This window comes from Podarcis filfolensis, assembly GCF_964270895.1.
Source record: "Podarcis filfolensis genome assembly, chromosome: 8".
In the NCBI taxonomy this organism is placed as follows: domain Eukaryota; kingdom Metazoa; phylum Chordata; class Lepidosauria; order Squamata; family Lacertidae; genus Podarcis; species Podarcis filfolensis.
In genome coordinates this window covers 71,040,859-71,184,128 of record NC_139611.1, presented here as the reverse complement: position 1 = coordinate 71,184,128, position 143,270 = coordinate 71,040,859, and the positions used below count along the sequence as shown (strand labels likewise).

At 48.3% G+C, this 143,270-nt stretch overlaps 2 protein-coding genes and 1 long non-coding RNA gene across 7 annotated transcripts in view; 2 read left to right on the top strand and 1 right to left on the bottom strand.

The window, feature by feature from the left end:
- Window positions 1-43,901: 43,901 nt before the first annotated feature.
- Window positions 43,902-104,529, top strand: KIRREL2 (kirre like nephrin family adhesion molecule 2). Of its 3 annotated transcripts, none has more exons than XM_083627110.1 (15): window positions 43,903-44,522; window positions 82,695-82,844; window positions 83,001-83,150; window positions 85,683-85,840; window positions 87,725-87,875; window positions 88,906-89,011; window positions 90,223-90,371; window positions 91,720-91,847; window positions 92,315-92,441; window positions 92,860-92,960; window positions 95,693-95,891; window positions 96,640-96,747; window positions 97,778-97,887; window positions 100,817-100,900; window positions 102,791-104,529. In XM_083627110.1, the coding sequence occupies exons 1-15, from the start codon at window positions 44,453-44,455 to the stop codon at window positions 103,232-103,234; spliced, it is 2,235 nt and encodes a 744-aa protein (XP_083483236.1). In that variant the 5' UTR covers window positions 43,903-44,452; the 3' UTR covers window positions 103,235-104,529. The 3 variants fall into 3 exon arrangements, with proteins under 3 accessions (XP_083483237.1, XP_083483236.1, XP_083483235.1); XM_083627109.1 differs by having other exon boundaries at window positions 43,904-44,522; window positions 96,637-96,747; XM_083627111.1 differs by lacking the exon at window positions 100,817-100,900 and having other exon boundaries at window positions 43,902-44,522; window positions 96,637-96,747.
- A 10,947-nt stretch (window positions 104,530-115,476) lies between these two features.
- The window catches only part of APLP1 (amyloid beta precursor like protein 1), a 54,155-nt gene continuing 26,361 nt past the window's right edge, over window positions 115,477-143,270 (top strand). For 2 of the 3 annotated variants that reach the window (XR_014551361.1, XM_083627184.1), the window contains exons 1-11: window positions 115,477-116,181; window positions 123,606-123,773; window positions 126,594-126,723; window positions 128,226-128,338; window positions 131,518-131,696; window positions 132,034-132,290; window positions 133,701-133,831; window positions 134,557-134,631; window positions 135,582-135,740; window positions 141,922-142,050; window positions 142,187-142,286. Coding sequence is in view for 2 of the 3 variants with exons in the window: in XM_083627184.1 (XP_083483310.1) it covers window positions 116,080-116,181; window positions 123,606-123,773; window positions 126,594-126,723; window positions 128,226-128,338; window positions 131,518-131,696; window positions 132,034-132,290; window positions 133,701-133,831; window positions 134,557-134,631; window positions 135,582-135,740; window positions 141,922-142,050; window positions 142,187-142,286 (1,543 nt within the window). In the remaining variant the exon portion in view is untranslated. The remainder of the gene's footprint in view (window positions 116,182-123,605; window positions 123,774-126,593; window positions 126,724-128,225; window positions 128,339-131,517; window positions 131,697-132,033; window positions 132,291-133,700; window positions 133,832-134,556; window positions 134,632-135,581; window positions 135,741-141,921; window positions 142,051-142,186; window positions 142,287-143,270) is intronic. The other variant, XM_083627183.1, reaches the window with a different exon arrangement.
- On the bottom strand, window positions 130,600-133,684 carry LOC310769219. Its single transcript, XR_014551540.1, has 2 exons — window positions 132,621-133,684; window positions 130,600-130,843 (listed from the first exon to the last, which is right to left on the bottom strand). It is a non-coding gene; the product is annotated as an uncharacterized lncRNA (long non-coding RNA).

Here is a 143,270-nt window from a genome sequence, read left to right as displayed (position 1 = left end):
AGGGCTTGTCGATCAGAAGGCTGGCGGTTTGAATCTCTGTGACAGGGTGAGCTTCTGTTGTTTGGTCCCTGCTCCCGTTTCCGTGCGCTGCTCTGGTTTGCCAGAAGCAGCTTAGTTGGTCTCTCCAATCCTCCAATTGAACGTTGGTCTCTCCAATCCTCATTGGACGCTCCGACCACTAGGCCACGCTGCCTCTGTTTCCTCACGGTGGAGCAGCTCTGCCCAACTTCTGGCCCCACCATAGTAAAGGACGGCCCACGAACCACTCAACGTAGCCTTGCCAGGCGCTCGCAGACTCCCGCTGCCATGGTTTTCGCAGCCCTGGGCAGGCATCCAAAACCAGCAGTTTATTGGGCTCCTGGAGGGCTTATTGCGGTGTGAGTTGCACGGTGCTTGAAAGGTCACAAGTTAGCTTGGCAAGGCATTATCCAGGAACTGTGGAAGAACTGCTCTTTCTTGTCGCTAGGAAAGAAAGTTTATATGGAAAAAAATCCAAATCATCTCTCTCTTCTCCCCCCCTCCCCCCCCCAGCAAATAAGTAATGAAACAGAACTAATACCCCAGCAGGTGTTTCTTTATAGGATTAATGGGTGATTATTAATTTCTGCAGCACTTCATGGGATTCAGAGCTCTTTGTATCTCATTTCATCCTCAAAACAACCCAGTGAGAGGATTTTCCCAGCGCCGCAACACTTACGTGCTGAGTGGAACTGGGCTGAGATTTGGTTCAGCCAATCCCGTGTGTAAACCTAGCACAGTCCATCTCGGCACACTCACCAGTGAGGCGCATGGCCAGTCAGACTTGACTGACAGAATCAGGGCTGGCACAAGACATTTCTGCTGCCCGAAGCATCGTCCGGCTGGCACCCGAACCCACCCCTCGTACGACCGATGCCAGTGGCAGGTGAGCCCAGGGGCAAAAGTGGATGTCCGTTTTTACTTTGTAAAATAGGCACAGATCCGTTTTGCCGCTTGGGGTAGTCCGAGAAAGCCCCCATAGATATAAGCTGCAGGAAGGTAGGGGTGGGAAACCTAGATGAGCCCAGGAGCCACTTTCCCTTCTGAGCAACTTTCTCGGGGCCACATGATAGTGGTGGGCGGAGCCCAATGAAAAACTGGGTGGAGCAACACATACAATTTTCACCTTTGGACAAGCGGCTAGTTTCTCCACACATTCTCACCCTCCTTATCTATCCTTTACCTAAACCAAACAAGAGGCCTTATCAGAGGTCAAGGATACATTCCACCAAGCAAAATACTCGGGATACCAAACAAGGTTGGCTGGGGAAGGGGCCTGGAAAGTTTGGAGGGCCAGGAAGTAAGCATTGGAGGGCCGCATCCGTTCTCACTGCCTGAGGTTCTGCAGCCCTGCCCAATGCTTTCAATAGTCGTGTTGCACCCTTTCAATGTAGTAATACAAACGAATATCTGATGCGAATAAATATTGGCTTCTTTTTTGGCGATACCTCTTTCTTTCTTTCTTTCTTTCTTTCATATCCCACTTTTTTTTTAATATCCCACTTTAGAGACTCGGCTTCCCCCAAAGATTCCTGGGAGCTGTAGTTTGTTAAGGGTGCTGGGAGTTGTTAGGAAAACCCCTATTCCCCTCCCAGCGCTACAGTTCCCACAGTCATTTAAACAACCAGTCCTCCTTCACAGGGAACCCTGAGAACTGTAGCTCTGCTAACGAACGTAACAAACTACAGCTCCCAGAATTCTCCCGGAGCAAGCCATAACTGTTTAAAGTGGTATCATAGCACATTATACGTATGGTGTGGAAATGGCCTAGTAGGCTGGGCTGGCTGAAACATCTTGATGTGGCAACCTTCGGGGGAACCCTCCTCCTCCCTTGCGCAAAGACCTCAGCCTGGCTGTTTATCCATGTCCTACTTTTGATGGGCTGTGTGCGCAGATCTGATGAGTTAGTGCATTTTCCATACGGTTGCCAGGGAGGAGGGGGTGCGCACTGGGGATACAGCAGCAGGCCACACTTTGCTCCTCCAGCAACCTCAGCTGCAGGGAGGGACCCTCCCCTCGCACACACGAAACTGGGCGCCCAGACAGATTTGCATGCACATTGCGCTGTGCCAAGCTCTACCCGGCAGAGGGTAGCAACAGGCCCTCCATGCCCCGGCTGCAGCGTGCACGCACGGATGAGCATAATGGAGCAACATATGCCCTTGCAAGCAGCTGAGGGTCTAATCCGCCGGCAGAGAAGGGTTTAAAGCCTTGCCGGTTTAAACCTCCCGACCGTGTGAAAATCCCACCTCGCTCACAGATGGGGAACAGGAGATCATGGGGCGGCATGCGCCGTTCTGCATCTGCAGCGGGAGAAGATGCTCCGCTCAGGTTGGTTGTTGATTCTACCGGCAGAGCGGGGCTGCCTACAAACAACCCCTTCAAAGCACAGTCAGAGCAAATCCCTTCCTTCAAAGAATTCTGGGCGCTGTAGTTCACGCGTAGCAGAGTTACAATTCTAGCAGCCCTTGACAGACTACAGGGCCCAGAATTCTTTGAGGGGTGAAATGGGCTTTGACTGTGCTTCAAAGGGATGGCGTGTTTCTTTCAAGACTTCAAAGCGGGGTTTGTTCCAGGGATGGATCCAAGACCATATCTGCAAAACATCTCCCCGTACTTGAGGAGAAATAGGTGCCCGCTTCAATATCAATAGGCAGCAGGAAATCCTAACTCCTTCTCCCAAAAGTGGGGCGTTCATCTCTTTCAGAGAATTTCAAAGACACTCCCAGTGGTGGACCTATATATGGGGGCCCTGAAGCTTCAATTGTAATGGGGGTCCCTTCACAACCAGCAAGAAGGTCTGGGCAACCACTGTTATCTTCTTCAGTGGGGTTGTTCCACGACAGATCACCGCAATATTATTATTTTTTTAAATGTAACTACTACATCTCAGATTTTGATTACAATTCCTGCACTGGATTATCTCCTATTACATGAAGCACATTTAACAAAATAGTCTTTATTCCGGTTTCTCTAGCAACATATTCATATGCAGTTTCATCCTACGAGAGCTTCCTCGCGATGCTGTTTTCCAGAGACAAAACGCATAAAGAATTGGCGCTCTCTTCAGCGGAGCATCCAACTTACCGTGACACTTTTATCTTTACAACATCTGTGCTACGGATTCTCAGACTTTGGGATTGTTGAAATATATACAGCCCAAAATTAATCAACTTGAGTCGTGCGGCTCAAATTGGGTCTACTAGACCCAATTTGGGGAAGGTCTACCAGACCCAATTTGAGGGCGTCTACTAGACCCATTTTTAAGCAACGTGGACTAAAGCAATGTGAGGCCCTTCCAGGATTAGGGGCCCCCAAAGCTTAAACGTCATTCGTTTCATAGTAGATTCACTCCTGCACACGCCTCACCCCTGTACCCAAACTCTGATGCCTGCTCACCAACTGTTTTGGGTTTTTCCCTTCTTTTTTGCCCTGCATTAGCCTAGCTCCTTTCTCTTCCCCCTGCTCCATATATATACTCTCCCTCTCCACAGTTTTCCTCATACTAACAATACCAGAGTCTGTGTTGACCCAACATTGCCTCTCTTCTCTCTCTACACACACACACACACACACACTGCCCAGTCCCTCCTCCCTTCTCCTTTTCTAATTAACTCAGGAGCTATTTGGCAATTAAAGAGCTCTTGTTAATGAGATAACAGGATTAGCTAGGGGGACACCATCCACCCACTCGCCCACCCCCACCTCCTTGGCAAAGGTTCGGCGAACACCTGCCAAGATTAGATGGAAGAAGCAGAGCGGGGGGGGGGAGGTATTGGTCTGGCCCATTCTTGGTTTCCCCCACCCAAGACTTTGGTTGGGCTCTTGGCCAAGATGAGACTATGGAAAGGAGCTGAGCTCTGGGCAAATACCATGGCATTCCCAAGCAGACACAATCCCGTTGCCCCAAAATAGCGGGGCTGATAATGAACTGCTTGTTCGGAAGCCCTTAGCTGGAATCTGATACAAAGGAGAAGGGGTTTGTTGAAGAATAAGGAACATAGGAAGCTGACAGATATCAAGTCAAGCTATTGGTCCATCTAGCTCCATATTGTCAACACTGGCTGGCAGCATCTCTCCAGGGGTTCAGACAGAGGTCTTTCTAGAGAGGCTGGGGATTGAACCCTTTGCACACGCAGTAGTCCTCTGCCGCCAAGCTGTCTCTTCCCACCCGCCAAAGGCCTTGCTATAGTTGTCATAATCTCCACCTCTCTTGACGTTACATTTCTGAGTGGTTAGAGGGTCAGAATTGGACCTGGGAGGTCAGGGTTCGATTCCCCACTTGGCCATGAAGCTCACTGGGTGACCTCAGGCTAGTCCAGGCATAGGCAAACTCGGCCCTCCAGATGTTTTGGGACTACAACTCCCATCATCCCTAGCTAACAGGACCAGTGGTCAAGGATGATGGGAGTTGTAGTCCCAAAACATCTGGAGGGCCGCGTTTGCCTATGTCTGGACCAGTCACTGCCTCTCAGCCCAAACTGCCTTGCAGGGTTGTTGTGGAAGAAGGAGAACCACGTATGTTTTCTTGAGCTCCTGTCGGGAAATGGTGCGTTATAAATGCAGCAACAAATAATTTTTTTACAGAACTAGGCAACATCGTGTAGAAACGTGCATAGATTTGGTGGCATTCACATGAAAATGCGTACAGAATTCCATGCAGGCTTTGGGAAGAAAATTGCAAATGCGGTCAGGGCATGCAAAGTGGGGTGCATAGGGGCACTGCCACTCCTAAGAATGGGGTAGGACAGGGCAGAGTTTAGGGCAGGGTGGCGCTGTGGTCTGGTGGCGCTGTGGTCTAAACCACAGAGCCTAGGGCTTGTCGATCAGAAGGCTGGCGGTTTGAATCTCTGTGACAGGGTGAGCTTCTGTTGTTTGGTCCCTGCTCCCGTTTCCGTGCGCTGCTCTGGTTTGCCAGAAGCAGCTTAGTTATGCTGGCCACATGACCCGGAAGCTGTACACCGGCTCCCTTGGCCAATAAAGCGAGATGAGTGCCACAACCCCAGAGTTGGCCACGACTGGACCTAATGGTCAGGGGTATCTTTATCTTTATCTTTATGGGACGTTCCCCTGCCCCATCCCAGCCCTGGCAAGCAGCAGCTCCCCACAGCCAGGAGGACAGCACAACAGCAGCATCTCCCTCGTACACCACAACTATCCAAACATATGCAGCAATGGGACAAACTCCTCCGTTACTCAATGGCTTGAACATCTTACTGCCCTTTCTGTGGCTGAACATATATCTTATAACTGTTAATCTCATTTGGAAAGCTATTAGGTCATAAAGACTGCCGATATATATGTTCAAATTAGGATTTATGGGTAAGGTGAACTGCCATTGGCTGCAAACACACTATACATTCAAAGCACATTCCCCATGCCAACAGAATCCTGGGAACTGTAGTTTGTGAAGGGTGCAGGGAATTGTAGATCTTTGGGTAAAACTACCATTCTCAGAATTATTTGGGGAAGCCCATGTGCTGTGTAAATGCAGCTGTTTTCTTTCTGCTGTATTTGCAATAAAGAAATGGGGCAAATTGAGCTTAAGATTGAAAAAACCGAGAAACTGGGTGAAACTGAAATTGACAGATTTCATCCATTCCTAGGAAAAGGGCTTCCACAGCATCCTCCTTAAGCACACCTCCTTATTTTCATCGATAAAACGCTGGAGAGCATGCAACGCTAGCGCTACAAATCTTTGCTGCAGCTCACGGTTGGAGAAGGGAGATCTTAAGCACAAGTCGGGTTTAGATGTCACCATGCGAAGCTCACGTTTTGGCTTAGCTCAGCATGTTGTTGTTGTTGTTTAGTCGTTTAGTCGTGTCCGACTCTTTGTGACCCCATGGATCAGAGCACGCCAGGCACTTCTGTCTTCCACTGCCTTCCGCAGTTTGGTCAAACTCATGCTGGTAGCTTCGAGAACATTATCCAACCATCTCGTCCTCTGTCGTCTCCTTGTCCTTGTGCCCTCCATCTTTCCCAACATCAGGGTCTTTTCCAGGGAGTCTTCTCTTCTCAGGAGGTGGCCAAAGTATTATAGCCTCAGCTTCAGGATCTGTCCACGATCTGTTCCAGTGAGCACTCAGGGCTGATTTCCTTAAGAATGGATAGGTTTGATCTTCTTGCAGTCCATGGGACTCTCAAGAGTCTCCTCCAGCACCATAATTCAAAAGCATCAATTCTTTGGAGATCAGCCTTCTTTATGGTCCAGCTTTCCCTTCCATACATCACTACTGGGAAAACCATAGCTTTTACTATACGGACCTTTGTTGGCAAGGTGACCTGGAGCAGGAACCAGCAAGCCACTCCAGTATCTCTGCCAAGAAAACTCCATGGACAAAGACAACGTTCAAAGATACCGTAACCCAATTTTGGATGACAGCTCTGAGATCGAAGAGCAGCTTTTTATCTATGTTTGAATACTATCAGGTGCCATTTTGTATCAAGATGGTGGACTGAAACGGGCGCTGACTTGCACTAAATATGGAGGGGGCCCAGCGTGTGTTGTGTGTGTATGTGACTATTGCAATGTCTAGAGAAGGCCACTGCCACCATACCTGACCTGAGGAGAGAAGTTGCTGCCCCACATGTGCCTCCATCTCCCTTGCTGCTCCTTGGCTACCTCTGCCGCCTCCTCAGGGACATGCCACCTTCCTTTTCTTCCCCTGGACCTCTGGCAGCCATGAGGGGGAATGCAGGCAGCAGCAATGCCACCTCAGCTCTACTCAGCCTCCCCACATCCCAGAGGCACATTTCAGGAGCAGAAGGCCCCACAGCCCTGACTGCTGCTCTCCAGCGACAGTGGCTTCTTGCCTGACACAGCCCCTGCCTTGCTAGTAGCCCAAGATGCTCCCTTCACAGACCCTTAGCCTGGGAAAACCATAGCTTTTACTATACGGACCTCAGCATAGTGAGGATGTAAAGAAAAGGGGAGGAGCATGAACCCGCAGTCGCAGAAAACGAGAGTTCGGCTCACCATGACATGTGAACCAGGCCAAAGAATACGAGGCAGGATTGTGCGGGCGGAGGCAGGATTGTGAGGAAGCTAACATGACAAATGTGTGCACCAGAAAAACCAGGCCTGAACAGCCCATTTGCAATTAAGGATTTCAGACAATTCCAATGAACACAGAAGCAGGAGCAGCAATCGCAGGTTTCCACTTATTTGCCCCGTGCCCAGAACGGAAATCAATCCAGCAAATACGATCAATATTTGCTGCTGTTGATTTCAGCCTGCAAAATAATATGTAATTGATTACGTACCCTCCCCCCAAACACACACACACATTTGCATGGTGTTTCCTTTGCACTGAAATTAATGGGGGGTAGAGTTTTGACCACATGCGTTACGCACTTTACGTAAATTTGCATTTGCTTTGCTTTGCTGAGCTTCACAATTGCATTTCCTTGATTGCACAAAACATTTAAAAAAATATATGTATTTTAATGCAAATGACAATATGTCAGACCATTTTTCCTTCAGGCTGGGATCAATGTCTGGATAAAAGTGAGGCTTCTCCCTCTAGTCAAACAAAGCCTGCATCCCAGCCTCCCCACACTGAAGCCCTAGATAAGATATGAGCCCGGAGGGGATCTTAAAATTGCAACTGCTCTCCAGCTTCTCCCACACATCCTCCTGGGAAGGATTCCGGGCAGGTGCTGCATGCAGTGATGTTACTTGAGCCTGCAAAACTCTCTCTGGCTCCTCGAGAAGAATTTAAAAGGCATCTCCTATCATCTGCATAGTTCCTCAGATAAAAGAGCCCGGCTTGTGTAATGGACAATAAAGTGAGTTGCCTTTTATCCTCAGTCAATTCCAGGGGATTAGCGTTCCCTGAACATCTGCATTAAACACTTCCTGGATCCAGGGCACAGTCAGTGAATGGCTGCCGCAGCTTTGAGAGCTCCCCCGCTGTCTCCGTCCTCCAGACTGGCCCCACTGTGGAGGAAACAGTGCATTTGCCGCTAATGCTCTCAGCTCCACAGGTGGCGCAGCAGCAACCCAGCGGCTGGTTCCTACTGCCCTTTGACACTGGTTGGGTGGAAGGCAGGGAGCCCAACAGTAGGGGGAGCCAGAGAGTCAATGGCAAGAATCTGAGCCCAGAGCCTGCCTGACGTCTAGCCCCCAAAGGCTTGGGTACCGTACCCAGATGGGCCTCAACACAAGGCTGCCTCTGAAACGCTCAGGTCCTTTTATTACACATGGAAGGACAACTCTTCAGCCAATAACTCTACTATCATTGTGAAATCCTTGACATCTCCAGTTCTTCCTCCAGGAAGCTGTTCCTGGAGGAAGAACTGAGGGAAGAGACTCCATCAGGCAAGGCCTCCTTCCACCTGCCTTGCCCCACTCTCTGCTTCTCAGTGTGTATTGTATTGTTTTATGTACTGTGCCTTGCCATTGTTTTATTGATTATAGTTTAGATATTATTGTAACTGTTGAGTGGATTTCTGTTTAACTTTTATATGTCAATATTATTATTTTATACTATTCTAATGATTGTTGAATGTTACTTTTTTGTTGGAGGTTGCCTGTTTTAAAGTTATGTTTTATTATCGTATTTTTGTATTGCATCAGATTGTTATAAGATGTACATTTTTTGTTTCTTCAGCTTGTAAACCGCCTTGGGTATTGTAAGATAGGAAGGCGGTATACAAATTAAAAATGATAATGATGATGAGGTGGGCTGGGAGAGTCCTCTGCCCAAAACTCTGCAGAACCATTGCCACTCAGTGTAGACAATATTGAGTTAGATGGAGCAATATATATTGGTATAAGGCAGCTTCCTAGGTTCCTAAATACAAGGAAGAAAAGAAAATAATCTCACAAAATGCTCTTCTAATGTATTCTCTCTTTTTGAAGGATGGGGGAGAGGCGGTGAATATGATTTTTGAATGCATCCATGAGCAGGTTTTGAACTTGGTTGAATTTCCTTATCCGCTGACTGTTTCCCCAGTCGCAGCCACCCACAGACACACTGAAATTCAGACTATTCAGGTGCATTTGGAGATAACATTATGTAATGCTGGGCAAGGGGATTGCTCTCGAGAGCAGAAGAGCCTGGGCTCAGAGTAGGCAACAGCTGCTCTCAAAGTAAGCCGGAGCTTAATTTGAACCCGGGATCAACAAAGGCCCGCTCTCTGCAGCTTGAAAATTCAGCTCCGGGAGCTTCTCAGCTCTGGTGTGTAAGGAATGGGAACACAAGGAGCTGCCTTGGAGGAGTAATTAGATTCAGTTTGCATTTAGAGGTGAACCTACTTAATTTGCACTTTCTGAAACATTATACCAATTGAAACACAGCCTTCTTGCAAAATGTCCACTTACCAGTGCTGTTCTCCAGCCAAGTAATGAGTGCAAAAATGCATATGTTGGGGTATAGTGTGCATAGAAATGCATATATTAGTGAAAATCCCTATAACCATTGTCATCTTCAAAATAATGTACAATAATGCATGATATCAGGGGAAAGTGTTTTGCAAAGGATGTTCATATTAGCACTAAAATGCTGGTGAATTTTCATGAGGGATTATATATATATATATCAGGAACTGATGTGGAAATGTAGTGAGCTGCATTTCAGACTGGAAAAAGGAGAAACTGAAAGAATCTGAAACTGAAATTTTGCCCATCCTTACCTTATACCAAGTTAGACCACTTGCCCATTTAACTCAGAACTATCTGCACTGAACGGAAGGTGTTCTCCCAGATTTCAGACAGGAGTCTATTCCAGCCTTGCCTAGAGGAATCAGAAAAGTGTGTGTATTTTACTATCAAGTGTGTATTTTCCTATCAAGCTACGGCCCTTCTATAGTAACAAAGACAAGAGTACCTCTGGGCATGTGTTGAGTTCATTTCCCTCGCCACTGACTCATCTCCACACATCATGGATCAGAAGGGAAAGCTTCTGTCTCAGGAGATTCTAGACCCCCTCACCTATCTCCTGTCACCTGGGTCTAGTAAAGGGGGATTACAGTCGTACCTTGGTTATCAAACGGCTTAGTTGCTGAACAAATCGGCTCCCAAACCCGGAAGTAAGTGTTCCAGTTTGCGAATGTTTTTTGGAAGCCGTATTTCTGACACGGCTTTCCACCTGAGTGCAGGAAGTGCACCTGAGTGCAGGAAGCTCCCGCGGCCAATCAGAAACTGCACCTTGGTTATTGAACGGTTTTGGGAGTCGAACGGATTCCTGGAACGAATTAAGTTTGATAACCAAGGTACGACTGTAACTTCACCATGAACACTGCACTCTGGAAATCAGGGACTCCTGCAGATGCCAACTTATCAGGAGGTCCAGATCGTACAATGTAGGAATCTGGCCTTTAGTGTCACTGCGCCTATCCTTTGGAATCCCCTTCCCTTAAATATCAGACAGGTACCATCTCTGTTGTCTTTTAAGCACCTGTGGAACCTCATCCAGCAAGCACAGCCTCCAACATGCTGCAGAGGAAAACCGGGATGTGCATCTTTGGGGCTGCACTCTCAGGGGAGACAGGTGACTCGCGAGAGAGCACGGCCCCCCAAAAATGCACATCTTTGGGGGCCAAGCTCTCATGGGACCCATGGATAGGATAGAAAAGTGAGCAAGTTGTCCCCTGGCCCCATGTCCTTATAAGCCCACTTAAATATAATGAACAAAGCTTTAAGGGCATTTTCAAGCCTGACAATTCATACATTCTTTAAAGGGGTCAACAAACTTTTTCAGCAGGGGGCCGGTCCACTGTCCCACAGACCTTGTGGGGGGCTGGACTATATTTTGGAGAAATAAAATGAACGCATTCCTATGCCCACAAATAAACCAGAGATGCATTTTAAATAAAAGGACACATTCTACTCATGTAAAAACTTGTTGATTCCCGGACCGTACGTGGTCCGGATTTGGAAGGCGATTGGGTCGGATCCGGCCCCCGGGCCTTAGTTTGCCTACCCATGCTTTAAACTGTATGTATTCACACAGCCACCCCATAATGTAAGTTCTCTGGGTGGCTCAAAATACAATCATAACAATCTCTGTATTATACAAAACCATTAAACCTGTTAAAAATTAAACTACACATTATAAAACTAAGAAGACTGTACCGTAAACTGTAAATAATTTTAAAGGTTTCTGAAGTTCTCTTACACTGCTGCATGCATATTGGGAAAGAGGAAATCATTTGTGAAAATGTCCTAAGAGGGTTTCTAGGGCTTAGTTGGAGCATCTTTGATCCTTACAGGAGTGCACAGACTTCCAAGTCACACAGATTCTTCATCAGACCAGCCCCCTTCCTGACGAAGAGCTTTAAGTTACTCCGAAGCATGCGTGTCCGTCTTTAACGACGGTGCGATGACGAAAAATGATATTATTCTCTGGAGCTCGCGCAGCAGCGTCTGCCTCTATCAGAACAGATGACAGAAATGCACTAAAAATGAGCGTAGGGAGCAGGTAGACAAAATTCCTGTGTACCATCTCAGCTTTCCAACGGACGGGAAAATTCCAATAAATGAAAGTAGCCTTCCGTTGAGAAGCGGGGTGAAGCAGAAGTTCGGGGGGGGGGAGAGAGGCAACGGTTGTAATATCCCTTCCCCTCCTCCCCCCCCCCACCCGCACCGCCAACATGTCAGGAGGGAGTAAACACGGCAGAAACAGATGGTGCTTTTGTGACCTTGGTGGGGGATAATGGTGGGGCTGCTGGGAGCGCGGGGGAGGGGACTGTGTCAGGCAGGATTAATAGACTATGCAGGAATGTCCAAACCACACTTTTAATGAACTCCGATAAAGATTTAATGAAGCAAAACACAGAGAGACAATAAGGGTCTCCGACCCCAGTGGGGGTGCAGGGGTCTCCATGGTGAAAAGAGCACCCTCCCGCCTCAGCAGAGATACACAAAGCCTGGGGGAGGCCTCACACTTGGTTATAGATTAAACCAACTGCCAGGCTTTAGACTGGGAAGAAGGAGAGGGGGAAGGTGGGTGGAAGAGGACAGCCAGGGATTAGATGGATGGATAGATGATAAGATGATAGATAGATAGATAGATAGATAGATAGATAGATAGATAGATGATAGATAATAGATAGATAGATAATAGATAGATAGATAGATAGATAGATAGATAGATAGATAGATAGATAGATAGATGATATAGATAGAGAGGGCTTTTTTCTATAAAAAAATGTTTAGGGGTACTCTCATTTTCCTACTCATATTGAAATACTGCCCCTCAATGAGGCCAAACTTAGATTCAAAAAATATTTAGGGGTATGTGTACCCCTGCGTCCCCCCAGGAAAAAAGCACTAGTTAGATAGACAGACAGAAGATAGATAGATATAGATGATAGATAGAGATAGATGATAGATAGATAGATAGATAGATAGATAGATAGATAGATAGATAGATAGATATAGATAGATATAGATAGATATAGATAGATAGATGATAGATGATAGATAGATAGATGATAGATAGATATAGATAGATAGATAGATAGATAGATAGATAGATAGATAGATATAGATAGATAGATAGATACAGTGGCGTAGCATGGGGGTGCAGGGGGGGCCGGCCGCACCGGGCGCAACATCGGGGGGGGGGCGCGCTCGCACTGGCAGCTCTCTGCCCCTACTAAAATCCACGGGTTAGGGGGCGCAAATTACTTGCCTTGCCCCGGGTGCTGACAACCCACGCTACGCCACTGGATAGATAGATGATAGATAGATAGATCATAGCTGTCAACTTTCAGAATTGAAAATAAGGGATCATCAGCCTCACCTGTCCCAGGGACAGTCTACGGGATATCTAACAATCTGGGATAGCAGCAGGAAGCAGCCGGAAATGGCGTTGGAATAAGGGAATTTCCTGCAAAAAAGGGAAGGTTGACAGCTATGAGATAGATGATGATAGATAGATAGATAGATAGATAGATAGATAGATAGATAGATGATAGATAGATAGATAGATAGATAGATAGAGATTTCACACAGGGTGGCGGTTCCCCCTGCCCTCACGATCCACAATCCCCAAATTTCCTGATTATTATTTTTCTTAAAGTACATTCCTAGCATTTGTAAAACCTGAGCTATCCTTTACTTATTTCTCTCCTATCCAGTCTTTATCCCAAAACAGGACCCATAGCATGAAATCAAAACCAATACAGCTCAAAGCACAGATATGAGACAAAATGTGCAAAAACAATTCTTCTCATTTTTTTGAGTGCAAATTTAGCCTGCTTTCTCTCCCCCCCCCCCCCGCCAACCGCCCCAGTTTCAGTTATTTGCTTTGCACCCACCCCCGGAAAAAATCCCACCCCTGGAAAAATTCCTGCGGTTGCCTGTGGATGGATGGATAGCTGGATTGTACCGTCTTCGCTCTGGATCAATATGGGCTTTATTTCAAATTCCTCATTGCTTTAAACACATGTAGGGAAGGGGCAGGGAGTGCCAGCCAATTCCATTGAGATTAAGCCAGTATTTACTCAAAACAGCTTGAACTTAAAATTCTCCACCTCACCTTTCTCTCCAAGGAAAATAAATATGGACCACCAATGGACGTCCAGACAGTAAGAGGGATTATAGCTATTAGGTTTCCTCTTTCTCTTTTTTTCTAGTTTAAGGAAGCAGGGCCCAGAACAAACTGATATCAACTGAGTCTGTCTTGCATTCTGGTTGATGAAGACTCTAGTGTAGCTTGCAAGCTGGCGCTTTCTAATTTCAGCTGACATTGGGGTGATAAGCAGGTGATTATATAGCTAGCTTATTCTGAATGAAGTAAGTCTAGCTGACTTCAATGGGCATATACAGTAGGACAGGGGTCAGCAAACTTTTTCAGCAGGGGGCCGGTCCACTGTCCCTCAAACCTTGCGGGGGGGCGGACTATATTTTTGGGGGAAAATAAACGAATTCCTATGCCCCACAAATAACCCAAAGATGCATTTTTAATAAAAGCACACATTCTACTCATGTAAAAACACACTGATTCCCAGACCATCCGTGGGCCAGATTTAGAAGGTGATTGGGCCAGATCAGGCCCCTGAGCCTTAGTTTGCCTACCCATGGAGTAGGATTTCAAGAGAGGGATGGGGGTTTTGTGGCCCTGCAGGTGTTGAGATCCAAACTCGTATCCACCCTGGCCAGCATGCCTCATGGTCAGAGGATTGTAAGAATTGTAGTCCAATACAATTTGAGGGATTGTAGCCTCAATCTTGGACCATAAAGAATGCTGATCGTCAAAGAATTGATGCTTTTGAATTACGGTGCTGGAGGAGACTCTTGAGAGTCCCATGGACTGCAAGAAGATCAAACCTCTCCATTCTGAAGTAAATCAGCCCTGAGTGCTCACTGGAAGGACAGATCCTGAAGCTGAAGCTCCAATACTTTGGCCACCTCATAAGAAGAGAAGACTCCCTGGAAAAGACTCTGATGTTGGGAAAGATGGAGGGCACAAGGAGAAGGGGACGACAGAGGACGAGATGGTTGGATAATGTTCTCGAAGCTACCAGCATGAGTTTGATCAAACTGCGGGAGGCAGTGGAGGACAGAAGTGCCTGGTGTGGTCTGGTCCATGGGGTCACAAAGAGTCAGACACGACTAAACGACTAAACAACAACAACAAGCCTCAATCTGTGTTTCAGGTCCAACAATTGCCTTCATATTTGTGTGGCTTCTCCGATGGGAAAGTACGTTCTCGGGTGACAGCTTGGACAGAGTGCCGCACACTTGGCACTGGGATGATCTGCTTGCAAACTATTTTAGTGACCCCCTTTAAAATGGGAGGCTTGGGGGGGAGGGGTACCCCAAAAGATAAGATACAAAATGCATCATATAAAGTAAGTAAACACTGAATTACAGAACATCAGCAGCTCCACTAACGGAAAGAAACATTGGGAATCATCAATCGGCTGGCGTTAATGAGGTACTAAAAACGAAGGCATTTTGCCAACTGGGTAGCAATCTGCTCATTTCACCACTTTTTCGAGGGAAAATGACTTGGAGCCATCAGGGACACATATTCAAACAAACCACTTTGATGTGAATTAATTTCCCAATTCTTAGAGCAGTAAATGAATACTCAGCCAAGGAGTAAAAAAGGTGGGAGGTTTTTGTTCTGCCTTCTTCAAAGTAGGCTCACAGGTAAAGCGGGGACTGTGGAATCCTACCTGTGCCAACTTTGAGAAGTAGGTCCCTCTGGATTCGGTAGGAAGGTATTCTCAGTTAAGAGGGTCTATAGCAGGGATGGGGAACCTGTGGCCTTCCACATGCTGCTGGGCTCCAACTGCCAGCCAGCATGGCCATTGGTCAGGGATGATGGGAGTTGTAGTGCGAGAACATCTGGATGGCTAGTCACAGGTTCCCCAGCCCTGCTTTGATGTGTGAGCTACGTTGTGGGCTACACAAACAGTGGGTCCCCCATGAGAAATAGATCGTTCTGATCATATCCTACAAGCAGTTGAGAGCTACCTTCTGGGAGATACAGTATGTTTGTGCTCTTTAATGTTAAAGGTAAAGGTAAAGGGACCCCTGGCCATTAGGTCCAGTCGTGGCCGACTCTAAGGTTGCGGCGCTCATCTCACTTTATTGGCCGAAGGAGCCGGCGTACAGCTTCCGGGTCATGTGGCCAGCATGACTAAGCCGCTTCTGGCAAACCAGAGCAGCGCACGGAAACGCCGTTTACCTTCCCGCCAGAGTGGTACCTGTTTATCTACTTGCACTTTGACGTGCTTTTGAACTGCTAGGTTGGCAGGAGCAGGGACCGAGCAACGGGAGCTCACCCCGTTGCGGGGATTCAAACTGCCAACCTTCTGATCGGCAAGTCCTAGGCTCTGTGGTTTAACCCACAGCGCCATCCGCGTTAGAAGTTAGAAGAAAGCAAAATGAAACATCTCATATATATTACAAGACTAAGAATCTGAATGACCATCCTCTTTTGCAGAGAAATCAAATGCAGATCCTTGCAAGTCTGCCAGCCCAGAGGAAGGAGATGAACCGAGTGACACATTGAGCAACTCTCGCTGACGGCATTTTGACAAGGCTACAATAGGGACATTGTTAGGCCGGGGGGGCTAATCTGTGGCACTCCAGATGTTGTTGGACTCCAGCTCTCGACAGCCAATGGTCAGGGGATGAAGGGCCGTGTGTAGCCCACACGATCTGGAGGGCCACAGGTTCTCCACCCCAAGGTACAGGATACCTGACATCTAATTTACATTAGTGGCTGTGGCTATGGGAACCAGGGAGTGGCAGCTATTCTGCATTAGTCATGCTACAACCCCAGACCCTCCAAGTGTCCCTATTTTCCGGGGACGTCCGTGATTTGGAGAAGCCATCCCGGTTTCTGATATGATCCCAGAATGTCCCACTTTTCCTTAGGGCATCCCTATTTTCATTGGAGAAATATTGGAGGGTGTAGTAGGATGTCCCTATTTTTATCAGATAATTATTGGAGGGTATGGAGTTATCCAAACGCCAAGCCATCTGAAGGCAATCCTGTATAGGGAAGGTTTTTTTTAATGTTTTATTGTGTTTTTTATATGTTGGAAGTTGCCCAGAGTGGCTGGGGCAATACCGTAAGATGTGTGGGGTATAAATAGTAAAATCAGCATTATGGAATAGGACGTCCCTATTTGCATTGGAGAAATGTTGGAGGGTATGCAACCCTACACACACTTACCCAGGGAAAACCTCTATTGAACATTGCTCGAGTTTCACATGAAGAAATATGCATAGGATTGCACTGGGTGAGTATCAAAAAGCCTGACCTTGAATATTTGGTTATGGACCACAGAACTGTTGAAAAAGGAAGGTTTTCCATTTCAAAAAAATTTCTGCTGTTTTTGTGCCAAACCATGGCGCAGATTCAGCTTCTGGCCTGCTGCAACTTGACTCTCCTATTAATAGATTGCTCTCTCTGGGCCCTCCCTCACCCCTCTCTGGTGTCAAGTTCATAGCAGCGAAGTTAGAAAGAGGAGGTAATTGTGGCGGGTGTGGGGTGGTGAATCATGTTGCTGCTAAAGAGTAACCAAGGTGGCTCACTGCATGGCTACATTGCTGCCTCTCAGCCTCAGTTCCCCATTTGTAAAATGGGAACAATCTTGGTCTAGCTGACCGGCCTATTGTGAGGCTGGAGGAGACAGAAGGATGCCCTTATCCAAACAGATCAATGTATGTTTATTTAAAAATGCACCTCCCTTAATATCCCCCCCCCGGCTCCCTTTTACTTCGTTAAATTTCACCGTGTGCAGAAACGTGTAAAGGTGTATTGTTGTTTGAGGAAATAAATCTATATCTCTGTTAGACGTGGTCCTTCCTGTTGGCTTCAGTCTCTAGGTTTTTGCTGAGGAGGTTGTTCTGAATGTTTATAGCATTGTGGGGTGGCTGTGCTCAGCCTAATGAGTCACAAGCTGTGGAGACTCAGCATAAAATGACGAGCATGATCACACCTTTGAGTATTATCCGTGAGTGGGTGGCTGAGCTGCTGTGATGTCACCGCGTGGGCCTGTGCTAAGGGGAGGTTCACAATTTCTGGCTGACATTGGCCCACCTATTCTGATGTCACAGAGGACTTAGTCAGCCGTGGGACAGGCAATTGGCACGATGAGGAGAATCTAAATGCCTTGCCTTGAAAAACCTCAGTATAAAGAGAGCCCACAACTTCTCTAAGCAGTTTCTTCTCTTGGGGGGGGGGGCGGTGTTGCTACTTAAGATCTCCCTAATATTTAGTCTAAGTGTTATGTTTGTCATGAATTCATCCTTATTTGTGCTCATGATAATGCCAGAAGTGGTTATACACACTTTCAAAACAACCTCAATTTCAAAAATTTCAGAGCAGACGTTCTGGTTCTTTCCCAGTTGGTAGAAGTCCAGTAGCTTCCTCCTGAAATCCTGTAACTTTTCATACCACAAATGTTCCAGGTTAGAATCATAGAGTTAGAAGAGATCCTGAGGATCATCCAGTCCAACCCCCTGCAATGCAGGAAGATGCAGCTGTCCCATACGGGGATCGAACCTGCAACCTTGGTGTTGTCAGCACCATGCTCTGAGCAACTGTTGAGCTGTAGCAGAAACGTGCCCCTCCAGATGGCAATACAGTGGACGCTCGGGTTGCGAACATGATCTGTGCGGGGTGCACATTCACAACCCGCAGCATTTGCAACCCGTGTCTGCGCACGTGCGGGTTGCGATTTCGTGCTTCTGCACGTGCGCAAAGTACAATTTAGCTCTTCTGCACGTGCACGACCGCCGAAACCCAGAAGTAACCCATTCCGGTACTTCCGGGTTTCGGTGGTCCACAACCTGAAAAAAATGCAACCTGAAGCGGCTGTAACCCGAGGTATGACTGTAATGCAATAACCTTGGGTTATATAACAGGATAATCATTAAAGCAGAAAAGTTTTTGGACACCCCAGTAAAAATCCACCACCAATGTGCTATTATTACCTCAATAGCATGTTGCAGAATACACCTGGGGGAAAACCCACCACCAGTCTGGACCCTCAATCAGGGAAGTACATTGCTTGACGAGTAAATGCAGCCCCCAGGTCTGGCCTGAGACACTTGGCTGCCTGAGGTGAAGGGCAAGATGGCTCCCCCCAACTTCCAGGTACGGAAGTCACCTGTCTGGAAGATGGACCTCAGTTCAACACTGGCAACAAGACAGCAGCCTCCACTGCATCTGAAGGTAGCAAACTGGCTTAGGTGACTGTTCCCTACCCGGCAGCATCTGCTGTTGCTTCACTCTGTCTAAAGGGTTGGACCAGACTTAAGGACCAGGGCAGTCTTACCCATAGGCTCTAGGGGTGCGGGGCACCCAGGCGCCAGGCTCTCAAGGGCATCAGGCTGAGAGTCCGGGCCCAAGAGTTGAGTCCAGGGAAGAGTCCGCCATGAGTTCAGGGGCGACCGAGCCAGCGAGACGCTGAGGTGGCTGGCCGGCTCCACCCTCCTGCGTGCCTGGGACTAGGCAACCTGAGGGGGTTGCCGGGTGGATCTTTGCACCCTGGCGCCGCATATGCTTAAGACAGCCCTGTTAAGGACCAGAGGATGTTTCCTTATATCTGTCCAAGTTAGATGACTTGTGCATCTTTTTTGCCCAATATTGCCTACTCTAAGTAATGGTGGGTTATACCCAATGTCAGTCCTACTCTGAGCAGACCCATTGAAATGAATGGGCATGCCTAACCTAGGCTGCATTCACACCTTACATTTTAAAGCCAATTTAAATGGTCATGACTTTCCCCAAAGAAATCAGGGAGTTTGTGAAGAGTGCTGAGAGTAGTCAGGAGGCCCTGCTATCCCCCTCACAGAGCTACAATTCCCAGAGTTCCCTGTGAAATGTGATTGGCTGTTAAACCACTCTGAGCTCACTCTGTAGCTATGTGAGGGGAATAGTGGGGTCTCCTAATTACTCTCAACGGTCTTAACAAACGACAGCTTCCCGAATCCTTTGGGGGAAATCATGACTCTTTAAAGTGGTACCATAGTGCTTTAAATGCATGGCCTTGGGTCTTTTAATTTTCATGTCTGAATATAACTCTGCGTCTGAATATTACAGTAAGAGCTGTTCAGCAGTGGAACAGACTCCCACAAGAGGTGGTGAACTCTCCTTCCTTGGAGGTAGACACACCCCAAAGATGTTGGGTTTATTTTTTTACAATGCCAAAAAACCGGAATTTTTCGATTGACTTGCCCAAGATCCAGGTCAAAGCACACACACACACACACACACACGGACGTCAATTCCACCTTGGAAATCCCAGTAATGTCAGCCCTAGCCATCAGTCATGGATGTTTTAGCTGAGATTCCTGCAGTGCAGGAGATTGGCCTAAGATTCGGTGATTCTATGGTAACTTCATTGGGTACAACTCTGTGCTTCTCCAGAATCTTAGGCAGGGAACGGTCTTTCACCTCGTGTTCTGCCTGGTCTTTCCAACAGGAGATGCAGAGGACTGAACCTGGGACCTTCAGTATGAAAAGCCCCAGCTCTGCCACTTAGCTTGGGCCCCAGACAAGCAGCAAAGCCAGAGGGCTTGTCTTTTACCAGGTCCCCAGCAACCTGCCCTTCATAGCTGCTAGGCTGCCTTCGACTCCTGGGGTCACACGAGTTGCGTCGCCCTGACCTAAATCCACATTCCGAGGACGCAGGGCCCTTTTTGCACCTGAGTGGAAAAATCAATATCTCGCACATACACATAAACAATAAACACGCACACAAAGAGAGATTTGTTTGTGTTTGGGTTTTTTTAAGAAAAGGCAAATAGAGACGCAGGTTGGAGGCATGAAAAACAGTGCACCCTCTGGAATCGGCTGTCGCATGAAGCAACTGTTTCCCAATGCCTCACGATAAGCTTCGCAGCCCTGCCAGGCAGGTAAAAGGCCATCCCTAAGGTATAGGACATTCAAAACAAATAGAGCATAAGAAGCCACAAAAAGAAAAATCCAAGCCAGACACTAGTATCATGTTCAGGAGAAGAGAGGGAGGAAGAGGGCTTTGGTGCCTTTAAAGACTTGTAGAAAACATGGCATTTCACCAGATGTGAGTTTTTTGAGGGGTGCCAGGTTACAAAAATGGAGCATCTACTAGAACCCCTCTTTTACATAATGCTTAAAATAAAAACTATTACGTTTGAGTTAGCTGAGATAAGCAGAGATACAAAGCAAAAAAGAACCGTATTGCAGTGGTTTGCCGAGTTGTCCTACTAGTCTCAGGTTCAAAAGGCCACTCAGCAAGCAAAGCTCAGAAGGTGACATTTGGCCGGTCCCTCTCCTGCTCTCTCCCAACCTAACCTAACCTTCTCCCTCACAAAGTTGTTGTGAGAATAAAACAGAGAGGGGGCAATCTTGCACACTAGGAGCCGGCAGACTTTTGTTGCCCCACCCCCAAGGTTCATACGCAGCCAGGGGTGCCAAACTGAATAAAATATTGGTGGGTCCCAAGTAAGCAGTTTGAAAGCACATCAAGTGCAAGTAGATAAATAGGTACCACTCCGGCGGGAAGGTAAACGGCGTTTCCGTGCACTGCTCTGGTTCGTCAGAAGAGGTTTAGTCATGCTGGCCACATGACCTGGAAGCTGTATGCCGGCTCCCTTGGCCAAGAAAGTGAGATGAGTGCCACAACCCCAGAGTTGGCCACGACTGGACCTAATGGTCAGGGGTACCTTTAAGTAAGCCCTGCCTCACAGAATCGATCACAAGGCACTGTGGCACATGCACACCATTTGAATGGCAATGCCCATCGACTTTGAGAGGTCCCTGGCCCCCTCAATTTGGGGGGGGGAGCTGAAGAGACCTCAGCTCCTAGGATTTGGCTCCTGTGTATGCAGCCATAGATGGGCGGTCAGGAGATGCACGCTATTGGGTATGCCTGGAGCTGTTGGTGACAACAACACAAACAACTTAACAGGCTGTACAGTGGTACCTCGGGTTAAGTAATTAATTCATTCTGGAGGTCTGTTCTTAACCTGAAACTGTTCTTAACCTGAGGTACCACTTTAGCTAATGGGGCCTCCCACTGCCACCACGCTGCCACCATGCAATTTCTGTTCTCATCCTGAAGCAAAGTTCTTAACCCGAGGTACTATTTCTGGGTTAGCGGAGTCTGTAACCTGAAGCGTCTATAACCCGAGGTACCACTGTATGTAACTATATAAATTATTTTTAAATGCAATTCAACATATCAAAATATATGGTTCTATAGACCAACTTATCATATAAACAAAACATATTAATAAGTTGGTCTATAGAACCATATATTTTGATATGATGTGTTGAATCGCATTTAAAAATAATTTACATAGTTACATACAGCCTGTTACATTGTTTGTGTTGTTATCAGTTTTGTATTTACGTGACAAAGGGTTTGGTAGTGTTTGGGAGCTGTTGGTGAGCAGTGCCAGAACAGCCAGTGGGAGTAGCCTGGACTACTGAATAGGTGGGACCCCCACTTTCCCCGCTGCCCCATCAAACCCCTTCCCCCTTTTCAGTTTATTTAGGGTTTTTCAAAACATAACTTGTATGACACCGCACTACAAATTGCTATGATCCATTGCTGATCTTCCTCTCTACTCTTTCTGTTCACTGACTGTAAATAAATTAAAATACCACACACACAAAAACGCCATAGATTGATATACAGAGCACACATATAGACTCACAAATGTGCACACATTTGTACACATGCTGAGAGCGGACTTCCCTATTTGATCTAGTCCTGTCTTCTGAGGCAGTGGATAACAGGTATTTGGAGGTTTGGGGGAATTCAAACTTGGCAGAGAGGCAGTAAAATTCATGAGTGGAGCAAATTTGGCGACAAGGTGGCTCGGTCGCCCACGTGGTCCACCTGGAAGGTCCCTGACAGCTGCAGGCAGCCTACAAATTGCCCGCATGTTTTGCCTGCTTCCTTGAACTCCGTAGAGGAAAACATGGCTCTATATGTAATTAATAATAGCAAACCAGCTTATTTCCTTTCCCAGGACACATCTTTCTTTACTTAATCTTTCCCAGCCTCGATCAAGCCCTCCAATATTCAGCTATGCTGAATATATATGCATCCATCTCTAGACAGACAGACAGGGGCCTGTAATGTGAGCTGAATCGTGGCCCCTCTCTCTCTTATTTTTTTGTTTCCCCAAATTTATTGCATCCATAATCAATACATCCCATAATTTATACCCCCAAGCTGTCTCTTTTTTTGTAGTCGTGTTCGATTTCCATCACTGAGTTATGAGCATCCGTGCTTCTAACAGCATATTTTGTGCAAACTTTTTACTGGAGTAAGTGATGTTCTCTTCATTAATAGATCCCAGCAACAGGGTCAGTGGCTGGAATCCCAACCTTTAAATCTTAAAGGTACAGGAAAGGTTGAAGGACTTGGGTATGCTTAGCCTGGGGAAGAGGAGAGGGAGGGAGGGAGGAATACATTTTGCATTTAGACACTATAAATAGTAGTGACCCTATACATCTGGGGTAAGGAAGCTCAGGCAAAGGTGGACCTCCAGGCTTCGCTATCTAGCCCTCAAACTCTCCCCAGACATCCCAGACATGGCCCCTCTCCCCAGGGTTGGCCCAAGACATTTTGGCACCTGGGGTGAACCACAAAATGTACCCCCCTACACACACACACACACACAACAGGGAAGAAGGGGTGAGTGACGATCTACACTGAGAACAAGGAGGGGAATCAACTCCTGGGATAGCTCAGTTGGTAGAGCATGAGACTCTCAGTCTTGGGGTTGTGTGTTTGAGCCCCACGTTGGGTAAAAGATTCCTACACTGCAGGGGGGCTGGGCAAGATGAGTCTCGCCGTCCCTTCCAACTCTAAGGAAAAAGGTAAAGGTAAAGGACCCCTGGACGGTTAAGTCCAGTCAAAGGCAACTATAGGGTTGCAGCACTCATCTTGCTTTCAGGCCGAGGGGGCCAGCATTTGTCCACAGACAGCCTTCCGGGTCATGTGGCCAGCATGACTAAACCGCCACTGGCTCATGAAGGACCATGACGAGTACCAGAGCGCACGGAAACGCTGTTTACCTTCCTGCCACAGTGGTACCTATTTATCTACTTGCACTGGTGTGGTTTCGAACTGCTAGGTTGGCAGGAGCAGGGACAGAGCAATGGGAGCTCACCCCATTGTGGAGATTCGAACCGCTGGCCTTCTGATCAGCAAGCCCAAGAGGCTCGGTGGTTTAGACCACCGCACCACCCGTGTCCCCTTCCAACTCTATGGTTCGATGAACAGTTGAAGTGTGAATCAGAGGCTGTTGTAGGGTGAGGAGGAGGGCCTACTCTGAATCATACTGAGCCCAGGAGATCCCGGAGGGCAGCCTCCACAATTTCCTCCATAGGGGTAGGATGAGAGCAGCCACACCTATTTGCCAAGAGGCCGCTGTATAGGGGGGCTGCCGAGGTAGTGGCAGCTCCATTCTCAGAGGAGAATGGCCCCCACAGATCCTGCCACCTGGGGTGGTGGCCTCACCTTGCCTCATGGGTGGGCCAGCCTTGCCTCTGCCTAAGCCAGACCCCTCACCAGCACCACGTCGCATCCTCCCTGACTGGAATGTGGACGTTCTTCTTGCTTACCTGGGTTGGGGATAGAGAGGGTCGTGTGAGTGTTTGCAGAAAGCAGCCTACAATAGAAAATGTAAAGTAAATGTAAACGTAAAGTAGAATTTACATTTGTTGCTGCAGCCACTTTTTCCTTTGGGCCCCACCCACTGCTGGAATGTGGCCCCCAGAAGGTTACGCAGAAGCGAAAGTGGCCCTCGGCCCAAAAAGGTTTCCCAGTGCCTACTATGGCTCCTTACATCTTAAGCCAGTGGTTCTCACAGGGTGTGGCAGGAGAGGGTGCCAGGAAGATTCAAGGACAATCCATATTATATTTTGGGATTGACTCAAGGTCTTATGTAGCTGCTTTGTTTTATATTATCTGGATGCCCCGTGATCATATTATAAAGTAGTTGCGTTCTGCGTTCTGTCTTTTTGGTTTTCCAATGGATTTATTATGAGTAAAAAGTTGAGAGTGCCGTGAGCAAATTTTTATTCTGAAAGTGTAGTTTGAGAACCGCTAGCTTAAACTTACGGCTTCTTGAACTTCCCTCAGCAACAGAATAGAGCTGCGTGTTTCCTTTTCTTTCCGGCATCCCTCTAAATATTTCAAATCTGGCAACACACCCTCCCTTTAATTTTCTTGTCTGTGGGCTGAACATGCCCACTTCTTTCGGTCTGCCCTCTTTGGCATGTATCTTCTAGACTTTTGACCATCCTTCTCATCACTCATCTTCTGTGAGATGGTCCCAGCGGCAGCTTCCCCCGCAGCTGATAAAGTGCAGTAGCGCAGAATTGGAAGTGGGGTGTGGGAAGATCATCTCAGCGAAGGAAAGCTACAACCGTAGGAGACGGCAAAGGGAAGGTTCCACTATTCTTGCACCTTTGGAGCTGAGCTCCTGCACTGATCCTGCTACTCCACTGCATGCTTTCTATTTAGATTACAGTGATCAGCATGGGGAGGGAACCGGAGGACTAGTTAACATATTCAGCAAGATTAATTGGCTAAGTTTTTAGTGGACTGTACCCCTATTAAGCACGAATAAATCTGTCAATTTCAGTTCTTTTAGTTTCAACTTTTTTTCCACTCTTAAATGCAGTTCTCCACACTGACACAATGATTTGTTGTTTACATATTTTTTTTAAAAAAAATCTTATCTAAACCCATCAACATTTTAGTGAAAATTTCTCCTTAAAAAGCCTACATTTTTGTACACAATATAATGCCTTTTTGTAAGTTATTTTCACGAACATATGCATTGCTATGCATGCTTTCCCCTAACTTGTGCGTTATGGCATGTCTTTTATTTTTAAACATTTATTTCCTCCTTGATTGTAACAAAACCTCTGTGGGTTGTTGTGTACGCATTGTTTGGGCGGAGAACTGCTTTGCAACATTTGGAGAAGTGTGAATTCTGAAGGAAAGCTGTGCTTCAATTTGCATACTGGTTCCAGAAGTGCAAATTAGTGACTTCCTCACCAAAATGCAAACAAAACTGAATGTCCCCATCTTTAACCCTTATAAGCTGGGATGGCATGTTTAAATACTCCCTGCACATAAAAAGCTAGCATGTCAGGGGGCCAGGCTCGCCACTTCAAGGGCAAACAGCAACTTGGGGTGGGGTGTCGGGGTCGTTTCAGCAAGAAAAAGGTACAGAGAAAGAAAGTTATGCCCCCTCCCCAGCACCACATTCCCAAAAGATGAAAAGCCCTCTTCATTTTTAAACAGAGAGAGAAAATATAATCCCAAGTACAGGATTCAAAGGCATCTAACCTTCTTCCTGACATGCTATTTTTCTATGCTCAAGGATTTTTGTTTGTTGGTTTGCTTGCTTGCTTGCTTGCTTGCTTGCTTGCTTGCTTGCTTGCTTGTATGGGGGGGGGGGGACTTTTCAAACACGGACCCTTCCTCAACTGCAGCCTGATGTGATGCAGAGACAGCCCGCTTAATTGCGCTGTATAGATGAACTGCCTCCGACGCTCCGAATGCCTGATGTCTGGAAGTGCCTTTAGTAGTCCAGAGAGGCAGCCTCTCTCTTCCCCACCCTCTCTCCTCCCCCTTCTTCCCCTTGATCAGACAGAGCCCGGGGAATTTACCAAGCAGCAGGAATAAGCACATTGGCCTGGATCCCTGGAAACGCCACTAGACCGAGGAGTGAGTTAAGTTCCTCACAGTGGGAGCCCACTAGCCCAGGAAGAACAACTGTGAGGCTTCCAGAGGGTTGCAATGAACCAACCCCTCCGTTCCTATCTTAGACATTTCTTTTACACACACACACAAATAGAGAGAGAGAGAGAGAACTTCCTTTTGTTTTGTAATTGGCAGGCTGTGCATTAAAGTTGTCTTAAACTTTTTCACATCATACGATTCCTTCCTTCCCCCAGTCCTGAATTGCACATGCCGGTCTTGTATTTGTAGATGGCACATAGAAAGCAAGGACTTGACATTTTTTTTGCAGGGGTGGGGGGACACATGCTACAGCGCCTAGCACATTTATGTGCAGCAATAACAACTGCAGTAAAGCTGCCCGTAAGCCGCCGTTAGGGCTTGTTTGAGCCGAAAATGTCTGGTTGTAAATTAAGAAGAAAGGAAGAGGGAGAAGCTATCTGGGCCATGCTGAACACTCAGAACAGAGCATTGCTAACACAGCTTGGGAACCATTCATCAAACTGCACAGCAGTATTTCTGCAATGTAAGTTCCTGAGCAAGTTACACCAGTCGCCTGTCTCAGGCCACTTCCAAACCGCCTCCTTGCTCAGCACTGATCCAGATTTGCTTGCGAAAAGTTTGCAGGGAGGTTAGACGGCAACAGGTGTTTGTTAAACATTCGTTCAGATTTGCTTGCGGAGAGTTTAGACGACGTTGCGTAAAATGCAGGTTCAAGTTGCAGTTAAAGGCAAATCGGCCAGATCCACCCTTTCCGAAACAAGATGTGAACTGAAATAACCCTTTGAAATTTGCACCCCTTCGAATTTTGCAGTTCAGCCAAGTGTACAAAAATGCCTAAGCTGGGGTAAACTGCGCATCGAAACACACAAATTAGTTTAAGCAACATACAAAAAGTGTGTTATTTTCGGTCCCATTGCATTGCCAATATGTGTCTGTTAGGCAAAACTGCATACAAAATTGAGCGTTTTGGGAGAAATTTGTACGAAAAGGCTGGTTAGGACTTCTTTTTAAACTGACATGGAAATGTGAAGGAAATGAGAAATGGAGGGAAACCAAAATTGACAGATTTGCCTCCCTCTCACTTCAAAGCAAGTGTTAGCCCACATTCCCCCCTGCCTCCCCCCCCCCCAGCATTTTCCATAAAGTTCCCAACCTGAATTTGCCAGTTATGTGACTGAAATTAACTACAGTCTGGAAGCACTCAGAGAAGAGGTTGCTGGGACCGAGACGATTCCAGGACCTTCACTCCCCTGCCTCTGTTTCCAAATTCAAAACCATCCATCAGCCTCTGGCTCCCACATTGGTACAATAATTTCCCCCCACAGTTCAGGAATGGCATATTGCACAATTCTCATGAATAGAAATAATAAAGCCAAGCCGACGCGCACCGACCCCTCCTTTATCTCAAACCCCCCTCCCCGCCCTGTGGATCCCCGGCAAAGATGGCTGCTTAGACCGTGGAGGAGGAGAAACCCCATCTGGAGCGGCCTGCAACATGCCATCGCCAACAGAGAGGACAACTCTTGCCAGGCTGTTCCCGTATGGGAAGCAGATGGGTGACCGGCCACGTACACCGTCCATCATCCGGCCTGTCACGGCTCTATGGAAGCACTCGACAGGGAGCAGGCCACAGGCAAAGGTAACAAGGAGGGGAGCAGAGTGCACACTGGAACAGGGCAAAGGAGACAGCAGAGAAAAGGGGACGCTGTAAACAAGCTGAGCTATGCAACTCGTGTCCGTTCCTACCCTCTCCCCCTCCTTACAGCTTTCCTGCCTAGTAGGAATCAAAACACGTTAGAGGTAGTCTTAGGGCGGCCACTTGCACACAAGGATGGGGGAAAAATTCGATTCGGTTTGCATTTTAAGGTAAACTCACCTAATTTGCACAGTATGGAACAATGCTAGAACCAAGAAGCAGCCCTCCTTCAAAATTCACACATCTCTGAATTTTGCAATGCAGTTCTCTAGCCGAGTGATGTGCCAAAAAAACACATATACTGGGGTAAAGGAATGCCTATGTTAACAATAAAAGCATGCAAAAATTCATTATATGAGTGGGGAGCAACCTGCTTTGCGGCTTAGGCAAAATTGCATACAACATGTGTGTTAGGAGATATTCACACCAAAATACTGGTCAGGACTTTTTCTTTAAAAAAAAAAAAAAGAAAAAGCAAACTAATGTGGAAGTGTAGAGAAAGGAACTGAAAATCAGAAACATGAGAAACTGACATTGTTAGATTCACCCATCCTGATTTTCATGTCACCAAAAAAGAAGACGCCGGTTTTCATAACATTTGCATATGCTAAGTTATACGGAGAACTAAAAATCTAGAAATCAAGTTAGACTTTAGAGAGAAACCCCAAGCATCTCACTAGCATGGAAAAGGCTACAGTCAGGTGAGTTGTACACTTGCTCAGCCTGTTGTCCAGGTGCTAAATGTGGTTAGGCAACTTCAAGAACCCTCATGTTCTCCTTTCTTATGGTTTGCTATCTTCAAAATTGACATGGACCCAGGGCCGGCCCAAGACATTTGGCACCTGAGGTGAACCATAAAATGGCACCCCGCTCCCCACTGGGGAAGAAGGGGTTAGTGAAGATGTGCATCAGAAACAAAGGGGGGAATAAAGAGCTACTTCGGGATCTGCTGCTCCTGTGGATCCTGCCGCCTGAGGCAATCGCCTCACCTTGCCTCACAAATGGGCCGGCCCTACTTGGTCCCATCAGCCCATCACGATAAAGGGTTCCTTCAAACAGAGGACTGCCCTCTGGAAAGTAGGGCATGTGGCCACCCTAACCAGCCTCACCATTAGGCAGAGTGAGGTGACGGCCTCAGGCACCTGATTTTAGACATTACGAAAAGGTAACAAATTGTTCGTTGGTTATTATTAGGGCATTTTTCCTGACAGGGAGGGCGAGAGACGCTAATGAGATTTTGAGCCTCAGGTGTCAAAGGACTTGGCTGGCCTTGGGTACTGGGCACCTTGACTTTGCATCTTGCTCCCACCCAAAACATGCAGGCAGAGGCTCTTACTTGTAAGTAAGAATTAGATCTTTATTTGGGCAAGTAACAACACAGTCCCAACATGACACTTGGGGTGGGGGGGCGCTGTTAGCTGCTCTGTGTCAAGCAGAAAACTGTCTTGGACTGGCCCTGGGCAAACCAGTTGGCTTTTTTCAACAGGCTGCATTGTGAGAGCATAAGCAAGTCCACATGTTTCACTTTAAGAAGAAAAAGGGAAAGAACAGCGTACTGCTCATTACATTTCAAGCTGGTGTAAACACATCACATCTAACCCCTTTGAAAGATGTAAATTCACAAGGTGTGGACTTCAGAAATGGTGCTGTGCATCAAGGATACAAGAATGGCAAAGCAGCTGGGTAGCTACAGGTGACCATTTGGCTGCATATGTACATCTGATGCGTGGGAAAATCCTCCTTATCACTCTTCTGAATGTTTAAATTTTATTATAATTTTAATGCTTGCAATGCTAGCTCACTTTGTTTAAACTGATACTGTGTATATGGATACCATTTCTGTGTTTGCTTTTTAAATGTAAATCGCCTGCATTGTTTCTGTTGTGTGCGCGCACACACACACACACAAATACATGCAACTCGATGTGTAAAACAACTAACCATGAATTGGTACTTTCCCCCCACCCTTGTTTAATCGCCCAGCCTCTCCTTCCCCTCATTCAACAGCAGTGCTTATCATTTCAAGTCCCCCCACAGAAACTTATCCAGGTTAATTAAATAAAAAAAGGCCTGAGCCTCTTGCGGTTTTTACACAATTATTATCCTGCCAACTTGAGAAGGCAGTACAGATGTCCAAGCAAAACCACTTCCTGGGGTACTTTGTCTACCTCCGTGAGCCCTCAGCCTCCTCCAGAACCAAACCTGCACGAAGCACAGATATCAACTCTTGCAATGGAAAAAATCTCCACTCCCGTGAGACTCTCAGGTTATTATTGTCTGGAAAAATTGAGCTTTAATTAGCCATTCGTTAGCATGCTGTTTATTTTTCTTGTGTTCGTACTCCTGTCTCCCTTCTACAGCTGCTGTCCAGGACAGAACCCCAACCCCATTCATGGCACTGAGGATACCTCCCACTGGAGATAATTATTGCCTTGGCTCTACCTGCTTCCTTCCATGAGCTCACCCAGCAATCCCATTAGGCCCCTCGTGGTGCTGGCACATAAACACAGGCACGTGTATGTGGGCAGGAGCAATTTAGTTAACACACTTCTTACATCTTACAGGGTTCTTTAGGGCCATTTGGGCAGCCTGGTGGCCCAGGTCATTCCATTCCAGCACGTGAGATGTAAAGTTCAACTCACTTCCTCTGGATTTATGGTGGCCAGTTACCAAAAAAGAAAAGGAAAGAGCGGTTGCATTATCATTAGCAGCAGCATCCACCCCCCACCACCCCCCAAAAAAGTGGGGGGGTGTAGCAAAAAAAAAAAAAAGAAGGCAGCAATTTGCTTTAAAAGGTGGTTTGCATCACCAAAAAAGGAAGACAGCAATTTGCATATAAAACAGTAATTGATATGTATAGCTGCCAATTTAGAAACAATGACTATAATTTAAATAGAAATGCAATACCTCTAACCATAGTGGGTAAGACAGCAGGTGACTTGCATGCAGGCTTAATCTGCTGACCAAGTGCTGCAAACTGGGGGTGGGCAACTTCAAAGCTCCTGCTCTTTCTCTGGTTCCTTATCTTTAAAGCAGACTCGGGACTGCTAGGCAGTCCTCGGACTGCTCTCCAAATTAAAGGGCTGCTCTCTGTAAAGTAGGACACTGAACTACCCTAACTGTATGAGAGCCACTGAGCAGAATCCAGTTCCCTTCACTGCATTTGCTGGGTGATGGAAATACAAGCGGCAAGGGGGGTGGCATTTTCAGGGGAGAAGCAGTAGCTGGGAGTGGCTTCACCCTTCCCCTACATGTGATTTCCCTTCCCCCACCACCATCTCAATGTGTTCTCCCCCTCGCCATCCTCCCCACAAGCTTACTTTTTATCTTAGAGCCAGCTAGGGTGGAGCGGGAGTTACAAGCCAGTAGAGGCTGGGTCACTAGGGCACTGCCCCATCAAACTCAGTCTGCTCCCAGCCAGCCCCCACCTGCCTGCCTTCTTACTTGCAACCAGTCCGAGGTGTGGCATTGCCTGTGTGCTTCCGTCTCTTTGCTCTCAGTGTTGCCCTTCTAGAACTCAGCATCAAGGAGGATGAGGGCAAACCTAGAATTACTTGGCTCTGCTCATTCCACCTACTATTGGTTCCCCCTACTGCTGCCCCAGGGATGCGGGTGGCGCTGTGGGTTAAACCACAGAGCCTAGGACTTGCCGATCAGAAGGTTGGCAGTTCGAATCCCCATGACGGGGTGAGCTCCCGTTGCTTGGTCCCTGCTCCTACCAACCTAGCAGTTCGAAAGCACGTCAAAGTGCAAGTAGATAAATAGCTACTGCTCCGGCGGGAAGGTAAACGGCGTTTCCGTGCGCTGCTCTGGTTCGCCAGAAGCGGCTTAGTCATGCTGGCCACATGACCCAGAAGCTGTACGCCGGCTCCCTCAGCCAATAAAGCGAGATGAGCGCCGCAACCCCAGAGTCGACCACAACTGGACCTAATGGTCAGGGGTCCCTTTACCTTTTTTACTGCTGCCCCACCCTGCCTTCTGCCCTACTAGTCCCAAGGGGGGTGTTATTGGGTTGTTGTTTTCATTCTGATTATATATTTTGTGGTTTTATATTTTGATTTTGTTCTGTGAACCACCCTGAGACCTCCAGTATAGGGTGGTATGATGATGATGATGATGATGATGATGATGATGATGATGATGATAGGCACCAGTCACCACTAGGTACATCCCACTCACATTCAGTTTATTCAGTCTATATGAGGTAGAAACCAGTGACTGCTGATTTTAGCATACAGTTCTGCCCCAAGGTAGGGAATTAATGTCAATTTGATTTCTGCACCATTCATATCGGTCATCTAGCACACTTCACCAAGCTGACATTGTCACTATCTTGTGCACAAGACCTCCAACATCACGCAAAAGCTATGCATGTTGATTTGGCAATGTGTGACTCCCCCGTTCAGGCTATCTGTTTGTGCACATTCCCTGCTAAATATATACACAGCATTTACTGACCCTCTTACCCAAATTCCTAGGCTGGCTTTATTGCATCGCTGACACTTGATGGTTGACACCTACTTACTTTTCAACAAGTCTACAGGAACAGAGGAAATTACTGGGAGCAGAGCTGGAGGAGACAGGCTTTTAAGGAATTCACAGTGTGCAATCCGCTGTAAGTTTGCCCAAAGTGTGTTGTATTTTCTTCAGTGGGGCTTATTAAGTGTGTTCCGTGTTGCAGCCACACAGAGGAAAAAAAGGTGAGAAAATGCATTTTGCAGCTGGCTACAGATCACTGAAGCAAATCACGTCAGGCAGGAGAGCAGAAGGGTGGGGATTGGTGGTTCCCCACATTGTAAATGCTTCTGCACATGTTTTAGCACATGTTTTGATCATCATGGGGTTAGCAAGCATCAAACGTCAAATCTATTGGAAGGAGAGGTGAGAGTGGCTAAGGGCAATGGTTGTAGGGCAGGGTCTCCAGCCCTGAAGCAGAAGGAAGAAGCTTGCTCCTATGGGACAATTATCAAGGCTTGGATAACTGCTTTAGTCTTAAAACTTTGATGTGTTGTTGTTTTATTGGTTGTAAGTACGCCATTCTCTTTTTAGCATATTGTAAAATGCCTTGTGGTTTCCGATGAAGGGTGGCCCATAAAGGAAACAAAATTAAATTAATAAACCATTAGCAAAAGACTCAACCTGGTTTAGACTCAGATATTACCTAAATCAGGGATGCGGGTGGCGCTGTGGGTTAAACCACAGAGCCTAGGACTTGCCGGTCAGAAGGTCGGTGGTTCGAATCCCCGCGACAGGGTGAGCTCCAGTTGCTTGGTCCCTGCTCCTGCCAACCTAGCAATTCGAAAGCGCGTCAAAGTGCAAGTAGATAAATAGGTACTGCTCCGACGGGAAGGTAAACGGCGTTTCCGTGCGCTGCTCTGGTTCGCAAGAAGCAGCTTAGTCATGCTGGCCACATGACCCGGAAGCTGTACGCCGGCTCCCTCGGCCAGTAAAGCGAGATGAGCACCGCAACCCCAGAGTCAGTCACGACTGGACCTAATGGTCAGGCGTCCCTTTACCTTTACCTTATTACCTAAATCAGGACTCAGCCCTGCAACACGAGAGCCTGTGTGGGGTAATAGTCAAAGTGTCAGACTAGGACAGGGGCAAAACCTGGGTTCAAATCCCCACTCGGCCATGAAGGGTGTCCTTGGGTCAGTCACTGAATCTCAGCCCAACCAACCACATGCAGGATTGTTACATAGGGGATATAAAAGGCAGACAATGTGCGTTGCCATGAGGGCCTTGGCGACATGGCGGAATGTGAAGCATAATAACAAAAATCATGCACACCATACAATTAAAGAGAAAAGAATCCCAGGAACTGTAGTATGCTAAGGGTGCTTGGAACCTCTTTGAGGGGTAAACTACAGTTCCCAGGATTCTGGGGGAGGCAGAAGATGTACACAAGACAAAAACAGGGACGTGGGTGGCGCTGTGGTTTAAACCACTGAGCCTCTTGGGCTTGCCAATCAGAAGGTCAGCAGTTTGAATCCCCGCAACGGGGTGCGCTGCCATTGCTCTGTCCCAGCTCCTGCCAACCAGCAGTTCGAAAGCTCACAAGTAGTAGATAAATAGGTACCGCTGTGGCGGGAAGGTAAATGGTGTTTCTGTAACAGTATCCCGTTGTGCCAGAAGCGGTTTAGTCATGCTAGCCACATGACCCAGAAAGCTGTCTGTGGGCAAACGCCAGCTCCCTTGGCCTGAAAGCGAGATGAGCGCCACAACCCCATAGTCACCTTTGACTGGACTTAACCATCCAGGGTCCCTTTTACCTTTACCTTACAAGACAAAAGACCTCAAGAGCATAGGGAGAGCATCATTACCTCCCCACGTAGAGCAGCCAGAACAGGCTCTCATTCATCCAGGATTTGGTGGTACTGCTTCTGGGTCAAAGAGTAGAATGAAACTCTGAGAAAGTGCTGCATCTCTCTTGAAAACCTGAGCAGTGGCGTAGCGTGGGGGGTGCAGGGGGGGCGGGCCGCACCGGGCACAACATCTGGGGTTAGGGCAAATCCATGGGTTAGGGGGCGCAAATCCACGGGTTAGGGGGCGCAAATTACTTGCCTTGCCCCGGGTGCTGACAACCCATGCTACGCCACTGAACCTGAGCTGGCTGTGACGGAAGGGATACTCTGACACTCCTTCCCCCAACCCTTCCAGCATCCCAACTGCCCCACCTGAGAAGGCAAACAGCTGCTATGTGATGGCACTCTGAATGTAGGCTGTTTTGCATCCTTCTTGGGAAACTCCTTTGAGCAGCAGAGAGAAAGAGAGAGAATGGGTGGGAATGCATGTTCTCTGAGCGACAACAGCTTCTCTGAACATCACACACCCCTCTTCTCAGGGATGGGGAGAGAGCATTGAATTGTTGTGGGGTTTTTTAAAAAGTGGGGGACGGGACATTCAACCTTCCCAGCTCATTCATCCCCTGGGACTCCCTGCTGCGATTATCTGTGAAAGGGCCTGTGAGTGCCAACTGCCAACCGGCGCTTGGCAGGCCAGTCAATAAGGAGAGCCCCGCGCATGAACAAGTGGCGAGACTCAAGCAGCTTTGGGTATCTCGCAGGCCCAGGAAGGGCCCCTGGTCCCCACCGGTGGCACTTGAGCTCTGTTTCTCACCGGCTTCCTCCGCTCCCACCTGCCTCGAGTTCGCCCACCCGCCCTGCTCAGCTCCTTCTCGCCCTGCCAAAATGGAAAGGGGGACTCCATCAATTGGCAGAGGCATCAGAAAAAGCTGTCGGAATTCCCAGGCCCAGCGAGAGGCGAGAGCCGAGCACAGGCCTCGTCTCCCTTGGTTACGCGGCCTGCTGTGTCCCTATTGAGGGAGCAGCAGAAGGGGCGGTGGTGTGTGGCGGGGCTGTTGTTGTTGTGTGTGTGTGTGTGTGTGTGTTTTCTTCCTGAGGGGGGAAGAGAGAGAGAAAAGACAAAACTTGAGAGGGATGTGTGAAAAAGCCAAAGCTCCTCCCCTCCTCGCCAACTTTGTTTGAAGGCATCTCTTCGAACACACACACCCCCGTCCCCCGTCTGAAGCCATGGCAGTGGCGGCAGAAGAGGAGGCGGAGGCGGCTGGGAGCGCAGCCACACACTGTCGGCCGGCTATGGCAACATGTGGCTGCGCTCCCACCGCATCCTCGGCCGCTCGCTCCGCAGTCCAGCTGCCGTCAAACAGCCGCCACTCAGTGGAGTGCTGAAATTGGGGGGCCAAGAGAGTGGTGATGGGGGGGGACGACAGGCTCCAATAGACAGAAGGTGCTGCTGGGGTGGAGAGTAAAGGGCTTGAGAACCACAACGCCTGGGTGCCATGCCACTTTCAAGCACCCGTCTTTACTAGTCATGCCCTCAATAGATCCTATTTTGCCTTTGGGGGAAATGTTGGGAGGTGCCTTTTTCTATATATATATTTTAAAGGGACGTAGGCATCAATATTGACAATTCTATGGGGTTCAGTCCTATTCTCTGGGTTTCTAGATGTTAAATACCTGACTGGGGAGGAAGAGGGATACAAACACAAGGTCCTGGAGCAGAGGAAACACCACAGAGCACCTGCTGAGGCCCACACCCTTGCATAGGGCATGATGGCAAGGGGGGGACCTTTTTCAGACCCTGAGGGTCATCTAGTCCAACCCCCATGTGTTTGTGTTGCTGCTAGAAGTGCTATTGGCTCCATTGTGAAATCCAGATGTTTTGCTTAAGGGTTCCTAAGGGGTTTTATTGCTGTTGCTGAAAATGAAACCACTATGATCGACAAAGAGTCTTGTAGTGTCTTAAAGACAAACAGATTTCTTCTGGTACAATGGTACCTTGGGTTAAGAACTTAATTCGTTCCGGAGGTTTGTTCTTAACCTGAAACTGTTCTTAACCTGAAGCACCACTTTAGCTAATGGGGCCTCCCGCTGCCACTGCACTGCCGGAGCACAATTTCTGTTCTCATCCTGAAGCAAAGTTCTTAACCCGAGGTAATATTTCTGGGTTAGCAGAGTCTGTAACCTGAAGCATCTGTAACCCGAGGTACCACTGTACATGTTTTTGCTGGTTCGGACTCCACTTGGGTCAAATTAACGGGGTGCAGAATGTTGATGGGAAACCTGTGGGCTCCAAATGTTTTCAGACTCCAGCACCCATCACCCCCAATCTGCATGGCCAGCGGTCAGGGATTTTGTGAGATGTAATTGAACGATGGAGGAGGCGTGTGGCACAAGTCCTCCATTCCTGGAAAAGAAAGAAACAAAGAAAATATTAGCTGTGAGGTCAGTGGGAAATTAAATTCAAGAAATAAAGTGCTAATTGTACTAAAGCTAATTTTTTCTCTCTCTCCCTACACCCATTTCTCTCTGCATATCTTCAAGTATGGATAATATTTCAGGCATCTGATGTCGACCATGAAAGCTTATGCTATAGTAATGCTCAGGGTTGGATCCTGCATTGTTAGTTGAAGACAATGGGACAAGTTGACTTAAGTCTCATTGGTTTCTGTAGGAACGAAGCAACCAACTTATAGTGCAGGGTTTGCCAACCTTTTGGGGTCTGTGGGCAGGTTTGCAAATTGGGGGAACTGTTGTGAGCATCACACACACACACAACCAAGCACAGACTACAGCTGATTCTACAGGCTACAGTAAAACTATTCTTTCAAGCCTAATTTCAGAGGGCAGTGGGGACCAGGGAGAGACTTGGTGGGTGCAAATGCTCCTCCAGACACCCCATTGTGGACCCTTGGATATTGCCATCCTATACATGTATATTCAAAAATATGGGTAGGCAACCTATGGCCCAGGGGCCGGATGTGGTGCAATCGCCTTCTAAATCCGGCCCATGGACGGTCCGGGAATCAGCATGTTTTTACATGAGTAGAATGTGTCCTTTTATTTAAAATGCATCTCTGGGTTATTTGTAGGGCATAGGAATTCGTTCATTTTTTATTTTATTTTTCAAAATATAGCCCAGGCCCCCACAAGGTCTGAGGGACAGTGGACCAGCCCCCTGCTGAAAAAGTTTGTTGACCCCTGCTCAGAAACAATCCCCACTAAGTTCAGCATCACATAGCACAAATTAACCAAGTAACCAGGTCTGAACCGTCCTTAATCCTGGTCTGAATCCATTCCTTTAAGGTGCCACATGACTCTCTGCAAACCCTGTTGCAACAGAGGAGCAGAGCTAATGTGTCTCAAAAAAACCGTAACCATGAAGGCAGAACAGGACAGGCTTTTGTAGAGTAAAGGACTGTCTGATTTGATGCTTGATGTTAGAATATGCGTTACAAATACACAAGCGTCTTTATTTTTCACCTGTGAAATATTGAGGAGCTTGTGAAAGTAGTGTCAAGAGCAAGGACTTCTGGTTTCTAATATTCCCATCTCTGGAAGAGGGTTATTGGGGTGAAATCAGCAAATGCATTAAAAATTGGATTTATATCACCACCATAAAGTTGGGCACTTGAGCTAGAAGCCTGAGGTCACTATAGGGACCTCTCCATGTGCTTCCTGTATATGCATCATTATCCCGAAAATTCTGATATATAGCATGCCACCGCCTTTTCACTTGTATCCTTGAAGGGAGATTAAAATGCATTGTACTACCACAAAAGCGTACAGCCCCAAGGCTTGCTACAGCAAAACAACATGAGGGCGGGAAGGCGCATGCGCTCTGATTGGCTGAGTTTGAACCACGCAGAAGTGTGGGGTAGTGGTTAGAGTGAAACCAGGGTTCAGATCCCAACTCAGTTATAAAGCTCACTGGGTGACCTTACCTCGTAGGGTTGTTGTGAAGGTAAACATGCAGAGGAGGAGAACCATGCATACCACGTTGAGGCCCTTGTGGGAAAATTGAAATAGAATCATGGAGTTGGAAGGGACCACAAGGGCCATCTAGTCCAACCCCCTGCAATGCAGGAATCTTTTGGCCAATGTGGGGCTCGAACCCATGTCCCTGAGATGAAGAGCCTCCTGCTCTACTGACCGAGCCAGAAGTAGTGCAGTTACTCTGAACAAACCCCTGGAGTTGTATGTGCCACAGTCTGCTTTTGCTGATGTAAACACGGGCAAGAATCCAAAGATTCCATTCATGGAGTCTGATGCTTCTCCCAGGCCCTGCCTCTGCCGAGAGCACAATCATTCCCCCTCCCATACAGATGCCAATTTCCACCCCCCTCTTTAATCCCCAAATCTTCAGAATATTCTTTTCAAATCCTCTTGGAGGGGATTTTCAGCGGGTGCTTTGCTTCGTGTCTTGAAGCTCCCCTCCCCCAGGCCAGCTGCAACGCTCGCCCAGAATCCTGCTTACACGTGTACAAAAACACACACATGTACTACTGGTGCACGCGCGCACACACACACCAATTGCAAACACAGCATCGCATTTCTGCCACCACACCTCGGCCGGTTTCTGCTGGTGATGGTCTGTGTGTCAGCAGGGCTTGGCCTCAGCGTGGCAGACCGACACATGTGGAGATTTAGAGAGAAAGACGCTGGAGCATATTTTCCAGGGCTGAGCCTTCAGCCAATCTTCCTGGCCCGCTTAAATCTCCACCTCAGAAATATATATATGTATAAAGCAGCAGAAATCGCTTTAAATCTCCCCCTCCCGCTCTTTGATCAGCAATCTGCTTCCCATTCGCTGAGCTTCACTCAGGGGACTAACCTGTGACATGGAATTATTCCCACTAGTGGCTTGGAAAGAGGAACCTGAAAGCGGAGAGGGATATGTGGGTTGTTCCCAGCACTTTAAAGCTCTCGGGCTTTGGACAAAGAGGAGCAGGGCCTCAGGCAGCAGAATGGCTCTCTCCTTTTGAGAGGCTAGTGGGCTCAGTGGATCGAGGCGTGGATAGCAGAACCAGAAATCCTGGGTTCTAATGTGTGGGGCTGGAGCCAATTGCACGGAGTTACATCTTCGGATCTGAAAGGCTCCCATAATTCCATGTTGTAAACTGTCATATCTCCCCCCCTAAAGAGTAAATAAAATGAGACCTGCTTCAGGATAGGACAGATGAAACGAAAAGCCCTGGCCAGTGCAGCAGTGAATGCCATTATTGTGACATGGGGGGGGGGGGGAGAGAGAAGCAAGCTCTGCGAGTCCCTTCGCCCTACCCCAGCCCCCAGCTGCCTGTTGCACACACTTCCAAGAGATAATTGGGAACAGATGCTAGCGGGAAAGGCGTGTGCTAAAGAAGGGAGGGGGTGTCCGCAGTCTAACGGCATCTTAGTTCTCTGCTGCAGAAGGGCATCCCACCCGAGAACCAGCAAAAAAAAAAGGGTCAGCGGAGGGGCAGCCTCAATAATTTTGTCCTCCTAAACAGGGAGTATTGGAAACAGACATAGAGGGAAAGGAGGCCTAGGCCTGGACTGATGGATTCAAAACTCTATGGTGATGCAGCCAGAGTAGTTAGAATCACCAAAGAGTTGTAGAGTTGGAAAGGATCACGAGGATCGATCATCTAATCCAACCCTCTGCAAAGCACAAATCTTTTTTGCCCAATGTGGGGCTCAAACTCAGGACCCTGAGATTAAGAGTCTTGTGCTCTTCCAACTGAGCTATCCAGCTGCTGCAGATGATAGGGCAGCGGAGGCTGGAACTATTAAAGCAAACTGGGCACTGCCCAACCAACCTCTGCCTCCGCTCAGCCAGATCTCACCTGCCTACTTACTCACATATATCTAGACTAGGAAGTGGCGCTGCCAGCTTCCTCTTCCTTAGTGCCAGTGCTGCCCTTGTAGGAAACAGGGAAGCCATGAAGTTCACCTTGGGCCAGGCATTTTCTCTCAGCCTGTCGCCGGGGGGGGGGGGGACGAGGAAGGGGAGGCTCAGGTGAGATCCTTGAAGGAAAGTTGGGATAGAATTGTAGTGATTTTTAAATTATTATTATTATTATTATTATTTATTATTATTATTTGTACCCCGCCCATCCAGCTGGGTTTCCTCAGCCACTCTGGGCGGCTTCCAACAAAGATTACAACTACATTAAAATGCCACACATTAAAAACTTCCCTAAACAGAGCTGCCTTCAGATGTTTTCTGAATGTCAGGTAGTTGTTGATCGCTTTGACATCTGATGGGAGGGCGTTCCACAGGGTGGGCGCCACTACCGAGAAGGCCCTCTGCCTGGTTCCCTGTAGCTTTGCTTCTCTCAGTGAGGGAACCGCCAGAAGGCCCTCAGCACTGGACCTCAGCCTCCGGGCAGAACGATGGGGGTGGAGACGCTCCTTCAGGTATACTGGACCGAGGCCATTTAGGGCTTTAAAGGTCAGCACCAACACTTTGAATAGAGCTCGGGAACATACTGGGAGCCAATGTAAGTCTTTCAGGACAGGTGTTATATGGTCTCAGCGGCCGCTCCTAGTCACCAGTCTAGCTGCCGCATTCTGGATTAGTTGCAGTTTCCGGGTCACCTTCAAAGGTAGCCCCACATAGAACTGTATTATGCAGCCTACCTGCCTCTCACTTCTTCCTGGTCAGTCACAGGCCTTACCTGTGAACCTTTTTTTTCCACTTTCCCACTGAACCACAGAGCCAGCCCCTTACAGGATGTGGAAGATGCATTTAGCAGGTCCATCCAAATGATTCAATCTCACTTATAGGTCAGAACAGAGCAGACCCGTCAGATGTGCTGATCAAACCTCCTACATCTCGTTACAGAAAGGTAGCCTTCGTCGGTATCTGACGAAGTGTGCATGCACACGAAAGCTCATACCAAGAACTAACTTAGTTGGTCTTTAAGGTGCTACTGGAAAGAAAAAAATTTTTTTGTTTCTCCTACATCTCGTAGGTCAACAACCCCTGCTGCTTACACCAAGAAACATGGCTGTGCTCGCAAGGAATGCAGGGACGCTGCAGTGCCAATTCACATCATCCCATGAGATCACCACATCAAAAAGAACAGAGTTGCTTATTTTGGCAGTGTGGCATAACCTGTCTTGCAAATGCAGAAATGCAGCCCATCCTAACTCTACATGCTTTTCACTCACAGCAGGTGACAGAACAGTCACAAAGCCATGCCAGTTGACACCTTTTTTTCTACCTCAAACCATTAGCATAAATCAGCCTGTCTTTTCTCATATTGTGCAGAATTCCAAGCGCACGGGGAGCTACCTTTGAAAATGCCCCGCATGTGCACATATATTAATGGTAGCATTGCAGGATCAAAAGCAGAAGAAAGCTATTTTTGAGACTGAATATATTTTCTAATCAGTGTAGGGTTTGTAGTCAAACTACGGGCACAGGAAACGAAGAGATAGTAATCATGGTAAACATGATGCAAAAATGCCTCTGACTCCCCCCCCCCCTTCTCTCCCAGGTCATCCCCCACCCACTCATAATCATACACTGCCCATCAACCAAAAACCAAGAAAGCCAACCACTGGTGCATCCAAGCTCAGAACTGTTCACACTGACTGGCAGGGTTTCAGGCAGAGCTCCTTCCCAACTTTATCTGGAGGTGCAGAGATTGAACCTTGGATTTCCCGCTGTAGCCTTTCTGTAATCTCTTTCATTACAGAAAGTATTTTGCAGGATTACCATAGGTCCAGGTTGCATGAAGTCATGGCGGTGTGCATTTTCCTCACCAAAGAGTAACCGCAACTCCGAACATCTGGGATCAATGAAAAAGCCCAAGCCGCTCTGCCTCAACCTCACCCCTCTCCCATCTTCAGTATGGGGATAATGACGACCGATTTTGCAGATGGTTGAGATCAGGCATACGAAGTTCTCTGAGCCGTCTCAAAGCACATTCCTATCCACTGCTTTCAGGATTGCAGCCTAGTAGTGCAATCATATACTTGTCTACTTCAATGGGATTTAAGGTAAAGGTAAAGGTACCCCTGACCTTTATGTCCAGTTGCGGACAACTCTGGGGTTGTGCGCTCATCTCACTCTATAGGCCGAGGGAGCTGGCGTACAGCTTCCAGGTCACGTGGCCAGCATGACTAAGCCGCTTCTGGTGAACCAGAATGCCGTTTACCTTCCCGCAAGAGCGGTACCTATTTATCTACTTGCACTGGTGTGCTTTCGAGCTGCTAGGTTGGCAGGAGCTGTGACCGAGCAACGGGAGCTCACCCCGTCATGGGGATTCGAACCACCGACCTTCTGGTCGGCAAGCCCTAGGCTCAGTGGTTTAGACCACAGCGCCACCCGCGTCCCTATCAATGGGATTTACTCCCAGGTAAATGCATTTAGGAGTGCAGCCTAAAAGTACTGAATGAATGCCAACCTAACATTATTCATTTCCAAAAGCAGGGTGGGAGGGAGAGTAGACTGGGTGTCATGTGACCTTTTGCCCTGAGGAATTGTGTACACATTCCCTCCTTTGCTCTGCATACAGTGCACTACCACTGCCAGTTTGGCAAGCAGAGTTACCACAACCCATATCTCTCCTGCCATCTCTTAGGCAATACTGCATTTATATGCATCCCCCCCCAAAAAAAACCCAGCCAATGCAAATTGAAGAAAAGAACAATTGCATTTTTAGATAGTAATGTGTACATAGCCCGATACTAGGGGATCAGGAACTTGTGCTGGGAGGAATGCACTCTGCACGTGCTCAATGCACTCATGTTCCAAGGGTCTGCAGGTTAAAACAAAAAATAGAGCTAAAATTTGGCTCCTATTAATCCCTGCCTATGAATTAGACAAGCAGAAATTTGAATTAGACAAGCCCCTCCAGCCTACGATTTAAACTATGGTTTTGCTTAGGCCTGCCTGGGACAGTTTAAGGAGGGAGCTAGGTTATGTGCAAAAGGGGACAGGCAGAGTCTCTTGGGGGCAAGCAAGGCCCGGTCAGAAAGCTGCCTTGATGCATGTAGTTGTTGCATCAGATTGTTGTGCAGCATGCTTTCCCACCCCAGGGCCTTGCTGTTCAGCCCCTGCTATTTCTCGCCTTTCTCTTTCCCTGCAAAGCGGGTCAGCAGATCATCCCACCAGCACCCCCAACACAAATAAATAATGCAACTTCCACACTTTTCAACATAGAAGCCCAGAACAGGCAAAATATCAGAGGGGAGATTGGATTTCAACAAAATAAAAAAATACCTTTTTCCAGGGTAGGGGAGAGAAACCAGGAAAACAAATACTTTCCCCACCACCACCCCAGAGAAAAATGCAATTTAACGAGGTTTTATATGGAAGGTGTTTGGAATATGAGAAGGCACCACTATATCCTTTCTGGGACTATCAGATGCTGGCATTCTCAAGATCCTTTTAAATATTAAAGGACAATTAGCAACACACACACACACACACACACACAGCCTTTAATTTAACACTCAGTATATGATGTGCCCCATTGTGATACACGATGCGTTGGACGAGGTGCGTTTGCTAGCGTGCTGCACACCCTTCCGCAGGCAGCAGCTGCCTCCTCCCCCTCACACTCCCCACCGCACCCACTAAGCTCGGACCTTTTCACCCACGGGGGTGGGTGGGGAGGCGGGGAGAGGGGGGGCGATGCGCGAGCTGGTTCACCCATGCCCGCCCGCGAGCGAGCGAACCAGCAAGCCAGCCACCGCTAGCCAGCGAGCGGTTTCTGAATGCGAGCGTGTGATATATATATTTTTTTCTTAATGAGTGCAGCTTCCCAGGCAGCCAATCCGGAGCCGCGGTGGGCGTGGCCATGCTCTACCCTTGCTGAATGAGCAGGAGCTCCCTGGAGGTGGACGGCTACAGTGTGGAAGTAGCTGGGGAGCTGGCGAGTCCTGCAGGAGGGGCAGGAGAGCGCGAGGAAGGCAGGAAGGAAGAAGGGAGAAAGTGGTCCGGTCCCTCCCCGCTTTCCTTTCCTTTTTTATTTTAAGGAGATGAGCTTCGGGATTTTCCTTGCAACTTCAAAAATCCCTCCTCCTCCCCCAACATCCTCCACTTTTGCTTTAAACCATCCCAGTCCCAGGCACCAAGGTCACGGTAGACGCCCCCTCTCTTAAAAGCAGGAAAGAACCCGCAACTGTTGGAATCCTCCAGACCCGGGTCAGCCTCGCTGAGGAATTCGAAGGCGGACGCGGGAGAAGGGCGGTCGTGTGAAAGGGAGGCTCCTGCAGTGAGACCCATCCCCGCTGAAGCGCCCATTCCCACCAGCACCCACCCTCGATGCCCCCCACCATGAGGACGGCGCTCCTGCTGACCTGGACCGTATCCCTGAGTTACTTTGCAGACCCAGGTATGAACTGCAACTGCTTTATATTTGTCAAACTTCCTTCTGATGGAGACGCGAGGGGTGTGTGAGAGGGGGGAGGAATCTCCCAGTCTGCCAGCCTTAAGGGGACCCCCCCTAAAAAAGCCACCCCACCCACTGACGCTAAACTTAAGACTTTAAAAAAAATTGAACGGGTCCAACTCTTTCACGAAAGATACCAGGCTATATATTATTAGGATTGGGACCGGGCTGAGAGTGCGGGGAGGTTGCTCTGTTTCTGGCTACAAGCGGGAGGGGGGGATAAGGAGCAGTGCCTCAGGACACCTGGGTTCTATTCCTGACTCTGGGGGAGATCATGGGGCTTAATGGTTTGAGCAGAGGAACGGAGGCGGCCGGCTGGGACCTTCCTTGAGGAATGGGTTGGGACTCGGAACTGCTGGGGCGGGTGTTTTTTCTTTCCTGGGGTGGGTGGGGGGCTCATCCGGACTGTGCCAATGATTCTTGAGTACGCATGTATGTATGACCTTGAGGAGAAGTCGCCTTTGTACCACTGCCTTTGCCGCTCCCTGTTATCTGCGGGGGTGAACTTAAGCAAATAACCTCTGGTGCAGCCAGCAACGAAGTGAGTGGGTCCTTCCCCCCTTCTATGGGGAGGGGTATTAACCCCACACACGCCCTCGTTAAAACCACGCGTTGCAGTTTCATCTCAGGGAGGGATTATTATTTTTTGCGCGCGGGGTATGTGTGTGAGAATAATTATTCTAATTTTTCCCTGTGGGAGTAGGAGGGCTACCATCGCCCTGCCTGATCCCCTGAAGTGTTCTTCTCCGCGGGGGCGTGCTTGGGGTTAGGGTTGATCTTTGAGTTCCCTTCCACCCGCAGACTTCCTCTCGTGGTTAACCTTGAACGGCTAAATCTCAAGCGAGCTCGGTTCGCACGCCGACCAGCGCCCCCCTCCCACCCACTCCCCCTTCCCTCCCCCACAGCGCTGCAACCCCAGCACCCACACCTCGTTGTCATTCAGGTGCGGCTTTATTATTTAGCAAGCATACGCGATCAGTCTTGAAGGGGGCGGGGGGGGGGGGAGGAAGAGGAGCGCGGAACCTCTGAACTCCCCCCTCCCCTTCTGAATCTGGGTAAGCCTGGCCTGGCACTAGTGTGCTTCTCCCCATCCCACCCCCATCCCGCAGCACCTTTACTTTTAATATGATTTAATTTCTCCCCCTCCCCTTCCTGTCTTGTAATTTCTACCAGAGGTTCAGGTTTTTTGGGGGGGGGGTGTTTCAGGAGGCCTGGCAAGTTCAATGCTAACCCTTCTCTATTCAGAAGTAAGTCCTATTGAGTTCATTGGACACTTGCGCCCAGGTAAGCGGAATTTAGGATAAATTCCAGAAATACCAAATTCTGGTTGTTGTGGATGCGTAAGTGGAAACTTGGGGGGGGGGGCGCTCTGCAGATGCTCAGAGTTGTGCCTCTCGCCTCTCACCTCCCACAACTGGCATTGGTGTCTAGGGAAAGAGTTCTGTGATTGAGTCATGTAGGGAAGGTGGGAAGGTGGTTGGCTAGTTAACCTGCCAATCAGCTTCAGTCTCTGGTTATGAGATTTCTTTGCCTAGATTTGGGGTCAGCCCCTCCATAGGCTGCACCCCCTACATGCACAGGAGCAGGCCTAGCTGGAGACTCCATATGCATCATATACATTTAAAGCAATCCCACCCCCAAAAAAGAATTTTGGGAATTGTAGTTTAAGAATGCTGTGAATTGTAGCTCTGGATGAGTAAACTACAGCTGCCAGTGTGGTCTTTGGGTGGTGGAAATGTGCTTTAAATGTATGGTGTTTCGGCAGCCTATGGCATGTTGGGGCCTGAGGCGGGAGGGGGGCAGAATCCAAAGAGCACTCTTCTCTCCACACCCTGTCCCCATTGGCATGTAGCGCCATGCGCTGGGAAAGTTTGCCTGTGCAACCCAACCCCCCCCCCCTGGAAAGAAGCAGGATCTGCATGTTAAGAGATAACATGGTTCCATCTCAGTGGGGTTTGTGCGGTGCAGCGGACAGGCCTGGTGGACTGTGGGTCAGGCATCTGCCTGTGTTCTGCTGTGCCTCCCTTAAGGGCATCACACACACACACACACACACACACACACCTCCCCTTGGCCTGCTGCAACATGGGAAGCCTGCCTCCAAGCAGGGCACCCCAGGGTCATCCTGGCAGTGGGTCACTGGGAGGAGCCACCTGGGCCAGTGGGCAGCTGTGGTTGTGCCTCCTCCAATGTAGAAATGAAATCCTGTTAAATGGCTCTGCTGTTCGGCCAGGAGGAGCTCTCCTCCAGTCGCAGTGCAGTGATGGGGGAAGGTGCACCTGCTGAACTTCTCCCTGACAGCTCTTAAAGGCACAGGAGCCATTTCATTTGGAGAGGACCAGAAGCTGCCTTATGCAGAATTGCACCAATGGTCTGCCTATAAGCTCAGAATGGTCCATACCAACCCTGGCAGCGCCTCTCCAGGGTTTCGGACATCGGCCTCTCCCAGTCCTAGCTAGAGATGCTGAGGACTGAACCCAGGGCCTCATGAGTACAAAGCAAAAACGGGACTCTACCACCGATGCAAGGAGTTGAATGTGTCTTCCTTTGGGCCTGGCAACCGTCCGGAGTTGGCCGGGTTCTCTTGGCTCATCTGCTGTCAGATGCCTTCAGTGGCAGCGATGGGAGTGCAGAGTGGCGCCCCCAGGGCAGGGTTTGGGGGTGTTGGGGATGCGTGGGTTGCGGAGGTGTCGAGGGGATAAGTGAGTTCACACTTGCATGCCTGGCTTAGCCTCTGCCCCCTGGCTACAAGTTCCCTTTGCAGTAACGCTAATGATTCCTGAGTGGTTGTGGCGCTCTTTTCCCCCCATGGCGCCTGCTCTTCGCTGGCGTTGAATCAACCTCTGCACAAGGGTGGGGAGGGAGCCGGGGGGGGGGGGCAGTGTCTAATGATGATGTGTCTTGAGCCAGCAGCCAAAGGCAGCAGCCGGAACATGGGAGACTAAGATTCAGGGCGGGGGAGTTTAAGGACAGAAACAGGATTTCAAACGGTCGCGTTAGGGCAGCTGAACACTTCTCCCTAGAAAATGAATTTCCCTGTGGCACTAATGCATGGGGTCGAAAGTTAACAGCCACCGCCGTCCTTGCACTGTGATTTATGACGGGGAACCTGTGAGCATCCCCTGATGCCGTACTACAACTCCCAACACCCCCTGACCATTGGCCATACTGGCCATGGGCCAATGCATATAAGCACCTGGGGGATACTGACTCCATGCACAAGATGGTCTCACCGGTGATGCTAGAGAACACCAGCCTATTGTAACTGGGGCCTTCAACATCCAAGCCAAGGCTCTCTTATCTGGGCTGCCTCAGGAGGACTCCGCGGCTGCCATGGGACTGTCTTGGAGACCCTGTAGGCATCCAGATGTTGGCAGATGATCATTGGTTATGCTGACTGGAGCTGATGGGAGTTGGAGTTCAACAACAGCTGGAAGGCCACAGCTTCCTCCTCATCTCTTTACCAACAGAATTTGGTTCAGTTAACTTTAAAAACAAAAAAACCACACCCCTAAAGTAGGTTGTTGTCTGCGACGGTGTGTGCAGTGAAGCACTTAATTTCCAAGGAGCTGTTTTTCATTTCCCCCCACTCATTCTCTGACATTGCAACGTCCTTATAATCTCCGAGTTTTTTTCCAGCGCTGGGACCTCTCTTTAACATGGATCTCCAACACGGAACCCCTTTCTAGGTCTGATGTCCTCCTTTGCCGCATTTTTTTCTCCCCCCTTAATCTCTTTCACCTTCTCTAAAGGCAAAAGTCCCTCAGTCGCTTCCCCGCAAGCCCCAGATAAAACAAAGGCTCCATCACTGACACAACGCAGTACACCAGGGATGGCCATGTTGGACTACAACTCCCATCATCCCTGACCGTCAGCCATGCTGGCTGGGGTTGATGGGCGTCGGAGTGCTAACCCGCATCACACCATTTGAAGGCTATTGGTCTTTGTCAATGTTTGTTGGTTTGTCCCATACTTCCTGCCTTCATCAAGGACCTACCACATATCTGGACCAACACTAAGTACTACATTTGGCAAAAGATCCTAAGAAATGTTTGGAGGAAATCTTGTTTTCAGCCCAGGGACCGCTTTCCTCAGAGGCAACCTTTCAGGGGCCACTCAAAGGAAGACACAGAGCAAGGCTGGTCAGGGGTGTGGCCTTGAGTGGGTGGGTGTGGCTGTGAAGGGCAAAGGGGCGTGGCCTGAGGAATAGTCCTGTATGTGGACAGAGGCCTTGAGAATGATGTTTGAGTTTCTCCTCTATTTTATGGTGTACTTTTTTGTCAAGGGTAACAATGGGTTGGTGAGATCAGGTTCAAGGGGGGTACAAAAATCGCAACTCTCCACTCTGCTTGGGAGTGGCTGGGAGCCCACCCACCTGTTTGCACATTCTCCTTGCCAAGGGTTCAAGGGACAAGCAGGGGACGCCCATACAGCTCCTTGCCAAGGGCACAAGGGAGCCAAGGTATGCCTCTGCTCTAGGTTCCCATAAGGACCTGGCTATGGCTTTGCAGTTGTGACCTCCACGCTCCCCTTCATTGTAGGGGAAGGTCTGTAGTTGCGGAGACTGTGCCTTTTGCAGGAGCTGCTTTTCTCTCCATCAAGGAACCCCTGGCAAGCTGCTGTGGAACCCCAGAGTTCTTTGGAATATATTTTGAAAAGCACTGTTCTATTTTAGTAACATAGAATAAGGCAGACTCTTCCCCCCCCGACACACGCACACACACTTTCCCTCTTTTTCTTTAGTTTAAACAAAGCTTTCAAAGAGCACACAATTCTCCACCAAGCCAAAGGTGTTCCAAGCTGGCAAAAAAAAAAAAAAAAAATGGTATTGTGCGTCCCTGTTCTGTCCTTGCTTTAAAAAAAAAGCATCTGATCTGAAATAGTCGTAATGAACCTGCTATTGTCAAACATTCACAGCTTCTGCCCATCTAAGGCTGCTTTTCTCTCTTCCCGCCCCCCCTCCCCTCCTTCCTCTGTGCTTCAGGGTTCTGTTTGGTGTTCCAGCAGCACAAATAAATAAATAAATGCATTTCCAGCTGGCTCCCAGAATTCTAGAAAAAGGGATAATTTTCCCTCTTAAACCTTAAAAAAAAAATTATTTTTATTTTTTTTTTAAAAAAATGCAGCCATCTCATTGAGAAGCTGTGTGACTGAAATTTGGCAGGAGCAAAAGCTGGCCTGGGGGATGTGCCTTCTGTTGTCTCTGTGGAAATCCACTCAAATTTGCAGTGATCTCAAGTTGGCAAAGTTGCAACGAGTGCATTTATCTGAATACTAATGCTGAGCCTTGCCTGTATTAAGTTATGCAAATGACTACCCCCTCCGCCTATCACTGACACAGAGCTGGGAGGTGGGGTGGGTGGGAGGAATGGCTGGTCGGCAGCCCCCAGCAGTGGTGGGGGTGGGGTGGGAGAGGAGGAGGAGGAGGAGGAGGAGGAAGAAGAGAAGGCTGCCTTGGTAAGGCTGACAAAACAATTATAACTGATGCATTGATCAACTAAAAATAAGCCTTGCCGTAATTCAAGGTGATCTTTAGAGTATCTCGGAGGAAACTTAACATGGTGCGGCTTCTTTCCCCCTCTCTGGGTGAAATGACAAATCGTTGAAGTGCTGGGAAACCTGCTTAGCCAGAGAGCTGCAGAGAGCGGGCAGGAGGGGTGGAGTGGGGGCCACGTGGTCGTCCACATGCCGTCAGACGCCAACTTCCGAACCATTGGGCATGCTGGCTTGAGCCAGCAGGAATGGAAGGGCTTCAGGTTGGCCATATCTGGTATGCACAATGCATGCATTTACAGTGGTACCTCGGGTTACATACGCTTCAGGTTATATACGCTTCAGGTTACACACAGTCTTTCTCAACCTGTGGGTCCCCAGATGTTGTTGGACTACAACTCCCATCACCCCAAACTAGAAAGCCCAGAGCTCAGGGATGATGGGAGTTGTAGTCCAACAACATCTGGGGACCCACAGGTTGAGAACCACTGGTACAGACTCCGCTAACCCAGAAATAATACCTCGGGTTAAGAACTTTGCTTCAGGATGAGAACAGAAATTGTGTGGTGGCAGCAGGAGGCCCCATTAGCTAAAGTGGTGCTTCAGGTTAAGAACAGTTTCAGGTTAAGAACGGACCTCCGGAATGAATTAAGTTCTTAACCCGAGGTACCTCTGTATATATATTTGCATACATTAACCTTCTGCAGGTCAAAGGGGCAAAAATGCATAGTTAAATCTAGTCCTATGATCCACTGGAAAACACCAAGTCCTTCAAGCCTTCGCCATTTCACCAGGCCCTGTCTGCAAACATTTAAGCTGGTCTTTTAAACCCTATGGGGTTAAGCATGCTTTTATACTTTAAAAAGAAGAAGTGATTTTTCCCATGAGGCTGAATCCGTCACTCGTTACCTGTTTCCACACTTGCACAAGACGGGTTACGGGAATTGGAAAATGGACACCATCCTGTCCGTAGTTTGGGCCATAAGAACTGAACAAATGCACTGAATGATGGGTTGCATCTAGAGCCCATGGGCTTAACAAGAAGAGAGAGAGACTTCTATGCTGATGTGTTCTTTGTTGTGGAATGCTATTTGCTTCAATCACTTTGCATCTGTCCTGGGTTCATGTTGCAAAATAAAGTATTCCATGCATGTACAGACCACCACATATAGAAAAGTGTTAATAAGTTAAGTTTGGCATGGCACCAGGCAATTTGACCCTGGCTGTTGGTGACCCAGCCGCTTAGGGGAAATCAGTGGCAGTTCTCGTCTTGCCCCTCAGCACACAAAGAAACTTGAGTATTGGAAAACCATGCTTTGCAGGAGCTTTTTGCTGGTGGGCACAGCTTGAGTTCTCCCATTTTGCTTCTCTGTTGGTTCAAGCAGGTAAAAAAAAAGCTACAGGTATGTGAGGGTTAGCGCAGGGCTGGGTGTTTGTGACACCTGGCCCTCCAAATGCTCTTAGACTCCATATCCCATCAGCCCTAGGCCAAAGGTCAGGGATGATGGGAGTCGGAGTCCAACAATAGGTTTTCCGGCCCTGAGCTAGCATCAAATTCCATCCAGAACCCTGGACTGTGGTTTGTTTTGCTAGCCAGCCTTGAACCAAGATTTGCTGGTTTTACTGGTCATGGTTCATCAGGGCAAAATGCGAAGGTTTGCCCTTTTGCAGTGCCTTTATAAAGTAAGGAATAAAAGTGGGAGCCTTGAGCCTCATGCACTAGCCCATAGATCAGCAGTTCTCAACCTGTGGGTCCCCAGATGTTGTTGGACTACAACTCCCACCATCCCTGAGCTCTGGCCTTGCTAGCTAGGGGTGATGGGAGTTGTAGTTCAACAACATCTGGGGACCCACAGGTTAAGAAAGGCTGCCATAGATCATGCGCATTGTGTAAACCAGGGTTTCCCAAACGTGGATCTCCAGCTGTTTTTTGACTACAACGCCCATCATCTCTAGCTAGCAGGACCATTGGTCAGGGATGTTGGGAATTGTAGTCCCCAAACATCTGGAGACCCAAGTTTGGGAAACTCTGGTGTGAGCCAAGCTAGTTAGCTGGACAGTGTGTCCAAACACAGCCAGTGCTTGGCTGAGGATCCCCATTGCGCCTTTCCCCAAACCTTGGTGTTTTCTATGGATTATTCTGTTTACAGTTTTTGGTTTGTGTCCACCAGCCTGTTGCATTGGCACAAACCGGGGCGGGGGGGTGACGGGGAGGAGGAGAAGAGTCTATAGATTTGAAAAAAGGATGCATGAAAACAAATGAACAGCTCAGTCCCATAATGAATGGGGCATAAAAGTGCCTATCTCTCCATCTCCTGTAAATACTGGCATGCTTTGTGGATGTGAGGCTGCTTACACTGTATGAAGTGGCAGTTGCTATTAAACAAAATAAAGCTCTTATTTTCTCGCGTCTCATCTTCTGTCACGAAGTAATTGTCTGCTCCCTTAATTTCCTGCGGCAGTAAACATTTTGGATTGATTTTTCCTCTCTTTTTTTAACACGTCTGGAGAGATGCTTTAAGATAGCCATTGATTATTACCAGTGAAAATTGTTGGAGGAAATAGGGAAAATTGAATTTTCTCGGGGAGAAAAGACACAGAAGCCTTCAAAAACTGCAGTTATTACATGCTTGATGGCCACTAGATAGATTGGCAGGCTCCCAAAGATTTTGTCACTGCTGAACATATTTCATGGGGAAGAGAGGATTCAAAGAGCCGTGTGACTCTTCTCCTGCAGTTATTGCTCCTTCCAGAGCCAGGACTTAACTTGATGTATTGGTTTCGCCCTAGAACCTGGGGGTTTTTGTGCTTTTTTACTGCCAGAGCCCAGCCCCAGAACACGTGGAGCTGTAGAATAATGGATGTATCTGCTGTAAAATGAGGACGCTGTTCTCAAGACATTGTTTTCTCCTCTTGCCATGGTGGGGCAGGGCTGTGGTTCAGTAGTAGAGCATGCACAACCTATGCAGATGGTCCAGATTCAATCCCCAGCATCTCCAGGTAGAACTGGGAGAAACACTGGTCTGAAATCCTGGAGAGCCACCAACAGGGTAGACAGTGCTGAGCTTGATGAACCAATTCTGTAACAAGCCAGTTCATCTGTTGTTGAATTCAGGCTCCCATCAGCCCCATTCAGCATGAGCAATGGGTCAAGGTTGAAGGAGGCTGTAGTCTGGAAGACCATGTCATATCTGCAAGAGAAGTGGAACACAATGATCTGCCCCATAAGCTGGCTTCCATGGTGGTAGACAGCCTGCTGCCATCCAGATGTTGTGGACTTCAACACTCGTTCTCCAGGGTTATTGGCCAGGCTGGCTATGCCTCATGGGAGTGGCAGTCCACAACTGGAGGCCACCGTGTCTGGCCGCCCCAATGTCCAATACAGTGGTACCTCGGGTTACATACGCTTCAGGTTACAGACTCCGCTAACCCAGAAATAGTGCTTCAGGTTAAAAACTTTGCTTCAGGATGAGAACAGAAATCATGCAGCTATGGCGCGGTGGCAGCAGGAGGCCCCATTAGCTAAAGTGGTGCTTCAGGTTAAGAACAGTTTCAGGTTAAGAACGGACCTCTGGAACGAATTAAGTACTTAACCCGAGGTACCACTGTACATTGTTCAGCTGTGGTTTGTTACATGTTACGCACCTCAATGACCTTTAGACAGCTTGGACAAGAGCAGAATCAGCTTTTGTCCTTTTGTGTTACACCCTCCGCTTGTAGTTGTACAATCCTCTCTCTTTTTTGGTGTGTCATAATGGGCATGAGTCCAGAACAACCTGGTACTTGGCTGCCACTGCAAAAATCAGTGTTTTGATTCTGTGTGTTCTGTAGCACTTGGCCCACATGCAGCTTTGGTACTATATAAAGTTTCTAGACCTCATGGTTGTGGTATGAAGTTGGGAAATGTGCAGCTGGTGTTTGCTGAAGGCCTTGAAAACCTGAAGACTGAACTGGGTGGGGAACCCCAGAAACCCATCTCCCTATGGGCGTTGTTGTTGTTTAGTCGTTTAGTCGTGTCCGACTCTTCGTGACCCCATGGACCAGAGCACACCAGGCACTTCTGTCTTCCACTGCCTCCCACAGTTCAGTCAAACTCATGCTGATAGCTTCGAGAACACTATCCGACCATCTCGTCCTCTGTCGTCCCCTTCTCCTTGTGCCCTCCATCTTTCCCAACATCAGGGTCTTTTCCAGGGAGTCTTGTCTTCTCATGTTGGTCAAAGTATTAGAGCCTCAGCTTCAGGATCTGTCCTTCCAGTGAGCACTCAGGGCTGATTTCCTTCACCATGGGCGTAGCCAAGATTTATTTTGGGGGGCAGGTATTGTTAGAGGCGGCCAGAACCGAGTTATCTGTGATACAAGTGGTCAATTAAGTATTTTTATTAACTTGCTTGATTTATGGTGGGCAGCTGCCCCCCTGGCTATGCCCATGCAGCTTCCCACCCCCCAAAAAGGTGGGGTTTTTTGTTTTTCTTTAAAGGTAAGTGTAGCTTCAATGCATCCATAAATTAGGACAATCTTTACAGGATGTTATCATGGCTTAATAAGCCAATAATCTATTAATGCCTGTACATTCAGCTCCTTCTTTCCCCCCATTGCAGCACAAGGAACTTAACCAGGACCTTTTCCGGTTTGTCCTGAACTGGAAACCTGTGGTTACCAAATTCAGAACAAAGCAGAATATGAATCCATGGGGCTAGTTCCTTTACATCCTGTCTTTTTTTGAACAAACTTCGCAAACCCTTTTCAGTTAAGAGTCTTCCTGATTTAATCACAGTTGGTGCAAAGGTAGGAGAGCACAGGGGCTCTGTTGGGGAATAGGCTAGGTAATATTTCAGCTGACAAACCTGAGATATTGTCCATACCGCACAAAGTCTCCAGCTGTAACTGTATCGCTTCACGAACACGATCTCAAGTGCAAAAACGCGTACAAAAAAATGATGGCCGGGACTGATGGGAGCTGGGCTTCGACAACATCTGGAAGGCAGCAGGTTTGGGAAGCCTGCTTTTCTGTTACGGTAACCCTGGAGAAACAATATAAACTTTCAGAAGTGCCCATCTGTGATCTTCAAGTTGTGGTTGGACGACCATTGGCCATGCTGCCTGAGGCTGATGAGAAGTGGAGTCTGGCAACATCTGGTGGGTCACAGGATTCCCACCCCTGGTCTTCCTTTCTTCCCCTTCTGCCTGGAATTGCTTCCCCAAACACCTTTGTGGTGCTGTTTCTCTCTTCCGCCTACCCTTCAAATCCTTCATCAAAGGCCAGCTTCTCTGGGACACATTTAGCCCAGCCCCTTCCCTTAGTCCTCACCCTCTACTGCAGATATAGCCTATGCAGTGGCCTCCAGATGCTAGTGGCTTACAACTCCCATTCTCCTTCAGCATTGGCCAGGCTGATGGGAGATGGAGTTCCGCAACTGTATTATATCATTTCCCACCCCACCTTTGCCTACTCTCCACCTGTTATGTACTGAGGTTCTCACCCTGGGCCAGCAGGGGGATACTGTAGATAGTTTTCACTCAGGTCCACATATGCAAATAAGGAATTGAAAGTGACGTTCAGTGATTGGATAGTTACAGAAAGTTGTTACTGTTGCCTTGTAGTTGAGCTCTATATAAGCAGGTTGGCTGAACCCTTCAGTTCAGTTCTGTTCTGGCCTGTGAATAAACAAGAGCTGTCTGAAGAATCGCTGTGTCGTCTGATATGTTCACCCACAACTTAACACCACCTTTCAGCAGTATCTGGAGGGTCACCACATTTGCTGCCCCCCTGCATTATGACAACGAGGCTCCCCTTTTTCAGTCACAAAAATAAAATAATAATAATAATAATAATAATAATAATAATAATAATAATAATAAATTTATTATTTATACCCCGCCCATCTGGCTGGGGTTCCCCAGCCGCTCTGGGCGGCTCCCAGCAGAATTAAAAGCACAATAAAACACCAGACATTAAAAACTTCCCTAAACAGGGCTGCCTTCAGATGTCTTCTACAAGTCAGGTAGTTGTTTATTACCTTTACATCTGATGGGAGGCCATTCCACAGGCCAGGTGCCACTACTGAGAAGGCCCTCTGCCTGGTTCCCTGTAACCTCACTTCTTACAGTGAGGGAACTGCCAGAAGGCCCTCGGAGCTGGACCTCAGTTAAAACCCTTCTCAACAGAATAAAAACAAACAGACAAGTGGAGCGTTGGGTGCCACAATTTAGGGAGGGGGTTGGCAAGCTGGAACTTGTGCAGAGCAGGGCAACCAAGATGATCAAGGATCTGGAAACCAAGCCTTATGAGGAATGGTTGAAGGAGGTGGGTTAGTTTGGCCTGGAAAAGAAGAGACTGAGAGGATACCCATTTTCAAATATCTCAAGGGCTGTCACATGGAAGAGGAAACAAGCTTGTTTTCTCTGCTCTGCAGGGGAGGACTCAGACCAATGGATTTAAGTTACAAGAAAGTAGATTCAAACTAAATACCAGAGCTCTTTGACAGTGAAACAGACTCCATCCGAAGGTGGTGGACTCTCCTCCTTTAGAGGTTTCTAAGCAGAGGTTGGATGGCCATCTGTCATGGATGCTTTAGCTGAGATTTCTGCATTTCAGGGGGTTGGACTAGGTGAATTCTATGATTCTCTATTCTGTTTCTGGGTCTGTCATTTGTTCTGCTTCTAATGTTCAGGTGGGAGTAGCGGTGCTTGCATTGCCAAAACAGTGCCATGCAAGAGGGAGGTATGGGCAGGCTTGTGGGAACCCCAGAATTTGTAGAAATACCCCCCAAATCAGAAAAAAAATGATGGCTGGGGGAAAACACAAGGGGGAGGCGAACCCCAAAACAGACCAGTTGTAGACTACATGTGTGCAGCGGCCACAGAATTCTGGCAGGGTCAGAGGGGGAATGGGATGGAATATCCTGGAGGGGGAATGTGGCTGGCTGGCTGGAACAGGATCACTCCGCACTGCAACACTTTGTTGCTGGTCCTACTTGTAGGTATTCAATTTGCCTCCCCAACACACCCAGCAAGCCCACGTTTGGATTTGATTTGGATTTGGATTTGATATCAAATGGCATTGGTGGTGCTGTCATGATTCGTGAAGCTACGTAACTCATTAAGACACTGTTGTCTGCCATATTTTTGAAGTGTATATCCTTTAAAGACCGGGTACATGAATCACGAGAGCCGCATTTAAAGTGCAGTGCTGGTTGCGCATGATCTGCGGAGGGAGCGCATCAGAATGTGCCAGATAATTCCCCAGGTGGTTAGTGACATCTATATGCAAATATAGATGGATGTACATCCTGCAATCTGTTACATGCCACTGCCTCTTGGCAAAAAGAAAAAAAGGAAAATCCTTCATATACAAGGTAAAATGAAATGTGTCTGTATCATCCCAATGCCTGAGACTTGTGGGGCAGACCATAGTGTTATCATAGGGTGAGGCTATGTAGGACACCATGGGGCTGCCAACATAAGAGATCTGGATCTAACTCATAGATCTCTTGAGTAATTTGCAGCAGATGAGCAAGATAATTGACTTCCTACTGTAATAACAAAAAATAGCCCCCCCCCCTTCTAAACAAGGCAGCTGAGATGAAGAAAGCTTGGATTGTGGGGGAAACCAGGAGAAAACATGACTGACCTCTATTCTGGTACCCGAAACAAATTCCTGAGAATGTTCTCCAGGGGAATTCTGTTCCATAAACCTGAAGGTACATGTCTCACCACCACCCACTGCCAGCTGCTGTTTTCCACCTGGTTCCAGCTGGTGAATCTCTGGACTCCGGTGACAAATGAAGTAGATCACACAAGCCTGGTGTCTGCTTGCTCAAGTTACAGAAGACTCGCAGCCAAAATCTAGGCAGGGCCCGGGGAAGTGGTCCAGCAGGAAAAGGGCAAAAGTGACAATGTAAAGATGCAGGAATATGATAAACAACGAGGCTTTCCAGGTTTTCTCTCCCACGTTTTGGGCAAATTTTCCACTTTGGAAAAATGAGGATCTGGGGGAAGCACTGGGAAAGAGGAGTATATTCTCTCTTTCATATCACTGATCAAAAGCAACAGCTAGTATTTTGAAATAATATTGCCGCAAAACACCCAGGCCCAAGATTCAAATAGTTTGCAATATGAGACTGGTTCATGGTCTTGATATTTGTTAAGTTGTGAGTGAACATATCAGACGACATAGGGATTCTTCAAACAGCTCTTGTTTATTCAGAGGCCAGAACAGAACCGAGCTGAAGAGCTCAGTCAGCCTGCTTATATAGAGCTGCAGTACAACGTTACTGTAGCAACTTTCTAAAACTATCCAATCACTGAACGTCACTTTTGATCCTTCATTTGCATAACTATCTACAGTATCCCCCTGCTGGCCCAGGGTGAGAACTTCAGTACATAACAATATTGATGCTCACTGGCCTCAGGCCCCGAGAATGGGCTTCCCAAACTGGATACTGGGCAACCTTAACTGCACGTGTTCAGAAGTCTCTGGGGCAGCAAAGGAGCAGTGGAGGGATTGTGAAAAGACATGACAGGAGGCTTGGCAGTGTTCCTGATCCACGCTAGCTTTTGCCTTGAATGCAGCTCTCTTCCCACTTTCCAACTCGTGTGTCAAATGAGGGTGGCTGCTTGCACATTGCTGATAAAGACTCAATGCATCACCAGAAAGACTGTTTTTGCATGCCATGTGAATTTGTTTGCTAATGTTAACTGCATCGATCTGCTAATTCATATGGATGGAGGCAAATTTAGAAATAACTACTATAATTTAAATCAGGGGTGGGGAACGTTTTTCGGTCTGAGTCATAGGCAGCCTTCTGGGGACCAGCCACTTGGTAGTTGTGGGCAGCAAAAGTGGGCGGGGCAATGGATGCAAATGTTCTCCTTGTATGGTAAGCTAGTTTCTGCACATACTCATGTTCCCCTCTCTCTTCGTCTACCCAGGCAAGCAAGAGGCATTAGCAGAATTTGAGGAAACATTCCAGGCAGGCAAAAAAAATTTAAGGGAGGTGTAAAGCAGGGCTAGCAAAAGGGTGTGGCCTGAGGAGAGTGGGGTGGTGGTCCAGGAAGACTCCTGGGGCCATGTTTGGCCCCTAGGCCTAAGGTTCACAACCCCTGATTTAAATAGAAATATGGCACATCTCCAAGTGGGGAGGAAGAACTGACCTGTGCAGTCTGCTGTCCTACACATTTTGCTGTCCTGGTGTTTCAAGGTCTCTGCTTTCTCACAGCTCAGTTGGTTAGAGCATGGTGCTGATAATGCCAAGGTTGCAAGTTCAATCCCCGTATGGGACAGCTGCATATTCCTGCATTGCAAGGGGTTGGACTAGATGATCCTCAGGGTCCCTTCCAACTCTAATATTATTCTTGCCATTATTCATCTTTCAACCAGGCTTCAGCCAGACAGCCCTTCAGATAGGCATGGGAAACCTTTAGGCTACCAAACATTGCCAAACTACAACTCCCTTCATCCCAGGCTGTTGGCTACATTTGCAAGGACAGATGGGAGTTGTAGTTCAGCAACCTCTGGAGGGCCAAAGGTTCCCCACTCCTGAAATAGAGGGTTGTCCCTCTGTAAAGCAGGGCTGATGGCCAACCGACTTCAAACAGCTTTGGGAAAAGCCCTAGCAATGTTGAAGAAGTGTTAGGGTGAGGCTGCTGCCCCTCTCTTTCCCTCTCTCCACCCCGCCAGCTCAGGCTCACCTTTCTCCAGAACATTAACCAGACAGAAAAGCCCTTAAATTTGGCATGTGGCTCTGTGCTAATCTACTCAGGAGTCCCTTATCGGGCCTCACAGCCACTTAGGCATTTCCAAAAAGGAGACGGCGCAGCCGACTTGCACTTTGTCACATCTTGAACACTTGTTGTAGCAGAAAGGGGAGAAGGTGAAAGAATTGGCAGGAGCTGCACCAAATGAATTGTCTGCCTCTCGCTCTTTCCTTTTGGGTTTTTTTTTGGGGGGGATGGGAATGTCTGCTGGGCAGAACTGGTGGGGGATTCCTGGGCAGCAGTTTCACGGTTCCCCAACCCAACCAGCCACCATCAATTAGTGAGAAATGAAATTGCATTTTAAAGTTATGCACAGAAAGGAGAAGGGTTGGTGGAAAACTCGTGGCAGAGTGCATTGTTCTGGTTGTGCTTTCATTGAGTCCACCAAGGCATTGGGTGGCTGTCCATCCTTTTATTCTACAAATGATATCTCTGGTAGGCTGCATCCTGCTCCTTTTCAGGGTGTGCGTGTCTCCTGGGGGGAAAACTACAGCATCCTCTGCGGGGCTTCTCTGTAAGGGCAGGAAGCTGGGAAACCAACCTATTGTACACCTGACTGCTGCTGGTTGTGGTTTTTTTTTTTTTTTTTTTAATTGAATGTAAAAGAAATCATTCTGGAAAGGTCTCTTTAAAAACAAAAGAAAGATAAAAGGGAAGACTCCCCTTAAAGACAAGATCAGCATATGCACCTGTTTCAGGCACAATGGCTGCCAGCCTCCATTCTTGAATTCAAGCCCAGAGGAAGATATCAGAACACAATGGGGTGAAATTTGATTCAGTGCGAACCTCCCCGATTTGTACTTTCTGAAACAATAGATGAGCTGAAATGCAGCTATGCTTTGAAATCCACACCTCTCCAAAATTTGCAGCGCAGTTCTTCAGCCAAGTAATGAGTACAAAAATGCATATACGTGAGACCAAATATGCATAAAAATGCATATATTAGTGGGAAATGCCTAAAAAAACGTGGTGGGGGGAATATGGATAAATTTGGCATTAAAATGCCAGTGAATTTTCTGGAGGGCTTTTAAATAAAAATCAGAAACGGATGTGGAAATGACAAGAACTGAACCTGAGACTGGGAAAATGAGAAACCGAGAGACGTTGAAAATGGCAGATTCTCCCATCCATCCTCCTATGAGGTTTTTCCATATCGGGAAGCAGCTGCAGCTTAGGAAGCTGCAGAGCACAAGGCAAATGTTTAATGGAAAGAAAAGTACACCACACCAACCAGAGCGATAAAGGGCGTTCAAAACTTTCTTGGCTGTGAATGAGGAAGCAGCAGCAGAAGCCTCTTTCACAGGAGCAGAAAACTTTCAAGTAGTTGGAAGAACGGTTTTGACACAGCTCATGCAAAGGAACGGACGTATCCAGTATGCAGCACTAATTCATAGGGAAGAAAGTGGTCTGCTGCAGAGGACATCCAAACAGTGTTCTGGAGCTCTTTACACCATTCTTGGGGCCAGCCTCAACAAATGTATCATAAGTCACAGGGCCCATCTACACTCGCTTGCCCTGACACTTCCCTCTGGGAAAACCCAATTTTTACTGCAAATGTCAAATGGGTTTTCTCCTGGTTGATGTTTGCTCTAATTTAGCTCTAAAAGAGCAGGTTTTCCTGGGGAAAGTGGAGCAGCAAAGGCAAAACTTAACCCTCCAGGTGTCCTTATTTTCCAGGGACAGTCCCAGATTTACAGAAGCCGTCCCGGTTTCTGATTGATCCTAGAATGTCCCACTTTTCCTTGTTGTTGTTGTTTAGTCATTTAGTCGTGTCCGACTCTTCATGACCCCATGGACCAGAGCATGCCAAGCACTTCTGTCTTCCACTGCCTCCCTCAGTTTGGTCAGACTCATGCTGGTAGCTTCGAGAACACTGTCCAGCCATCTCATCCTCTGTCATCCCCTTCTCCTTGTGCCGTCCATCTTTCCCAACATCAGGGTCTTTTCCAGGGAGTCTTCTCTTCTCATGAGGTGGCCAAAGTATTGGAGCCTCATCTTCAGGATCTGTCCTTCCAGTGAGCACTCTGGGCTGATTTCCTTCAGAATGGATAGGTTTGATCTTCTTGCAGCCCATGGGACTCTCAAGAGTCTTCTCCAGCACCATAATTCAAAAGCATCAATTCTTCGGTGATCAGATTTTCCTTAGGACATCCCTATTTCCACCAGAGAAATGTTGGAGGGTTGTGAGTCAAGCTGAGAAACCACTCAGACCCATGTTTCCTTGGAATGAGACAAGCCCTTATGCAATCTTAAACACACAGTTATTATTAATATAGGATGTGAGGGATGAAGAACCTGTTTTTCTCCAAATGTTGCTGGGCTCCTACTCCCATCCGCTGCATTCTGCATGGGCCACGACCACTGAAGAGGATAGGAGTTTTATTCCACCATCCTCTGGAGGGCCACAGGTTCCCCATCCCTGACACAAACAAATGGGTGGCATTTGCTGTGAACCCTACTCAGAGTAGGCCCCTTCAAGTTAACAAACTTGACTAATTTAGGTAGGTTTGTTCATCTCAGCAGGTCTATTCTGAGTAGAACTTAGTTCTACTGCAACCCAGAATTCCTATTCCAGTTTTCAGATGAATATTATTTCCCAAAGGAGTTCGTATCAATAAAACAAAGTTCCAGCCGAGAGCCATCTCCCTGCCTTCAGGCTTACGGACTAAAAAAAGACAGCCAGGGCAGGAGAGCGGAGGGAACAGGGACATCCGTTTTGACAATGCCAGGACAAAGTCGTGAGTTGTAAACAGACATGCACATCCAGCTGTGGCCAAGCTGGTTTTGTCTTGCTTGGGCAGGGCTTGTGCAGCTAACCCAGGAGCCCTTAGTCCCTGGGATGATGGCAGAGGCCAGAGTGTGCTTTCTTCCAGCTCTACAATCCAAGGGCTATCCATACAGATATATCTTAAAAGGAGATGCCCTCTTGTCTTACTAACACACTTGCTTCAGAAGTACAGGGCAGTTGATTGCACGGTCAAGGGATGTAGCAGGTGGAGAAGAGAACCGTAGAATTGTAGAGTTTGAAGGAATCCTGAGCATCGTCTAGTCCAGTGTTTCCCAAACTTGGGTCTCCAGCTGTTTTTGGACTACAATTCCCATCATCCCTGACCACTGGTCTTGCTAGGGATGATGGGAGTTGTTGTCCCAGAACAACTGGAGACCCAGGTTTGGGAAACACTGATCTAGTGCAACCCCTTGCAATGTGGGAATATTCAGCTATCCCATACTGGGATTGAACCTGCAACCTTGGTGTTATCAGCACCTGACTCTAACCAACTGCGCTATCCATCTGCAATAGCAGTGGAGACTGGTCCATAAGGATAGATGAGGCCTTCTCCACCAAAGATCATCTGCCCTCAGCCAGATATCACCTCCCTGCCTTCTTACTTCTTACTTCACGTCACTTTCTCCAGCCTGAGGGCCTCCAGCTCCCATCAGTCTATGGTCAGGGATGAAGGGAGCTGTAGTCCAATGACATCTGGAAGGCAACAGGCCAGGGGAGGCTGTAAACAAGTTGGAGAGTATGTCCTATGGCAAGAATAGACAGCCTATGTACCTCCAGAGGTTGCTGGATTTCACCTCCATCAGCCCCAGCTAGTATGATCAATGACCAGGGATGATATGAGTTGTCATGGAACAACATCTAAAGAGCCACATGTTCCCCACCTCTAGGAACATAGGAAGCAGCCTTATCCTGAGTCAGGCCATTGGTCCATCTAGCTCAGTACTGTCTACACCAGGGGGGCCCAAACATGCGTGAGGGCCGACCATTTTGCCTGACATTATTTGATTGTTCCCCCAAAGTTATTGACTTTTTTTTAGGATTGAAGTCAATGCAGGGTCTCACAATCCTTACAAAACGGAATAGCGGAAACTAGGTTCATAGCAGAAACTAGGTTCACAGGCAGAACAGAGAGCCAAACAATGGGCTGCTGCAGAATTCCCCTCTCGCTTCGCCTTGCCTGCTTCGTCTGCATCACGCCTGCACACTGAGATCCTGAGCAGCACCACCCAAGCGACCAAACACGCAGTACCACCGCCGGAGACGCACCAATCTTAGCCCACCCTGCTCACCTCTAACCTTCCTTGGTGGAGCGTTGGCTCCAGGGGAGAGCAAGCAGACCAGCAGGCAGGTGCTCGGGGGCCGCAACAGATTGATTTTTCCAAATTGCCTGTGGGGCCGGTTTAAACCAGGCCCCAGGCCGCAAATGGCCCCTGGGCCAGACTTTGGACATGCCTGGTCTACACTGACTGGCAGTGGCATTCCAGGGTTTCAGACTGGAGATATTTCCAACCCTACCTGGAGATCCCAGGGACTGAAGCTAGGACCTTCTGCATACAAAGCAGATGCTCTACCACTGAGCTATGGACCTTCCATGTTTTGCCCCATGTTGGGCACAAGGTTCCTGCATTTCATGGGGTTGGACTAGATCAGTGTTGGCCAAACTTGGTCCTCCAGCAATTTTTGGACTACAACTCCCATCATCCCTAGCTAACAGGACCAGTGGTCAAGGGATGATGGGAATTGTAGTCCCAAAAGAGCTGGAGGGCCAAGTTTGGCCATCACTGGACTAGATGATTCTCATGGCATAGCTGTCAATGTTTCCCTTTTTTAAGGGAAATTCCCTTATTCTGAATAGGATTCCTCGCAAGAAAAGGGAAAAGTTGACAGCTATGCCTCATGGTCCCTTCCAACTCTATGATTCCCCTACAATCTGCCCGAAAGGGTTCCTGGATTTGATTTTGGTTTAGCCTGAAGCTACTGGGGACAGAGTGAGGGCACCAGGGCCTGGGAAGACTCACAGAGCAGATAGTGGCGGCTTATATTAATGTGGCGCCATCCCCAAACTTTGTGTGCGTTTGTGGCAACAGAGGGGGTAAGCAGATGTGCCTGGTGGATTTCCACAGGCCCTGTAATTCAGGGCAGAGGGGGAGGAGACCAAAGGAGTGGCCAGCTTTACAGAGACAAATGCACAAAATTAACATCTGTTGGCTTCTGGGAATGACCTAATTTCTGGCGGTTGAGCTGGTGCCAGGCAGCTATGGCAACATACTGCAGGGGTGTGCAAAGCTCAATGCCAGGCCTGTCAGCGTGAAGGGCTGGTAAAATGAGAGAGGTGTGTCCTTGTCACCACGATCTGTTCACGTTGGTAGCACAGACGAAGGTGCCTACGCTCACTCCCTTCACCAAAGTTGGTTCTGAGGAGCTTGAACAAGAGCCAATGGGTTTCCATTGCTGTAAAAGCATCCTCCATACCAGGCATAGGCAAACTCGGCCCTCCAGATGTTTTTGAGACTACAATTCCCATCATTCCTGACTACTGGTCCTGTTAGCTAGGGATGATGGGAGTTGTAGTCCCAAAATATATGGAGGGTTGAGTTTGCCTATGCCTGCTCCATACTCTCCGCCAATAACTAGGGGGAGATAGGAAAGCCCTATCACAACTTCACGACACATCAGCCTCTTCCCCCTCCCTGAGGAGTGGTTCATGTACCTTATTTAATTTATTTTAACTTGTTAAATTTGTTAGCCACCCCCCCCCCGCAGTGCAACCCAAAGAGACTTACAGCAACCAATAAATGGCATGCTTTAAAACCACCAGAAAACAAAACACAACGCTGTACAGTCGTACCTTAGATCCCAAACGCCTTGCAAGTCAAACATTTCGGCTCCCAAATGCCGCAACCCTGGAAATGAGTGTTCCGGTTTATGAACGTTCTTTGGAACCCGGAAGTCCGACGCAGCTTCCGATTGGCTGCAGGAGCTTTCTGCAGCCAATCAGAAGCCGCGCTTTGGTTTCTGAATGTTTTGGAAGTCAAACGGACTTCCGGAATGGATTCCGTTCGACTTCCAAGGTACCACTTTAAATGCAAGAAAAACCTAAAATGCAGAAAACGTCATAAGGAATGGGCCGATCATAAAAACGTAGAACTGGAAAGGACCCCAGGGGTCATCTAGTCCAACCCGCTGCAATGCAGGAATCTCAGCTAAAGCATCCATGGCAGATGGGCATCCAACCTCTGCTTGAAATGTGGCCTGCAAGGCTGTAATTCAGTGGTAGAGCATCTCCTTTGCATGGAAAAAATCCATCCACAGGTAAGGCTGAGAACACCCTCTGCCAGAAACCCTGGAGAGCTGCTGCCGGTCAGTGTAGACAGTACTGAGCTAGATGGACCAGTGATCTGACTCCATTTAAGGCAGCTTCTTATTCGTGCTACTTGTGCTATTAACATGTTTTAATCTACATAGAGGGAAAGGCTGTGATGGGCGTCAGTCAGGCCCTGCATCCTGCAGTGGCCAGATTCCCTTCTCCCAAAGTAACACAGGCAGCTGCTTTCTACTGGTTCAGACCCCTGGCTTATCTAGCTCAGTTCTGTCTACACTGACTGGCAGCAGCTGTCTGGGATTTCAGGGATGGGAGATGCTGGGGACTGAAGCTGAGGCCTTCTGCATGCAGAGCAGATGCTCCCTCCCCCAGCCCCCAGGCTCCAGCCCTCCCCTAAGCACAGGTGTGTGGAAAGTTACCAAGTTCCTGGCGGGCAGAAGCCGAGGTCTTTTGAGAGGGTGCCCTTGCAAGGGGCACACATGGGTCAGAAGTCCTGGCAGAGCTGCTGAGCATGAGGGGCACCCAGACCAGACAGCCTGGAGGTGGCTGGATGGCGGAACTGATGGGAATTGAATGAGGCTGTGATACAAAGCGCCTATTGTCCGCCTGCCGACTTGCGCACTCACAAGCTGCCAGCTCTGGCTGAATTCCCCCAAGCCCACCCCCCACTCGCAGGACGGCAAGATGGGATTTGTGACACACACACATACACACACATGGCTTTCCCCTCTTTTTGCCCTGTGTTCTCCGTCCAGGCTCACTTCTGAAAAGCATTCTTATTGAGCAAGAACCGATCGCGGCTTTCGATCACTGTTGAGCCAATATCCCACCTCGGGGAGACCAAGCTGCCACCACAACCTCCTTTCTGCTTCCCATCATAGAGGAGAGCCAAGGCTCTCTGGAGCTGTAGGGGGTTGAGCACCTGTTTTGCACCCAAAAAGCCCCAGCTTCAATCTTTCCATTGCCCGGTAGGGCTGGGGGAAACCCTGGAGAGCTGCTACCAGCCAGTCAGGTGGACCACTGGTCAGAATAAGGTCACTTCCTGTCTATCAACCCCAGTTAGCACATTTGGACGACCATTTGGCTGGATGACTTTCAGAAGTGGTCCTGGGAGGACGGCTCCGCCTGTTACCCCATTTGCTAGCAAATTCCCTCCAACAACAACCCCAATTCCTACTGGATCCTTGTAGAATGGCTCTGGAAAAGTTATATACAGTGGTACCTCGGGTCACAGACACTTCAGGTTACAGACTCTGCTAACCCAGAAATAGTACCTCAGGTTAAGAACTTTGCTTCAGGATGAGAACAGAAATCGTGCTCCGGCAGCAGCAGGCCTCATTAGCTAAAGTGGTACCTCAGGTTAAGAACAGTTTCAGGTTAAGAACAGACCTCCAGAACAAATTAAGTTCTTAACCCGAGGTACCACTGTATACCCTCCAACCTTTCTCTGATGAAAATAGAGACATCCTATTCCATGATGATAGTAAGAATAATTTTATTATTTATAGCCCGCCCATCTGACTGGGTTGCCCCAGCCACGCTGGGTGGCTTCCAACATATATAAAACCATAATAAAACATGAAGCATTAAAAAACTTCCCTATACAGGGCTGCCTTCAGATGTGTTCTAAAGGTTGTGTAGTTACTTATCTCCTTGGCTTGGCATGGGGGTCGCGTAACTCCGTACCCTCCAACATTTCTCCACTGAAAATGGGGACACCCTAAGGGAAAGCGGGACATTCTGGGATAAATCAGAAACTGGGAAGGCTTCTGTAAATTTAGAACTGTCCCTGGAAAATAGGGACACTTGTAGGGTCTGGTCATTGACACCTATTGTCTGCTCCCCACCGCTTCTCTCATCCTTGAGTTTTTATGCCGCCCAATTAAAAGCACTGGGGTTCTTTTAACCAACAGATGAAACAACTTTCCATTTTATTTTTCATTGCTGCTCAGTCTCAAACACCTTTTCCAAATCTCTGCCACAGCAATGCCTCTTAATGTATAGTCTGCTCTGCCAGTTGCTATCGGCTAGCCGAGCATCACAAAAACATCCCAAACCCAAAGCCCAATGCCAGCCAATTTTTTTGCCTGTTTGTGGGGGGAACGGGACGCCCTCTGTTCTGTGTTCTGCACTCTGCGGTTGGGGGGAGAAGGTGGATTCACTGCTAGCTTTAGAGCCGAGGGGCCAGGAAGTCTGTTGTGGGGCACAGCTGGGCCTTCCACACGAGGTTCATGCTACCCAGGTTTGTATCCAGCTTGGCGCTGCCACGGTCTCCTGCCTACTCTAATTGGCTCCCGGAGGTGAATTTGTTCCTGGACCCGGTGGTTTTCCGGCTTCTGTTCTTCTGGGCAAACTTTTTTGCTGGGGAGGAGGAGCCGCACACCTCCCTGGTGATCCTGCCCTATTTCCGTGGGGGTGGACAAGGAGCCTGGCAAGAGCTATTTGTGCTATCTGGGCGGCTTTCATCTCCCTTCCCCCTGCAGCTCTGGCACAATGGACCGCCGATTTCACGCCTATTAGCAGGCAGGAATGCAGCGGTTCGCCTCTGCCTCTGTGTAGCTTCAAAAAGGATTTGCCGTGAAGCGTGGAAATACAACGCAGAGGCGGCCCTGGGCCCGAGGCGGGGAGGGTGCGGTGGGAGGAGGGCGAACGGAGCCAACAAGTGGGGAGAGGGGAGGTGGAATATGCAGGGCAGTGTTTTCTAAGTGGAACACGGGAGTCGCACCTCCCGGCAGGCCCTGGCAATTGCAACCATACGAAGAGCTGTGGATCCGGGGCAGGACCCATGCCTTGCTTGCAGAAGGTCCCAGATTCAATCCCCTGCATCTTTAGGCAGGGTTTGAAAAAAACAAAAAACTATGGAGAACTTCTGCCAGTCCCTGTAGGCCAAAGGCAGGGCAACTTTTTCAGAGCCTAAGACTCATATTCCCTTCTACAGTGGTACCTCAGGTTACATACGCTTCAGGTTACAGACTCCACTAACCCAGAAATAGTACCTCAGGTTAAGAACTTTGCTTCAGGATGAGAACAGAAATTGTGCTCCAGCAGCAGCAGGAGGCCCCATTAGCTAAAGTGGTGCTGCAGCTTAAGAACAGTTTCAGGTTAAGAACAGACCTCCGGAACAAATTAAGTTCTTAACCAGAGGTACCACTGTATTATGCCACCACCTCATGGGACCATGGGTAGTCTCCACTCAACAGTGCTGCATTCACACCCTACATTTAAAGTAGTACCGTAGCACTTTAAATAGTCACAGCTTCCCCCCCAAAAAAAGAAGTCTGGGAAGTGTAGTTTGTTAACAGGTGCTAAGTGTGGTTAGGAGACCACCTATTGCCCTCCCAGAGCTACAGTTCCTCCTGCCCTTGAGTAGGCTTGTCAGCTTTTGACCCACCTCTGTATCTTTTAACAGCCATTTGACTGGCAGCAATTAAGCCAGTGATTGAGCTTTATCTCCAGTCTATGAAATTCCTTTAGAGCTGATGACTCTATGGCACATCCAGTACAAGAAGTTGGCAACCCTCTATTCTCATTCTCTCTCTCTCTCTCTCTCTCTCTCTCTCTCTCACACACACACACACACACACACACACACACACACATTTCAAGTACAACAGTTCTGACAAAGGGTTGTATTGAATGCTAGTTCTGCTCAGATTTGAATTAATGAACAAGACTTAAGACAGAGTCATGATTTTCAATGGGTCTACTCTGAGTAAGACTTGGTTGGCTACAACCCCGTATCTGGTTTAGGGGATCCTGAAAAAGCATCCCTAGGTGTATTTGCCAGATGGAATGTCCTTGTTTGTGGGTGCTATGCTGCCCTCTCTGACCCAGGGGCAGCAGAATTGTGATATCGGGTGAAGAACCTGCCACTCTTAAATGTTGTTGAACTACAACTCCCATCATCCCTGATCATTACCTATCCTGGCTGCAGCTCATGGGAGTTGGCCCAACAACATCAGGAGAGCCAGAGGTCCCCCATCCATGATGTAAGCTGTTTCAGGACTGGCAAAAAGCGTGGTGGGGGACGCATAAGAAGAAATGTTAGCTAGAGATGCTGATGAAGTTCTCAAGTTAAAGAAGCAACTCTAAGGACTTGTGAAAACCTACCTTAAATGAGAGCTGAACTTGTAAAGTCCCCCTCTCTGTTCTTCTTGTGCTCAGATTAAAATCTAAACCAAAGAAGAATTCATGGCTTCCCCTGGCCCATCCCTGCTAAGCTTTCCTTCCCCCAAAGCTATCCATAAAGGTACCCATTAGGTCCAGTCGTGACCGTCTCTGGGTTTGCGGCGCTCATCTCGCTTTATTGGCCAAGGGTAACCAGCGTACAGCTTCCGGGTCTTGTGGCCAGCATGACTAAGCCGCTTCTGGCGAACCAGAGCAGCGCATGGAAACGCTGTTTAGCTTCCCACCGGAGCGGTGTCTATTTATCTACTTGCACTTTGATGTGTTTTCGAACTGCTAGGTTGGCAGGAGCTGGGACCTAGCAACGGGAGCTCACCCCGTAGCGGGGATTTGAACCGCCAACCTTCTGATCGGCAAGTCCTAGGCTCTGTGGTTTAACCCACAGCGCCACCCGCATCCACCCACTCTAAAATACATTCCCTTCCCATTCCCTGAAGCTGTGGCAGCAGCAGTGAAGGTGTGAAAGGAAGGTAAAAGAAGGGAGGTGTGTTTTGGGTGTTGGTGGGGGGCTGGCCAGCTGGCTTTTGAGGGAGGGTATTTTTTCTGAACTCTCAGATTTGCTTGGGGAAATTACCTGAGTGTTTCTGATTGTCACCTCCCCCAGGAAAAAATTTTTTTTGGATAGTTTCCAGGTGAATGTAAGGCAGGTTTTTGGAGAGTTCACCCATTTCTAATCTTGGCTGCAGCGGTATCTTTTTGTGTATGGAGACGGCTCTCATAACAAAGGGACGTCTCCTAGCCAGATGACAGCCGTTTCTGTCTCTCCTCGCAGTCTATTCCTGCGGTGTTGACAACTTCTAATGGTAAAGCATTCCTTGCCTTGGTCTCTCCCTTCCAGGGCTGATAACAGAACCCAGGCACCCTCAACCTCAGGGACGCAGGAAAAACAATTCTACTTACAAAGTGCAGTTACAAAGTACAATCCGGAAACTGCAGCTAGTGCAGAATGCTGCAGCACAATTGCTGACAGGAGTGAGGCCTTGTCAGCATATAAGACGTGGGCTCAGAGAGCTGCACTGGTTGCTGATGTTGCAAGGTGTTAATGTTAGCATATACAGACCTTAAAAACATGGGACCAGTTTACCTACGAAATCACCTTACCCCACATGTGCCCACTCGACTGCTTCGATCGGTTGAATTGGCACTATTACAGGTGACACTCAATACCCATTTATGAGAACTCAATCATTTAGTGTGGCAGCAGCTGAACTTTGGAACTCCCTGCCACTTGAAATCAAGCAAGTGCCGTCATTGTACACCTTCCATCACCTGCTGAAAACATTCTTGTTTTGGCAAGCCTACCCAGGTGCTTAGAAAGTTGAAGCGATTTGAATCTGTTTTAGTATTTTAACTTTCATACGTGGTTGTGCATTTCCCTCGAATTTACTGTTTTATCTTTTTGTAAACTGCCTTGAGGTTTCTCACAGTCAAGTGGGGTGTACCTTTTTGTGAAATAAATAAATAAGCACGTGTCTCACATAGTCACACGGTGCACTCCTGGTTTAAAACGGAGCACAGATCAGACAAATCATAGTGTTTACATCTTAAAAGTTTCTAGATATCATGGTTCCTGGAATAAACAATCCCTGTTTAAAATGTGTAATGAATGTAAAACATGTCCCTGTAACCCTGTTCCATGCAGGGAACCTAGGAGTGGGCGGTTGCTATGGGCTGTTTTTGGATGTGAAGTTATGGGATGTTTTCAATTTACATATTGGTGAACTTTGCAATCCCTTTGGTTCTGATGTACGCCGGTTAATTGTGGATTTGTTTATTTTTAGCGTTAGGTTGTAGCGGTGGTATTAGACTCTTTATTAGGTGTCATCGCGCTTCTGTGTTTAGACTGTTTGTTTTGGTCCTGAACATCTTTGCGCACAGATGTTTTTTGTGGGAATTGTGATATATATATATAAATAAATTGGCTATGAGCAGGCTATGAGTAGACCAGGCGCCCCCTCTCAGTGGGTGACAGTGAAGGCCTATGAGTAGATGAGGGCCAGGGATGAACTATGAGTAGCCCAGGCTCCCACTCCTTGTGGGTGGCAGGGACATTGGCAAAGGGGGCAGGGCTGGCACACTCATCCCCGCCTCCACTTCAACGTGATGGGAATTGTGTGACTAACGGGATGCCCAAAGAGAACTATAGCTTTGTAGCTCTTTACCACCACCCCCCTCCATCCCAAACCTACGCAAAGTTTTGAACTCTGTCTTAGCAACATGGGGAGCTGCCTAAATGAGACCAACAGCCCATCTAGCTCAATATTGTCTGCACTGACCAGCAACGGCTTTCAGGCTGTCCCCCAACCCTACCTGGAGATGCTGGGGATTGAACCTGGAACCTCCTGCATACCTAGAATCAAAAAATCATGGAACTGTAGAGTTGGAAGGGACCGTGAGAGTCATCTAGTCCAACCCCCGCAATGCAGAAAAATGCAGCTGTCCCTTACGGGGATCGAACCTGCAACCTTGGCATTATCAGCAGCACCCTCTAACCAACTGAGCTATCCAGGCTGGTAATGCTACAGCATGGCAGACTAAGGTAATAGACTATATGGGACTGGCTGAGATGACCGGCAGAATCCGCGACCAAGGGAAAGAGACGGTGGAAGAAGATTGGAAGAAGTTTAAAATCTATCTTAAGAACTGTTGTAAAATTAATGAATGCTAAAATGTTTTGGGTAATGCAAAACAGAATTGCAGCGACTAGCAATTGGATATGAGAAATAAGATCTAAAGAAAGTCTTATATGGAAATTAGGGGATGCTGAAAAGATTGATAACAGGGATGCAGAAAGGGGAGGTATGGGGAAGTCGCCGAAAGAAGGTTAAGGAAAAAATGTTAAGAAAGTATACGTGTTTATATGTTTGTTTGTTTATGTATTGTCTTGTATTGTCTTTTATTATGTGTTTAAAACCTAATAAAAATTTTATAAAAAAAAAAAAAAAAAAAAAGGTAATGCTACAGCAAAGCAGATGCTCTATCCCTGAGCTATGGCCCTGCCGGCTAGCCCCATGCTCTCACAACTATCCTAAAAGAATGAAATGGTGTCACGTCCTTTAAAGGTGATCGGGTTGCTTGGAAGTCTCCAGTCTTGGGCACTGGAGAGTTAGTGGCTCATTCTGGCTCAAGGAAGGGAATCTCCCTATTCACCAACCATGAATGTTCTTCCCTGCCTGACACTGCACTCCGGTTTCTGCCGCTTCCCCTCTCGCCAGCCCCTTTGCCTGCTATTTACAAACGGCATCTGCCGGCACCCCAACAGCCATGGGGAGCATGGCAAAAAGGAAAGGCGTTTGCCAGAACTGGAGTCTAGCAGTGGTGCCGCCGCCCCCCCCCCCAACCAGCAAAAGGGCACGAAGCGAAGTGATGGTTTCGGGAGGGTGGTAAGGTCAGGAGGAGAGCTCATCCACCCTGCCGTTCAGATGGAGTCACACTGCCCTACATGAGGCTCCCTTGCAATGGTGCAATGCTTTCGAATGTCACCAGATGGGAGCCCATATGGAGTCCCCCTTGTGGGATTGTGGCAGGAGTGTCCCCTGCAGCTGTGTGTGTATGTTCAGGAAGCGTGTGTGTGTGTGTGTGTGTGTGTGAGAGAGAGAGAGAGAGAGAGAGAGAGAGAGAGAGAGAGAGAGAGAGAGAGAAGGAGGGAGGTGAATGAATGAATTTGCCAGGCTATTAAACAGTGTCGGCTCCAGATATTTGGGCAGTCCCATTGGGCAAGATGACCTCATCAGGGTCCCTGAATGTGCCCATCACCTCGCTGCTCTCCCCACTGCCCGCTCACTCACTAATAATAATAATAATAATAATAATAATAATAATAATAATAATTTATACCTTGCCCATCTGGCTGGGCTTCCCCAGCCACTCTGGGCGGCTTCCAACAAAATATCAAAATACAGTAATGCATCAAACATTTAAAGCTTCCCTAAACAGGGCTGCCTTCAGATGTCTCCCTCTGGATCTGAACTGCACCCAAAGGAGAAGGCAAGGCAAGCTGCTTGCACCCTTGGGGTTTGTATCCAGTTCCGCTCAGAGTACACCCATTGAAATGAACAGACTTTTGTTAGTCAAGTCCATTGATTTCAAGGGATCTGCTCAGAGTAGGATTGGCTTTGGATACAACCCTCGCATACCCTACAACATTTCTCCGATGAAAATAGGGACATCCTCTTTCATTATTCTTATTCTTATTATTTTATTAATACCCCACCCATTTGACTGGGCTGCCCCAGCCGCTCTGGGTGGCTTCCAACATATATAAAAACATAATAAAACATTAAACATTAAAAAACTTCCCTCTGCAGGGCTTCCTTCAGATGTCTTCTAATAGTTATCTCCTTGCTCGGGGGTCGCATAATTCCATACCACTGAAAATAGAGATGTCCTAGGGAAAAGTGGGACATTCCAGGAGTTTTTCCAGACCAAGGGCCATATTCTTCTCTTGGCAACCTTCCAAGGGCCACATGCCAGTGGTGGGCAGGGCCAGAGGCAAAAGGGAGAGCAGCAACAGATGCCAATTTTACCTTTCAGCATGTGGCTAATTCCCCCACATACATGTACCTCTCTTCCTCTGGGACACCTTTCAGCCAGGAAAAAACACTCAAGGAACATGCAAAGCACAGCCAATGAAGGGTGCAGCCTGGGGAGAGTTATGAGGGCCAGGCAGAGAGACCTGGAGGGCCACATTCAGCCCCCCCCCCCCGAGCCTGAGGTTCTCCATCTCTCTCAGGAGTATGTTCTCACTTTCTATTATTATTATTATTTAACCTCACTTTTTATCATTTCCCTGGTGGCCCCATCCAATCCAGAGGAGCAGGTGTGAGAAGTGAGTTGTGATGGAAGAAGAAAATGTGCCCCATTTGTGCCTGGGGGGGGGCTCAGGAGGGAACACGCACAAACACACCCCGTAAAAATAGGTTTGGTCCTTTCACTGTTTCATCACTTTAAGAACTGTTTTGTAAGTGAGGTGTTGGAGATCAAAAAGTATTCTCCCTTGGGTGGTGAGTGAGATGAAACAGAGCTGTACAGAGGGCCCTTCTCTTCCTTGCTGTAAACACACACCCACACACCAACACACACACAGTTTTAGAAAATGGTTGGGCAGTCGGCGCTCAGGCGGGGAGTTCAGGTTGGTACCAGGCTTGGTGGCCCTGTTCCAGCCGGCATCAGATCCCCTATTCCCCTGGGGTGGTTGGACCAGCCTGCCTTTCTGACTCTCTCCCAGCCCTTTGTCTCTGGCTCCATCTCCATGTCTCAGCCCTCTTGACCCTCTTGAGAGGATTATCGTGCTATTCAGACCCTCGTTTAGTGGGTAAACTTTTAAACAATAGGACAAAGGCCTGGCGTTATTGGATTGCAGTTAAGCAGGCTTTAGAGAGGAGATAAGAGTCTCAAGATGGAGGGATCTGTGTGCCAATAAAGGCTCTTTCAGCCTCGGAGATCTTAACAGTCTCCCAGTGGCCGAAAGGGTGGAAGGCGCGGGGGGGGGGGGCAAAAGCTGGGTGCTGGATCAACTAGATATGCTTCAGCAGGGAGTGTGTGTATGCAAACCATCAACATTAATATTATTTCTTTATTTAAAAGCATTCAGAAACACATTAAACAGGGTCCAATCTTATGGGTTCGGGGGAGCCCAGGCAGAAAGGCGCATCTTTACCATATGTTTGAAGCAGCGGGCAGATGCTGCTTCATGTATAGAAGGGGAAATACTATTGCAGGTCACCCCAATCTCCAAGCATTGCAAGATTCCAGGGGTTCCAGGCAGACTGACCCAAGGTCCATGTTTCCTTTTGGAAAATGAGGTACAGCAGAGACTGCAGTGTCTTCATGATATATGGTTTATTGACACATATTACAACCTGAGCCGACGGTGGAGGAGTTCCCAGCATTACACTCCCAAGAGGATTGTTTCCTCCGTAGGCACAACTTAGGATCCAGATGGACATCAGCCATCATGCCCTGGCTCCATTCTGCTTCCCTGTTGCATAACAAGCTCCTAACTCACATCTTTGGAGCTTTGTGTTGTCCTAATGGCCCATCCCCAGGCTATCACCTCACCCAGGAGGCCAGCCTGGCATAATTAGCCCTTGACACATGCTGATTCCAAAGGACTAGCATCGTCTAGCACACCGCTTTATCCATATGGGTCTGGTCTAGTGCGCATGAGTCTAATACTCAGGGTCTAGCTATTTCCTGGTTTTAACACTCCAAGCATTGATTAAATTCTAACGGCTATTAGGGAAGTTTTTAATGTTTGATGTTGTTGCTTTTGTATTATTGTTATTGGTGTTCTGTTGGGAGCTGCCCAGAGTGGCTGGGGAAACCCAGCCAGATGGGCAGGGTATAAATTTATTATTATTATTATTATTATTATTATTAGTCCCAGGAATTTAGGGTGTCTAGCAGGCACCAACTCACAACAATACATTTCCATTCAATCTATTTATTTACTTTTATATCTCACCTTTCCACCCCTCCCCATCATATGGGTTCCCCCACAACACACCCATTTTATTCCCATAGCAGCCCTGTCAGGTAGACCAGGTGGAACAAGAATGATTTCGTCCAAGATGATCTAAGTGCCTATGGGTTTGAACCTGGGTCTCTCCACAGTCCTAATCTGACACTCACGCCACAGTAGGAAGGAAGCAGAATGAAAAGGCTGTTTCTGCAGTCTCAAAACCCAAATTTTAAGGCTGATTCACACATCCCTATGTGTCACTCATTTATTACCCTGAACAGCTTTAGGGCCTTTCAGATTCCTCATATCCCAGCCTGATCACTGAGACCATCCATAGAAGCAAGGCTGGTTTTCCCCTGAGTTAGTGAGGCTCATTTGACATTGGCACAAAACTGAGCCTTTCAAGTCACAGTCTCCAGTCCTGTGGAAGCTTCTTCCAATAGAGATTCAGGAGACGTCTTCCAGATTAACCTTTAAACGTTTGCTGAAAACGTCTCTGTGCTACCAGGCTTATGCAGATAATAAAGACAAAATATTATCTGCAATAGTTAGCTGGTGGTCTGCTAACTACATAATTTTACGTTTTTCTGAAGTTTATCACCATATGTGTGTGCGCGCGTATCTGCTTTGTGTGGTTTTTAAGTGAAACTGCAGTATACGTGTAATTCTTACAAATGGGTGAATGTGTTGAATGTTACCTCTAGCAATACAGTGGTATCTCGGGTTACAGACGCTTCACGTTACAGACACTTCAGGTTACAGACCCCGATAACCCAGAAGTAGTACCTCGGGTTAAGCACTTTGCTTCAGGATGAGAACAGAAATCATGCGGCTATGGCGCGGTGGCAGCAGGAGGCTCCATTAACTAAAGTGGTACCTCAGGTTAAGAACAGTTTCAGGTTAAGAACGGACCTCTGGAACGAATTAAGTTCTTAACCAGAGGTACCACTGTAGTAAGGATCTGTTTTATAGTGTCTGAACCACACCAGGATGTTGCAACCATTGGAAGATAAGAAGCTGCCCTATGCAGAGTCAGGCCATGGGCTCACCTTGCTCAGTAACTGCCTACACTTGATGCAGGAAGTCCACTGCCACAGCATCCCTGACATTTGGCCGTTCAGCCTCTGCTTAAAAACCTCTCGTCCACTACCTCCTGAAGCAGGCTGTTCCAAGGTCCCACAATTTGTCCCCTGAGCAAGCTCTTCTCCCTCCCTCTCTCTCTCTCTCTCTCTCTCTCTCTCTCTCTCTCTCTCCCTCTCCCTCTCCCTCTCTCTCTTGATCTGAGGACAGCAATGTCCCTCGAAAGAACACCGGCTTGAAATGCATTTTCTACAGACAAGCAAGTGTTAGGTTTTTCTCATTAGTCCCCCGACTAATGAATGATCAGTCCTCCCGACTCCTGGATAGGCCTGATCTCAGGGTTGCACAAGTTCACTCTGCAGTAAGCAAGCGGGCTTTATATGGATCAGCAGTCTCTGGGGAAACTTCTCTAAAATATCTATTTAAGCATCTCTTGTTTCTTTAATGGTCAATTGAGCAGGAAACCACGAGCTATTCAACGGAGCATGACATCCTCAGCAAGCAAACCTAGCAAATCCCCTTTGGGGATCTTTACACACAGAGAGTTGTGAAAAAGGATACCCCCCCCCCCAATACATAAGTGGGATAACATAGGAACAATAAGCAGAGGCCCTGCTGCATCGGACCAAAGGATCAGACCACCATCTAGTCTTGCCTCTTTTTCTCGCTATTTTCATATGCCTATGGGAAAATGAGGGCAATATCTCTGGAGGTAAAGTGTAGAAATCTTCGTCCTCTGTGCATTTGTATAATCCCATTTTATTATTTACTTGTTGCAACGTTTCCATCCTGTCTTTCCTCAAAGGAATTCAAGGCAGCATGTCTGGTTTTTCTGCTCTCTGTTGTGACCTTCACGACTACCTTGTGAGGTAGGATAACCGGGAAAACTTGCCCCTGTGCACACACTGCACCTTTGAAGCCCATTTGAAGCCCATTGTTTCCCTCAAAGAATTCTGGGCACTGCAGTTTGTTGCTGGGAACCATAACTCTGTGAGGGGCATACGACAATGCCCAGATTTATTTAAGAGAAAGGAAGTGCTTTGACAGTAAAGGTCTCAGGTGTACGCAGCCTTAGAGTGGACCAAGTGAGCTTTATGGCCAAGTGGGGATTTGAACCCTGTTCTCGCCCAGATCCTAGCCCAGCACTTTCACTACTATCCCATATTGGCTCAATCTAAAAGCTGTGGGTTAAACCACAGAGCCTAGGACTTGCCGATCAGAAGGTCGGCGGTTCAAATCCCCGCGACGGGGTGAGCTCCCATTGCTCGGTCCCTGCTCCTGCCAACCTAGCAGTTCGAAAGCACGTCAAAGTGCAAGTAGATAAATAGGTACCGCTCCGGCGGGAAGGTAAACGGCGTTTCCGTGCGCTGCTCTGGTTCGCCAGAAGCGGCTTAGTCCTGCTGGCCACATGACCCGGAAGCTGTACGCCAGCTCCCTCAGCCAATAAAGCAAGATGAGCGCCGCAACCCCAGAGTCGGCCACGACTGGACCTAATGGTCAGGGGTCCCTTTACCTTTACCTATCCTCCACCGCAGCTGAAGGTAACTTAAGGGAGGCAGTGTGGCACACCTTGAACTATCCACAAGCATCTTCCTGCCTTCTGCTCTCCTGCCATCCACAATGTGCCCAGCGGTGGTTCCAGCAAGACATGATACCATTCACCTCTTTACCCTGGCCGTTGAAAACCGGAGAATTGATTCTGGCATCTGCCCAGCGATGTGTTGCGTGGATTATTGATTTTGGGGTTATGGACAGGTTGGTGTTACTTTTACTGTTTTAACTGCATTTTTATATGCTGTGATCCTCCCTGGGACCTTCTGGCGAAGCAGGGGCGGCTGGTACCCAAGAGGGATTGGGAGTGCGCAAGGCAGGGAGGTCATCAGTAGGGGGAGCTAGAGCAACTAATTCTAGTTTTGTCCTCCTCCCTTCTGAGTTCCACTTGGGCCATTCTAAGGAGAAGGAATCATAGGCTTGTAGAGTTGGAGCGGACCACAAGGCTCATCCAGTCCAATTCCCTGTGATGAAGGAATCCTGGCTTAAGTCACCTCATTGACTCCAAAGGATCCAACCAAATAAGAAAGAAGTCATCTACCCACCACGATCAAAATTTAAAGTGTAGTCCAAAGTGAAGAGAGAGATAAGTAATCCCTTACATTGGGCTCATTATACACACACATCTTTGTTACATTTCAAACCGCGAGAGTAAACGAGTCTCAGTCCCTGGCACCTCCAGGTTGGGCTCCGAATGTGCCCTGCCTGAAACCTTGGAGAGCTGCGTAAGTCAGTGTAGACAATGCTGAGCTAGATAGGCCAATGGGATAGCTCAGTCGGTAAAGCATGAGTCTCTTAATCTCAGGGTTGTGAGTTCAAGCCCCAGGCTGGGCAAAAGTATCCTGCATTGGAGGGGGTTGGACTAGATGACCCTCGTGGTCCCTTCCAGCTCTACAATTCCATTTCTCTATATAGCTGGCTGCTAATTAACACAGAAAAAAGCTCTGCAAGTGATCCAGTTTTCACATCACAGACACATGGGTCACCTCCAGAATGCTAGAATTTTGCAGAGGAGATTGAAGCGCATTCTGGAAATCTTGGTATCCCGGATTAAAGTGCTCTGTTGCCCTACTGCAACAAATCCACTATTATTTTTATTTTTTTAAAAAAAAACTTTTTGCAGTTAGGAAAGTGTTGGGGAAATGCACTGGGGAGGGTGGAATGTGCATATGATGAACACCGTACCAGCAAATCAGGATGAAAGCTCATTGTCGTACAACTTCCCTGCCAATGGATTGGAACGAATGCGCGATAAAAAGACTATGCACCGCCTACCCTTTGCATAAGCTTTGTGCAAGCAAATGAGGGTGAAAGCTGAGTCTTCAGGTCCCCGGGAGGAGCCCGTGGTCTCTGGGGCAGCAGCATGGATCTGTTCCACTGTCTGCGCGAAGGCAGGGAGTGGAGATCATCCACGGCTGCCTAGGCGCATGTACGATCCTTGAAATCCATTTGCGTAATAGCCCCTGATAAGACATGACACTCTGGCTGCATGAACATGTTCAGGATTTTAAAGGACATGCACAGGTGGAAAAACAGTCCTTGGTCCTATGCAAAGCTGCTCTGGGAATTTTATTGAAGCATTTCTCAAATAAACAAAATAGCAAAATAAATGAAAGGGGACTGTTTTGTTTCTTTGTTTAAACAGTTTATGTACTGGTTGGAAGAGTAAGGATTGTACACTGGCAGACAAAGGTGGGGGTGGGGGGCGGTCCGCCATCCGGGGGGTGACATCGTGGCCACGCCCCCCTGGGATGCGTGCCAGCCACGCCCCCGGATGTACGCCACTTCCGGTGCTAGAGTAAGTAGCTCCACCATTGGGATTGTATCCATGTTTTACTCGAGTCAACCCATTAAAATGAATGGATCTAAGTTAGTGATGTCCATTACATTCAGTGGGTTTACTCTTAAGTATGATTAAGGTTGGACAGAACCCCAAGCACACACCTGACAATGTGTATGCGCTATGCCTTTAAAGCACCATTCTTTCCCTCAAAGAATTCTGGACATTGTAGTTTGTTAAAGGTTTCTGGAAATTGTTGCTCTGTGAAGGGTAAACTACAGGGCCCAGAATTCTCTGAGGGAAACAATGTGTTCCAAATGTGCCTTAAAGGTATAGTGTCTACACAGCCTCATAACATAATAAATAAAGATTCAATGGGGGGGAGACCCCACCCTTTAAAAACCCTACATTACAGAACATTATAGTTAACTGCTGAACAGGATGTCAGAATAAACCATTGCACATGAAGAACTACAAGCAATACAACGGAAATTCCACATTTTCAAGCAACAGCTAAACAAAATATCCTCCTAATACATTCATGACAAATGAAAAACAACTGCAAAGCAGGCAATAAAGAAAAACCTACATTGTTTTATTGGGATTGACAGTATAATGGGATATACTGATTTATTCCCGCATAATCTGGGCGTTTCCTGCATTCTTATTGACCCCCAGATCCTTCCTCCACCCAAAGCAAATAGAGCACCCCAGAGGGTGCAGTGATTTACTTGCTTGCGCACGTGTGTGTGTCCACACACACACACACACACACACACACACACACGCCACCTCTAAAGTTTCTTTTAATGCATTTGCCTAGAGCCAGGGGAAGGGAGAGCAAAAGAAAGCTGTTTGACGGTGGGAACACAAAGTGGAAACAGAGGCTTCCTTGGCTGAAGGGCATGTGCAGAGCACACCAAACCAGCACCTCAGCAGTCTGTGGCGCGGAGATAAGGCAGTGCCAGGGACCCGGGGGCTCCTGCGGCGCCTCAAAAAATTGAAACTCTCCTCTATCAGCTTTCCCTCCCTGCTCTCTTGCTTCGCAAACCCCCCTCTCACTCCTCCCAGGTCTCCTCAGTGTGTTTGTGGCTTTTGCTGCTTCTCCCACAAAAGGAAAGAGACGGAAGAATTTACCAACAGGAGGAGGAATGTTATTGGGACATGCACTCACCTCAGCTGGGGTACAGGTTTTTCCCCAGGGAGGAGGGTAAACAGGCGCAGATCTCCCACATCACTAGTAGGGATGTGCAATTCTGTCGATTTCAGCTTCTCTCCATTTCCCCTTCTTCCATTCTCTGCCTGTGTGTGTGTGTGTGTGTGTGTGTGTGTGTGTGTGTTGGGGGTGAATTTCACCTAAAATGCACAATTTCATGTACAATTTTGCCTGACGTACACACGTTTGCAAAGCAATCTCCCCAACCCAGACACATTTCCCCACTCTGTTTTCACTCCTCTGTGCCCTGCACACGTTACCCTCCTACATGTGTTTTCGCAGACGTTTCTGGGCTGGGAGAACCGCGCCGCAAGATTCGGAGGAGCTCAGGTCTCGACGGAAGGCTGTGTTTTGGCTCACGTGTTGTTTCAGAAAGCACAAGTGTGGAAGGTTCATCTTTAAACGCAGACTGAACTCTGAATCTCTCCCCAATTGCTTGACCTTAACCACCTTGGTCCTGTTGTTCTTTCCTCCCCAGGGTTGGCAGCCTATTTCTTCCAACAGCCCATGGACCAGGTGATTGTGTCCGGACAGTCCGTGACGCTGGCTTGCGTGGTGATGGGCTACCGAGGCATGGTGCAGTGGACCAAGGACGGGCTGGCCTTGGGGGGAGAAAGAGACCTGCCAGGTACGCTCGCCGTGGTACTGGGAGGGAAGCGGGTACAGTAGCGATTAGTCGCTGTAGTAAACCTGTACGACTCCAGGGGGCGCTGCGGGTGCCTCTTTGCATCCTAGGTTCTGCAAACTTACCTTACGTGATAACCTGCTTTTCTCCTCGCTGCAGGCTGGTCACGCTACTCCATTGTCGGAGATGCATCTGCTGGGCAGCATAACCTGAAGATTGACTACGCCGAACTGGATGATGATGCCATCTATGAATGCCAGGCCACTCAGGCCGCCCTGCGATCGCAGAGGGCCAAGCTGACCGTACTCAGTGAGTTCTCTTCACACACACCCCACTTCATTCCTCGGACCACTGACACGATTCTCCCACTTCACCCTCTTTTTGAGGCAGCCCCATCCTTGACCAGAGTTGCTCAGGCTCTAGCGTGCTTAAAATCCAGTTTTTCAAAACCGTTCTTTCTCCCCCCAATAATGATAATGATAATAAGGGCTCTACTTGTATTCTTAGCGGGCTGTGTGCTTTGTGCATTGAAGTAGTAGTAGTAGTAGTAGTAGTAGTAGTAGTAATTTATTACTTATACCACGCCCATCTGGCTGGGTTTCCCCAGCCGCTCTGGGCGGCTCCCAACCAAATGTTAAAAACACAATACAGCATTAAACATTAAAAACTTCCCTAAACAGGGCTGCCTTCAGATGTCTTTTAAAAGTCAGATAGTTGCTTATTACCTTGACATCTGGTGGGAGGGTGTTCCACAGGGTGGAACTACCGAAAAGGCCCTGTGCCTGGTTCCCTGTAACCTTGCAGTGAGGGAACTGCCAGAAGGCACTCGGAGCTGGACCTCGGTGTCTGGGCTGAACGATGGGGGTGGAGATGCTCCTTCAGGTATACTGGGCCGAACCCGTTTAGGGATTTAAAGGTCAGCACCAATACTTTGAATTGTGCTCAGAAACATACTGGGAGCCAATGTAGGTCTTTCAGGACCGGTGTTATGAGGTCTCGGCAGCCACTCCCAGTCACCAGTCTAGCTGCCACATTCTGGATTAGTTGTAGTTTCCGGATCCCCTTCAGAGGTAGCCCCACGTAGAGCGCATTGCAGTAGTCCAAGTGGGAGAAAACTAGAGCATGCACCACTCTGGCGAGACAGTCTGCGGGCAGGTAGGGTGTCAGCCTATGTACCAGATGGAGCTGATAAACAGCTGCCCTCGACACAGAATTGACCTGTGCCTCCATGGACAGATGTGAGACCAAAATGACTCCCAGGCTGTGCACCTGGCCCGTCTGGGGCACAGTTACCCCATTCAGAACCAGGGAGAAGGCAATCCTAGTTAATATATAGCGAGAGTCGAAAATTCCTGCATCCAGTTCTGGCTTCTTGGATCTCGTACTGGCAAAGCCTTCCTGGCTTTTCTGCTAATCTATCTATGTGTCTTGGCAGCATAAATGGAGCTGGAGGATACGTTGTTGTGACAGCCCATCAGCTGCGCTGCTGCCCAGGCCGAATCCTGTACTCTTTTAGTTGCTGGGAAGTAGGGTTGAACAAATGGGTCATTTTCCATTTCTCTCATTTTACCCAATCTGGAATTTAGCCCCCCACATTTCTGCAGCAATTTGAGATTATTATTTTTTGACAAAAACAAAAATCCCACCCTCATGAAAATTCACCAATTTCAGTGTGGATTTCTCCTAACAGCTGCCGTTTTGACAAACATACACATTTCTGCAAGCAAGGTCCCCTAATATAATGCATTTTTGTACAATACTTTCATATTCATTCATAGACATGCTTTACCCTAATCTAGGCATTTTTGTACGCATGGCTTGACTGCATTGCAAAATTCAGAGCTGTGCGAACTTTAAAGGGCAACTGTGCCTCAGTTCATTGGCTCGTTTGGAAACGGCAAATTAGGTAGCTTTGCCTTTAAATGTGAGATGAATTGAATTTCTTCCCCATCCCTATGGAGTACTCAAGACGTCTCTCCACTAGTTAGGAATTCCTGACTCACTGGTTTTTTAGCACACCTTCCTGTGTCTTGGCTGAATCAGAAATATACTTTTACGCTGGCCCACTCTCCTATGTGCGGTGAAGAGTTGGCGTGCATCTATCTGTCCCATTACCACCAATGTGCCCACCTGGGGATTGAACCTGGGACCTTCTGCATTCAAAGCATGTGTCCTACCACTGAGCTACACCCCTTCGCTGCTATCAAAGGCCTAGATCTCAGTGCCATTTTAATGCCAGCTTTGCGGACAAGCTCATGCTTCGCATGCATAGTTCCTGGTTCTATCCCCACCATCTCACATTTAAAGGATCTGGCAAGCAGGTGATGGGAAAGACTTTCCACCTGTCAAGGTTGGCTTGTCGCAGGTGTGGGCAGGTAAGGATCCAGCCCACCAGCTGCGTTCAGCAGCCCACCCCAGCCCTATATTAAAGATGCACCCAAGGACCAGCTACTGCAGCCAGGACTTTGCTGCAATCCTATCTGGCTCTGCTCACACCTGGCAGTGCTGCTCCCTCTGTAGACCTCAGCTAATGGTTTTCTGGAGAAAGGACTCACATACATGATAAGCTGGTTTTGCTGCGTATCCCCTGAAGAATGGGGGCCAGCCAGAAAAATCTGCTGGCAGGAAGTTGCTGGCTGTTGTGCAGTAAACGATTAAGTGCTTCACTTCTCCCTCTTCACAAAATCTGGCTCCGATGGAAACTCTCTCCTGCTTCTTCCGCCCTGCCCAGAGTGTTGTTTTTTTTTCTGAAGAAGCCTGTGTGGCCCTCTTGCACCTGGGAGTGTGCCCCCTTACCAGGTAACACAGCTAACCTATCTTCTCCATGTCTCTTCTTCCAAGTCCCTCCCAATGACCCCGAGATCCAGAACGGTCCCATCGTGCATGTGATATCCAACATCCCCTACAACTTGTCGTGCCGTGCTGCCGGGGCCAAGCCAGCTGCCGAAATCAGCTGGTACCGAGATGGGCAACGCCAGGAGTCTGCCGTGTACTCCAAGGTGAGACTTTGCTGAGTGTTGGCAAGAACTAGACAAGCAGAGGAGGGGGGTCAAAAGTAGGACAGAGAGTCTGAGATCTATCTGGGTAAGGCTGGCAAAACATCCAGCACCCTCCCTTCGTCCAACACAATCTGGGTTGTCAGGCTGACTTATCCTTTCACCTAGTGCTGCTGTTGCCGAACGACAAGTCAGTCCATAATAAAAGCAGGCTCCTCCACAATTTAATTGTGGATGACAGGGCTGACCTGGTGTGTATTACCAAGACCTCAGTGGACAAACTGGGAAGGCCAGATCTCTCCCAAGCTCTTGGTGGTGCAAAAACACAGGTTGTCACTGTCACTCATTGTAACTCCATCCTTCTTGTTATTTCTCCGTTATTTTTCACTGAGAAGCTAATGTCATGTTTTAGGGGTTGTTCTGAGCATTAGGGTTAGGATTAGGGTCCCAGAGATGAAACAATAGCCCTCACTGCCCAATAGCCCTCACTGCCCAATAAAAAAAGGTAAAAGGTAAAGGACCCCTGGACGGTTAAGTCAAAGGCGACTATGGGGTTCGGTGCTCATCTCGCTTTCAGGCCGAAGGAGCCAGCGTTTGTCCACAGACAGCTTTCTAGGTTGTGTGGCCAGCATGACTAAATGGTGTCTGGCCCAACAGGACAGTGTGATGAGTGCCAGAGCACACGAAAACACTGTTTACCTTTCTGCTGCAGTGGTACCTATTTATCTATTTGCACTGGTGTGCTTTCGAACTGCTAGGTTGGCAGGAGCTGGGACAGAGCAATGGGGGCTCACTCCGTCATGGGGATTCGAACAGCCAGCCTTCCAATCAGCAAGCCCAAGAGGCTCAGTGGTTTAGACCACAGCTCCACCTGCATCCCTGTTATTGCCCAATAGCCCCCTGCATGAGGAGTGCTGGTGAACCCACAGTCGATTGTGCTTGGGGACTTCAACCGCCACACCAAGCCTGCCCTATCTGGGCTGGCTCAGGACTTTGTGACCATATCAACCAGGGAACTATCTCAGCATACCAGGCATGGGGAGCCTGTGACCCTCCAGATGTTCAGTGAATCATAGAATTGTAGAATTGGGTGGGACCACAAGGGTCATCTCGTCCAACCCCCTGCAATGCAAAAATCTTTCACTCAACATGGGGCTCAAAGCCACAACCCTGAAAGCAAGAGTCTCATGCTCTACCAGCAAGGTTGGATTACAACTCCCAGCATTCCTTGGTCATGCCAACTGAGGCTGATGGGAGTTGTAGTCCAATGGCCACTGAAGGGCCACAGATTCCTCGGTCCAGCTTCCCTCAGTTAAGCCACCACTACTTTGAACCATGCTCAGGAACAGACCAAAGCCCAGCAAAGTTATTTCAATAAAGGCGAGACGCATTGCACAGCAGCAAGCTTGGCTCCAACACTCAGTGTACATTTGAACAAGGAGACACGACCAATCCCGGCGTTCTATGAAATGTGCCTGATGATATACAAGCTTTTTCAGCCACTGGTTGTTGTATTCACACATTCACAAATGGTAATGTTAGACCTGCCTGCCCCGAGGGAAGGAAGAAGCAAGGGAGCCTAGGCCACAAAGCACGCATGCCACCAGCTCCCCATTGGCCAGAGAGGACTCTGTTGCTCTACATTTGATATATAATGGATTCATTTTAGGGTTTTAAAATGGGAAATCTCCTTGGGTGCCTTGGCGGACAGGCAGTATACAAATCTAGTAAATGAATACAAGATGCAGGCTAGAAAAAAGAACTCTGTGTGTGTGTGTGTGTGTGTGTGTGTGTGTGTGTGTGTGTGTGTGTAGAGGCCCTGTCTCCAGAGCGTGGCTATCCAAGGAAATATTCAACATGGAAACCCTTCTCCTTCCTCTCCTGCAGGCCCTCATGGACGACGGCAAGCGAGAAGTGGCTGTCAGCACCCTCCTCTTGACCCCCAGCAGCAGGGACATGGGCAGCTCGTTCACCTGCCGAGTCAGCAACCCAGCAGCCCCAGCCGGCAAGCAGACCACGGTCACCCTCAATGTGCAATGTGAGCCCACAGGGCATGGGCCTGCCAGGAAGGGGTGGGACTCTCTGATAGCGCATCTGCCTTCCACGCAGAAGTTCCTGGGTTCAATCTCCCGGCAACTTCAGTTGTGGCTGGGCGTTTTCCCTGCCTGGAGAGGTGCTGCCAGTCAGTGTAGGCAATACTGAGTTGGTGGTCTGAGTCAGTATGAGGGAGGCAGCTTCCTATGTTGAAGGAGAATTGGGAAGAGAGGAAACGGAGCTGTTTCACATGGCAGGATGGCTTTGTGGTGCAATAAACATGGCCACATTCACACCGTAAATTTAAAATGCTACGATGCCATTTTAAACAACCACGTCTTTCCCCAAGGAATCCTGGGAAATGTGGTTTGTTAAGGGTGCTGAGAGTTGCCAAAAGAGATTCCAATTCCCCTCACAGAGCTACAATTCCCAAAGGGGTTGAGCAATCCCCTTTCCCAGGGAACACTCTGAATTGTGTGTAGTTCTGTGAAGGGAATGGGGCCTACTAACAACTCTCAGCGTCGTTGATAAAGTACAGTTTAAAGTGCGGTGATACCGCTTTAAATGCATAGCCCAGAGGGGCCTAGGTCGCTGTGAGTGATCCAAACGAAATAAGAGCTTGGAGCCGCCCCTGGAGTCCTTATGTCCTGCAGAAGCAGTGCTCTTGGTACCTTGCTGTGGCTCGGGGCTTCTGAAAGCACGGAAACCTGGAGCAGCAAGCTATGTGGAATCCTAGCTACTTGCCTTGGCAGCAGCCTAACTGACTGTACCCAGGTGGAACAGCTAACAGACATTGCATAGGTTGATAGTAAGGGAGCCAGGCAGATGCAGCGATGGATGGTAAAAAATCCAAGCTGATGCTAGCTATAGGCACAAACTTTGGTACCCATTTCACAATTGGGATAAAGGCCTCGGGGAGAAACAAGGCATAAACCTTACCTTTTGGGGATCCCTTCGCCAGGTCACTGGGGCCTTTACACTAAAGGAAATAAATGTTCAGGATTTTCATCCGTTCCTCTCCCTCTGTCTTGCAGATCCACCGGTTGTCATGCTCTCGGTGCAGCCACAAACTGTGGCCGAGGGTGGCAAAGTGAGCTTCCTCTGCACGGCCACCTCCAACCCCGAAGTGACAGGATACAGGTAAGGGCTAGAAAGAGGAGACAGCCTGCCCATCAGAGATCATGCAGCAGCAATGGTGTGACTGGGATGCCCTCTAATGGCAACACCAGAGATGGCACGCTGGTTGACGCTTGCCGGTTAGCAAGACAGCAAAGTGTATTTGCTTTCCTTTGCTGTGGTTCTTGCCCTTTCCTCACCCTTCTTTGCCTTTCAAAGGAAGACAAGAGCCCTGGGGAATCAGGCCAGAAGTCCATCTAGTCCAACATCCTGTTTCCTTCAGTCGCCAGCCAGATGGCTTCTGGAAGCCCAAATGCAGGACATGAGAGCAATTTGGCCCTCTGCCGCCTTCTTAGGCACTGGTGTTACTGCATAGCCATCATGACTAGTACCCACTGACAGTCTAACCCTCCAAGCACCTGCCTAATCCCTCTTTGAAACCTCCTAAGTTGGTTGCCATCTCCAAATCTTGTGGCAGAGAGTTCTACAGTTCGACTCTGCCCTGTGTGAGGAAGTCGTTTCTTTTATCCATTCTGAATCTCCTGCCTTTCTGCTTCATTGGATGGGCCACAGGGAGGGAGAGGAACTTCGGTTCACTTTCCCCACCCAGCGCATGATTTTATATATCTCTCTCAAGTCGCTCCTTATGCACCTGCTTTCTAAATAAAAGATCCCCCAGCATTGTATGGCATACCACACAGGGCAGGAGAGGGGGATATTTTTGGGGTCCATTGGGTCAGACATCTTCCCTTCCTACAATGGGCCAACTTTGATGAACCAACCACCTGACATCGTATTGACTTTGGGTGATTGACAAGTGGGTTGTCGCACCCTGCTGTCCAAGGTGAACCGCCGAGGTGAGCAGAGATCCTGCACAAAGCAGGAGTGAACTCTCCACACATCAGAGGGTTCAATCCTGCTTTGTGCAGGGTTTGGGCACTGGGAACTGGCTGGTGCACCTGAAGTAAGCAGGATTGAACTACCCACATGTCAGCTGGTGTAGGGATGGTTCAATCCTGCTCTCTGAAGCTGCACCCCACCTGCCCTGCACCTGATGTCACATATGATGGGCATGGTTTTAGGGGGGGAAATGGCCTTGTGGTCCAAAATGGGAAGGCCTTGCAACCCACATTTGGCCCATGAGCTGGAATGTCCCTGGCCCTGACATAGGGGAACCTTTCCTCATAAAGGACCCCTTGAGCCAATCTCTCCTAAGACCGCACATCTCTTCACAGGTGGGCGAAAGGAGGTGTGCCTATTCCAGAGGCCAATGGCGACAGCTACGAGGCAACGGTTGACCAGTCCTTCTTCACAGAGCCTGTGTCATGTGAGGTGTCCAATGCTGTGGGCAGCACCAATGTCAGCACGCTGGTGGATGTGCATTGTAAGTAAAGGAGGCGGCTCCAGATCCCGAGATAAGTGGGGGCATAGCTCAGTGGCAGAGAACACACTTGGCACCCAGAAAATCCCAGGGTCAGCCCCCGCCATCTTCCCTTAAAAGAATAAAGAAGTAGAGCAATGGGAAAGATCCCTCTAGGAGACCTGAGAATGTCAGAGAAAGTCCAAGTGAAAAACACTGAGCAGGGTGGATAAATTACCAGACTCTGGGGTCACCAGTGTGACAACTGCAAGTGCCCACCAGTATCTCCTAAGTCTCAGTCAATACACCCTCAAAAATCCACAATGTGTAAAAGACATTTGCTGTTGCTGCTCCGTTCCTGCTTGAACTTGCTTGGCCGCTCCGACATGGCCTCCACAGCAGCCATTTTGTGTCACAATGCCACATGCACAACAGCAGCCATTTTGCTCCCACGACACTTTCTCAAAAGGCCAAAGCATGCCCACTGTCCCGAGAACATTGGTGACCTGGCCTGGCCTTGTGGAAGGCAGCTTTCAATGTGCCTAAAATGGAGTTTGGCAGAGGGTCTCCCAAGGTTTACTCTGCTTATGGGTAATGTAATTAGGGTATGTAACTGTGATAAGTTCAGATAATGGACTGACAGGCTCTTGCCTCAGACAGTCCCTTGCCATCCTGTTTGGCTAGTGTAGGTCATGACAGGAATCCTTGGAATTACATTCAGGATGGGTGAACAACCTCTGTTTGCCTTTGAAATGATGGAGAGGTGCGTTGCAAGCAATGGCTTTTGAGTGCTCTCACAAACATTGGAAGGTTTTTTGAGTACTTGGAAATATTACGGGTGGTCGGTGGGGAACAACTATTATTCCCACCTCTCTCTGCTCCAGCAAAAAGCCTTGTTCCAGCAAAAACAGATGCTCTAGGGGGAGGGGAAAGCCCACTTTGCAAGGGGTTAAGCTTTTGCACACAGACAGCAACCATTATTTTGTGATCAGCCCTGCTAGAAGTGCCCCTATGCAAGCTATTGGAGACATCATTTCCTTCAGTTTGCAAATAGGTCCTTTGATGGACTTGACCTTGGCTCAGAGTGTGACAACCTTGCTCAGAATGGGCTGTGTCTGCTTCAACCCTGTTCACAAAAATTCGAGCAGGAACGCTCATAGATTAGTCAGACACTAGCTCTAAATTTTCACCCCAACCCTAATTTACATGGTCAATGTGCTTCTTATACCCTCTTGCCATGATTCTTACAAAACCTCCAGAAGGTAGTTACTTCCAGTATCATTATTCCCATATTGCAGATAGGGAGACTGAGGCTGAAGGTCAGTCGCTCCATTCAACTAACTCTCGGCAACCCCTTTCTTTCTGTCTGCAGTCGGACCCCGCCTCATCTCTCAGCCAAAGCCCCTGACAGTGGACATTGGTGCAGACGCCTCTTTCACCTGTACCTGGACTGGGAATCCGCCTCTCACCCTGGCCTGGACCAAGAAAGGGTCTAGTGTGGTAAGTGCAGCATCAGCCCCCTGTTCAGATTTTTATTATAACAACAACGAGAAACAAATATGAAATAGAAAGAGTCTAATATGGCGAGTGATTTACACCAGGAGCCCATGCGCTCTGAATTTGCTTGCATCTTTCAAATCATACCAATTTCCCTTTTCCCCCAAAAGTTGGGAGTTAAAAAAATAAATAGCTCTGGGATTGTAATTTGCAAATTACACAAATTTTGGAAGAAGATAAGAAGTAGATCTCGGAGGCCCACCTGCCACTGCTTCACTTGCCTATAAACACAGAAGGCAAGAGAGTGAAGGATGCCCCACCCACTTTGCCTCTGGCCCCGCCCATCGCCAGCATGCAGCCCCCAACAAGTTACCCCCAGGGACTGGGGTCAGGAGAGAGACTCCCCACCCCTGCTGGAAAGATTCCTTTGGTCCTAAGAGAGCCACGACCAGAACTCCTTGTACCAGCAGGTACTGAGCAACGGCAACACTCTGCATCTCAAGGCGGTGACGCAGGAAGACGCCGGAGTTTATGTGTGCAAAGCCATTGTGCCACGCATTGGAGTGGCGGAGAAGGAGGTGACCCTGGCTGTGAACGGTGAGGGGCCTGGCCTTGCGTCGGGACCGGGTGGCGGGTGTGGCAAGACTGTTAAAGGGAGCAGAGCAGAGCAAAGACGGGATGGGATTGCAGCTTGCCTTGGGGACCATAAGAAGCTGGCTTAGCTTTGACCGCTGTCCTTCTCGTTCCTACCTGGAAAAGCCAGAGATGGAACCATGGATCTTTCTGCTCTGCATGCATGGCAGATGCTTTACCATTGAGCTGTATGCCCCCCTTCCCTGTGAAAGATAGGAGGGAGCCTTGATGAAATCTGCAAGCCTCTATACCTGAGATGCTCTCTTTTTAACCAAATCATAACCAGCTCCTGTAGCCTTCTAAAACAGTAACTAAGGGATGGGGAGGGGAGAAAGGGCCTCTTCTGTTTTGAACACTGCCCTGATTGTGTCCTCTTTTCCAGGTCCGCCCATTATCAGCGCAGAACCAAGCCAGCAGACTGCAGTGGGGACCAAGGCACGGCTGGAGTGCTTAGTGGGGAGCGTTCCACCTCCCGATAGGATAGTAAGTACTTCAGTCAACTAGCCTTTCCAGATCTGCTGTTCCTTGTCCCTTAACCTGTGTGTACTTCAGTATACCTGAAGGAGCGTCTCCACCCCAATTGTTCAGCCCAGACACTGAAGTCCAGCTCCGAGGGCCTTCTGGCAGTTCCCTCACTGTGAGAAGTGAAGCCACAGGGAACCCAGCAGAGGGCCTTCTCAGTAGTGGCACCCGCCCTGTGGAACAGCCTTCCATCAGATGTCAAGGAAATAAACAACTACTTGACTTTTAGATGACATCTGAAGGCAGCCCTGTTTAGGGAAGTTTTTAATGTCTGATGTTTTATCGTTTTTTAAAATATTATTATTATCATTAATTCTGTTGGGAGCCGCCAAGAGTAGTTGGGGAAACCCGGCCAGATGGGCAGGGTATAAATAATAAATTATTATTATTTTAAATTATCATAGTAGTACTTTGCAAGCTCAGGAATTCATCATTCTGGAAATCTCAACTTTTTAATCAAGAGTACGCAGGTTTCTAGCCCTCTGGAAGTACATAATATTACATAGGCACAGCGGCTATTGGATAGTTGTTCTTAAAACATGTGTGCATTTTTTCCTGCCCATCTTGGGGCAAGCTCTGGCAGCTTTCACTATAGTTTCAAGTTGAACTTCACTATTTCTTTATTATACAAGTATCTTTATCTTACCTTTCAGCTGGGAAATGGGGGAGGGAAGTGATGGTCAGGACTGCTTATAACAAATTTGACACGAGCGCATTATAAAAATGAAAACACATCAAATCAGGGATGAGCTGCAGCAGACAAAGCTGCTGTTAAAAATAAGGACTGGTCCAATGAGCTCTTCAACTCGTGCTCTACAACAGAGTTATGGTCGTTCCCCAACCAAAACTGCTTGCGATATCCCAAATGTGGCTATGCTGCAGCTTCAGGGTTGCTCTGAGCTGAGACACACTCTGAGCAAGCTCTCCATCGGAGGGTGTGGGGCTCCGCCAGACACAGCATTGCCCTTTGCCCCCTTCAGCAGTGGCAGAATGAATTGTGCAAAATAAGCAGCTCAGTGTGGAAAAGTTGCTTAATCTGCAGGATTTATATGGGTCACTGAATTCAGCGTTTCTTGGCCCAGAATCCCAATGTTCTATCCCAAAGCACACAGCGTTCTGGCCTTTTAATTTCTCCTTGACCAACTAGAGGAGATCCATGGGATTTTTTATTTTTGCGTTTTGTCCGGTTCAGATTAGAGTTGCGGGGCTTTGTGGGGAACTTTGGGGCTTCCAGTTGCTGCTGAACTGCAACTCCTATCATCCCTGGCTATTGACCATGCCTACTGGGGCTGATGGGAGTTATAGTTCAGGAACATCTGGAGGACCAAAGGTTCCCCACACTGGGGTTCACCTTTGCCCCTCTGTGCTGTTATTGTTTTTTTCTGGCTGAAATCTCCCTCCACCTGCTAAAAAAAAAAAAACCTACTAGCTAATGAGTCAAAACATAGATGCCGTGGTTGCTCTCGTGTTCACCTGAGAGAACAGCACGGAGGGGGAAGGGTTAAACCCCCTCCTCCAGTCCCAGCCTGAATCAGGATCCCATATGTGTTTCCACCTGCCTCCAGATGGCAGATTGCCACCCCCACCCCTCCCCAGATCAAAGGTTTTTGAGAAGCTGGTGGGTTTTTAGAAAAGGGGGAGTGGGGGAACCCTGCATTCTTGAAAGTCAGTGAATGATACAACTTGGATGCACCAGGCAGAGCAAAGGTTTATTGACTTTGTTCCCACCACGCCGAGAAATCCTCAGAAGGCCTAGCGCTCCCCTTGCAGCTTTAAATCACTACGCAAGGTGCCTATTAACATCTGGAGAGCTATTTGTGGGTCGTGACTGACTGTGCAGTTCTGGTGATTTCCCAGCCCCCTTCCACTCGAGAGGCAGAGATCAAACAGATCTGCAGCAGCCTGGACAAAATAAGCAGATTTTTGTGTGTGGTCTATTTTTCTACATTGCACACAAGAATCTGAAAGATTCTTGCATGGTGATTTTGGTGCACCATGAGTTGTTAGTTTATGTTTTGGTTTGTTTTTACATGGTGCAAACGATCCTATTTTTTCCATAGTGTTTTTTTTTTTTTGCACGATGCACGTGATCAGCCAGCCACAAGGTGGAGGAAATGCCACATGGAGTTGTGTTTCTAAAGAGTGTGCATGTGACAACTGTCACACGCGCACTGGCTCTGGGTCAAAACCCTCTTAGCACACTTGAGTCTCCCATCTGCCTACCAATGGCATAAGGATACATTCCAAAGTGCAGGAGCTCTCCATGACAACCACCATTGCCATGACCTTTCTAAGGTGTACAGCAAATAATGAATATATGACAAATGCAAACAGTATAGCCACAAGCCAGCTCTCCTAGCACACCCACCCTCCTGTTTTGCTTAGCATCCAGCCTGATAAAATCTTCTGGCAGACTCAAAAGCTTGCTCACTAGTTTGTAACATTTTGGTTGAGCATAACGGGGAATTGTGCAAAATAAAAAGGTAGCCGTTTGACCCGTTGGCCTTGCAAGCTGATGTAACCTCCCTCTCCCTCTGCTCGGCTTATTTGGTGGATATCTCTCTTGCTTATTTGACATGCAGTGTTTGCAGGTAGCTCTCCCTTAGGTCCAGGTGTTGCGCCCCTGCCCGCCTCCGTCCCAATGCCCCACTGCTGTTCATAGCCTTGATCCTCTCCCTTTCCCCTTGTCGCAGGCCTGGGCATGGGGCGAACGGGTGCTGGATGCTGGATCGCTGGATCGCTTCACCGTGGACACAGTGGTGACGGACCAAGGGGTGCTCTCGGCCTTGCTGATCGACCCGACCCACGACTCCGACTTTGCCCTGCCCTACAACTGCACGGCCTGGAACCGCTTTGGTGCCCGCTCTGCGGCAGTCAGCTTGCGCCGCCAAGGTGAGGCTCCCATCTTTGGCCAGGAAGCCTGGGGCATGGAGGGAAGACCTGCAGCCCTCCAGATGCTGGCAGACTCCAAACCCCATCAGTCACAGCCAGCATGGCAGGGACGATGGGAGTTGTAGTCCAATGGCATCTGAAGGGCCACATTTATATTCCTCCAGGTTCTTTGGACCTTAATTTCTGCTTATCTTTTAATGGGAGTGGGATTCCATTGCATTTGCTTTTTTTATACATACTATAGGTGAGGACCTTAGGTTGTTTTTCCTCTTGTCCTTCCACTTATTTTTAACATTTGCTTCTCCAAGTTGCTTTGAGCTCACCTTTCTGGAAAAAGTGATGATATGATGATGATCATTATTTCCCACAATGCCCCTAGCATGGCACTGCCCAGAGTATATCAGACTAGAAAAATAATATTGTGGGGAATCCCAGAGCAGGCAGTATGGGTGAGCCCTTAGAAGCTGCCTGAGGATGCGAAGTGCTGACCCAGGCCCTCCCCCTACTAGGCCACCTAGTGTCAAATTCAGAGCAGGGAGATCGGAGTTCAAATCATAGCCACAAACCTCCTGTGGGCAAATCGCTGTCTCTCAGCAGCCACAGAGTAGTTGCAGTGACAACATGGGATAATAAACCCTTGTAAATTGCTCTGAATTTCTTCAAGAGAGAGCAAGGCTACCTAATACGACAAATAAAAAGTGTGTGTGTGCGTGCGTGTGTAAATAACCCATCTTATTCCCATCAGAAGTCCTGTCCGTCCTAATTTTGGGTGCTTTGGCTGCCTCCGGCGTTGCTGCTCTCCTTCTCCTGGTGGTCTTCTTCTCTCTCTGCTACCGGCGCAAGCGCTGTGGGAAAGGTGAGGATCTCCGCAGCCCCCTCTCCCCCCCCTCCCCTTGCTTTGTAGGTCGTTCCAGACTTGAAGTGCACCTGGAAGACTAAAGAGAGCCTGGGGAGGGTGCATTGTGTTTGAAGGAGGTGACACGAGCCGGAATAGCACAGCAGGGAAGAGAAGGGAGGCTGGGAGGTCATGTCCCAGCAGGAGGCATTACTGGAGAGGAGGGACCATTGCTCAGCACACCTGTTCAGAGCACATGCCTCACCTGGAGAAACGTCTTTCTCCAGTGTCTCCCAGTTCAAAAGGGGCTCCAAGACCTGTGTTTGGAGATCTGGCACTGCCAAGCAGAGTGAGCAAGACCGTACCAGATGATAGATAGATAGATAGATAGATAGATAGATAGATAGATAGATAGACAGACAGATAACAAGCAATTCAGTAACATTTCAAGTTTAACAACCAATCACTCCACCTACGACTTCCCCTCTCTCCCTCCATAGTTCTCCCATAATTTCAATTTATGTTGCATATTATAGTTACTCTATACCTTCACCTTATCACAGAATTAAAACAGAAAGGTCGCACCCACACACACTGCTGTTCTTACTCAAATCCTATCTGCATGGGCATCTAGGAGCACATGCTGGAAAATGTTAAATTTGTGCCACTAAACAGTAGATTAAAGGGCTCTGGTGCCCTAGCGTGACAAATCCACTTTAAAAAAAAAAAAGAAACAGACTAACTGCAGTTCAGAAACAGGTTCAGGACAGGTTTGGGGGCAGGATTCTCTCCCAGCCCTACCTTGAGGTGCTTGGGATTGAACCTGGAATCTCCTGCAGTTTTGTACCACTCAGCCATGCTGCCCTGTATAAAGGAACAGACATTTAAGGAAGCACAGTGGAGCCTAGGGTATCTCCTCCTGTGATACCTTCATGTGTGTGTCCATCCAAAAGCCCAAGTTCTGTGAGGCAAGGAAGGTCATCTTTGTGTGGAGCTGCAGGCAAAGAAGGCCGAATTCATGCCTGTATCTGTCACTCTGCCTCTTCTGCAGCCAAGCGGGGAACACAGCTCTCCAAGGCAGACATCCTGGTACAGATCACGACGAGCGAGAGCAGCCCCAGCCGGCCAAGCGAGACCGAAGACGATGCCAAGGAGCCCATGGTGAGTAGAGCCGGTGTCCTGGTGCGCTGCCCAATGACTCAAAAGGTACTTAATATACATGAAAGCACTCTCTGGAGGTCCTCTCTTGCTAGCCTATGAAACAGAGGTGTGGAGCCCATCACCCTCCAGATGTTCTGGGACTCCAAGGGTTGTTGCCAACTAACTTCTAATCAGAGTAGACCCATTTAAATTCATGGACCAAAGCTAGTCATGTTCATTTATTGCAATGGGTCTCTCCGAATGGGACTGTGCAACTCCTCAGCCCCACCCAACACAGCCAGTTAGGGCCAGAGATGATGGAAGTTATCATTGAGGTTGAATCCTGACAAGACAGAAGTACTGTTTGGGGGGGGTAGAAGTGGGGGACTCCCTGGTCCTGAATGAGATAACTGTGCCCCTGACTCACAGCTTTCCATGGAGGCGCAGGTCAGTTCGCCAGAGTAGTGCATGCTCTGGTTATCTCCCGCTTGGACTACTGCAATGCACTCTGCATGGGGCTACCTTTGAAGGTGACCTGGAAACTACAATTAATCCAGAATGCGGCAGCTAGACTGGTGACTGGGAGTGGCCGCTGAGACCATATAATGCCGGTCCTGAAAGACCTACATTGGTTCCCAGTATGTTTCTGAGCACAATTCAAAGTGTTGGTGCCGACCTTTAAAGCCCTAACTGGCCTTGGCCCAGTATACCTGAAGGAGCGTCTCCACCCCCATCATTCAGCCCGGACACAGAGGTCTAGTGCCAAGGGCCTTCTGGTGGTTCCCTAACTGTGAGAAGTGAGGTTACAGGGAACCAGACAGAGGGCCTTCTCAGTAGTGGTGCCCACCCTGTGGAATGCCCTCCCATCAGATGTCAAGGAAATAAACAACTATCTGACTTTTAAAAGACATCTGAAGGCAGCCCTGTTTAGGGAAGTTTTTAATGTTTAATGCTGTAATGTGTTTTTAACATTCGGTTGGGAGCCGCCCAGAGTGGCTGGGGAAACCCAGCCAGTTGGGCAGGGTATAAATAAATTATTATTATTATTATTATTATTATTATTATTATTATTATTATTATTATTACTACTACTACTACTACTACTACTACTGCAATGCACAAAGCACACAGCCTGCTAAGAATACAAGTAGAGCCCTTCCAGAGTCCAGCATTCTTTTCCCACTTGTGGGCAAGCAGATGTTTCCGGAAAACCCACAAGCCTCCCATATTTGGTATTCAAAAGTGCAAGTGGGGCATACAACAAAATGTTGCAGGGTGGAGTGCTGGGATAGCTTAGTCATTAGAGCATGAGACTCTTAATCTCAGGGCCATGGGTTCGAGCACCAAGGTGGGCAAAAGATTCCTACATCATAGGGGGCTGGACTAGATGACCCTTGTGGTCCCCTCTAGTTCTACAAGTCTACGATTCTGTGCTCTTCAGGGTGTCTGGCCTGCCAGCCAGCCAGCCCATACACTTTCCCAATATATCCCATTCCCCCTCCTACCTGGTTTTCCATTTTTCTCCCCACTCCATTAGTTAGCGAAGTCTGGGCCCTCTTTTTTAATGCTCAGTCCTCACTGGGTTGTTAGAAGGTTTCGCTGACCACCAAGAACTGGCACCCAGGTATACATAGGCTGCGACATGGCCTCTGAACATGGAGGCTACATTGCTCCTCTCATGGTACCAATTTGTTCTACCCTCCACGAGTTTTTGCCTAACTCTTCTAAAAGGCCATCTAAGCTAGCAGCCATCCTTGCATACTGATAATTAACCAAGACTTGAGCACTGCAATGCGCTCTTTGTGGGGCTACCCTTGTGTCTGGTCTGGAACCTCCAGCTGGTGCAAAATGCAGCAACTAGACCATTGATAGGGACAGACTACCTACCACCAGCACATGCTTCAAGCTTATACTGGCTGCCCATGTGTTACTGGGACAAGTTCAGGGTTCCTGTATTAATTTGCAAGGCCCTTAACAACTTGGGTCAAGGCTATCTTAAGGACTGATCCTTTATATCCTGGCCTGACCACTGAGATCCTTCGGGGAGTCTCTGTTGGGGTCCCCCATAACTTAACTACTAGAAGCCCTGAATTCAGTGTTGAGGGCCCAAGTCCATTATATAATAATGCTCATAATATTTATAACTCCCACGGGCACCTTTCTTGCACTTCACACACATGACAAAAGACTTCCTTGTTTCAGCAGGCATGTTGGAGTAGGGATCGGCTTTATGGCAAACTTTAATGTTTTGTTGTCCCATTTTCTATGGATTGTTTTTAAGCACACAGCACTTAGAAACGCAAACAATGACTTAAATAAATAAATGTGCCGTGTCTATTAATTTCAGCAGTCTAAACCAGTGATTGCCAACCTTGGGTCTCCAGCTGTTGCTGGACTGACTACAGCTCCCATGATCCCTAGCTAGCAGGATGGTCAGGGATGAGGGGAACTGTAGTCCAAAAACAACTGAGAAACACTGGTTTAAACCATCCATTGTGCCCTTGATCAATTTCATCAGGCACCCATGCCCAAGTTCTAGTAGGATGAGAGAGAAGATCTCTCTCCACCCTTTCCATACCATTCAAAACTCAGTAATAATTTGTCTTCCCCCAGCCCCACCTCCCTTAGACTGGTCACTAATAGGACAGGAGGGTTTGGGCTGTTTGCCAGAGGTGGAGGTCTTCCCTTGAGCTCAAAAAAATGTACTTCTGCAAACCTCATTGTTTCCGTGAGCCTACAGATTATGCCCCTCTCACACGCAGGTGGTGGTATTTACATAAGGAATAGCCCTCACAGCCTGAATGATAATAAAGAGAAGACAAGAGGAGATGCTGTTATGGATCTCCACTGTCTTGCCTTGCCTGGTCCTAGGGGACCTAAAGAACTCAAGCCAGGACAAGGAGGGCATTTTCTATAGGCTGCTCATCTTTCCCCCTTCATCTCCCCCCAGGCCACAAGCAGTGAGTCTCCAGCTACATCCCACACTGAGCACAGTGAGATCCTGGAGGATGACGAAGGGAGCCAAGAGCTGAAGGTGAGCTCAGCTGGGGCTTTGGGAGGCTGACCGCTCTGCCTACCGTACAAGAGCCCTACGTCAGGGTTGGCCAGCCAGTGGCTTCCAGATGTTCTTGGCTCCATCTCCCATCATCATCCCTGACTGTTGGCCAGGCTGGAAGGGGCTGATAACATCTGGAGTCCAAACATCTGGAGGGCCACAGGTTCACCACCGCTGCCCTAAGTATACCTTTCTGAACCTCTCAAAGACCAAAGAGTCACACGAACATTTAAAAGTGCCTTCCTAATCCATACCAAAAGCCTGTCCCATTTTCTAGTTATCTGTCTCCTCCGATAAGGGCATGGGAATAACAGCCATCTCCTCCTCCTTTTCAAAAAATGTTTAATCATTTAAAATACTTCGTCACCACCACCAAAGATTTCAAAACATAAATACAACATAAAAACCAACAAATAAACAATAGATTCTTAAATAAACAAATAAAATATTGTTATATTCAGCCAAGCGGCGGCAGGCTAAAACCATTTTTAAAAGAAGTGAGAAACGAAGTAAGGCAAAATTCCACCTAAAATGCACAGGACTTGACAAGATTGTAATACGGGCACCAAATGTGCCTATTTGGAGAGGGCATTCCAGAGTGTGGGTGCCACTGCAGAAAAGGCCCTCTTCTTTTTTGTAAATACATAAGGCAGCTCAGTTAAAGACAGGTCCCAGTAGTTGAAATTTAGCTCCCCAGCTGTAGAAAGGGACAGACCAGTAGCTCTCTTGGGTACTATGCTTAAGCAACAAAATCACATCAATGATTATTATGATTATTTGTCGTAATTGTAAATGGCCCTTCCCCCCAAAGAACCCCTGGGCAATGTACAACAAAGGATAAATGGCAGGACTGCACCAATGATTTAAAAAACATAGTTAAAATTTGGTGGCAAAACCCAGTTTTAAAAACAGTCATTTGACAATTTGACAGTAATCCTAAATTGGTGGTATACAGTCGTACCTTGGATCTCAAACGCCTTGGCTCCCAAACAAATCGGCTCCCGAACGATCGAAATCCAGAAGTGAGTTTTCCAGTTTTCAAACAATTTTTGGAAGCTGAACGTCCAGCCTGGCTTCTGCAGCTCTGGGAATTTTTAAGCCACTCTGGGAATTTTTAGCTCTCTGAAGAATCTCCAAACAACTCTTGACACCCTTAACAAACCGCAGTTCCCAGGATTCTTTGGGGGGAACCATGGCTGTTAAAAGGGGTCTAACTCTGCTTGGAAGTGGCCAGTGGTGGTTTCAACCTGGGTCTCCTGAGTTCCAACCACTACACCACACTGTCAATTCTCTCTCAGATTCTTTGCGTATGATTTTTATTACCTTTTCTGTTTTACCATTGAAAATACTCATTTTACATCCTTAAGATATTAATGACTTCCCTTCTTCTCTTTCCATGGTTCATTTTACATATCATAAATCCCTGCACATTTTACAAAAGCAATACCATTCAGTATTCCATTATTGCATCCATCAAAACTTATTTACACTGTTGAATTTATTTTAATGCTGCCAGCGTTTTCAGCTGTACACAATTCTTTCCCATATACAGTGGTACCTCAGGTTACATACGCTTCAGGTTACATACACTTCAGGTTACATACTCCACTAACCCAGAAATAGTGCTTCAGGTTAAGAACTTTGCTTCAGGTTGAGAACAGAAATTGTGCTCCGGCAGCGCGGCAGCAGCAGGAGGCCCCATTAGCTAAAGCGGTGCTTCAGGTTAAGAACAGTTTCAGGTTAAGTACGGACCTCTGGAACGAATTAAGTACTTAACCCGAGGTACCACTGTATTCAGATTCTTTGGGGCACAGCCTGACATTTGCTTCCCTGGCATTCCAATACAGATATATATTTTTTCTTCCATAGGATCCCACCAATGGCTACTACAAGGTGCGCGCCCATGAGGAACCAAGTTTGGTTAGCAGCTTCTCGGAGTACACGCCGGCCCCCCGCCCATTGTTCGGGGCGACCTCTCTGTACCCTTCCACGGGGCCAGTTCAGCCCAAGCTGTACGAATATGCTCACCGCTATACCCTGGGCACGCCCGGCTCCCGCTCAGCCTACGACCCCCATGAGCGTCTTTTCCCCCAGGAGAACATCTACAGTGGGACGGCCTACCTCACCGCCCCCTATAGCCGGGCCTTCACCAGCTATGTCAAACCAAGCAGCTACGAGAAAGCGGAGAGCGGCTACGGGCAGTCGGACCAGGCCAGCAAAGTCTCGGGTTGCTCTCGCTTCTCCTACACGTCCTTGTCCCAACAGTCTGACTATGGGCGCCCCGCTCACCAGCGCATGCAGACCCACGTATGACTCGTGCCCGTCCCCTGCCAAATGCCGGTCACCTCCGGAGAAAGAGAAAAGGGAACGGGCTCTGCTCACTTGTGGCTAACGGACTCAGAACTGCCAGGGTGATAGACTTGCGACCCTCGTTTTCCTCCTGAGGGTGCCCAATTCTCCTTGTGTGTATATCGGTGGGGTGGGGTGGGGACGGCGGCAGGTAGCTGGCTTGGCAGCCAAGATGGCCGACAGCCCTCTCGCCATCTTCTGACAGGGACCAAGCCCATCTCCCTCGGGCAGCAAGGAAACCAACAACCTGCCTGCCTTCGCGCCAGGACGTGAAGAGTGGGTTTGAAAATGGTGGAAAGCGCACTGCCTTGGCTGAAACAGAGGACAGACTTTCTGGGGAATCTGTCTTGGCTTGTAAGAATCCGGATTCAAAATGGCGGGCACGGTTGTCTGTCAGACAAAAGCAATGGCGTAAGAAGCTAGTGGGTGCTGAAAACGGTGCCAGGACAGTGACGGGACTATGTGATGCTTGTTCTCTCTCCTCACCCTGAAACAGAGCTGCCTCAAGGGCAAATCCCCTGCCATCAAGGCAAGATTCTCCACCAGCCGCATGATTCTGGGAAATCTCCAAGCATGGGCCCCTCCCTAGTGCTTGCCTTTTAATTTTTTCCTGGCTTGATGCTGTGGTTTAAATCATTCCCCCTGTCCACCTCTTTAGCTGGGGTGTCTTCTAGACTCCCGCCCATCCCCTTTAATTAAAGACAAGCAAATAAACCAGGCACTGCACTTCGAACAAGATGGCACCTGCACTGCACCGGACCGACAGGGAGGTGGCGATAGTGCTCAACGTTTATTCCATTTTAAGACTTGCCAGGACTCTTTTTAGGCACATTTAAAATGACAGGTTGATGCTGAGGATTAAAATCCAATTATTAAAAAAGCCAAGGATGGGATGTGGGAGGATATAGGAAGCCAAAAGCCAATGGGATCTGTTGATTTCATTTGTGGGATTCTTTCTCTTTTCTTTTCTTTTTAATAAGTTATTCCTTGTTATTACTTTTTGCCTTAAGTGTATTTCTCTGCTATTGATGGTTCTGACATTTTTGTTTCGATCTTTCCAGAATCGCTTGGGAGTGGTTTAGGTTTGGGGGGGTATTTCCCCCTGTTTTGCTTGTTTTTGCATTTTTATTATTATTAGACTGGGATTTCACACTAGCACACAACGGTCACGCCTGTTTGAGTGCATTGCGTAAGACGAGGGGGAGTTGTAAATGTATTGCCTACTGCAGAATTCAAATATTTATATTTAATTTAAAAAGCAGGACGGAGTTATGCTTTTGTTATTTTAGCCTTAGAATGCTAGGTCGCAGGACAGAGCACAAATACACACCAGAAGAATTCTGGGAACAGAGGAAGCTGCCTTGTACCAGGTCAGACTGGCTGGTAGGGAAAAATGTATGTTACCCATATACATTCCAGCATATATTTGCAACCTATGAGATCTGGAGCCTTTCCTTTTAAAACTCAAAATCTGAAGGAAAAGGTGGGGAACCGTTGGCCCTCCAGATGTTGATGGTGTTTAGTTGTGGGTGAACATATCAGACGACACAGCGATTCTTCAAACAGCTCTTGTTTATTCACAGGCCAGAACAGAACTGGACTGAAGGGTTCAGCCAGCCTACTTATATAGAGCTCCAATACAACGTAACTGTAACAATTTTCTAAAACTATCCAATCACTGAACGTCACTTTCGATCCCTTATTTGCATAACTATCTACAGTATCCCCCTGCTGGCCCAGGGTGAGAACTTCAGAACATAACAGATGGACTATAATTAAAGGTCACAGGTTGCCCACCTCTGCCTTAGATTCTCCAAAAGCGGTACCCAATACTCTCTTCTGCACTTCCATGGAACTGAAGCAGAGCCACAGCTCTGACCCAATGCAACACTGAACACGACTCCTGCACATTTGACCCTTTTACAGAAGAACAGATTTCAGCAGCATTGGTAAAATCCCCTGTTGTGCAATAAACACTGAAGGTGCTGAACCCTTTTTCTCCTCCACAATGGGGGCTTCCCCCTAGCATCTCTGACATAGCACAACACCCTTTGGGGAGAGACAGCATCTCAGGTTCCAGCCCTGGCATCTCCTGCTACAAAAACCAAGTAGCAGGCGGGTATGCAAAGGCCAAGTAAAGGGGTTTTTAAAAAGGTAAAGGTACCCCTGAGCGTTAGGTCCAGTTGCAGACAACTCTGGGGTTGTGCGCTCATCTCGCTCTATAGGCCAAGGGAGCCGGTGTTTGTCCACAGAGAGCTTCCAGGTCATGTGGCCAGCATGACTAAGCTGCTTCTGGCGAAACAGAGCAGTGCACGGAAACACCGTTTACCTTCCCGCCGGAGCAGTACCTATTTATCTACTTGACTTTGATGTGCTTTCGAACAGGAGCTGGGACTTGACAACGGGAGCTCACCCCTTCACGGGGATTCGAACTGCTGACCTTCTGATCGGAAAGCCCTAGGCTCTGTGGTTTAGACCACAGTGCCACACCCGTGTGAGAAGTAATTTACACTTCTCAAACCGTTACACAACCCGAAATGCATCCTTCAAATTCCGTACGTCTCCAAATTTTGCAATGCAGTTTTCCCACCAAATCATGTGAACAGAAATCATACATCAGGGGAAAGTTTGCAGGCAGAATACACAGATTAGGGGAAACTACATATGAAAAATGCATTATTTTAGGAGAAGTTGCTTCTGTATATTAATCAAAACTGCATACAAAAAATGTGTTTATTAGGAGAAATCCGCTGACAAATTTTCCTGAGGATTTGGGAGGGGGAGAGTTTTCACAAATCACTATGGAATTGTGACAAACTGAATTTAAGACTAGGAAAATGAGAAATTGAGCCTCGTCTATCCCTAAGTTACACCAGATGAGAAGTGCTTTATTTTGGGGGAAGGGGTGCACACGTTCAGTGGCAGCACACAAGCACTGCATGCAGAAGACCTCAGGTGCAATAGCTGGTTGCAGGTGAAGGACACATGCTGGAGACTCCAGTCAGAGTGGATAATACCAGACGAACAAACAGTTTTACTTGATCTATAAGACAGGTTCCTATGTTACACATACACAACACAGTGAGTGAAAGAGATTTGCTTGCTACACCAAACCCTTCCTGTTTCAGCATTTCTTTTTCCACTTCAGCGATATTTCACAGGTTCTCCGCTGTGGCACTGCTGCTTTTGAAACCAGATGGGTGGGCGGGTATCTCACCGGCTGGGGGGCGGGAAATGACTGTGTGTGTGAAATCAGTGAATATCTCTGCTTCTCATGAGTGTTACATTAGCCACATGCTTGCGTTGTTTAAAGAGCATCGTCATTTTTATCCTTACTATCTTTTAAATTGTCTGCTAAAAGTAGTGCTCCTCTTTGCTGCTGGTATATAACTTGCAGGGAATGGCAGCCTTTCCCACCACCACCTCCCCGCACACACAAAAATGTGTGGTGCTGTGGCAGGGAGTGTGAGATAGTTTTGGTAAAACATCGTCCCAAATGGGTGTCGTGGAAGATACTAGCATTGATAGTTGTGTTCCTCACTGCCAGAGGCAGTACCCTTAAGAATACAGTGGTACCTTGGGTTACATACGCTTCAGGTTACATGCGCTTCAGGTTACAGACTCCACTAACCCAGAAATAGTACCTCGGGTTAAGAACTTTGCTTCAGGATGAGAACAGAAATCATGTTCCGGCGGCGCGGCAACAGCAGGAGGCCCCATTAGCTAAAGTGGTGCTTCAGGTTAAGAACAGTTTCAGGTTAAGAACAGACATCCGGAACGAATTAAGTACTTAACCCGAGGTACCACTGTACAGTTGATGGGGAGAGTGTTGTTCTGCTGAGGTCCTGCTTGCAGGCTCCTGTTATTATTGTTGTTCTTGATGATGATGATGATGATGATGATGATGATATTATTTACTTTCACTTCAGGTTAAATGAACCTTGAGTCCCTTCCATAGAACTCTATAATTCTATGATTCTATTATGTATGTACACACTGGTCAGCACATGAGGTTCCCAACTGTCCAGAAAAACAGCAGCCTGGCCTTTTCCTTTGTCATTTAGCAGCAGCTTGAAGTACAGAAATAAGCAAGAACATTCCACAACCCAGAGATAACAAGCGATATCACTTGCTAATTCGTGGTACATAATCATTATTTATTTTTGTTGCCAGTCTTCTTAACCTTGTGCCAGCAGGGTGCATTGTGCCTTCAAGGTTAGAAGAGGGCAGCTCCCTGCCCCAAGGAGCCTACCATCTAACATTGCACAAAGAGCAAACAGGGGAAAAGAGTAAACAGAAAAGCAATAGGCGATTATTTCCATTACATCAGCTTAGACAAGTTGAGTTACAGTAAGGTATGGAAACGAGGAGGCTTGTCTATTGTTCCTCTTATGTTTCCTTTTGTTATGCGAGGAAGTCCTGTAGCTGAGTAGCAGAGCATCTGCTTTGCATGCAGAAGGCTCAAGCCAAAGCAGCTTTGTGTAGGGCTGGGGAGGAAGGACTCCTGATCTGAAATCCTGGAGAGCAGCTGCCAGTCAGTGTTGACAATACTGAGTTAGATGGACCAATGGTCTGAGTCAGGAATATAGAAAGCTGACTATTTTGTTGTTGAAGTTCACATCCTACCCTTTCAACTCCCAAGAGTTCTCAGGCGGGCAAACAAATTAAACAAATAAAAACCAAAAACACACAATAATAAAAACGCACAAAAGCGAAGCAGCACCAAAAGCCAATGGAAATTTGTGAACAGCAGCTTTACTCCACTGTTTTAAAAATGCAGACCACAAAAGCTGCAGCTTGAAGGCACAGCTACACAGACCAGTTGCGCAAGTTGCCCACTCTGCAGCCATGTGTTTGAGATGCTACGAGGCATGATATAATCCTAAATCTTAGCAAGTCAGCTTCCTTCCACCAGCTGGCTTTGACTGCCTAGAAAGAAAACACAAGCACCGCAACTGAGACAGACCCATTCTGCAAGCTTATAGGATGCAGAATTAGCTCTACACAACCTATGCAAGTTACAAAAAATAATACGCATTTATTATTATAGCATTGCATTAATAAAATGCCATTGATTTATTCGACCACTTGCTGTTAGGTACCGCATGGGCAAATGCACAGGCAGGACTTTTTCACGTGACCAGCAGACGCAGCACATAGCTGTGGCAAATAAGTTTCCAACACTTGCTGTGTGCTTTTGGCAAGTGCCGTTGCTGTGTGTTACTTAAGTGAAAGGAGCGCTCGTGTAGCTCTTTTTAGAAAGTAGCAAACACCAGCAAAACTGCCTCCCTGCCTGAGATGCACATAACCACTCTCCCATTTTGAGGGCCCTCTTTTTACATTCCTATGATAACGCTTTAAAAGAAAAAGAAAAAGTGGTGTGTTCTCCGCAGCACCACCAGGTTGCCAGCGTTCTCCACACAAGGGTGCCTCTGCGGAGTTGTAACTGACGGATCTTTCCCCATCATGCCCCACCTTATTTTTATTTCTTATCTGGCAGGGGGGGGTGGGGGGGTGTTGTTGCTGCTGTTGTTGTTAAGGCACTGGAGTCCTGCCAGAAAAGAAGTTGGCAACCTTGCACTCCGATCTTCTTTGATTCCCCTCCCCTCCGTTATAAACAGAGGACAGGATATTGCTCGCTCTACTCCCACGGGCACAAATGTCGCGCAGAGAGAAAAGTGCAGCATTTGTCATCTGGAAAGATCCTGGTCTGCCCCTGGAGGGCTTCTTCCACAACAGCTGGCAGACTTCACTCATCCTACTGGGGGTGCGTCATGCAATATCAAGCCATCATCAGTAGAGGGCTGCCAGTGGTGTCTCTAGAGCAGGGGTAGGCAACCTAAGGCCCAGGGGCCGGATGCGGCCCAATCGCCTTCTCAATCCGGCCTGTGGACGGTCTGGGAATCAGTGTGTTTGTACATGAGTAGAATGTGTGCTTTTATTTAAAATGCATCTCTGGGTTATTTGTGGGGCATAGGAATTGGTTCCTATTATTCTTCAAAATATAGTCCGGCCCACCACATGGTCTGAGGAAGGCATGGCCAAACTCGGCCCTCCAGATGTTTGGGGACTACAATTCCCATCATCCCTGACCACTGATCCTGTTAGCTAGGGATGATGGGAGTCGTAGTCCCAAAACAACTGGAGGGCTGAGTTTGGCCATGCCTGGTCTGATGGATGGTGGACTGGCCCACAGCTGAAAAAGGTTGCTGACCCCTGCTCTAGAGCGGCAGGAAGGGCCAACAGGCAGCCTGGTTAAAAGAGGTCAGCAGGTTAATGTGACCTTCAGCAGCCCCAGCATGTGTCCTCTGAGGGCTGGTATGCAGATGGCCCAGCCAAATTCTGCTGTAAGCAATGAATCGCCATGGAAGTGTGTCATATAGATGGTTATCTCACGCATGTTCCAGGAAGCCAATGGATTGTGCCCAGCCTGCTTCTTGAAGGATCTAATGAAAAGCCCAATTGTTCCTCAAGTGCTCTTCTTACTTGATGACCTCACACTCACCCAAGCCTGTGTTTCATAACCATGAAGCTCTTAGTTCAGACACTGGGGTGAACTTTCCTCAGCCTGAGGGCCACATTTCCTCGTGGGCAAGCTTTCAGGGGCCGCAAACCCTCCAACATTTTCTCCAATGAAAATAGGGACATCCTATTCCATTATTATTATTATTATTATTATTATTATTATTATTATCATTATTATTATACCTCACTCATTTGACTGGGTTGTTCCAGCCGCTCTGGATGGCTTCCAACATATATAAAAATATAAGAAAACATGAAACATTAAAAAAAAACTTCCCTATACAGGGCTGCCTTCAAATGGCTCAGGGGTTAGGTAACTCCATACCCTCATTTATCTGATGAAAATAGGGACATCCTAATGCAAGACAGGACATTCTGAGATCAAATCAGAAACTGAGACGGCTGAAGGAGCTTCTCCACCCCCATCATTCAGCCCAGACACTGAGGTCCAGAGCCAAGGGCATTCTGGCAGTTCCCTCACTGCCAGAAGTGAGGTTACAGGGAACCAGGCAGAGGGCCTTCTCAGTACTGGCACCTGCCTTGTGGAACGCCCTCCCATCAGATGTCAAGGAAATAAACAACTATCTGACTTTTAGAAAACATCTGAAGGCAGCCCTGTTTAGGGAAGTTTTTAATGTTTGATGTTTTTAATATTCTGTTGGGAGTCGCCCACAGTGGCTGGGGAGTCCCGGCCAGGTGGGCGGGGTATAAGTAATTTCTTATTCTTATTCTTATATTATTAAAATCTGGGACTGCCCCTGGAAAATAGGTCTACCTGGAGGGTCTGCATCCCAGTGGTAGATATGGTCAGTGGCAAAACATGGGTGGTAGATGTGCCACTAAGCTACTTTCTAAATACACAAGAGTCATAGGTTCCTAGAACTCTGCCCCCCCCCTCAAAAAACCCATCTCAAGCCTGACAAGCAAGAGCCATTACCGGAGTTCGAAGATACACTCCAGTCAGGCCAAAGGGCTCAAGGAGGGTGCAAAGCAGGTCAAATCGGATGTGGGCTAGGGAACATGGCCTGGAGAGAGTCCCAAAGGTAGAGAGGGCCTTGTTGGGTTGTTTTCAGCCCCCAGGCCAGAGGTTCCCTACCTCTGACATAGCGTTGTGAAGGGTGTTTCTCCAGCCACTGGCTTCTCCTCCTCCCTGTTCCAGGCTTCTCCTGCCCTTACTATTATAGTCAGCACGACCTTGACAGAAAGATTGCAGAACCCGTTTAAACCAGCTGTACTCAGCTTCCCAGAAGAAATAACCCAAACATCAGAAACCTTCTTGAACCTTCTTGTATTAAACAGAATAGGAAAGATCTCTACACATCAGATCAGTACTTTCTGTACTAAAAAATGCAAACTGACAAATACATGGGGTGGCATTCAAGTAAGTTATACGCCAAGTAGATCCACTGAAATTAATAAGCAGGGCTAAATTGGTTCTGTTCTTTTCCGTGGGGCAGCTCGTGAGCAAAACATGGTTGACTACCTCCTCTTGTTTTTAAGTATGGCATTTATAGCCCATTTCACAGCACCATTTATTCCCTTGCACTCCATATATAAGGTGGTAAATTTGCATGTGTGAATCTGCGATCATTCAGGTGTGGATGACTTGTCCAAAAGGACACTGATATTGTCAATTTTTAAGCAAATTTAGAAAGGAATGCCAATGCGATGTTGACTGCACAAGTTGGTCTCACCAGCTTTACAAGCAAAGATTAACCATGTTTGGGCCAATCTTTGGAGGGCACCAGGTTGGCAAAGGATGCTATATATTTTTTCAGCTGCTGGATAGATAATTAGATAGATAAGAGAGGGCCAAAGCAGTGTTGCCAGCTCACAAGGTAGAAAGCTCAGTTGTGCCAATGGGGCAGCAACTTCTAATCCTTCTATCCCTGAATGTGTCGTCTCCACCCCCTGCTGTAAAAAGCAAGAATCTCTGGAATGGGGTGGAGATGGATGACAGGAGATAGGGGAGAAAGGTCAGCTTCTCTGCCCACTGCCGTTTCAGCGAAATCATGCACGTGACCAGCAAATTTCATAGGTTTTGGCCCTTCCTAGCTAAACCCTGCTTCCTGCATGTAAAAACACTCCAAAAGGACAGCTTCTTTCAGAAGAGGAAGGATGGTATTTCATATTCAGTAGTGAACTTTCCTTCATTCAAGGTTTTGGATGGCCATCCATCAGGCATTCTTCAGCTGTGATTCCTGCATTGCAGGGGGCTGGACTTTTGCAGCCTCTTCCAACTCTGCAACCTCCACCAGCCCCCCAACCAGGTGATCTGTGCTGCTTGAGTTGACACTGCTCAACACCTGCTTGATAATGTGCCTGTATTGGGGTGTGTGCACATGCAAACACACACACAGGATGCAAGGATTTTTCCTTGATGCTGATGAAAAACCCAGAAGGGCAATCTATGGCTCCTGTGCTGAACACAGGGACATCCTCGCCGGGTGAGAGCAACAAGCTGTGATTTAGCAAACCATCCAGCCTCCCCCTGCCAGTCATGCAAGGCGAGAGAGAGAGAGAGAGAGAGAGAGAGAGAGAGAGGTCCTCTTCCTTTTCTCAGCTGCCTTAATTGCATTTGCTGCACTAGCATGCTAGCTGGTTGCCATTGGTTGCAGCAGTCTCCTGGCCCTGGCTGCAGCTCTCCATAATGTGTTCTGCTTAACACTGCCGGGCATCATAACAAGAGTGGAGAGCAGCTGGGTCCCTGCTCTGCGAGTGTTTGTTCACAGAGTGTGTCAGTGTCACAAGGCAGAGATGAGGTGATGCGATGTGGTTGTAACTGAATGCCAGAGGGCACTTTCCCTCCCTGAAAGAATTACGTCTTGATTTGGGGCATGGAGGACTTCTGCTTCCTCATCCTTCCTGTGCCGGCTTCACATCCCAGCTCGCCATCAAGGGAGCAAGAGGGTTCCCAGTTTTTCAGATGTCAGTGAAAAGCCGAAGTTTTTAACTAGGGATGCTTGAGAACTTCAATCTGCACAAATCCTGACAAATCAGAATGGGCAAAAGATCACTATTGCGCTCACGATCCTGTTTGCAGGATTCTCATAGGCATCTGGCTGGCTGGCTGCTGTGAGAACGGGATGCTGGCCTTGACAGGCCAATGGGTCAGATCCTGATGTTTTTACAAGAGTAGCTATGCTTTGCATTTCACTCCAAGTGCATCTTAGGAGGAAATGATATAAAAGCGTGACTTTCGGAGATGCTACAGAAATGCACATGACAAAAGGCATTCAAAAGTAGGTGTTTAAATATGAACTTTTGTGCAGGTTTTTTCCTTTTTTTAAAAAAAACGTGCCAATTAGCACAGAAACAGGACAGAATGGGTATGGAACAAACACAGGCAAGAGTGGCTCCGACAGGAAGTTTTCCAGTATGAAGCACCAGAGGAGAGGAAGGAAGGAAGAGAGCTCCACCAGACTCATCCTCAGCCCAATAATGCCATGTTTACTGGACCAAGATGGTAACACCAATGTAGGGCTGGGCAGATTTTCAAAGCATGGAGAGAAAAGAGATCCAGCACCTGCAGATCAAGCAGCTGTTAAGAGGCAGTGGTCAGTCCAATGAAACCAGCCATTCTTTGTCCATTTGATCTCTCTCATTACTCAAAAATAAAGAGCAGCTAAATGTGCAAGTGGCCTCTTTTTAAAAGGCAGCGCTGTGGCGCTGGTGGGAAACACCTACTTGAGATAGCCAGAGACAGCCGATACGTCTCGCTCACTTACGCAGGATGTCACACGAGGCTGCCCTGAGCAAGGGGCCAACATCCCTGCATGAACAGGCCACAGAGACAAGGTGTGGCCGACTTAGCAGCAGCAAAAGCTCCCACATGAGGGGTCTCTGGAGCATAGGGGCACCATTTTCAAACCCAGGGGCCATATTCCCTACAGGGCAGGGAGCTAGATGCCAAGCAGTGGACAAGGCCAGAAGGGAAAGTGAGCGAATGGAATGTGATGTTCTCCTTCATGCAGCAAGCTTCTTGCGGTCAGGAGTAGAAGCGGGTGAAAGTTTGTGCACCCACTCATATATCATCTCTCTAGCATTATCAGTGTTCAAGGGCACATTCCTGAGAGGCAAAAGCTCTCCTTGGAAAATTCAGAGCAGCGCACAGGGGGCTTCTAGCCATCTCTTAACCAGCTGCTGACCAAGTCCCCATCTCTTAAAAGACAAGAGAGCAACATGCGCCCTTTCCACGTTTCCCAAGCTGAATTTGCTGTCAAATTTACCCCTGAGGCTTCCATGTGAATTTTGTCTTTTTCAGAAATGTGCCACACACTGGCATGACCAACATCATCATCAAGCTATTTACTGTAACCGCAAGGTCTTATTTCTGGTCACTCGCAACAAGTTCAAACCCCAATGAGCATATATGTGAAACTATGGTCCCCACCCCCAGAGCGCATCACTTTGCTCCTGTTTACACTTGAACTGCATTTGCCATGTTACCATTCTCTCAGTTTGGAGAGAGAATTTTGGATCGTTTCTAGAGCTCTTCACAATCTCTTTGTGTCAACAGTCAAGGATTTGCCACCTTTCCCCGTGGCAGGTCTCAAATGGGTGAGCATAATGTCACTCAGAAGCACAGAACTTGCTTTGCATGTAAGTCTTGGGACCCATCACCAATTCCATGCCATCTCCATGAATAAAAAGATCTCTGGTACCAAGCGATGAGAAATAACTCTGCCCCAAACCCTGGAGAGCTGTTTCTAGTCAGAGCAGTCAGTGTTGAGCTACTAGATGCACCAAGGATCTGAAAGGTTTAACAAGGTACACAGCAAACAGAAATTTACTAGGGAAGTCCAGATGATGGGGAACTTCTACCTGCTCTGAACTCATCTGAGCAACAGGAGTCTCTCAACTCAAAGGAGAACAGAAGGGGAAAGGCTCTTTGGGATGTTCAGAAGCTGTAAATAATCAGTGTTGGGATTGGTGAAGCAAGATCATGCACCCCACTGTCCCTACAACAGGTTAGTGTGCTGGGCTGGGGCGTGGGAGACCAGGGTTTGAAACCACCCCGCCCCCCAGTCATGTAGCTCACTGGTACCCCTTGGGCCAGTCGTGCTCTCTCTGCCTAACCCACCTCACAGGCTTGTGAGGATAAAATGAGGAAGGGAGAGAACTGTGTGCTTCTCCTGGAGTTATTTGGAGGAAAGGTGTGATACAAATGCAAAAACAATGTTTTTGGGATGTCTGAAAAGGGCTGGGGGGGAGCACTAGTTAGGCATTCATGTGAACTCACAGAGGGGGCAGTTGCCTCCTGCCCCTCTGACTGCTATGAACAAACTGTGTCGGGGGCAAGCCCCCCCCCCCCGGGTCTCCAAGCAGGAAGGAAGCAAAGTTCCACACTGTCATCAAAAGCTGGGGCATGGGACCATTAAGTCCAGAGTCTAAAACTACCTAAGCGCATCACTAAGGGACTTTCGGACATCACCCAAAGGCTCAGCAAGAAGAGCTCTCCTTGCGCCGCACCCACTGTCTAATTAACAACCCCATGCTACTGAGAAATAAATCCCATTGAACTGAATGGGCCTTGCTCCAGGGTCAGTGGTGTCTCTGAACTGCAGCCTAAAGCGAGACCGCCCCTAAGCATGGACAGAGTACCATTCCCTTCTACCAGAAACCCTCTCCATGGTCGCCGCAGGCCCCTCCCTCGCCTCTCTCCGCAATCCCGCCGCCTTTCCTCCAGGCACCTCGGATCCAAGGGGCGAAGGGCGTTTTCCGGCTGGAAAGAAGAGCGCACGGCGACCAGGTTCGACGGCGGGGACGGGATACCCCAGCCTCCCCCCCCCTCTTGCTTGGAAAAGGGGCAGCCGCGAAGGCTCCCCGCCCACCTCCCCCGTCTGCAAGCGGCCCGCGAGCCCCGCCCCCAGGCTGCTGCGACTCTGGCTCCGCCCTGCTGGGCGCTACGTCGCAGCTATTGTGGCTGCAGGCAGAGCGGCGGGAGGGGCCAAGGAGGAGGGGCCAGGGAGAAGCGCTGCAGCCGCAGCGGCGGCGGGGAAAGAGGAGGAGCAGGCGGTGGCAGCAGCAGCAGCAGCAGCAGCGGGGCCAGCTCCTCCTGTCATAGCCCAGCTGGGAACCGACGGCGCCGCAGCAGCAGCAGCGCTTGAGCTGGTGCAAGCGCGCGCAGGGAGGCGACCCCCAAGCCCTAGGATCTCCCCCAGCGCCGCCACCCATCCCGGGTTCCCCCTTGGCCGCGCCGCCAGAAGGAGGCGGGAAGCTCCCGGGCGCCGCAGGAGAAGCGGCCGCAGCGTCGGCTGAAAGGGAGAGCGAGCGAGCGAGCCATGGCTGGGGCGGCGGGATGCGCCGTCGCTGCGCGCTGCTTGCTGGCGCCGTTGCTCTTGCTGGCTTATTGCCTGGGGCCCGGAGGCGCAGCCAACACCCAGGTGAGCCCGCCGAGAGGGTGGGTGGGTGGGGCAGGCGGGAGGGAGGAAGGAAGGGAGAGCCTCCTGGGCGGCTGCTGCGTTCGGAGAGCTTGCGGGGGCTTTTATTGCCCAGCCTCGACGAGGTGTCTCTTTGGAGCGCAGGAGGAGGGGACTGCCGGGCGAGGATGGCGCGCTCAAGGTGTCCGGGGCGAGCTGCCCAAGGTCACTGGCACAGGGGAGAGACCCCTTGATCCCCTCGGATCTCCTCCTGGTTAAGAGGCTAAGGAAGGAGGCGCTTATCGGGAAACCTGCGCCTGGAGGGAGAGCGGACGGGCGGGCAGGCTGGCTGGCTGGCTGGCTAGCATGGAGGGTAGCGGCTGGAGGAGGCGACGTCGTAGGTGATGGCCAGGCAAAGGACTGGGCAGGGAGGGGGGAAGCCCAGCATCCGCGCCCCCCCCCCTCTCTGCCTGCGCGCCTAGTGCCTGTTCCAAGGAGAAGCGGGCATCTGTTTTGCTGTTTGCTCGCCCTGCCCAGATTCCATCTGGAGATAGCAGGCCTGGGGGGCGGGGATCGACACCCACCCACTTCATCTGCTTGGGAGACGGGGTGTCCCCAAAGCGAGAAGAGAGGCCGGTGTGGTCTGGCGCTCTCCCCCTCCTCCCCTGGACTCCAGACGTCTCACCTTTTGCCTCCGGAGTGGGAAAGAGACATTTGGGGGCTGGGCTGCAGGGCGCCCTTGTTTCAAAGCCAGTGGGACATTCTTTTAAGGGGCCCTTGGGCTCCTTTGGGGAGTGTGGCTCTTCTCTCCAGACTGGCACTCTTCTCTGTTTTGTTTTTGCTTGCCTGTGAGCAAGGCTGCATACGGACCTTGCTTTTAAGCATAATCATGGGAATTGTAGTTTCCCCTGTCCAGATCTACAGTTCTGAGCCTCCCTTACCAACTACGGTTCCCAGGATTCTTCTGGTGTGGGGAGTGGGGGAAATGTGCTTTGAATGTATGGTGTGCATGCAGCCCAAATCCCACTGACCCACTGCAGGGGGGGCCACATTCCTCCAGGTGAACTTCACAGCCCCTCAGCCCCATGGCTTGGAAGCCAGGGAATCACCCTATTATCTGGCCCATCTAGCACAGCAATGAGGGTTAACCAGATGGTGGCCTTCCTGAGCTCAGGGGAAGTACCAAAAGAGACTTGTTTTGAAATGATGGGATGGGGCCTGCAGAGAGAGTCTGTCTGTCTCTCATATGCACAGCAGAGAGGGAGGCTGGTGGGCCAAGCCATGCCTGGTGATGATTGCAGTCCTCCATCTGGGCTGTCAACCTGCCATCTTCTGTGGAGCGCAGGATGGTCTCCCTCCTCCTCCTCCTCCATTCGCAACATCAAGCCTAGACTGTGCCATATCTTCCCTATCAAGAATTGGCATTGCTCAAGCATCTGCTGAGGGCCCCCTCCCCTGGCAAGAGACCCCCCGGACCTGCTGCAGTGGGGGGTTAGCTCACCGACCGGGGTGGGTGGGGAGGTAGGGAGGCTGCTTAGGCCTAGGGCCTTTCAAAACATAGAGCCAGCATTGCCCCCACCATTGCTACTCAGATTAAATCTGGAGCCCCCCTTAAAAAAAAAAAACCCAGGAGCTCAAATTGCAGTTATTCCATGTCAGATGTGGTTTTGGTCTCGATTGTTGCCCACTCTGCTGCCTTTCCCCTCCCAGGCCTGCTCTTCATCCTCCCTGGCTCTCTTTAGGACCTTGTTGTAACCCTTTGATGAAAGGCTGCAGGTGTTTCTGACTCAAAGGAGCCCCCACCAAGTCCTACCTCCCACCCTTAGCTCACTGAGATAAGATGCAGAAGCAACTTCCTGGTGCTGCACCATTCTTGGTCCTCTGTAGCACAAGACCCCCGTCCAAAGCCTTGGTTTGGATGCAGATTCCTCGTGGTGCATGTGTTGGGGCGGTGCAGGGGGTGGGGAAGACTTTGCTCGCTACTCCTTTCTTTCTTGCTTTGCTCTGTGGGGGGAAATGGCTTTTGGCCATGGGTTGGCACATTGCGCCGGAGAAGCACCATCTGTGTTTGCCATGGTGGTGAGGTTGTCAGTGCTGAAGAGCCTAGCTGGCAAAAGACTTGCTTGTACCCTACCAGATCTCAGGATACTTCCCCCCCCCCTCTGAGAACAGGTGAATAATGGCAATAGAGTCATCATGTGCTGTTTCTTGGTGGGAGGCATGTGATAATAATTATTCCTTCCCAAATGGGTCTCGGTCAGCGCTAAGATCCTGTGTTCTCAATACAGAACTTGGCTCCTTTCTGAACAGAAAGCAAGAAAGCCCATGGGAACTGTGGTTCTTTGTGTGTTCTTGTGATGGTGGCAGCTGCTAGTTTCAGACAGACCTACCTTCTATCATCTCCATATCTAATATACGGACTGGCAAGCTTTGTGGTCCTAGCAGACTAGAGAAGGACAACAAATGGGGGAACCTAAGCAATCTAATAAAACTTTAGCTTGCTCTGTCAACATAAAAGGTAGAGTATTGAGGGGAGGCAGCAGGAAGAGAGAATGGAATGGAATGGAGTACCTTGAAGTAGGCATGGCTAGCTGGCTTGAGCCCTGAACAGGAGCGCTTCAAACTGCAACACTTTTCTGCAGGCCCTACCTGTTGGCTAAATAGAGCACCTCTGTGAGAAGGTCTTCTGCTCGTCTTGCCCAGCCTCCTTTTCTCTCAGTGGCCAAACACATGCCTAGGAAGTCCACATGCAGGGCATGAGTGCAACAGCACTCTCCCCACTTGTCCTTCCCCAGCAAGGTGTCGGGCGTGGTACACCTCTGGAAGAGATGTGAAGGCCCAGGAAAGAAACAAGGAAAATTAAGGAAAAACCTGTTCCCCAGATTCCCACCCCTATAAAACACACACACACACTGTTCTTCCCTACCAAAAAGGCAGGGAGAAAACCCAGATCCCCCCCAGTTATTTTCCAGACTTTCACATCTCTAGGTAGGGCATCTTCCAGTAGAGAAGCTCCTGGACAAGCCAAAAGCCCTGTCTTGTGGTCTCATGCCCAACTTACAACTGTCCAAGGCAGCGAACTAGTTATGGTTGGAGACAGAACACTGGTCTAGACAGAGCCATGATCTTTGTGTTCCAGCAAGACGATTCTACAATCTCTTCAGTTAGGAAGAAGGCTGGATGGGCCTGCCACCCTTTACCCTCCCCATCATATTGAGGATGGGGTCAGCAGGGGTGGAACCCAAAGCGTTCTGCTTCGCAAAGCCCAGCTCACATCTCCCTTAGGTGTCCCCTGTTTCTACTTCACGGCAGCTGGGAGACTTGTGACGAGCTGTTCTTTGTTTTCCTTGAGAGAAGAGAACTGTCTGCAGCTCGGGCAATTTGTGGCTTGCTTGAAGTGGGACGGCAGTGGTAAAAGCTCACAGAGGAATTCCTGTTGTAAATGCAGTTGAGTTGCCATTGTTCCTAAATCCGAACATAGCGTGCGGTATTAGAAATGAAAGCTATTTCTAGTCTTCTACTTGTCTCTTCTGCATGCGCCACAATCCACCAATATGGCTAGGAGGACTCATCCGGTTGCCGTATTCATCTCCTCCTGGTCGCAATGGGGGTTGTGGCCGTATAATCACAGAGAAGGCTCCATACCCTTCATGAAGGTTCTGTTAGGCCTTAAAACCAAAGTGTGCCATGTAGAAGCCCCACGTCACCCTCTCGCTAGCAACCCTTCACCTTTTTTGCAGTGGTGTGTTTTGACTGATCTGCTTCAAGTGTGTGGTGCCAAGCAAGGGTTGGTGGGTGGGTGGACTTGCCACCCTCCTCCACTGGACAAGGGAACGGGGTCCTTGCACAAGCCTGCATTTCTGCAGAGACTTGCAAAATCCATCATCTTCGCAGGGCGCTTCCTGAGGTGCTTTCTGCTCCACAGGCCAGAAGGGGCAAAAAGGAGCCTCAATTCTTCCACCTCTGGTTCTTGCTTGGCTCCCGGCCCGCTCTTCCTCCATCTCACACAGCTAGCTGGTGCTGTGATGCTCTGAGCAGCCTGAATCAGCTCAGGAGGGATGGGATGCAGGGCGAGTTGCAGCTTTGAGGGAGGTAGAGAGAAAACATAAGCCTTTTCCATCTCCCTTCCTTTTTATTTCCCCCCCCCCCCATGCACTGCTGCCTCTCGTAGGCTGCATCCCTCTTTTAACCCTGCATAGTTTCCTCCTGCAACGTAAAGTTGGGGAGAGCCAGCAGACTGTGGCTTTTTTTCTGCAGGGTCCCTAACACACACACACACACACACACACACCCCGCAGATCCTGCGTTGGAGGGGGGAGGGGGGAAGCAGGTGGATGCTTCCTCTCCTCTCTATCTCATCTCGCTAAGTGCTTGTGGGGGGGCAGCAGGAGGGGGGATTAGCGCTGCACTTATTAATCCCGGTGCCAATTAACCACTTCCGTGCCGCTCTGGCTTCCATTTCCCAGCTACCTCTTTGTCGTCGTTCACCTGTCGTTGATGCTGTGTGTATGCGCACGCACCCCCCCCCCCCAGGTTCTTGGTCAGGGTGCTGATTGGGTAGGGGGGTGATGACTCAGGCCTCTCCTTTTTTCTGCACCCCCCCTTTTGTTTTTGATGCCTAACCCCACTCCACCCCGGCCTGCAGGGAGGTCAGCCTGCAACCAAATTGCAGCAGCTGCTTAATCGCTCAGAGCAGCAGCTTAGCCACGGGATCCAACTTAATCCAAGCCTCACTTCTCCATTGTCCTCCCCCTTGCACACATGCACACACACACACACACACACACACACAGTTGCCTGTTCTATTCCCCCCCCCCCGGCCACCCTCCGCCAGCTTAGAGGGAAAGTGCAGGCCCCATATGTACCTGACGTGTGTTCCTGGTTGCACTGTCCATCCCCCCCCATCTCTTGGGGGGATTGCAGAGCAGGTCTTCCTAATCTCCCTCCCTTGCCTCAAGCTGTCACCTTCTCCCTCCTCCCCAAGAGCAGGAAAACCGAGATCCTTAGTTCAATCCAGGCAGAGCGGAGACTGCAGGGGAAGTGGGAGTGGCAGGGAAGTCTTTTTGCAGCTCCACCGCTGGTTCTCCTAGCCGGAACCAAAGCCATCTTTGCCTTCCCCCCATCTCCTCTCCCTCCCGCCCCCTCCACTAGCACCACAGGTCCCCCACACTCATCGTCCTCCTGCAGCTCCTCTTTACACTTGTCCCTCAAGTGCTGTGTTTGCTCTTGCTACACCCACGCTTAAAACAAACTCTGTGTGTCTGTAGCCCTTTCACAGGCTGGCCCCCATCCTTGGCCTGCAGCCAGCACTGCTTGCAATTTGTCTCTCCGGATTTGGACTTCCTATGGGTTGTATCTTATGCTAGTCCTACCCGGAGTAGACCTATTGAAATGAACGGGCATGGCTGACTTCATTGTGCATTTCGATTATCTATGAATTTTGTAAGGAATTTTGTGCTTGGAAACTGCTTAGAAGCCATTTTGGAACCAATATGTAAGTTAATAAATTGTAATATCACACACCCATTCATTTCAGTGGGACTACTCTGGGTACGACTTAGCTGGCTACATCCCTCTGATTCCTTCCAGACCTGTTATTGCTTTGGCCTTAGATAGGAAAGTGGGAAGAGATTCAGTTCAGTTTGCAATTACCAAATGTTTTATTAATTAAATGCCCCCTTTTAGTTTGGTTGTTTTGCTTTTAAATTAAAAATGGATTTGCACATCTTATAAATTCTGTGGTGGGTGTAAAATAGCTATGTTTGAAGGGTGAGTCTAGGATGCCTAGCAAACACACTAATGTATTGGCTTTCTGCATGGAGACCATTTTTTTTTTTGACACAGAGGTGGTTTTGGAAATAAATGAATTCCCTGTTGTGAATGTTGGTGTTCTGTGGAAGGTTGTGCCCCATTTCTGCCTGGCTGTTTTGAATTGGCTCTGTCAGGGAAATGTTGGGCTGTTTTAGGTCAAGGGTGAGGAACCTGTGGCTAGGAATCAGGGGAGAAAGTTCAGTTCGGTTTGTGTTGTAATTCTCGCTTTCCAAGGCAGCGCAGAAACTGAAATGCAACCATGCTGAGATAGCTCAGTCAGTAGAGCACGAGACTCTTAATCTCAGGGTCGTGGGTTTGAGCCCCACGTTGGGCAAAAGATTCCTGCATTGCAAGGAATTGGACTAGATGACCCTCACGGTCCCTTCCAACTCTACAATTCTAGGATTCTGTCCCTCGAAATTCACGTGTCTCTCTGAATTTTGCAATGCACCTCTCCAGCCATGCAATATGTACAAAAATTCATATATGAGAGGGAAAATATACTATGCTAGCAGAAGTAACACAAACAATGTGTTTTGCTTGCAAACATGAATTAGGCAAAATTGCATAAAACACATATACATTAGGAGCAATCGGCACAAAAATATTGACAATTTTCATGAGGACCTTTCAAATTCGCGAACTGTTGTGAAAATGTGGAGAACTGAGCGTAATATTAGAAAAAAGGGGGAGGAACTGAAATTAACAGACCCATCTATCCTTAGCCTACAGTTGCTTGTTTAGCTGGGGCCTTGTCTCCCCCTTTCTAGTGCCGCCTTCTGGCTTGCTACCTTGGACACTGTGGTGAATAAGGCCTTGTTTGTGCCTTTGGTCCAGCCGGGCGAAGTTATGAAAACAGCGTTGTTGTCACTGAACCAGGCACACTGGTGCTGCAGTGGCCCTCAGAGGCCTGGGCCCCTTAGTGGAAGTGGAGAGGGGCAAGCACGGGACAGAGGAGAATGATAAGGTGGGGAAGCCCCTGCTCGCCCCGCACCTTGTGTCTCAAGTGGGTGCCAGCTGTGGAGGCCCAATGAAGCGGCACTGTGAGAAACACTGACTGAGATGGGAGGGAGGAAACTGAGGGGGGAGATGGCGTTTGGACAGAGATGGATGGCAGCATAGCGAGATTCTAGATGAAGGAATAGAGAAAAGGAGTGGAAGGAAGGTGAGCTGGGAGCGGTGGGGGGCGGCGAGGAAGACAAGGAGGAGGTGGTGGTGCTGCCTGGTGGGAGTGGGCCCAAGATGAGAAACTGCTGAGGGAGGGGCTGGTGATGCAGTATTAATTTCCATCTGGGAGCTGGTCTCCATGGCAACAGAGAAGATCTGGCAACTCCATGGGGAGCGGTTGCCACAGCAACAACATCCCCACGGTTGCTGAGGAGGAGAAGACGGAGAGAGACAGAGAGATGGTGCAAACAAAGATGGGGGGGAGGGAAACAGCAAAAGGGCAGGTAGATGCGAAGATGCGAGGCTTCGTGGGGGGTCATGGGAGTGATGTGGCCGGGGAACACCCTTCCCTGCTAGCTCTGGGAGGTGCCCTGCCAGGAGGAGACTGTTCAACGTGATCCAAACGTGTGTCTGGTGTTTTGCAGAACGTGCCCGTCTTATCACCCCTCTCTTCCCTTTGTGTGTTGCAGGGGATGGGGGCAGCCCTTGGCCCGGCACTCGGGACTCCCCAAGTGGCCATGTTCTGTGGGAAGCTGGTCCTGCATCTCAATGTACAGACAGGGCGCTGGGAGCCTGACGCCTTCGGAACCAACACCTGCTTCCACACCAGTGAGGAGATCCGGAGCTACTGCCAGGAGGTATCAAGTGCTCGCCTGCTCCTCTTCCACGCCCAGTGCTTCCTCAAGCCCTCCTTCTCCTTTTTGCCTTGTCCCATCTCCACCTTCCAATTCTGCTTCAATTCACCCTGAACCATATGCTTAGCCCTGCACAGGAATCCACATACACACACACCATTGTGAATCTAACCTTGGCTGTCCCTGTCTTTCTCATCCACAGCGTTTCCCAAACTTGGGTCTCCAGCTGTTTTTGGACTACAGCTCCCACCATCCCTAGCTAGCAGGACAAATGGTCAGGGATGATAGGAACTGAAGTTCAAAAACAGCTGGCGACCCAAGTTTGGCAAGCACTGGTCTACCAGCTCAATCCATTGAAGCCCATTTCTATTCTATAACTGGGTCCAGAGAAATGACCCAAGGCTATTTGATGTGGTTAGGAACTTGCCTTATATCTGCTGTGACTTTTCGTCCAGCTAGCTTGGTAGCAGCTATCCAGAGTTTCAGGACATATTTCCCATTGCCTGCAAAGTCATAAATGTACACAAAGAACCACACACATGCACCAGGAAGAGATTCATCATTGAAACCAATCAGGTCACTTACCTGACTGTCTAGCTACCTGGGCATTCCATGTATACAATGCTAAGCTTATTGGATGGCCTATAAACCTACTGAGCAAGAAAATAATAAATGATCTCACTTCTAGAATGATGTCCCTTTGCCCACTGCCATTCCCTATATGCTGAGGTTCCTGGGGGCATGAGCTCTGAAAGTGATGTTTGTTGGTATCTTTTGTGTGCTGTTATCTTTACGTCCCACTTTTCCTCCAGGAGGCTCAAGGTGACATGCACGATTTCCCCCTTCCCTCATGTTTTCCTCACAGCAAGCCTGTGAGGTAGGTCAGGCTGAGAGTTGGTCTCTGGCCCTAGCTCTCCCAGTGAAATGAGTGGGATTTGAACCCATTTGTCCAGGTCCTACACCAACGAAACCACACGGGTGCTGGTTGTTGGAATCAGTGTAATATATAAGGACTATCAGAGGTCCCCAGTCCATCTCAAAATGCGTTGATAGACAGCCCCTCAAGTACACAAGCATCCAGAAGCATTGGCACCAGCCTTTCTGTTTTCTGTCTCTCACACACCAAGCTGTGTGCCCTCCTGCTTTGGTTAGGACTTCTCTCTCCCATACAGATGCATTTGGCAAGGCCACTATCAAATACGAGTGCCACCCTGTTTGTGAATGTTATCGGCAGTGCCACTCCCCCCACCCAAGACAAGCATCTGCACCACTGGTGCATCAGGAAAGTCCAACTACCTGCAGTAATAAGGGAGCATCATCCCTCCCTCCCTCCCTCCCTCCCACTACCCCCAGTTAATCCAGATCATAATAAGCACTCGGTTTGCAGGGAAAGCGCAGGACGCCTGCATGCTCTCAGTACAGACTTGGACATTCCCAGCCCTACCTGGGGATTGAACCTGGGACGTTCTGCATGCAAGGCAGATGCTCTACCACTGAGCTATGACCCTTCCTCAAAGTTTAAGCTCTCTCAGCTGCCATGAAATCATCACCTGGCCCTAGCCCAGCCACCCCCTCTCAGCATTCCTGTCTGCAGTATGGGGATAATAACGCCACATCTGCATTTATGCTCAAGTATTCAAAGCGCCTTACGTATGCCGTTGTATTGTAATAAACGGACCATTAAGTGGTGATTTAAGTCAAAAGGTGCAGACAAATTAGCCCAGCCAAATGATGTAAGGGGGAAGCAAGCAGAAAAGGTCCTCCATAGCCATTCTTGCCCTGGAAGAAACACTGCAGCTCTATGGCTTTCCCAAGGGTGGTCCTACAGCAAAGAAGAGGAGGCAGATTTCGGAGTTCAAAGTGTTTGCAGACACTGTGGAATATATACCACAGAAATAGTTAAAACCAGCAAGAGAAACAGCAATAGCATAAATAACTGTTTTTAAAAGTTCTAAAACTGGAGAGAGAGAAACTGGGGAAATATAAAGGTCTTTGCTTGGTGCTGAAAAGAGCACAATGCAGTGAACAAGTGAGGAAGGCATTCCCTAGCCAGGAGCCACCACTGAAAAGTCACTGTCTCTTGTGACCACTGGACTTGCCGCATTTGGCAGCAATATCCAGAAAATGTCTTCTGAAAAGGTTTTTGGGGTCCCGGCAGGTATATACGAGACACACTGGCAGAAGGATGCCATTTTCCATTTCAGGCACCAAAGTTTATCATGAGCTGTCCGCCCCTTGCCCCTTCAGGTTCACCCTGCTCTTGTTTGGGAAATGGGATTTTTCTTGTTTGTACTTGCAACCCATCCACCTGCTCCTGTGCCTTGAACATGGAATCTGAGCCCAGAGTACGATCTGAAGGAGCTCTGCTCAGACAAGGCTGCCTGGGGCAGTTCAAGTTGACACCCTCTCCCCTTCATTGTACAAAAACATGCCAGAGAAGACTTGCAGTTGAAGCTGGCATCAACACCACCAACAGGGCAGCATCCTCTACCCCACCTGAAGGCGTCAGGCTAGCTTACGGGGTTCAGAACAGGCCACCTAGCATGCACAGATGGCCCTCCCAACACATCACTATTGCTCCCTGCTCCTCAGCACCTACCGCTTGAGGCGGCTGCCTCCCTCTGCCTCATGGTAGGGCCACCGCTATACTTAGGAACTCCAGCTTTGCCACTCTAAGGCGCTCCTTCAGAGGGAGGAGAAGGAAGCGTATGTATGTGCCATTGTTCTCTGATGCATCGTAAGGATCAAAAGCTCTTGTGTCCCCTCTCCCTGTCTCCCCTTCCCTGCTGTGATCTGTGTGCCTCTTCTATGCACCACCCGCAGGTGTATCCCGAGTTGCAGATCACCAACGCCGTGGAGGGCACCCAGCCCGTCACGATCGACAACTGGTGCAAGAAGGGGAGGCCCAAATGCAAAGGCCACCAGCACATCGTGGTGCCCTATCAGTGTCTGGGTAAGTGCCAGATGAGGAACAGCCGCAGGGAGTTGGCACGAGAGCTGTGCTTGCTGTATTTCGTGCAGACCAGGGCTGGAGAAGCTGTGGCTTTCCAGGTGTGGTTGGACCTCGCTTCCCATCATCCCTGGCTAAACTGACAGGGGCTGATGGAAGCTGATCAGCATGGAGAACAAACACCAGAGGTTTCCCATTCCTGGTCTAGACCCTGCAGATCATTGTCTCTCTGCTTGTAAAGCAAGTGCTTTCCTACTGAGCTGCTATTGTTGTTGTTGTTGTTGTTGTTGTTGTTGTTGTTGTTGTTGTTATGTATTATTATATTTTATACCCCACCCATGTAACTGGGTTGCCCCAGACACTCTGGGCAGCTTCCAGCATATTCAAAAACATAACAAAACATCAAACATTAAAAACATCCCTAAACAGGGCTGCCTTCAGGTGTCTTCTAAAGGTTGTCTAGTTCTTTATCTCCTTGACTTTTGATGGGAGGGCATTCCACTGGGTGGGCACCACCACCGAGAAGGCCCTCCGCCTGGTTCCCTGTAACCTTACTTCTTGCAGTGAGGAAACTGCCAGAAGGCCCTCGGAGCTGAACCTCAATGTCCTGGCTAAGCAATGGGGTTGGAGATGCTCCTTCAGGTAAACAGAGCCTATTTCCCAGTACATACAAAGCCCTAAAGGTCAGCACTTGCACTTTGACTAGTTCTCAGAAATGTACTGGGAAATAGAAGGAGCAAGCACCCGTGTGTTGCAGTGCTAAGGGCAACCTGCCCCAGACTGGTGCCCTCCATTTAGCATTAGCCATGCTAGCTGGGGCTGATGAGAACTTCGTATGGACCAGCTGTAAGCTGCATGACTCTGAGAAGCTTGCTATCTAGGAAGCTGGCTTATAGAAGATTCAGACTATTTGTTCATCATACAGTTGCAAGGGACCACGAGGGGTCATCCAGTCCAACCCCCTGCAATGCAGGGATCTTTTACCCAATGTGGGGCTTGAACCCACGGACCTGAGATTAAGAGTCCCATGCTCTACCAACACCAGCCTTTCCCAACCTTGGATCTCTAGATGTTGTTGGACTTGCAGCACCCATCATCTCTTACCATTGCTGGCTGGGGTGGATGAGAGTAGTAGTCCAAAACATCTGGGAGCACCAGGTTGGGGAAGGTTTGGTTAGAAAGGTTGCAGGTTCGATCCCCATAAGCAACAGCTGCATATTCCTGCATTGCAGGGGGTTGGACTAGATGACCCTCAGGGTCCCTTCCAACTGTGCAACTCTATCATTCTTGGGAAGACTCGGGTTTAAATCCCCACTTAACCAACACAGTGAGCTTCATGACCTTGGATCTTTCACTCTCTCTCCCCAACCTTCCTACCTCACAGGGTTGTAATGAGGATAAAACGGGCCATGCACGCTGCCTTGAACTCTTTCAAGGATGGGTGGGATTTTTTTATTTAAAAAGGTCATAAATTGTAACGCTGCCTCCTTCTGTCCCTTCTCTAGTGGGTGAATTTGTGAGCGAAGCTCTCCTCGTGCCCGACAAGTGCAAATTCCTGCACCAAGAAAAAATGGATTCGTGCGAGACCTACTTATATTGGCACAGCGTGGCCAAAGAGGTGAGCAGCTGGAAGCACCTTAGGGAAGGGAAAGTAGCAGATACTTAAAGTAAGGGGGGGAGAACCTTCATTTTTCCAGTTGAGGGAAAAGAGAAGAGGAGGTTAAGGGGTGATATGATAGCCATGTTCAAATATATAAAAGGATGTCACATAGAGGAGGGAGAAAGGTTGTTTTCTGCTGCTCCAGAGAAGCGGACACGGAGCAATGGATCCAAACTACAAGAAAGAAGATTCCACCTAAACATTAGGAAGAACTTCCTGACAGTAAGAGCTGTTCGACAGTGGAATTTGCTGCCAAGGAGTGTGGTGGAGTCTCCTTCTTTGGAGGTCTTTAAGCAGAGGCTTGACAACCATATGTCAGGAGTGCTCTGATGGTGTTTCCTGCTTGGCAGGGGGTTGGACTCGATGGCCCTTGTGGTCTCTTCCAACTCTATGATTCTATGACATTCTCTCAGGAGCGATCTGCCAGCCTCCCCTTTCCTTTCTCTCTTTTCCCCACTGCTGAGTGGGCTGCCTTGGGAAGGGAAGATCACTCTTGCCCAAGGTCTCAGTCGATGGTTTGTAGAAAACTCCCCCTTCCAAAGCTCTGCCCATTTTAGTATATCCTCCACCTGCCCTCTTTCCCTTTCTCCAGGGACTTGAAAACAAGTCCCTACCCCTGCTTTAAGGCAAGCTCTGCTGAAGGTGAAGAGGCTGCCAAGACTCTTTAAAACAGTGTTTTCCCAAACTTGGGTCTTGGGTTGTTGTTCTTTTTGGACTACAATTCCCATCATCCCTGACCACTGGTCCTAGGGATGATGGGAGTTGTAGTCCAAAAACAGCTGGAGGCCCCAGTTTGGGAAACAGTGCTTTAAGGGATGTTGAGAGAGTGTTTGTGCCGCAGTTACAGGCTGGTTTTTGATAACCCTCGCCACTTCCTCCCAAAGTAGGATGCTAGCAATGATAACTTTTAACCTCCCAAGTTTCCTATTAAATGTCCTTGGAGGATGACTGTGATATAATGAAACCTACAATTAATTTCTGGGCTCAATTCAAAGTGCTGGTTTTGATGTATAAAGCCTTAAACAGCTCAGGACCGCAATACCTTAAGGCCTGCCTCTTCCCATATGAACCTATTGGACCCTGAGATCATCTTCTGAGGCCCTTCTTCGTGTGCCTCCTCCTCAAGAGGTCCGGAGGATGGCAACACGAGAACGGGCCTTCTCTGCAGTGGCTCCCCCTCTGTGGAATGCTCTCCCCAGGGAAGTCCGCCTGGTGCCTTCACTATACATCTTTAGGCGCCAGGCAAAAACATTCCTTTTCAACCAGGCCTTTGCCTGACCTGACATCCTATACCCTTTTTAAAATGCTGGCTCTTTTCAGGAGGGGGGTTAATCTGGTTTTTGTTTTGATTTTATGTAAGTGATTTTTCATGTGAACTGCCCTGAGACCTTCGGTTATAGGGCAGTATAGAAGTAAAATAAATAAATAATAATACTGTAAATCATGTCAAGCAAGTCATTTTTACCGCTGACTTTCTTTTTGGGTTGGGGAGCAGAGGAAACATGGAAGTTCCTGCAGAGCTAGGCAGCTGTTGTGTTGCGTGTGAGAGGAGGGGAACACGGAGGGAATGTGTGGGTGTCTGGGATTGTGAGTCTGTGTGTCAGATAAGTGATAAAGGGGAGAGTTTGTGTGAACTGGGTGCATTTGTGAATGGGAGACGAGGGAGATAGTAGTCCTGGCCAGGTCTGGAGCCTACCCACTAACATGTGGTCCTTGGGCGCAAAAAGGCTGCCCGCTCCTGGTATGGTATAAGTGTGTGTGTGTGTGTGTGTGTGTGGCAATTTCACAATAGCACAGAAGAAAACTATGGAATTTAGCTTCCTTTTTAAAAATAGTGTGGGGTTTTTTGCTGCTTTTTAATTTCAAGTTACAAAACATATCCATACAAGGAATACAGAGCTTAGTAGGCATACAGAAAAGAAAGAAAAAATAGGAGCTGATGGTTGTAGCTTTATATGTTCCAAGAAAGGCAGCCAAATGAAAGTAGCCATAAGGTTCCGTAAATCAATGGAGGGTGAAAACCCTGTCTGGTTCCCTTAACCAAGTCAATAAAAGGATACCATGTCGTTTAGAAGGTGTGAGTCTTTCTCCCCACCCCAAGGCGGATATTCCTTTTGTGAATTAGTTAATTTGTCAATATGCACAATGTCCAATACTTGTGAAATCCAGGCTTTTAAAGTTTCCCCCTTTTTTGCAGTCACTAATCTCACTGCAGTTAATAAATGGAGGATGAGGTCTTTATTGGTTATGTTCTTAATCTGAGGAGTAAAATAAGATAGGAGGGCTTCCAAAAAACATAGGTTTTCTTTATAAAAAAAAAGTTTTTAGACCTCATGAGTATGAAAATAATGTTGGCACGGTGCAATCAGTGTCTGCCAAAATCTCAGAAACAAGAATGGCTGCTGGATAAGGTTTCTAGCTGAGGGATGAGGTTTCAGGTCCCTGTGTTATTTCTTCTTTGCCCTGCCCCACTCTGGAGTAGCAGAAAGTGGGATAAATTAGGAAAACCAGTTTTAAAGTGTAGAATATATCATGCACAGCGGGAGAAATCATGTAGATGTGTTTAATTTGCAAAAGGTCTACAAGTTGCATGATTTGTTTGGTATTCCCCATAACAGAGTTTTGAGATACTTTGATGCAGAATTTTAATTTTCTTTTAAATGTAAAGTTCGCCAACCTCACAGTGAGAATTGGTTGCATTCAAACATAATTGGAAACCATGAATTGGTACTATGTCCGTCTTTTTATGCCAGTTTACAAACCATGTTCTGTGAAAGTCTGCCAAATAAGAATATCCAAACCACGAACTGGGGGGGGGGGGTTGCAAACCATGGTTTGTACTAACCACAGTTTGCTGTGGCATCTGAAGTCACAAACCACAGTTAGGGTCATTGTTCTGCCTTCAAAGAGGCTGTTGCCCCATGGTGAGAGGGGTGAAGGTGTGTGTTGAGCAGATGGAAAATGAAAGGAGACAAGTGGCTGCGAACCATGGCTTGCTTGCTGTACATCTTGAAGCTCAAACCATAGCACAGGTTCAAAGCACAATGGCTAGTGCAAATCATGCTTTGGTGTGATGTCTGAACTGAGCCAATGAGTGACTTAGCAGCATTCTGACATTGTTCATCTCCCATTCCCAGGCCTGCAGCGGTGAGGAGTTGGAGCTTCACAGCTATGGCATGCTGTTGCCCTGTGGGGCAGACCGCTTCCGTGGGGTCGAATATGTGTGCTGCCCTGCACGCCCCACAGCTCTCAGGCTGGAACAAGCCACTGAGGCACCCCAGATCCTTGCCCATCTGAGAGAGGAGGCCCTGCACAGGTGAGCAAACGACCCCAAGTTACACTTGCCACTCGCCCCTTAATGTTGATGGCGTGCAGTGTGGGACACTTTGGAGCTTAAGGGGATCCATGTTGGGAAATTGCCATCTATTCCCCACCCCCACAAAATAATCAGAATTTATTTTAATTCAGGTTTTTAATTGTGCAAAATTCAAGGCCATATTTGCTTCCACCCAGGTGGCATTCACACTGCTTCAGATGTTCTGCAAGGTGTTCCCCACACAGTTTCCCCCTTGCCAGAAAGACCCCCCAAAATGCACACTCTTCCCTTCAAGTATCTATTGTGCAGTCTCCTGACCGGATGGTTCTTTCTTCAGCAACAAGGTTCCCACAGGACGCATCCCAACAGAGGAAGAGAGCCTGGAAATGGAGGAGGAAGGGGACCTGGATGAAGATGAAGAGGTGGAGGAGGACGAGGACGATGAGGAGGAGAGCCCTGGAGATAGTGCCCCTGACCCCGACCCTTTCCCTGCTGCCTGGGATGACTATTTTGTGGAGCCGGGTTACTATGACGACAGCATCACCCAGACTACCATCACGACCACCACACAGACCACCGAAGAGGATATCAAAGGTAAGCTCTGGAGGACAGGTCAGGGCTAGCATCTGGAGCCGGGATGGTGAAGTTGTGAACCACCAGATGTTGTTGGGCTCCAACTCCCATCAGCCCCTGTGAGTGTGGCCAATAGACGGGGTTGATGGGAGTTGTAGTCCAACAGCATCCGAAGGGCTACAGGTTCCCCACCTGCTCTTCCTCACTTGCCTGTTCACCTCTCACCAACCTCCTCCATCCTTTCCCTCACCTTTCTGGGAGGCCCTGTTGATCTGTCTTATAAAAAGCAAGGATGAGAGAGGCCTACTGAGGATGCTTATCCCAAGAGATGGAACCTGAACCTAGCCGTACTTTGTTTTTCTGAGAGCAGGTGAAGTCAGTGTTCCCATTCAGGGCACTTCTGAAGGGCGAAGTTCATGGAATCCCTGCTGCAGATGTTAGCACATGAAAGGAGGGAGTGCATGGAGCCAGCAAGCAGCTACAGGGGGTGGTGGGACAAGACGGAAATGCTCAGCTGCTTGTCCTGGTCACGTCTCCTCCTCGACCTCCTCACAATGGGGCGCCTGTTCTAGAGGCAGCTCGGAACCTGGCTCTCCCTGACACAAAGGGGCAGACGCAGTGAGCCAGTGCGTCCCTCAGCCGACACAGCTCAGGGGTGGGGCACAAGGGGGCATGCCCGCCTCAGTCTGTGAGGAGCCAAGGGGAGCTGAGAATTCAGCATTTTTTTGTCCTGTACAGTTTTTGTAAGAGGTGGGGTTTGATTCAATTTAATGTATTGTTTAGCTTTTCATTCAAATGGATCTCAAAGCGGCTTACAAACAGTAAGAAACAACAACATGGTAGAACATCACAAATACAGGCAGCGACCATTTTAGGCATGTCCAATACAGGTGCAACCGCGCATGCGCACATCATGCTGAACCTGGAAGTGACCTGAAAAAGTCACAAAAATGGGCAGAATGGGGCAGGGGCGGAATGCGGCGTTTGCCGACTTTTTCAACGTTGTTTGAAATATATGCGATTTTGCTTAAAGGCACAGTGCCTTGGAATGTAACCCCTTCATAAATTGGGAGTTGTCTGTACAGCATAAATCATATAAAATAATCAACAAATAATCTATAAAAGTTACAATCTGTGAAACACTATTAATGAAACAGCAACTGAAAAATAAGGGGGGAGTGGGCCTGTTATGCCATGTGAGGCTATATTCCAGCCTTTTCCAACATGGCGTCCTCCAGAGGTTATTGGACTATGACTCCCATCATGCTGGGCCTGATGGGAACTGGAGTTCAATGGCAACTAGAAGGTTGGAGAAGGTTGTGTATTGATGCCTCGCCTGAGTGGGGAGCCCCCTGTCCTGCGGGGCATGTTTCGTGTGGGTGGGAGGGCCGAGGCATGTCGCCTTGTGTAACTCACTTCCTGTGTTTTCAGTGGCCCCCACCCCTCGCCCCACCGACGGAGTGGACGTTTATTTCGAAATGCCCGGAGATGGGAACGAACACGCCAACTTCCTGCGTGCCAAGATGGACTTGGAGGAACGGCGCATGAGACAGATCAATGAGGTGATGGGGGGGTGCAGCTCTAGAGCAACTTTCACCCCAATTGAGGGGTGTCCTTGGTGAAACACACTTCCCTTCGCTTAAATTGTGAACGTCTTCAATGCATCGGTAGCCTGTTTCACAATTTAGAAGGCACAATTTGTCCTCGTCGCATAAGATGATAAATTTGCATGTGTGGATTTGATCACAATCGCTCAGAGGCACATCTTGCTGAAAAGGCTTTGATGTTGTAAATTTTCCCCATGAATAAGACAAACCAAGTGTTAACACAATGCCTGTCATGTAGGCCAGCTTTACGAGTGAAGATGAGTTGATTGTTTTGTTTTGGCTGCTGAGCGGATCGGAGAGAGTCTGTGGCAGGGGCTCCAAACGGTCACCTGGGACACCTGCCCATAATTCCATCTCTAAATGTTGAATTTACTCTATACCAGGGATGTCCAACCGGTCGATCTCTATCTACCGGTTGATCGCGGAATGTCCCTGGTTGATCCCCGTCCCTGAGTGCCCCCCACAAAAAAAAAAACCTTCTTGGAAGTTGGACGTTCCTGCTCTATACAAAACAGCAATATCCAATATATAAAATGCATTCCTTCAAGCCTGAGAAGCGATACTGGAGAGGGAGGGTGAAAGGAAACTGCATCATGGGGCCAGGCTTTGTGCCAGGAAGAGATGTGGGCCTTTTTGTGGGAGCATCATCCGCACCTCATCGCTTCGTTTCAATTCAACAGGTGATGAAGGAGTGGGCCGAGGCAGACAACCAAGCAAAAAACCTGCCCAAGACGGATCGTCAGGCACTCAATGAGGTGAGGACTAGAGAAGGATTGTATTGAGATCAGCTCTGGAGACGCTTTGCCAGTAAAATCAAATCACGTTAGTAAGGACCTTTTCGGTGATGGCCCCACAGCTATGGAACACTTTACCTACCAAAGTGTGAATGGAGCTTTTGATTGAGACTTTTTAATGGACTTTTTTTTATTAAAAAAAAAACACCTATTCCAGTTTACTTTTTCCTAGGTGTTTTTATTTAATGATGGTGCTGGTTTGGAAATTTTTTACATCTTGGACAGATTGTTTCTATGCTTTTAAATGCTTTGGGGGGGGCTATTTTTCATGTCAGTATTAAAAATGTCAGCTGCGCTGGGAATTTGTTGGAAGAGTAGTATACAAATTCCCAAAATAAATTAAAACACGTTTAAAATAACACATTTTTAAGTTTCTTTCTTTGCTACTTTTGGCTCCTTTTGTAATTTTTCCATTTTTGAATGCTCGCTTTGGAATGTCTATATATATATATTTTTGAAATGGTGTCATTTATCTCCCCCATTCCCAAACTGCTATTTTGTGGAAAAAAGCATATGAATTAACTTCATGTTTTGTCTGTTTAGATGTATTTACTGGGGCTTCCATCAGTCCAACACCTCCTATAACCTCTCCAAAAACCCCACACTCACCCGTGGGGAATCTTTTTTGCTTCTGCCCCCACCCCATGAGCCAATTCTAACTGGTGGGCATAGCTACCCACATGTCAATCGCATCACGCAATTGTTATTTCACATGATTGACAGGCAGCTTGCTCCTCCCACCCTCCCAAAACTCAACATCAGGTGTTAAAGGGGGCATCTGGGAGGGCTTGCACCTCTGCTTAACTTCAGCGGTGCTGTGCAGCACCAGACGCTCCCAGTCCATCACCCTTTGGCCCCAGCAGATACATTTAACTTCATGACCCTCTCGCCTTTTCTCTTGGCTGACCCAGCATTTCCAGTCCATCCTTCAGACGCTGGAGGAGCAGGTGTCTCGAGAGCGACAGCGGCTGGTCGAAACTCATTTGGCCCGTGTGGTGGCCCTGCTCAACGATAATCGCCGGGCGGCACTAGAGAGCTACCTGACTGCTGTGCAGACTGATAATCCCCAGGTAAGGAAAAGCATATAGAGGAGGGAGGGGATGAGTTGGGTGGGAAGCTGCTCAGAGATGCTGTTCTGTACATTTTACCTTTACCTTTACCTTTACCTGTACCTTTACCTGGTTGGATGCCATTGCCTCCCTCGAATGGCACCACTCTTTCGGCTTTATGCGTCTTTTTGGTTTTGTTAAATTAGTGTGTGTTTTTTTTCGTTTTCATTCTTTTATTTATATTTTATACATTTATTTACATTTTATACATTCTTTTTTATTAAAAAATTTTTTGACAAGGTCATAATCATAAATAAATAAGAAAAAAAATGTGCACCCCACCACCGAGACCATTCCATTGTAACTATTCAACATCCCGGAATGTCAACACCTCTTGCGATGGTTTAACCCCTTTCCGTTTTAACAGTACAAATTCTACAAACACCCTCCGTATCTCCTCAAAATTATTTCTCCCGTGTATTCCCCGTCTTACCTTAATGGCACATTTTAATTTATCGTTAATAGCTATACCCCACACCTCTTTATTACCATTCTTCCATTTTATATTCTGCTTGCCCCTTCCACTTCCTGGCTATAATAATTCGTGCAGCTGTCAATGAATTTGTGAGCAAGTCCTTCATAGCCTGTGAACCTTCCACCGTTAAATTAGTTTTTAACAATAAGATAATTGTTGCTTTCGTTTGTAAGCCACTTTAAGCAGCTCCCTTTTGTAGGGGAAAGTATGAGGGGGTTTTTTTATAAAAAAAATTATGCATTAACTTGTCCTTTTCTAGTTCAAATTCTTTCTTCTCCCCCATTGTTACCACTCCCTCTATTAAAGATCTTTTTGTTTTTCCTTGGATACCTTATTACCCAGACTCCCTTGCACTTTGCACTGACTACAAATCTGGGCATGTTAATATACAGGACACATTTGTCCAAAACGTGCCCAATCTCATGTAGATGCACATGAATGCTTCACATTGCACATGGATGTGCCACTCTATGTATGTGTTACCCCCATCACCTGTAAGAATCAGGCTTTATAATTCAAGTTCTCTGTGTACTCGGACTCTGTGAACTCCAGTGTGGAATCTGGTACTGGGGAAGAATCCTGCACATACACAGAGCAGCAAAGCGGCTAAAGTTTTAGGCAGCAATCTTAGACATATTTTAAAAGAGAGTAAGATCTATTGAACGCTTTGGGACTTAACATCAAGCAAACGTGCCTAGAATTTCTCTGTTTAGCCCAAGACATCCAGTTCAACTCTCCACGCAGCCATAAATCTCACTGGATGGCTTTGAGCCTTTATTCATTGTGTCTCAGCCTCAGCTCTACCTCACAGGATTGTTGTGAGAATAACATGGGGAAAGGGGACCGTGTTTGCTGTCCTGAGCTCCTTGGAGCAAGGGCTGAGCAAAAAATGAAATGAAAGATGTGGGTTCGGGTCAGTTTCTGGTAGAACTCCTGAGAATCTCTGATTTTGAGCAAGAAAGCATTTTTTTCCCCTACCCAACAAAGGCTGAGAATATGAGTTTTTGAAACCCGTATGGGCAATGCAAAGTTAAATTTCTGAAACCAGAATTCCAGTGAGCTAAAAGTTATGGCTGTTTGCTACATGACTTTTGGACTTACTGTAATCAAAAAATAAGCAAAAGGGAGGAAGGTACAAGAGATCTCCCCTCTCCACTCCCTTTATCTTTCTGTTGTCTTTCCTTGCAAGCTCCTTTCCTGTTTATCTCCTTTGTCTGTGCTTTCTGCTGCTTCTTATGCCTGGTACAGCCTCTTCCCTGTTATTCATCAAGCTGTTTCAGGGCCAGCTTAACTGAAGGCAAACGTAGTGGCAGCCTGGGGTGCTGGGACACCAGGGGTGTCTTCCTCAGCAGCCCCCAAGAGAGAAAAAAATCTCTGCTAACCTGCAGTTTTGGGAAGGCAGCACAGAGGCAGCTTAACCACTCCTTGGCATGGCTGATATCCCTTCGTTCCAGAAAAGAGGATCAGGGGCCTTTTGCTGCCTATTCCAGGGCACATTTTCAAAGACATTAAAGATTAGAGTAAGGAAACAATTTTCTGTTCAGATTTTGGTCACCTGATGTGCTGAGCAGCAGAGCAAGAGCGCTGGGGCAGAATTAGAACTCACAACAAACTTTGGGACAGCATGGAGGGCAGGCTGAGAACGGACGGAGGCTGGCAGGATGTACTGAGCCAGAATATGCTGCCCTAGATTGCACTGTTACCTTCCCTGTCCTGGACTCCTTGGGAAGGAAGGGCAGGATATAAATCCAATTAATAATAATGATAATAGCAATAATTGTCCAGAGCGCCAAGCCCTTTGGTCAGAGGACTGTGTCGCTCCCGTGGCCTCCGCAACAGGCTTCTAGTTGTGAATGGAGAACAGTAGCAAGCTCGTTGTCGAGTGTCATGAATGCACAATAAAGCAACTGTTTGTTTATTGCATTTGCTCCGCGGGGAAAGAGATGGAAATGAAAGTTGATCTGGGAGGATAACAGACAAGCAAACCCTGCCTGAACATTTTGAGAGGGCGGGTGAGGGGGGTTAGAACGGTTAGCCTGGAATAACCTCCGGAGCGTGCAGGTGCCGAGAAGAGAAAGATGCTCCTCCCTGTCATCCTGTGTCTTGTAATATGAACAGTGCGAGGCGAATGTGTTCCAAGCAATACAGATCAAAACCATGCAAAGTGAAGGGCTGGGTATTGTGCGCCTCCTTTGGGTGCTTGGAAATGGACAGGATACGAGCAGGAAGGGGAAGCAGGACGCAGAAAAGTTGCACAGAAGCTGTCGTAGAACTGTCGGGTTGGAAGGGACCACTAGGGTCGTTTGGTCCATAATAATAATAATAATAATTAATAATAATAATTTAACCCATGGGACGCGGGTGGCGCTGTGGGTTAAACCACAGAGCCTAGGGCTTGCCAATCAGAAGGTTGGCGGTTCGAATCCCCGCCACGGGGTGAGCTCCCGTTGCTTGGTCCCTGCTCCTGCCAACCTAGCAGTTCGAAAGCACAAAGTGCAAGTAGATAAATAGGTACTGCTCTGGCGGGAAGGTAAACGGCATTTCTGTGTGCTGCTCTCGTTCGCCAGAAGCTGCTTACTCATGCTGGCCACATGACCCGGAAGCTGTCTGCAGACAAACGCCAGCTCCCTCGGCCAGTAAAGCGAGATGAGTGCCGCAACCCCAGAATCGTTCATGACTGGACCTAATGGTTAGGGGTCCCTTTACCTTTACCCCACCCATCGGCTGGGTTTCCCCAGCCACTCTGGGCAGCTTCCAACAGAACACTAAAATACAATAACCTATTAAACATTAAAAGCTTCCCTAAACAGGACTGCCTTCAGATCCCCCTGCAATGCAGAATATTTTTGCCCAACGCGGGGCTTGAACCCACGACCATGGGTTTAAGAGTCTCCTGCTCTGCCAACTCAGCTATTCTGGCTGGTTACGTTAGAGATGTTGTTGATAGCATGCTTGGAAGTGGACACATCTAACATCAGAAGGCGAGCCCCCTGAATCAGGCCGATAGCTCATCTAGTCTTGCATCCTGTTCCCATGTATCTGTGGGAAGCCTGCACATGAGCAGAGCATTCTGCCTCTGACAGTGGAGACCAAACATAGCAATCGTGGCTGATGGAATATGCGCAGCTTGCGGACTTGTTATTGTTTAGTCGTTTAGTTATGTCCGACTGTTCATGACCCCATGGACCAGAGCACGCCAGGCACTCCTGTCTTCCACTGCCTCCCAAAGTATGGTCAAACTCATGTTAGTAGCTTCAAGAACACTGTCCAACCATCTCATCCTCTGTCATCCCCTTCTCCTTGTGCCCTCAATCTTTCCCAGGGTATTTTCCAAGGAGTCTTCTCATGAGGTGGCCAAAGTATTGGAGCCTCAGCTTCAGGATCTGTCCTTCCAGTGAGCACTCAGGGCTGATTTCCTTAAGAATGGAGAGGTTTGATCTTCTTGCAGTCCATGGGACTCTCAAGAGTCTCCTCCAGCACCATAATTCAAAAGCATCAATTGTTCAGCGATCAGCCTTCTTTATGGTCCAGCTCTCACTTCCATTCATCACTACTGGGAAAACCATAGCTTTAACTATACGGACCTTTGTCGGCAAGGTGATGTCTCTGCTTTTTAAGATGCTGTCTAGGTTTGTCATCACTTTTCTCCTGAGAAGCAGGTGTCTTTTAATTTTGTGACTGCTGTCACCATCTGCAGTGATCATGGAGCCCAAGAAAGTAAAATCTCTCACTGCCTCCATTTCTTCCCCTTCTATTTGCCAGGAGGTGATGGGACCAGTGGCCATGATCTTAGTTTTTTTGATGTTGAGCTTCTGTAGAATAAGAGAACAAGATGAACATACGTTTAGAGAAGATTGGAAAATGTTTATTGAATATATGGGGGGAAGTTGTGTATATTTGAAAACATGGGCAGCATTAAGATAAATTCAGCAGTGTAAAGAAGTTTTGATGGATGTAATAATGGAATACTGAATGGGTTAGTTTATATAAAATAAGCAGGGATTTATGTTCTGCAAAATGAACCATGGAAAGAGAAGAAGGGAAGTCATTGATATTTTAAGGTTGTTTAAATGAATATTCTAAAATGTAAAACAGAAAATTTAATAAAAATTATTAAAAAAAAGGGAGAGGGTTAGCCAGTGGTCATAGAAATGTAGGAAGTGGCCTTATACTGAGTCAACCAGACTAGATCAAAAGCTGGCAGTGGCTCTCCAAGATTTTAAGCCGGAGACATTCCCAGGTTGAAGATGCTGGGAATTGAACTCAGAGCCTTCTGCATGCAAAGCAGATGCTCTACCACTGAGCTATGTCCCCTCCACTCACTTATGTGTTTCTGTGAGCTCAGGCCATTGGTTGGTCTATCTCAGGGGTCAGCAAACTTTTTCCGCAGGAGGCCGGTCCACTGTCCCTCAGACCTTGTGGGGGGCTGGATTATATTTGGGGGGGCAATCCCCCCAACTCTCCCCTCCCTTCTCCACAGCACCGGACGAGCCCCAGTGGCTGCTTACCTGTGCCTTGCGAGCGGCAGAGGCTGGCAGCGGCGGAGGAACAATGAGTGGCGCGAAAGGGCTGGCTCCAGAGAGGGACTGCTTAAAATGGCGCTCAGCCGACTGCAGCTCAACAAAGCCCGGCCCCCTTCCTCCTCTAGGCAGGGCAGGGAAAAGCCAGGAGGAGGGAGGGAGGAGGTGCCACCACAGTGTGTGTGAGGGAGGGGGGGATGGCGCAGCCTAAATGATCAGAATCCCCACGCCGATCCATGCGCGAATTCCTGGAGCTTCCACAGCCTGAATCCAGAAGGCAATTGGGCCGGCTCCGGCTCCTGGGCCTTAGTTTGCCTACCCATGGTCTACCTCAATAATGCCCACACTGGCTGGCAGTGGCTCTATCAGGCAGAGAGTTTTTTTCCCAGCCCTACATGGAGATGCTGGGGATTGAATTTGGGACCTTCTGCAGTTTTCTATTGGGAATAGTACCAGGAAGTCTAAAGGAAGAAGACAAGACATTATATTTGTATGCAACAGTAGCCACAAGGCTATTGATTGCGAAAAATTGAAAAAGTGGTATTATACCGACAAAAATAGAGTGGCTTGCCAAATTATTGGAGTACTACAATATATCCAAAACAATGGGAGAAATTGGAAGGATCTCAAAAGAGAAGATAGGCAGGGATTGGAGGGGGTTTAAAGGATACTTGCAAAACCATATTGAAAAATCAGAACTCCTATTAGAATAAACAAGTTCCGTTTTATATACTGAAATACTAACTAAGATGGATAACAATGTGTAATAGAAAAAGAAGCATGAAATTAGGTTAAAGGTGTGTGAAAGAAAGTAATAGAAGTGGAAAGAAATTGCAGTTGAGTAGATTGGAAGTCTAACACAAAGGTGGGGTGAGGGGTGGTGGATGGTGATGGGGAAAGGAATTATTTGTGGGATTGAGTTTAGGTACGTTTGAACATTTTTAAGGACTGTATGAAATGTATGTTTGTATGCTTGTATATTCGCAATATGTGTGTATTAATGCTGAATTATTTTAACAATAAAAACTTTTCCAAAAAAAAAGAACTTGGGACCTTCTGCATGCAAGGCAAATGTTCTACCGCTGAGCTTCACCTGCACCTGCCTAACTTGTTTTGTTTTTTCTTTTGTCCCCTCCCTTTGACCCAGCCGGACCGCGTCCTGTTAGCCCTGAAGAGATACGTGCGTGCAGAACAGAAGGACCAGCGCCACACCCTCCGACATTACCAGCACGTGGCAGCTGCTGATCCGGAGAAGGCTGAGCAAATGAAGTTCCAGGTCTGGTTTCCATCCTTCCTCTTCTTCTTTCTCTTCCTACCCACCCGCCCTCCAGGTGCCCCTGTCTGGGGTCCCTGCACTCACACCTTCTTGGAGGAGGGGAGCAATAATAAACCTGGGCTGCTGTCATCTCCAGGTCTATACCCACCTGCATGTCATTGAAGAACGGATGAACCAGAGTCTGGCGCTGCTCTACAAGAACCCTCAGCTTGCCCAAGAGCTTCGAGGAGACATTGGTAGGTCTAGATGAGATGGAGCCAAAGGCCTGACCTGGTAGGAGAGGGTTTCCTAGACATTGCCTTCAGGGGGATGTTGTGGAGCTCCTCCTCTCCTTATCCCAGCTGCCCATATCGTAAGATCTTTAGATGAGGCGCTTATGCCCAACCAGCTGTCCTGTGAAGTTAAGAGCCTTCTTTTTGATGGCACCATATCTGTGGAGGTGAAGGGCCATGGCTCAGCAGTAGAGCATCTGCTTTGCACCCAGAAGGTCCCAGGTTCAGCCCCCTGACATCTGCAGGCAAATGCTTCATCTCTGAAATGCTGCAAAAACACTGCCTGTCAGTGTCAGGCTTCAGGGACTCGTCTTCTCCCCCCGCCCCCCTTTGGCAGTAGATAAGTAGAACAAGCGAAAGGAGTCACTTACCAGTTAGAGATTTTAATGAGCACAGCAGAACAAAGAATCCATTCCTAGGAATGAAGGTGCTCCCAATTAAGGGTTCCACCCGCTTCCCCCCTAGTCACCCACATCAGTTCCGCGTCTTGCAGCCTCATATTGCAACCACTGTGCTTTCTGTGCTGCCACCTTCTCTGCTCTCCTTGACCTTGGGCTGAGCGGATGGACGCTTTCCAGCGAGAGCAAGTCTGTTAACTCTCTCCCAGTTCTTCTTCTCCTAGCTGTTCACCACCCAGTTTTTCCCAGCTTCTGTCCTCTGAACTATGTCCCTCTGCAAACCACTGTTCCAAATCTATACTGTCCCACTGCTCCTGGGAAGATTCAGGGTCCTGATCAGGGGCGGGGGAGGCTCCCACCATTATTCCTCAGTGCAGCTCTCCTCAGCACGGTCCCTGACAATCAGTAGGCAATACTGAACTCAATGGACTCAGTAAAAGGCAATTTCCCATGTGCCTATTTTGGAGAAGGGCCAAATCCCCATAGAAGAAGATCTGCATTGCATGTGGAAGGTCCCAGGGTCGGGCCTTATGTCTCTGGGTAGAGCTTG

Excerpts from the sequence above, each read along its gene's own strand:
- KIRREL2 (XM_083627109.1), top strand. The coding sequence starts at position 44,453 with ATGCCCCCCACCATGAGGACGGCGCTCCTGCTGACCTGGACCGTATCC. Across the intron at positions 82,845-83,000 it reads GGGAGAAAGAGACCTGCCAG|GCTGGTCACGCTACTCCATT; the intron begins GTACGCTCGCCG and ends TCCTCGCTGCAG. Across the intron at positions 92,442-92,859 it reads GGTGACCCTGGCTGTGAACG|GTCCGCCCATTATCAGCGCA; the intron begins GTGAGGGGCCTG and ends CCTCTTTTCCAG.